This window comes from Megascapheus bottae, chromosome 24, assembly GCF_031878675.1.
Source record: "Megascapheus bottae isolate mThoBot1 chromosome 24, mThoBot2.hap1, whole genome shotgun sequence".
Lineage (NCBI taxonomy): Eukaryota > Metazoa > Chordata > Mammalia > Rodentia > Geomyidae > Megascapheus > Megascapheus bottae.
Window position 1 is genome coordinate 10928769 of NC_143532.1, and position 144179 is coordinate 11072947.

The 144179-nt window shown below is 39.1% G+C and overlaps 2 protein-coding genes across 5 annotated transcripts in view; one reads left to right on the top strand and one right to left on the bottom strand.

Annotated features, from left to right (window-relative positions):
• The window catches only part of Nqo1 (NAD(P)H quinone dehydrogenase 1), an 8957-nt gene extending 59 nt beyond the window's left edge, over positions 1-8898 (top strand). Inside the window, exons 1-6 of the mRNA XM_090357354.1 lie at positions 1-277; positions 1629-1793; positions 1902-2032; positions 4388-4501; positions 6145-6246; positions 7862-8898. The exon at positions 1-277 is cut by the window's left edge and continues 59 nt beyond it. Coding sequence (XP_090213480.1) covers positions 271-277; positions 1629-1793; positions 1902-2032; positions 4388-4501; positions 6145-6246; positions 7862-8167 — 825 coding nt within the window. The 5' untranslated portion in view covers positions 1-270 and the 3' untranslated portion in view covers positions 8168-8898. The remainder of the gene's footprint in view (positions 278-1628; positions 1794-1901; positions 2033-4387; positions 4502-6144; positions 6247-7861) is intronic.
• An 11745-nt stretch (positions 8899-20643) lies between these two features.
• On the bottom strand, positions 20644-105552 carry Nfat5 (nuclear factor of activated T cells 5). Of its 4 annotated transcripts, none has more exons than XM_090357355.1 (14): positions 105082-105552; positions 79797-79922; positions 62857-63415; positions 53942-54134; positions 51977-52167; positions 50106-50278; positions 44845-44979; positions 44671-44723; positions 39995-40127; positions 35086-35169; positions 29411-29559; positions 26204-28691; positions 24828-25067; positions 20644-23315 (listed from the first exon to the last, which is right to left on the bottom strand). In XM_090357355.1, the coding sequence occupies exons 1-13, from the start codon at positions 105152-105154 to the stop codon at positions 24832-24834; spliced, it is 4593 nt and encodes a 1530-aa protein (XP_090213481.1). In that variant the 5' UTR covers positions 105155-105552; the 3' UTR covers positions 20644-23315; positions 24828-24831. The 4 variants fall into 4 exon arrangements, with proteins under 4 accessions (XP_090213481.1, XP_090213484.1, XP_090213483.1 ...); XM_090357358.1 differs by lacking the exon at positions 105082-105552 and adding an exon at positions 63856-63917 and having other exon boundaries at positions 35086-35166; positions 63276-63415; positions 79797-79809; XM_090357357.1 differs by lacking the exon at positions 105082-105552 and adding an exon at positions 63856-63917 and having other exon boundaries at positions 63276-63415; positions 79797-79809.
• Between the last annotated feature and the right edge of the window lie 38627 nt (positions 105553-144179).

Sequence of the window (144179 nt, forward strand, 5' to 3'; positions counted from 1 at the left end):
GCAGGTGCGCGGGCCTGCCTCTCCCCCGGCCCCCTCCTCCGGATGCCCACACCCGCCCCAGTCCCTGAGACTTCCCGGCTCTGGCCCTGCCCACGGAAGCCGCCCAGCTCGCGGTGGGGCGGGCGCGGCTAGGTATAAAGCCACCAGGGCTGCGGGAGCTGGGACGACTTGGCGCAGAAAGTCCCGGCAGTCCGGCCCAGGTCTGCGTCCGGCCAGGGTTGCCCCGGCAACCAGCAGCCCAGCCAATCAGCACCCAGCCCCTCCGGAGCCATGGCGGGTGAGTTGGGGGCTCCGTTGTTGCTGTTATTAATTGTGCTGGTGCTGAGCTTGAACTCGCGGCCTGGGCGCTGTCTGCCCCAGAGCCTTTTCACTACCACGTATGCCACAGCTCCGTTTCTGCTTTGTTCGGGGCGGGGGGTTAATTGGAGATCAGAGTGTCACAGACGTCCCTGCCCTGGCTGGGTTAGGCAACCTCCGTCTCATCCGCTCTGAGTAGCCAGGGCGTGGGCCACAGATGCCCAGATAAGGAAGGAGAACGTTCTGATTTTCCAGTCCGACTGGAATTTCTCTGTTTATGTGTAGCAAACCCCCGAAGGGAAATGGGAAGATGTGGATCGGTGACCCGGATTCATCTATTCGTTAATGCCATATTTGTATCTCATTTCTGGTTTCAGTTTCCCCGATCCGTTTTCATCAGAGCTCAAATGGCAGGTGCTGGGAAGGCAGTCCATATTGGCTAGGTCTGAAGTTGCAGGTTTTTCCTGAAGAATTTTGCCCCTTTCCTCTCCTGCCACCCAGTGCCATTGTGTCTTGTTGTGTAGGTGTCATGCTGCCTCTCTTCTGTGAATTCTGAGGACATCTCACTTGTCCTGGGTCATGATGCTAGCAGGAAGGGAGTGGAAGTGAACTTCCCAAGTCCAGAAAGCCCTGTTTTGTTCAGGAAAAAGAATGACTACTTATTCAGGATTATTATATTTGTGTTGGATATTTACCTGCTGCAAATAAGTATGACTGTTTATTTTGTGATGTTGGGAATGGAACCCAGTCTTGTGTACATTCTAGGCAAGTGTGATATCACTGAGTTATATCTACAGGCAGCTTTTTTTTTTTTTTTTTCCCAGTCCTGGGCTTGAGCTCAGGGCCTAAGCACTGTCCTTAGACTTTTTCAAGCTCTGCCACTTGAGCCTCAGCACTACTTTTGGCTTTTTTTCTATGTATGTGGTACTGAGGAATTGAGCCTGGCTCTTCGTGCATGCTAGGCAAGCACTCTACCACTAGGCCAAACTCCCAGCCCTACAAGCAACTTTTTGTTTTGTTTTGTTTTGGAGGCAGGGTCTTGGCATATAGCTCAGGCTGGTCTTGAACTCATGATCCAATTGCCTGTCCCCTCTGAGTGCTGGGCTGGCAAGCTTGTGCCATGCATGGTCACTGGCACCTGGCTTGATCTCCCACGTGCTGGGTTGACAGGTCTGAGCCCTTTGAAATGCTAATGATATTCCAAAGTGTGGGATTTTTGGAGACCTTTCCATTTCCAGTGTTTGGACAGGGGATTCTCAATATTCCAGAATGTGAAAGACACCAGATTCCAGCCTGGTGTGGGTCTCCTCTCACGTCTTGTGGATTTCTAGTCAGGACAGCACTGATCGTACTGGCACATTCAGAGAGGACATCCTTCAACCACGCGATGAAGGAGGCTGCTGTGGAGGCTCTGAAGAGCAGAAGATGGCAGGTGATGGAGTCAGATCTCTACGCCATGAATTTCAACCCCATCATTTCCAGAAAGGACATCACAGGTAGGAGCCCCACCCCCGCCCCCTCTCCTTTTCATGAGTTCTTTGTGGAACTCCTTGCTGGCAGGCGCTGGGCCCCGCGCTGGCTTCAGCCTCTCTGTCCTCCTGCAGGTGAGCTGAAGGACCCTGAGAACTTTCAGTATTCTGCCGAGGCTTCGCTAGCTTACAAAGAAGGTCGCCTGAGCCCGGATATTGTGGCTGAGCAAAAGAAACTGGAAGCTGCAGACCTTGTGATATTTCAGGTATGGTAAGGACAGGATACCAGAAGAGTTGTCTGCACTCAGCACTGTGGCTTTGGCCTAGAATCCTGGCTACTCAAGAGACTGAGTTCTGAGGATCGCAGTTCAAGGCCAGCCTAGACAGGAAAGTCTGTGAGATGCTTATTTCCAGTTAACTACCAAAAAAGTTGGGAGTGGAGCTATGGCTCAAGGGGTAGAGTGCCTTTAGCTAACAAGCTCAGAGACAATACCCAAGCCCTGTTCACTTCAACCTCTAGGCTAGCAACCCCCCAAACCCACACCCTAAAAAAAAAAAAGCTGTCTGGGATGCTTGAATTCTTACTGTTCTCTGTCACCTCAGTGGCTGTGGGATCTTAGTGCAACCTCACTGCCTGTTCGATGGTAAGGGTGATTGCTTCAAAGCTCAGCATGGCACAGATTTGTACATATTGTGCATCTGGCTGTGGTACTCAAGAATAATGTCTTACCATGTAGCTCAGGCTGGCTTTGAGACCCTTCTGACTCAGCCTCCTGAGTGCTGACGTTATAGTCCCCTTTGCCTAGAGGAATGAGAGACTCCAAAAATGAAGCAGGAGCCTTTAGTGATTTTTTTTTTTTGCCAGTCTTGGAGTTTGAACTCAAGGCCTGGGCACTGTCCCTGAGCTTCTTTTTGCTCAAGGCTAGCACTCTACCACTTGAGCCACAGTGCCACTTCTGGCTTTTTCTCTTTATGTGGTACTGAGGAAATGAACCCAGGGCTTCATGCATGCTAGGCAAGCACTCTACCACAAAGCCACATCCCCAGTTCTTATTCAGTGATTCTCAGTGGACTCTTTCAGTCTCTCCTCTCTCCATGAAAATCCTCAACAGTTTCTGGAGTAGCATGTGGGAGAGACTTTCTTGGTGGTGGGGCCTCCCGGCTGGAGGGGCTGGTCCTGCTTACGGGTGCTTTTTGCTCCCTGCAGCCGAGGCCAGCTCACCCTCTGTTTAGCAGACAATACTGAGGCTGTGTGTTCATCTTTTCCATCGTCTTCCCTGGAAAGGAAGAACATCCTGTAATCAGTGGCCTGGCTTTTAGCAATCCTCACCAGCCTCTCGATGCCCAACTTCGAGTGTGGATGATGCTGGAAACTTCGCCAGGCAGATGGGACAGGCTGCTGTTATTCAATCTGTTGAAAGCACCTGATCCATGTGGTCCTTTTTCTTAGCCCTCAGGCCTGTGGCTACAAAGCGATGTCACACTGTCAGCCAGAGCTCCACACAATGGCTTACCTTTTGTTTGCGTTGTTGGGGTTTTTTTGCAGTGCTAGAGACAAAATCCAAGCTATCAAGCATACTAGTTTTGTTCTTCCTCAATGAGAGGTCTTTATATCTGTGTGCACAAGGAGAGTCCCATTCTGAATACCACACCTACTAACACAATAAAGCACATCTTAGCTTCGATTTTTGCTCTACAGGCTTTGCCACCAGGTGAGAGTTCACAGAAATGTGTGACTTTGTTCACACCCAGCTAATACCTAGTTTTAGGCAGAGATTGGAGAGCCAGTTTAGCTAACCTTGGATAGTAATTTTCTCTGTTCTTATTATTCAGAGTTAGATGCTACTTTGTGTGCTTCTTTTATGTAGTTTTGTTGTTGTTGAACTTAGGGCCTGGGCACTGTCCCTGAGCTCTTTTGCTCAAAGCTAGTGCTCTACCCTTTGAGGCACAGCACCACGTCTGGTTTTCTGGTGATTAATTGGAGTCTCATGGACTTTCCTGACTGGACTGGTTTTGAAATGCAGTCCTCAGATCTCAGCCTCCTGAGTAGCTAGGGTGACAGATGTGAGCCACCACCACCCAGCCCAGTTGTACTTTTGAGATGAGGTTTCCCTAAAGGTTGTCCAGATAGCGTTGGAAGCCGTGAGCCCCCACCACGACATGCCAAGTTGCTGGGTTTACAGGGGCATGCACCTGACTGTTTTTTATTTTTCTTTCTGCTGGGCACTGCCCTTTACACTTTTAGTTCAAGACCGGCACTCTACAGCCTGGGCTGTCTTCTGGCTTTTGAGTGGTTCACTGGGCTTTCTCGGCGTCGGCTTACTTCAAACCGTGATCATTGGCCTCCTGAGTGGCTGGATGACAGGCATGAGCTCCCAGCACCTGCTTTTATTGTTGTTGTTACAGGTACCAAGTATGCCAAACTGCCGGGCTCAAGGTACCACCCACACACCTCCGCCGCCCCAGCAGCTACGGTGACAGGAAAGGGCATCGAACTCCACTAATTTTCGCTTGTATTGCCAACGTACTCACTCCTCCAGGGGCAAGCTCTGAAGAAAGGTGGCTTCCCAAAGGGGCACAGACACACCCCAAGATGACCTCTCGTATCTTCTATCCCACAGTTCCCGCTGCAGTGGTTTGGAGTCCCCGCCATTCTAAAAGGCTGGTTTGAGCGAGTGCTTGTAGGAGGGTTTGCCTACACCTACGCTGCCATGTACGATAAGGGCCCTTTCCAGGTGGGTGAGCTGGCGTTTGCCTGGGAAGGAGTCTGCGCACTTTCCCTCCGTAGGCTGAGCTTTGAGCACAGCTAGGGACCGAATCCTCTGGGAGGAATGCATAACCAAGTTCTTTTCAAAAAAAATTATTGTAATTAACAGAAGGGTTACATTATATTCACCAGATAGAAGGTACATTTCTCTCTCTCTCTCTCTCTCTCTCTCTCTCTCTCTCTCTCTCTCTCTCTCGCTCTCTCTCTCTCTCTCTTTTTGCCAGTCCAGGGCTTGAGCTCAGGGCCTGAGCACTGTCCTTGGACTTTCTCAAGGCTAGAGCTCTACCACTTGAGCCTCAGCATGACCTTTAGCTTTTTTTTTTTTCTATGTGTGTGGTACAGAAGAATTGAACCCAGGTCTTTGTGCCTGCTAGGCAAGCACTCTTACCACTAGGCCAAACTCCCGGCCAGAATGTACATTTCTTAACAATCATTGCTACCCCTTCTCATGTTTTTGTCCCTATTTCTCTTCCCCACCCCCTCCCCTCATCTTGTTTTCCCTTCTTCTATATCCTATTTAAACAAATAAATGTAATATATACAATATCAGATAACAGGTAAAATGAGAAATAACATAGTACATTGAGAACAACAATCATACCTTACATGGCTCTTGTTTCTGTATCTTGGAGGTCCTTCCATTTGCCTCATCCTATGTGGCCTTATGTCTCTAAATAACCAAGTTCTTATAGACAGAAATGGCATGATGCTTGGGAGCTGTTTTACAATATTCCAGAACCAAAGGCAGGAGGAGTGAGGGTGGGAGCTAAAATGACAGTGAGAGCGGAAGCTGGTGGTATAGATAGATGTAGCAACATACTATTTAGGACTTTCTCTTCTTTATGTTTGAAATTTTCCATAATAAAAATAAAAGTGCAAGTGTATCTTTGTTCTTTTCTTTTCTCTCCCTCTCTCTTTTTTCTCTTTTTTTTCCGGTCGTGGGGCTTGAACTCGGGGCCTGGGCGATGTCCTGACTCTTTTTGCTTCAGGGCTTAGTATGTGAGCCACAGCTTCCCCTTCCAGCTTTTTGTGGTTAATTGGAGATGAGAGGTCCCTGGGACTTGTCTTGCCTGAGCTGGCTTCAAACTTCAATCCTCAGATCTCAGCCTCCTGAGTAGCTAGGAGTACAGACATGAGCCCCCGGGGCCCAGCTGTGAGAGGTCTGTAGTTACACCATAACCACTTCACTGCTGGGACAGCGCTGTTTGGCTGGCCACAGGCAGGTGTGTGGAACCCATGGCGGGTCTAGTCCCCCTCGTCTGTGGGGGGGTCCAGATTGGAACAACAACTTCTTCTTCCTCCTCCTCCTCCTCCTCCTCCTCCTCCACTTCCTCCTCCTCCTCCCAGTCCTGGGTTTGAGCACTGTCCTTGGGTTTCTCAAGGCTAGAGCTCTACCACTTGAGGCACAGCACCACTTCGGCTTTTTCTTCTATGTGTGTGGCATGGAGGAATGGAGCCCGGTCTTTGTGCGTGCTAGGCAAGCACTCTACCACTAGGCCAAACTCGCAGCCTCCAGGCTGGAACTTGTGCATCCACACCGCGTGCGAGAGCAATGGCCGACAGCGTGGACGTGTGCATCCCAGGCTGTGCAGCTCCTTTTCTCTTCCTCAGAGTAAGAAGACGGTGCTGTCCCTCACCACTGGCGGCAGTGGCTCCATGTACTCCCTGCAGGGTGTCCACGGGGACATGAACATCAATCTCTGGCCAATTCAGGTACCTCGTGCTCAGTGAACCTTCAGGGGAATTCATTAATTCAGTTTTCCTTGGGGCCAAACACCAATGGGAGGTGTGGTGATGACCTTGGTGCAGTGATTCAGAACCTGCCTGACCTCTGACCCCAGGCTCACATGCACACAGGGCTCACATTGCTCACCAGCCTTTCTGGCTTCCTTCTATGAAGAAGTTTTTTTTTTTTTTAAATATGCCAGGGTTTTTTTGTTTGTTTGTTTGTTTTTGTTTTTGTTGGTTGTGGTTCTTGAACTCAGGGCCTGGGCACTGTCCCTGAGCTTTTCTGCTCAAGGATAGCGCTGTACTACTTCAAGCCATTTCTCTACTTCTGGTTTTCTGGTAGTGAATTAGAGATAAAGAGTCTCATAAGCTGGGTGCCGTGGCTCATGCCTGTAATCCTAGCTACTCAGGAGGCTGAGATCTGAGGATCAAGGTTCAAAACCAGCCCAGGCACAAAAGGACCTGAGACTCTTAGCTCCAGTTAACCTCTAGAAAATGGGAAATGGGGCTTGGCTCAAGGATAGGGCGATAGCCTTGACCTGAAGAGCTCAGGGACAGTGCCCAGGCCAAGTGCAAGCCTCATGACCCACCAAAAAAAAAAAAGTCTCACAGACTGTCCTGGCTGGGCTGACTTTGAACCACGATATTCAGATCTCAGCCTCCTGAGTAGGATTGTAGTTTTTAGAGATGAATAAAAATAGCCACCTGAGATGAGCTTCTGGGGAAATCACTGGGGTTTGAACTCACAGTCCTCTAGTTCTTATCATAGGGCATTATATCATCGGAGCCATGTTCCTAGACCCTTTTTGCCTCCACCCGCCCCAGGTCGGTTATGGGACTTGAACTCAGGGCCTGGGCATTGTCCCTGAGCAATTCAGATCAAGGTTACTACCCAACCTCTTGAGCCACAGTGCCATTTTCAGTTTTCTGGTGACTAATTGGAGATAAGAGTCTCACGGACTTTTTTAGTGCCAAAGCTGGCTTTGAACCTCTCTCCTCAGATCTCAGCCTCCTGAGTAGCTAGGATTACAGGCATGAGCCACTGGGCCCGACTTTGCTTTTTTTTTTTTTTTTCCCCAGTAGGGTCTTGAGGTTTTTCCTTGACCACAGCCCTCTTATCTTTGCCTCCAAGCTCCACTGTAGCTAAAATTACAGGTAATGTACTACCATGCCTGGCTTTAAAGTAATCTTTCAAAGCAGGAGCTGGAGAGGAGAGCAAGTGAAGTAGCTACCTGGAAGAATAATCAAGACTGATCTTGTTAGGGAGAGAGGCAGAGAAATGCACATCAGCCTTCCTTGGCAGGAATTAACCACCAGGAAGCTTAAACTCTCCCTAATGTAATAGAACTTCAACTCTTTTGGCAAAGGATCCAGGTTGGCACAGTTTCAAGGTTTCATTGATTTCAAGAAGAGCACAGTGGAATAGGCTGACACAGGCAGCAGCTAGGTAGGGAGGATAAAGGCAAGAAGGGGTGGCCGGCAGATTCTCCAGGGCAAACAAGCTCTCCTCTCTGGAGTTTCCCTTTGTGCATCCCAGCCCAACTTTTTTGGTGTACCGGACTGGTTCTGTGACTAACTTCTGTGTTTCACATCTCCCCAGAGTGGCATTCTACATTTCTGTGGCTTCCAAGTCTTAGAACCTCAACTGACTTACAGCATTGGGCATGTGCCACTGGATGCCCGAATCCAGATCCTGGAGGGATGGAAGAAACGCCTGGAAAATATTTGGGAGGAAACACCACTATATTTTGCTCCAAGCAGTTTCTTTGACCTAAATTTCCAGGCAGGATTCTTAATGAAAAAGGAAGTACAGGATGAACAGGAAAAAAAGAAATTTGGCCTTTCTGTAGGCCATCACCTGGGCAAGTCCATTCCAGCTGACAACCAGATCAAAGCCAGAAAATAAGACTGTAGGCTTTCTTTTCTAACCTAAGTATCTTGCTGTTTTTCCCTAACTTGCTTCCTCATGGCCATAAAGAATGAGTAGGTTATATTTGTAACATTTTGGATAGTTTTACTATTTAAGCATAACTGATCTTTAGGACTGCTATTGTGGCACTAGAGGCTACCTGGGTGGTAAAGCAAACACAGGTGTAGAAAGATGCTAGAAAATGGGTCAGGAGCATGGCCTAGGGGTAGAGTACTTGTCTAGCATACATGAAGCTCTGGGTTTGATTCCTTGGTACCACACACACAGAAAAAGCTGGAAGTGGTGCTATGGCTCAAGTGGTAGAGCATTATCCTTGAGAAAGCCCAGGTCTTGAGTTCAAGCCCTAGGACTGGATAAAAAAAAAGATGCTAGAAAGGACTCTTTTAAGATCAGCTATACAATTTGTGGGGTTTTTTTTTGGGGGGGGGGTGAGTGTCCTGGGGCTTGAACTCATAGCGTAGGCGCTGTCTGTGAGACTCTTTGTATTTAAGGCTGGTGCCCTACCACATAAGCCATAGCACCATTTCCAGCTCTTTTGAGTAGTTTATTGGAAATAAGAGTCTCACGGGGACTTTTCTGCCTGGGCTGACTTCCAACTGTGATCCTCAGATCTCAGCCTCCAGAGAAATGAGGATTACAGATGTAAGCCACTGGCACCCAACTTTCTTATTCCTCCTCCTCCTCCTCCTCCTCCTCCTCCTCCTCCTCCTCCTCTTCCTCCTCCTCCTCCTCCATCTTCTTCTTCTCCTTCTCCTTCTCCTTCTCCTTCTTGGATGAACTATTAGAGCCAACTCTGGCTAGACAGAATCCAAATCTCCAGTGATCTATTTTAATTACCTCTCTGTGGTTTATAACAGAAAGGGAATTATCCAGAGAAAATGACTGACTCCATTTAGCCTAAGGGACTTGTTTGGTGTTAGCAATCGAATGCTTGCTTATGATCTTTATTGGTTTCAATTACTATATGGTAACTAGTATACCTCTCTTCTTTCAACTTTTTTTTGTATGCATGTGCACAGGTACCTTCAAATGAACACTTAATAAAGGTCTCTTCTTTACCTCAATCTTCTAATTTAATGTTTGTGGAAATAATGCAACACATCCACACCTTGTATCTGCTATACTGATTGAAATAAATAAAGAAAATAGTGGCCAGAAGCTTGGCCTAGTGGTAGAGTGCTTGCCCAGCATGTACCAAGACCCAGGTTCAATTCCTTGGTACCACATACACAGAAAAAGGCTGGAAGTGGTACTGTGGCTCAAGTGGTAGAGCTCTAGCCTTGAGAAAGCACAAGGACAGTGCTCAGACCCTGAGTTCAAGCCCTGGGACTGGCAAAAATAAAAAAGAAAGAAGAAAGAAAGAAAGAAAAGAAAGAAAGAAAGGAAGGAAGGAAGGAAAAGAGAAAGAAAGAAAGAAAGAAAGAAAGAAAGAAAGAAAGAAAGAAAGAAAATAGTACCTTTAATACTTAAAAACAATAGCTGTCCATAAAAACATCTTGTGTCTAATCTATGTCTGGAAGGTTGTTTTCTATAACATTACTAAGCTGATGAGTTTCTTTTTGAAGGATCTGTTTGGATGGATGCCATGACTTTTGGGATAAAGTTGCACACCTATGGCCGGGAGTTTGGCCTAGTGGTTAAAGTGCTTGCCTAGCATGCATGAAAACCCGGGTTCGATTCCTCGGTACCATATATATAGAAAAAAAAAGCCGGAAGTGGTGCTGAGGCTCAAGTGGTAGAGCTCTAACCTTGAGAAAGTCCAAGGACAGTGCTCAGGCCCTGAGCTCAAGCCCAGGACTGGCAAAAAAAAAAAAAAGTTGCACAGCTAGAAATGTACTAATTTGGTAAACATACAGGCATAGGTAGTGTATGTGCTCATGCGCACACATGATCAAACAAACCCAGGGCCTTACACAGGCTAGGCAAGCCCTCTACCTCTGAGCTACATCCCAGCCTCCAATTTTGGAGTAATATCTAATATTCTAATTTTAATTCTTGAAATACATCTTCACTAGTGCTATAATTCAAGTAGAATTTGATGAAAGACTGCCCTCTTGTGGTATATTGGAAGAAAATAAGAAAAAGGATGCAAAACTGGTGGCTTTGCATCAGCCCTTTAACTGCCAAGAAGTGATGGTTGAGGCAAGTGTGTGTGTGTGTGTGTGTGTGTGTGTGTGTGTGTATGTATGTGTGTGCACGGGCATATGTATGCGTATGTGTGTGTCTAGATATCCTTCTATAGTACACATAATAGAGTGGGAGGTGTTTCAGTATTAAATGTTCTCTATTGCCTTTCATCATCACTTCAAGTCTGTGGCAAATTTCTCAAAGTTCCAAATTATATAAAACTCAGTTAAAAAAAAGTGTGTGGGGATGGGGGTGGAACTTTGGCCCAGTGGCAAAGTGCTTGCATAGCATGCACATAGCCTGGGTTCAATTCTTCAGTACCACATACCCAGAAAAAGCCAAAAGTAGTGTTGTGGATCAAGTGGTAAAGTGCTAGCCTTTAGAAAGATCAAGGATCGTGCCCATGCCCTGAGTTCAAGCCCCAGGATCAGCAAAAAGAAAAGCGGGGTGGGCTGGAGTGTGGCCTAGTGGTAGAGTGCTTGCCTGGCATGCACAAAGCCCTGGGTTTGATTCCTTGGTATCACATACACAAAAAGAGCTGGAAATGGTGGCTCAAATGGTAGAGTGCTAGCCTCGAGAAAGCTCAAGGGCAGTGCCCGGAATTCAAGCTCCAGGACTGGCAAATAAATCCCACCGAAAAAACCCAAAGCCTGCTGGTCGCAGTAGCTCACATCTGTAATCTTGGATACTCAGGAGGCTGAGACCTAAGGATCTCAGTTCAAAGCCAGCTCAGGAACTAAAGTCTGTGAGATTCTTTTTTTTTTTTTTTTTTGCCAGTCCTGGGCTTGAGCCCAGGGCCTGAGCACTGTCCTTGGACTTTCTCAAGGCTAGAGCTCTACCACTTGAGCCTCAGCACCACTTCCACTTCCGGCTTTTTGCTATGTATGTGGTACCGAGGAATCGAACCCGGGTCTTCGTGCATGCCAGGCAAGCACTTTAACCACTAGGCCAAACTCCCGGCCATCTGTGAGATTCTTATCTCCAATTAGTCACCAGAAAACCAGAAGTGGCCCTGTGGCTCAAGGGGTAGGGTGGTACCCTTGAGCTGAAGAGCTCAGGGACAGCTGCCAGGCCCAGAATTCTACCTCGGACAGCTGCCAGGCCCAGAATTCTACCTCGGAGGCTGAGATCTGTGAATGGAGGTTTGTAGCCACCCAGGGCAGGAAAGCCTGTTAGCTTATCTCTAATGAACCACCACCACCAACAACAACAAAAATCTATATTTGAAACTGTGTCTGAAGCAGTAGAGCCTTGAGCACAAAAGCTCAGGGATAGCACCCAGGCCTTGAGTTGAAGCCCCAGGATGGGCACAAAACAAACAACCCATACTCATTAATGTCAGTGAAGGTAGCCATAGAGGTATTCAGGCCAAAGTGCAATCTACTGAAGGACAGGATTAGAGGTGTCAATAATAAATTATGACCAAGCCAGACACTCACACCTGTGATCCTACTCAGGAGGCTAAGATATGAGGATCATGGTTCAAAACCAGCCCAGACAGCAAAGACCACCAGGCTCTTATCTCCTATCAACCACCAGAAAATGAGAGTGGTACAGCACTAGCCTTGAGCTGAAAAACTTAGGGACAATGTCCAGGCCCTGAATTCAAGTCCTACAGACAAAAACAGAGAGAGGTACAGGGGGAGGGAGGGACGGAGAGAGGGAAGGAAAGGAAAAGGCCAGCTCTTTTTGGAATTTCGGAGCTTCAGGGAAAAGAATGGTGTTAAATCAGAAAAACAGAAAGTGCTGTAGACAAATGCTTTGGGGCCAACATCTACTCTGTTAAGTCAGCAGGCCTACCCTCTTCCAGGCACGGAGAGCACAAGCCGCTCTCTCTCCTGGAACCGCATTCTCGTGAATAAGAGTACCAGATGGTGAAAATGCTAGGAAGAAAAGGCAGGTTAGAGAAGAGATGAAACGGGGGGGGCATTGTTTTATATCAGCTGACTAAGAAAGCCCTCGGAAGGCCACATTCAGCAAGGATCTGATCAAATGATGGATCAAAACAGTGGAGCTGTTTGGGGAGCAGAAAGAAAGTCAATAATCAGGGACAGTAATATGAGCTAAGATAATAGTTGGAATTAGAGTACATGCGGCCTGTCAAGAACTAAGGTATTTGACTATGCCACTGTTCCTGGTATTCCTGGAAGGGGTGGTGGTGGTGGAGATATACTGGGGCTTGAACTCAGTGCATGCTGTCCCTGAGCTTTTGTGTTTTCAGGCTGTCACTCTACCACTTGAGCCATAGCATCACGCGCCCCCCATCCCATGGTTAAGTGGAGATAAGAGGCTCACGGCTTTTTCTGCCTGGACTGGTTTTGAACTGCAATCCTGAGATCTCAGCCTTATGAGTAGGTAGAGTTACAGGAATGCTCCATCAGGGACTGGCCCTGGAAGGTTTTGAACCTAGATGTCCTAGGATTTATTTGAAAAGGTTAAATCTGGTTGGAATGTGAGGGATCAAGTTTAAGTGAAGACTGGAGATTTGCTGGAAAGCTGTTTAAAAATCTACCAAACAAATGCTTTACAGCAGAGAGAACATGTATTGTTCCACATAGCCGTATTGAGCAGTGGTCAGATTCTGAGTATATTTCAAAGGTTGAGGCAACAGGATTTGATGAGGGACTGGATCTGGGTCAAGTCCCAAAACTCCAAAGTTATTTTGGCCTTCACAATGACAATGTGATTCCATTTGTATTTATTTACATTGTCTCAGAAGCAGCAGAGAAGCTGGGATGACGTACCTAGAAGAGTATCAGTCAGTACTTCTCTCCTGAGAATAAGACAGTGGTGTTGTTGAGAAACTGTTATTGTTAGTTCCAGAGTTTCTATTGTGCCCTGAACAGTGATAAATGTTTCCAGTGTCTTCTAGGCTTACATGGCTGCTGAGAATCTTACACGAGGAAGTAGCAGATGCTCTTAAACCATGCCCATCCCTCCCTCCAACCCTCCAGCCCTTCTTGCTTTAACTACTTAATTTTTTTTAATAGTCTAGAGTTTATGTCCCAGCCAGCCTGGACTGTGATCTTCCTCCTCAGGCATTCTCCATAGCTGGGATCACAGGAGATGGAGTCTGGTAAACTTGTTGCCTGGGCTGGCCTTCAACATCTATCTTTTCTCTATCTCCATCTGCTGAGTATCAACGAGCAGAGGTGTAAGTTACTTGTCCCCAGCTGCCTTATTGTGTTTTAAAAGAGTTCCTATGTTATCTCAGGCTCACCTCAAACTATCTCGTACAGTGTAGGACTCTTACCATTTGAAGCAACCTGGAGTTGTGTTTATCAACATTTTTGCCATCCACATCCTGTTCTAGCTTCATCTTCGGATGAAAAAAAATTGTTATTCCTTCCTAGTGGAAGTATGTCTAGTGCAGTATCTTAGAATTTACATACAATATTCAAGATGTCTAGCTTAGCAAATTTTCCCACCCTGCCCCCTACATTGTTCCTCTTCCTCTCCTTTTTTTCTCTCATCTCCTCTCTCCTTTCCCTTCACGTCTTCACTCTCCTCCACCTGAAATAATTCTGAGAACTACAGGTAGATTGTTGTACTTACCGTACTCTGGTACACACATATTTTTTGTCAGTCAGTCATGGGACTTGAGCTCTAGGCTTGGGCACTGTCCCTTAGCTTTTCAGCTCAAGGCTACCGCCCTACCCCTTGAGCCACAGCACCACTTCTGATTTTCTGGTGGTTATTTGGAGATAAGAGTCTGATGAACTTTAGTGCCTGGGCTTTGAATCTCATCTGGTTCTCAGCCTCCCGAGTAGCTAGGATTACAGGCGTGAGCCACCACACCCAGCTCACACAGATTTATTTCTGTGGAAAGAACTACCTAAGATTAAAATAAGTATGGAACTGAAGAGCGGAGAGACTTAGTTTTCATCTAACATACTGCTTTGCTAAACATTAAAAAAAAAAAAAACAACCTACTAAAAACCCTAAAGGCTCTCATACTTTCATTCTTCATGGCAATCAAAATAACTATCAAAAAGATTTCTTCTTCTTTTTTTTTTTTTTTTTGGCCAGTCGTGGGGCCTAAACTCAGGGCCTGAGCATTGCCCTTGGGCTTTCTCAAGGCTAGAACTCTACCACTTGAGCCATAGCACCACTTCCAGCTTTTTTCTATATATGTGGTACCAAGGAATTGAACCTGGGACTTCGTGCATGCTAGGCAAGCACTCTACCACTAGGCCAAACTCCCAGCCCTATCAAAAAGATTTCTATATCTCACCTCCTTAGTGATTCTTAAATGTTTACTTGGCGTTGCTCTAGTCCCATGTTTATGCACAATATGATAAAAGACATCAATGCAAAATGAAAACTTTCAATGTTTTATTTTTGACTGCAGCTGTTTACAGAAATATAGTTGCAAGTATACAAATGTTCCAATAGAAGCAAAATATCTTTTTTAATATTTAACAAGTTATCACAGATAGCTAAAAACATAGATGCAAATGAAATTCCCCCAGAGAACAAACTGAAAATATCAGGTGTCAGTGCTCTGAAATCTCAACTATGAAAGCCATGTACACAAAAATGTAACTCTTATATCATTGCAGGACAATGGAAGAAGGCAGTTCAGTGGTTGATCAGTGTGCTCAGGCAAATAAAATTAAATAAATTTTAAATGGCAGAATGGTAGCTAAACCACTTGAGGACAAGTTAATGAAATATTCATAGCATACTTATTAAAACACTAAGTAAAATAAGTGACTGGGACTCAATACGTTGCCAAAAATCAATCACTTGGAGCTTATTACTAGAAGGGAACAAGGTGAGCAGATACATTCATTAGATTAAAAGAAATCAGCTCAAGCTCAATATTAAGTAGTAAGGTCACAATCATTTCAATGCGGGACAGTTCTTTATTGGAAACAGAAATCTGATTCCAAACTCAAATCTCAAACATCAGAGCTCATGTGTGTATGTGTTTGTGTGTGTGTGTGTGTGTGTGTGTGTGTTGTCCTGAGGCTTGTTAGATAAAATGACAATAAATCACTACAAACCAAGCAGATAACTTCTGGTGTGTGTGTGTGTGTGTGTGTGTGTGTGTGTGTGTGCAAGCAAATGTGAATGAGAAAGCAGGGTTGATATGGTTAAACAGAATTTAGGAGGTATTACAAATTGAGGTTGAACAGGATTGTGGCAGAGTGCTTTGGGTACCGAAATACATCATGAAGTCAAGTGAGGAAGGGACTGAGAAAGGAGGAATGTAACCAGCGCATCTCTCAGCAGTCTGCCAGCACCAAAGTTTGTAGAGCAAGCCACTTCCACTGCTAGTGTTAAAAGAGCAGTGGTGAATTCAAAAGTGAGAAAATATTAACTTTTCATATGAAAAGTAAATTTTCTTTTCATGAGTTAACTAGTTGATGACTTGGTAAACAGTAGAAGTTTAGAATAATTATGGAGGTGCTGAATTATTTATTATACAAGGAAGTAAGCATGAATAAATCTGCTTGTGGTTGGAGTACAGTCACTATCATGCATACAACTGAGAAGGGAGAAATGCCCAAATTAAACAATGTATTATTATGTTGTTCAATACTTTAGTACATAACTCTTATCTGAAGCATAAAACCTCATGGATAGCTCTAGCTCTATTATACTAAGCAAGCTACCTTTAAAGAAGTTTTAATTAGTAAAAGAAAAATTAAGTAAGGTGCTATGTTGGCCCGGCCAGCCATCCTATTTACTGTCTCAGATACAAATATCATTATGAGGAATGATAACTTTGTTCCTAGAGCTGGTCTAGCCAGAGCAAAATTGTCATCTGCTGGTAAAGAGGCAATGGAGAGAAAGCTTGTACTACACTGCCCACAATGTACCCATTTTTTTTTTTTGGATAAACAGGAGACATTAGCACCCATCAATTGTATTAGCTACTTAAATGTTGTAACCATTTAAAGAAAGATAGACCATTGCACCTATATATTTAAATCTGTCAGTTAATGTAAACTTTTTAGTAAGTGGCAAGAAAATGCCCAACTAAGATAACTGAACTATTAATAACTAGTCTAATTGTATATGTGCATAAAATATATGTATTTTTAGGCAGTACTGAGAATAAATTACCATTGCCAAGATATTAGTATAGGTACCCAGATTAAGATGAATTCATATAAAGAAAAACATGTAACTGCAACTCCAGGAGTGGGAAAGGAAACTTCTGCTCACCAGACAGAATTTTTATCAGTGATTCTCAAACTTGAATGCATATCAGAATCACTCTGAGGGTCTGTTAAAACAGTCTGCTAGATCCCAGTCAAGAGTATGACTGAGTAAAGGTTGACACCAAGTCTAAGAATGTGTCTGTCTAGCTGGTTTCCAGTTGATACTGATGTTAGCTGGTGGGCTGAGGACCATACTTGAAAAACTACCAGTTCATAAAAACTAGTAGAAAACTGTGTTCTGTAATGTTTTCAAATGCATCAAATGCATAACACAAAATATACAGCAAGGGGGCTGGTTTTAATTAACTCTCAAACATATGAACTAGCAAGTGGAACATTTTAATATTTCTAAAATAATTTGTGAAAGTACAATCACTTCTCTTTACAGTCCTTTAGAAAACATCTGCTTAACACACCAAATCTTTAGGAAATAGACACATAATATACCAGGTCTGCTACCAAAATAAGAAGCAGTAGTCTTAAGTAGTTTAAGATGTATTCATCAGGAAGGAATCATCACTGTACAGCATCCTTGGTTTCTTTGGAATGATTTAAGTGCATAATGTCAACCAGGGAGCTGGGAATATTGCATAAAGGTTTCCAGTTGTCAGTGCCACTAACAGTCATGACAATAACTTGCAAAGTCCCTACTGTCCTTCACCTGTTGATGGCACTTTTTTCAAGCACCACCACTACTACAAGAAATGCCAGGATGGAAGCAAAATCACACACACACACACACACACACACACACACACACACACACACACACACACCAGGCCACTAAATCCCACAGTATTTGGTAGAAATAAATGCTTACTTTAGATCTGAGGAGGGTCAATAACTTCTTTCTAGTGAACAGGTTCTAATGGATAAGAAGCATGACTAGAATGCCAAAAAACTGATACTACTAAACCCTACTAACATATTTTAGTGATTTACTTCTGTTCATCAAATTAAGATCAGAAAAGGTGTTTGAAACAGTTTCTGAAATTTAACATTTGTGTACAAGAGAATCTCAGATACCAAAATTTTCTAGCATTCAGGTATAACCAATCAATAGTTGGCTGAGATAAAGAGAAATTTATACTTGGATTATAGTAATATAAGCACAAATGATAAAATCCTATCATCTTTTACTTACTCTTCCTGAAGGATCAATTCTAATAGTGAATCTTGTTTTTTGGCCAGTCCTGGGACGAACTCAGGTCCTGGTTACTGTCCTGAGCTTCTTTTGCTTAAGGCTGGCACTTTATCACTTGAGCCACTGCTCCAATTCCAGCTTTTTTTGGTAGTTTATTAGAGATAAGTCTCATGAACTTTCCTGCGCTGGCTGGCTTTGAACAGCAATGCTCAGATCTCAGTCTCCTGAGTAGCTAGGGATACAGGTATGAGCCACCAGCACCCAGCCTCTTCTGTCATTCTTAGGTCAAAGGAACTTACAAAGTTGTTTTCTAGGATAACAAAGAAACAAGAGCAAAGAAGCCAGGTGAAAGTGATTCCTGCATATAATACTAGCTACTAGAGAAGCCAAGATCAAGAGGATCATGGTTGAAGGCCAGCCCAGGCAGAAAGTTCCCAAGACACCACATCACCATACACACACATGCATCTCAACCAACAGCTGAATGCAGTAGCCCTCAACTTTGATCCCAGCTATGTCAAAAAGTATACCTGGATGACTGAGGTCTGTCCTAGCCATGCGGAGAGAGGAGAGAGAAGAGAAAGGGGAGAGAGATGGAGAAAGAGGAGAAAGAGAGAGGGGAGAGAAGAGAAAGGGAGAGAGAGAGAGAGAGAGAGAGAGAGAGACAGACAGAGAGAGAAAAGAAGAGGAAGTTGAAATATGTTAAAATATAGTTTTTATGAGTTTGGCAATAGTGAAAAAGTAGAATTTAAGGGGCACTATCACAGTAAAAAAGGCACTTTTCCATAAATATTTAATCTAGATATAAAATATTAATGTAAAAAGTTTCCTGAAAGAGCAGGGGTGAAAAGAGAATTTTATTAATGAGGCTTAGAATGACACAAAAAGAATTAGATTTAAACATAACTAGAGCATCTAGACAATTCACAAGTGATATTGTAGATAGAATTCTGATATTTACTACATTATAAGCAATCTCCACAACTGAGCTCTAGTAGCAAAACCAGAGAGAAGGAAAAATCTCATATATATATATATATATATATATATATATATATATATGAAATTCCAAGGGTATACACCGTGTTTTTTTTTTGTTTTTTTGTTTTGTTTTTTGAGGTGCTGAGGATCAAGTCTGGGGCTTGCACATTGCTAGGGCAAGTGTTCTAGCAGTAAGCTGCACTCAGAGCCATAAGCTATTTTTCTACTCTATCTGCTGAATTGCAGTCTTTTCTTCCATCAAGTTCTTTCAAAGAGATGTAAGATGGCTGACTTGGCTACAAATAAACCTATAGTCAAGATTCATAGTAAAGCTAATAGTTTTCATCATTTATTATTAGTTAAAATAATCAGGAAATAGATGTAACAGAAACTCTCACCATATAAGTGAAAAATTCCCACATTACTCCTTAATGAGTATTTACAATTATACTGAATATTAAGAATTACTAAGTCATTTATTTTGGTCCTTATTTATTGATGCCTCTAAGATTTTACTTTTCTGAAATAAGACCTTATAATGGCTTTAAGGGTGAAAGGCCAGGAACAATGGCCCATGTCTCCCAGTCCCAGTCGCTGAGAGGCTGAGGCCAGGGACCAGAGAGTTCAAAGGTGACGTGGGCAACACAATCAGACTCTGCATCGAAAAGTAAGTGAAACAGGAAGCCAAAAAGAAAAAGAAATACAACAACAAAAAAAGCTAATGGGGCTGGGAGTTTGGCCTAGTGGTAGAGTGCTTGCCTAGCATGCATGAAGACCTGGATTCAATTCCTTGGTACCACATACATAGAGAAAAGCTGGAAGTGGTGCTGAGGCTCAAGTGGTAGAGCTCTAACCTTGAGAAAGTCCAAGGACAGTGCTCAGGCCCTGAGTTCAAGCCCAGGACTGGCAAAAACAACAACAACAAAAAAAGCCAAAAAAAGAACTATTATTTTTATTTTGGAGGGACACAGATACAATTACTTCCTTATTTTCTTTGTAACTTATTTTTTTAACATAGATTAGCTGAGGTTTTTGATGGGCAAGAAATAAACATTAACACAAAATTTCCAACTATAGCACATGATATAATAACAACAAAAATAGGTTTGCACTGGTGAAATAACATGATACCTCACAAATGTGTAACATGAGAAAACTCAGAAACAAAGTATAACTTCTAATTGTCCCCTCCCTTGGTATGGATGTATAATGGAATGATAGTAATCATACACACATATACACATACACACACACACAAAGACACAGAAAGAGATAAGCTCCAAGTATTTATGTGAGTCACTGAAAGCAAAAAATTTGAATATTAATATAAAGAAAATGTGGTTCACAGTTTATTTAGGTCCTTCTGCCAAAAGCCAGAATTTTGGTTTTCAAGGCCTTTGCTGGGGCGCACTGAGTCTTTCCCTGTAGTTGTAACTTGTAACAGTAATTGGGAAACCACATTTTTAGCACAAGTATCAACCACTGAGCTAACTTTTCAATAAGACAAATACTCTTTGTAACCAAATTGTATGTTCAGAATGTTGTACTTAACATTGACCTTTAGGGGTTAGAAACATTTAACAAAGTAAAAAAAAGAAAAAAAAACAAAAAAACCCAAAACAACCCCCCCCAAAAACAACAAACAAGAAACCCCTATAATTATTGAATAAGAATATGGTAGCACAGCCCTTATATAAATAACCACAAAATTTATGAGAATAAAAATTGCGTTTTCTGTCTTCATCCCATGGAACCATTACAGTTCAGGTATATTTATGTCCTGTTCTAAACTTAAGGTATTATAAAACAGAAAATTGGTCCCGGTGACTTGGCACTGCCAGTCATCACTGTATAAGAAGATAAGCCTCTTGCTTAAACTACAGAACAGACAGAAATCACCACACAAGCCAGTTTTCTTGCCACAATTTCATCCCAAGTATAATCTCAACAAGCATTCTAATTAAATCTTGGCAAACAAATAGGCTTCTTGAGCCTTTTGTGTGATTTCAGGGAAAAAAATTCAGAAATACATGGTTTACATAATTTATTTCTTTTTAAAATATATTTTGGGATTATGTTCTCTGGCATTACAGACAATTCTCTAGGGTTAGAATTTTACATTTTAAACTTGAAGCACTGGATTGTGTGGCTGATCCATCTTGAAACCTGAACTATATTGGAGAATCTTTCCTAATCCCAGCGGAGAAGAGCTATATTGAGGAAAAAATACTTTTGGTTAAGAGAATTTATAAAGTAGCTTGCTTTGGGTATTACAAGATGGGAGAAATGTTATTAAAATTACAAATTTTTTAGTGTCTTTATAAATAAAAGGCATAGAATACAGAAAGCCAATTAATATTAACAATAACAATAATAAAATATTAAATATATAGTGAGCAAAGACTGAATGGCTCATTCTTATAAAACACCATTTGACACAAACTGCCTCAATGGGTTTCCTAACTCTTTCATGTTCTGCTGAGTGAAAGATCCAGCAAACACACTGTAAGCTGCCTTTAGCCCACTTAATAACATCAAGGAACTGCCTGATGGAATGGCTACAGATGAACAGGTCATTTGTTTCAAAAGGTACTTAAATACTCATAAAGACATAACAAACCCCCCCTTCCCCTGTCACTGTTATCAGACGCCACGTTGTGGTAGAACATCAGACAAACTCACAAATTTACCACAAAAATGTGTGGCAAAAAAAGAATAGTTTATATATATGTATATATATAAATTTCTATATTTATGCCAATGTACTCACTCAGTACAAATAGCAAAATAGTATACCATTTCCTAAATACAAAATATAGCTTTCCAAAAAAATGAAACACACATTAGATATAAACCATCCAAAACTTGAACGATTGAAAACTGTATTCAAAATTAAATGACCCAGAGTAGGTCTCTTTCTGAAAGTTCCCTTCATATCGGCCAGAAGCCTGTACTACTGAAAACATAATTATGCCTCTCAATCAGAGAGAGAAAGAAAGAAAAGGTTAGGAGTGAAGGGAAGGATATATGAGAATGAAGAGAAAATACAAATCAGAAGAATAACACATTCAAAAAAACAATGAAGACCATCACAAAGGGGGAAAATCTGGTTGAATAAAAAAACCCAATGCCACAACTATACAGAAGTCAACTAAATGTATACAATAGGAGAAGGGAAAAAGAAAGAAAATAAAGAACAGAAAAGTAGCCTTCAATAACCATTAATAGGCTATTTTTTGTACATTTAAAAATAAATGGACAGGATACCAAAATATTGTATTAACACATAGACTCCACACACGGTTGGCTTGACACTGCATGGACAGCTTTCCACATGCCAAAAGGAAAATGAGATAAGCACGTGTCCAGACACAGGTGATAGTTAGAAGCAGGCATCCCATGGGTGGCAAGAACCCCCAAAACTGTAAATGCTACAACTGTAAGTTCTGGAGTGTATTATTTTGCTCTTTATAGATGTAACACAAATCAATTCTTCATTTTAAGTCAATGATATAACCTTGTAAAGCCTAAGGCTGTGGGAACCATCAGGTTAGTGACCACTACAAACTGTAAAAGCACTGAGGTGACGAGTGAATTATATTCACTGCAGCCCAGGGAGAAGTGACATTTTCGAAATCTTTTAATTTTTTTTAATGGAAATTTATGCCTTGTTCTATTAGAGGGAGAATTTTGATAACTTCCAAACTTTTTCCCTCAAAAATCAACTCTCAGTATTTCCTAAAAGAATATTCCTTGCCCTGTGCTGCAGGATTTCTAGGTCACCTTGAAGTGGCCTTTTTCTTTAAACTGCTACAGAGTCACAAAGCCAGTAGTATATTAATAGTCATCTTTAAGTAGGTATAAGATAATACAGATGAATAGAAAACGGGCCAGCCTAAGACTGGGTGAAAAAGAAAATAAACTCAAAACTACTGTCCGTTTAAACTACTGTAGGAGGATATCAGAACATAATTTACCATATATTACCCCCTTCATTTTTCATAGAGCAAAATAATGATTTTTCTATACATTTATGGCTATACCCTTTAGTAGAAACACAGAGAATAATCCTCTGAAAAAATAAAAATCAGTAACATTCCAGCTGTCCCCAGTTTTGTATGTCATCTGCCTTTGTGTTCACTTGAGTCCTCTTAATATAGTTTATTTGTCAGATTGTTACTATTTCAGTTTCTCTATAAAAACTGAAAAAGAAAAAAAAAGATTCCTTCAGTTTGGCCAACAGCTGTGTTCTTTATATTGAGAGAAAAAAATCACAGCCTTAGTTATTATTGAGCCTTACTTTTTCACAAGACACTACTTAACATAAATAATGCAGGAGAGAAAAAATGAATAACAAAAGTAAACAATATTTTCTAATCACAATAATAACTGAGTGATCTAGCCTTTAATTTGACCTATACTTTTAAAGAATCTGTGCCTACGAAAATAGCAACAATTATTTCCACCAACTGGACACTCCATAGATTCTCAGTCATAACTGTTATTAGAAATATAAACTGTGAATATGTTAACATTGGTGGCTAGATTGCATTAGGTAGCACAGTGTGCTCTTTTGCAATCAGAGTAAAATCGATCCATTTATTCAAATACAGTTTTTAACATTTTGCTTTAGCAATCTTCATGGAATCATTAAGATCTTAGGACATATCTTGGAATCATGATTTTCTTCAGGAAAGATCTGAAAACAAAAAGAAAAAAAAGAAACCTTACTAAGAAAAGGAAGCATTTACAAAGGGTTTGTCATGAAGAAAATCCCAAAGTATAACTGTAGCTTTTTTTGTGGTGCTGGTCCTAATGCTTAAACTTGGGGCCTGGGCACTGTACCTGAGTTTTTGTCTCAAGTCTAGCATTCTACTACTAAACTCACAGCTCCACTTCTGAATTTTTCAGTGATTATTGGAGATAAAAGATTCTCACAGACTTTCCTGAAGAATCTCAGACTTTCCTGACTTGGCTAACTTCGAAGCACAATTCCTAGATCTCAATCTCCTGGGTAGCTTAGATTGCAAACGTGAGCCACCAGCACCCAGGTTAAATAGAGTTTTATCATATTTATTCTTTTTTTTATTGTAATTAGTAAAAGGGTTACATGATATTTGCCAGATAGAAGGTGCATTAATTCACATACATTGATACCCTTTCACATGTCTTGGTACCCATTTCCCTCCCCCCATACTTATTCTTTCATACTGTTATTAGTATTTTTTTGGAGAGAGGGTATTACCATATTCAATATATAGTATAAGGGAAATGCAATTTGCATCTATCTACTATCCTGACTTTCCAAAGCAAAGAAATACAGAGATCAAAAGAATGCTCAGTATTATCTATCTATCTAGTCCTGGGACTTGAACTCAGGGTCTGGTCACTATCTCAAAGCTTCTTTTACTAAAGGCTAGCTAGCACTCTACCACTTGAACTATAACGCCACTTCTGGCTTTTTCTGTTTATGTGGTACTGAGGAATTGAACCCAGAACCTCATGCATTCTAAGCAAGCACTCTACCACTGAGCCACATTCCCAGACCCCACAATTTTATTTATTTATTTACTTATTTATTTGAGGGTCATGGGGCTTGAACTTGGCCTGGGTGCTGTCCCTGAGCTCTTCAGCTCAAGGCTATCACCCTACCTCTGGGCCTGGGCATTGTGCCTGACCTCTTCAGCTCAAGGCTACCACCCTACTCCTGAGCCAAGCCTCACTTCCCTATTTTCTAGAGGTTGATTGGAGATAAGAGTCTGAGGTCCTTTTGTGCCTGGGCTGGCTCTGAACCTTGATCCTCAGATCTTAGCCTCCTGAGTAGCTAGGATTATAGGGGTCAGCCATTGCACCTGGCTTACCCCATAATTCATTAAAAGTAAAAAAAAGTACCATCTTGGGCTGGGAGTTTGGCCTAGTGGTAGAGTACTTGCCTCCCATGCACGAAGACCCAGATTCAATTCCTCGGCACCACATACATAGAAAAAGCCAAAAGTGGTTCTATGGGTCAAATGGTAGAGTTCTAGCCTTGATAAAACCCAAGGCCAGTGTTCAGGCCCTGAATTCAAGCCCTAGGACTGGTAAACAAAAAAAAACACCGTCTTCTGAGAAATCCAGATTTTAAGAATCTGTGTTACTTCTTAGCACAGATCTGTTAAGAAAAATTAAATTAGTGATGATTTTCGATAAGAAGCCAAAAAGTATTACTCACCCAGTTAAAAGGAACCAGTCAAGTTGTTTCCTTGGTTTTGCAATGAAACAAGCAAATCAATCTTTTCTATATTCTGGTTGGTGTTTATAGAGGATGACAGTGGAGAATTCTCTGGCATTGGCTGAGAAAGAAGTGATGTCACAGGTGACTGTCCCTCATTTTGTGGCTGGCCTGGCTGGCTTATGGCCATTAGCTGATCTGGTAATGTTGCTGGTCCAGAGGTTAAAAGCTGACTACAGTCTGTGGCACAAGGAAAACAGACATTCCTTGGTTAGTTAGGATTCACAAGAAAATATCTATTAGTTGCCAGGGAAACTCATTATTCTGTTCAAAACTGAAAGTGAGGCATTTGACAGTAAAAGAAAAAGGTTTCCGCTACTGATATAAAAATATCAGTTTCACTGGGACACCAGTGACTCACACTTGTAGTCCTACCTATTCAAGAGGCTGAAAGCTAAGTATTGAGGTTTGAAGCTGGCAATAGACAAATCCAAAAAACTCCAACTCACCAGGAAAAAAAAAGCCAGAAGTGGAGGCACAAGTGGTAAAATACTAGTGTGTGAAAAAGCTAAGAGAGAACACAAGGCAATGATACAAAAACAAACAAGAAAACAAACTAGAGGTATGACTCAAGTAGTAGAGTACCAATTTCGAAAGTTCAAGGCCCCAATACTAACAAAAAATGACTTATCAAGTCTTGTATAAATTCCTTGTTACATGAGACTTAAAGGTGGGTATCTATCTATTCAGAAAATACTTCCTTTGACTGGCTGGCATAAGACAGTCTTTTTTTCCTATACCTTTTCTTTTGATACTGGGGAATCAAATTCAGTGTGTTGCACTTGTGTGGCAAGTGCTTTGTCACTTATTTATATCCTAGACCTATTTGACTGTTTTAATTCATTTTCAAATTTACACCTTAAAAGAGCAAATGTAACATTTTTGTTCATTACCATTATGTTTCCAATATCCTTGTCAAGTACAGAAAATAATCACTATATTTTAAGTGTGGAAATTGGGCCCACACGGGACAAATAACTTGTGTCGTCTTTTTTTTTTTTTTGCCAGTCCTGGGGCTTGAGCTCAGAGTCTGAGCATTGTCTTGGGCTTTCTCAAGACTAGGGCTCTACCATTTGAGATACAGCACTACTTCTGACTTTTTCTGTGTATGTGGTCCTAAAGAATCAAACCCAGGTTTTCATGCATGCTAGGTGAGTACTCTACACTAGGCCAAACTCCTGGTCCCTTGTGTAGTCTTGGTAGAATCCTGGATGCAATCTGTATTCTTAAAACTGCTTTACTTTGCTTCCTTCTAATAACAGCAATGCTAACCGGACCATTTCAATGGAGTAATGAGAAATTAGAAAGTTTCTTACTATTCTGAATGCCAAATAAGAACATTCCTGAAGTCTGCTGAGATGAACCAGGAGAATTTTGTAGCTGGTTCATTGTGCCTCCTGCAGTGCTGTGAAATAAAGTAGCCTGGGACTGGGGCGAAGAGGTGGCTCCTTGGATCCCAGGCATGTTGTTCTGAGGAGAATAAAGAGGAGATTGTTGCATGTCCGGTTGGTTTATACTGGTCTGCAGTGCAGACATGGATGCTGGAGAGAGGAAGAGTGTTACTTGATCTTGAGAACTAGGTGAACTTTGAACCAACTGAATCTGAGGAGAGCTATGGAACAAGGAAGTCTGTGACGATTCAGACTGAGTAGGACCTGGGTTCTGAAGTGATGAAACCGTGGTCTGATTCTGAAACTGCATGGGTTGCTGATCTTGAGTCATTGGAGCCATATTACTTTGTTGATGATACATGGACTGGTTCTGCTGCTCCTGACTAGCCATTGGATTCTGGTTTGGGCTGAATATCATGTTTGGTGGTGGTTGCTTCTGAGATGTCATTGAGGCCATCGTATTCTGATTACTGAATAAAATGTTCTGCTGCTGCTGCTGCTGTTGCTGCTGCTGCTGCTGCTGTTGCTGCTGCTGCTCCTGGGATGGAGAGTTACTCTGCATAGCAACTATCGAGTGCTGTGACTGGAAAATTGTTCCTTGTTGATTTTGAGGCATTGGATTAGGTGGAAGGGAGCCCAGGGACACCTGGGGCTGAAATAAACTTTGCTGAGAGGGTTGTGCCTGTTCTTGGGAAAGCATAGGGGTTTGGATGTGTGAGATTGGGGCCTGCTGTTGGAAAGCAGCTTGCTGTTCAGAACTTGATGTTGACTGAAGTGGGGAAATTGAGTTCTGTGCTGCAAAAAATGAAATCTGTTCTTCTTGGGCTACTGTGTTAGTCTGAAGATTATTCATAGGACTCTGGGAAAGAAATATGTTGGGTGACTGCTGGTCCTGTGGAACTGAAGAGCCCTGTAACACAGTGATGGTATTCTGAGAGTGAAACATCGGAGGCTGCATTTGTTCAGAAGATGCTGTAGAAGTCTGACCATGGACAATAGGATTTGGACTATGAAAAATAGAGCCTTGAGTTTCCTGGGAAAGGTTCTGGGCATCAGCAATAGGATTTTGAGGGTGGAAAAGCTGAGCTTGTGAATGAGAAGACTGCTGCAAAAAATTCCCAGACTGAAGTGACATCATCTCACTCCCTTGCTGGAATAAGCCATTACCTTGCTGCTGTGTACCACTAGCTTGTACGCTCATCATGCTTTTTGTGGATGGAAAAAGGTTAACTTGAGGTTGACTGTCGCCAGTGTGTTGCATTTGGACCATTGTCTGAAAGACACTATTTTGAATCTGTTTTGCTTGTGATCCAGTTTCTTCTCCATCTCCTGAACTTGATGTCTGAAATATGGTAGTGCCAGGGGTAGCAACCTGCTGTGTGGTGGTTGTAGAAGTTTCATTTCCAGAAACTGCAGGAGGAGAAGAGAATAATTCACACTGCATTTGCATGTCCTCACTGGTAGATAGTGCACTCATCATGTGAGAAGGCTGCTGGTAAACTGGAGATTGTTGAAGGTTTCCATTTGCTGAAGCAGTTGAAGGAAATAACTCTGATTGAATTTGGGCAGCAGCCTGGCAAATACTCTGCTGCATCTCCATCACCATCGCGGCTGATGATTCCATCACTTGTTGCTGCTGCTGCTGCTGCTGTGAATTAGACAATGCATTTTCAGCCTGGGGATGAACACTTTCAGCTCTTCCAGGCATTAAATTATCTGGTCTGGTGTGAACTGTTGGCTCTGTTGAAGAAAACATTCCTGGGCTTACACTACTTTGAATTTGACTGACTTGTTGAAAAATGTCTGCACTAAGTTGTTCTTGAACATTTTCATTGCCATCTGGAGCAGAAAATAAAACTGAAGATAACTGTTGTTGGGCTTCTAAAACTTGCTGGACCAAATCAACACTTCCACTGCTGCCACCAGCAGTACTGCCTGTAAAACTTCCTGCTTGCAATTGCTGAATAGTATTCTGGAGCTGACTCACACTATTGGGTGATGGGAAAATATTTGATGATATCTGCTGCTGTAAAGTCTGCGCTTGGTCTTGCAGTGGGGACTGCTGTTGTTGTGATGCTTCAGTCAGCTGTGACAAGTTAACTACTGTGCCATCTGACTGTAATACTTCTCTAGGCTGAGATTCTCTTGTCTGAAACTGTGTAGCTTGCTGCAGTAGGGTATCACTGCTGGGTAGCTGATTAGAGGCAGAAGCTGGAAAGGTTCCAGGCTGTGAGATGTCCTGTGTTTGGATAGTTGTCAGGGTCTCTGGGTTGTATGCCTTGGGCTGAAGCTGCTGTTGCTTTTCATTCTCTGAAGGTAAGTGGGAAGACGATGGTGATGGAAAGGATCCACTTCCTGCTATGTTAGAAATATTTTCTAAATTTTGCTGAGTTGATCCAACTGTCTTCGTAGTCTAAAAAATAAAAATCCCCAAACAATATAAACATATAAATTTTGAATTAAAATGTATGCTACTTAAAAATTATTACTGCTATAAAAATATATGTAGAACCAATTTATTTTATTATTTATTTATTATTGAAAACAGGCTCAAGACTGATTCACTATGGTATCATATTGTCTGATTTTCAGTATAATAGGAAAGTAGAATAAACAGCTACTGAAATACTTAGGCAAAATACAGGTAATTAAGAGAACATTAATTCATAAATACTAAACTGAAAAATTATTTTATGGATTATCAGTAACACTACAGTGGAAACAACAACTGAAATAGGAGTCACAGAAAAGCACTGGTGGAAAATTTAAAACTGTTTCTACTTCACAAAACGCAATTCAATTAGTACTTTTCTATTGTATACTAGTTTGGACTCAAAATCTGCCTGCCGCAGCCTCTCAATTGCTGGGATTACACATGTGCTACCATGCCCAGCCATTAGTACTTCTTATCAATATTCCTTTATCCCACAGGTATGAAGTCCTCCACTTTTCAAATGGATACTGACAGTTGCTTTGCAAGCAATCTTGCTAAAGTTCAAAGCATTTGCTCTGAAAGCAAAATTCATTGAAGTATTTGTAATGCATGATAAACATGAAAGAAACAGGAAAAGTAAATGTAACACAATATTGTCTCTGAAGTGAAAATCTGGGCATTGAGTCAACATAACTTACCTTAAAAATAGGGGAAGATCTTTTTTCTGCTGTTACTTCCATTGGAGTAACATCTTCAGTCTTAATCATACTGCTTGATATGAGTGGAGTGATCAGAGCATTAGGAAGAATATTTACTTTGTCTAAATTACATCCAGTAGTTTTCATTGCTGCATCAAAATAGATAACCACATAAAAGAAGAAAAGGACATTAAAGTTTAAAATCACTAAAATAAGAATTTAACTATTTGTTGACAAGTCATTATATATATGTATATATAATGTATATGTACATATATAAGGTATATGTACACACTGTAGTATACATATTTGTGCTACACTGTCCTTGGGCTTTGTCAAGGTTAGAGCTCTGCCGCTTGAGCCACAGCACCATTCCAGCTTTTTCTGTGTATGTGGTACTCAGGAATGGAATGCAGAGCTTTTTGCATACTAGGAAAGCCATACTACCACCAGGCCACTCTCCTGGCCCCCTACCCTCTTTTTCTTCTTTCTGTATTTCAAAGCGCTTTTTATGATTGTTGAAGTATTTCCAAGTGATTTAATAGTTATTTTTCAGAATAAGTGCAGGGACAAGTTTGCTTATATTTATTTGTCTCAGAACTAATGATTGTACTCTAATGAGTCTTTAAACAATATCAAATGGCATAAGAGATGCTACCATCTTTTCCTTTCTGCATTACATGTATTTACTGAGCGTTACAATATGCTGAACACTGCTCTAGGTTCTGAGGTCCCTGTGAAGATTAAACTGGGTACAGTTCATACTACCTGGTAATTATAGCCTAGTAAGGGAAGGAAAAAATAGAGTAGATATACTACCTAAGGAGAGAGGTCCTTTTAAACAAATTCTGAAAATCCAGATGGTAGATAAGAAATGTTGTGTGTGCATATACACACACACACACACACACACGCATGTATGTATGTATATATGTATACATATATATAATCTTTTTTTTTTTTTTTTAATAGCACTGGGTAAACTCAGGGCTTTGTGCTCATTGGCGTGCTTGCTTGGCTGACACTCTTTAACTACTTGAACCAGGCTTTTTAGCCCTGTCTTTTGCTGGTTGTTTTTGGGATGGAAGCTCACAGATTTTTTTTTTTCTGGCTTTGAACCTCAACATCCAGATCTGATTAGTGAGGATTATAAGTATGGGCCACCAGCACCCAGCTAAGAAAGATACAATACAATGTTGATTTGAACTGTGGAGAACATTACTATTTATAATTTACTCCAGACAAATTTAAAAGTTTTCTTTTAAAATTAGACATTTGAGATAGCAATGTTCTTTGGTTTAACTAAAAACATATTGCAAACAGGCAGCATTTACCTCAATTATAAATGTTTGATTAAAATATGAATGTAAAACCTTCAACAGGACAGGTATGGGGGCTTATATCTGTAATCTTAGCACTTGGGCAAAAAGGGGCTAAAGCAGAAGAATTCTGAGTTCAAGGCCTGCTTGGGTTACACATACAAAGTCTCACTATGTATGTGTACAAAAAGACCTAAGAAAGCTCAACAGAGTGGATAGTGGCATATGCCTGTAATTCCAACTCTTGGGAGGCAGGCTGAGGTAGGAGAACAAAGAGTTTACAGTAAGTCTGAGCTACATACAGCAAGACCCTGTCTCCACAAGGAACAAAAAAATTAAGAGAGTAAAAAGATTTTTGTGGAGAAACCTAAATTGAAATCACTAATGTTTTCTTTAGCTCTAACCTTGAAGAAATCAATGTCTCTAAGTCTTGGCTTATTCACCTGTAAAGAACTGGGCTGAATAACCTTTATAGTTCTCTAAGCTCCTAAATCTTACCATTTAGTTGTAACTAGAGAGAAGGTTATACTCTCAACTATTCTTTATGCTCACTCAATTAACAACTATTTACAGAGCCAAAATACAATCACCATTATTTTATTCCTAGATCCTAATCATGAGAAATTTGAACAATTTATTGGTTTATTCTCAATCTACTTATCTATTACCTAGAAAATTTTCTAGAAAGTCCCAAGAAACCACCAACAACAGTATATACATACATATATCATACTATACACTTAATTTTGATTGAGTTATTTGCTGTTATGGATATATATATATATATATATACCATTGATTAAAGCTTTCTTTATAGAGAAATCATTAAATATCTAGCTGTACTATCATTTTGGGGTATCAAGTTCTAAATCTCATTGCAACAACTCCTATTATAAGAGCCATCCTTTCCAGATATATTGTGCTAATAAACTGCGGAACTGAATTGAACCCCCCCATCTCCCACCCCCACCCCTGCTCTTGGTTCAGTGACTTAAAGGTATTAAAAAAAAATTATCCTTCAAGGATTACTGCCATTACACAAATTTAAAACTTATTGTTGTTTCTTAGTCTTCATCATTAAATCTCCACACAGCACTCTAACACAAGAACTAAAGCTCTGATTTCAAGGAATCATAAACTAAGCAATAAATCCCTAGTTCTGAAGGCTGTTTTAAAACTGGTCAGGGATTTTCTCTTTTTTAAAATTTCTTTGCCAGTCTAGGGCTTGAACTCAGGCCTGGGCACTATCCGTGAGCTCCGCCCCCTTCAAGGATAACACTATCCACTTGAACCATAGCACCACTTCTGGCTTTTTCTATGTATGTGGTACTGAGGAATCGAACCAGGGCTTTGTGCATGCTAAGGCAAGCACTCTACCATTAGACCAAATTCCTGGCCCAAAGATTTCTAATTATTGTATTTGCTTATATTTATTTGTTTAAGTATGCAGTCCAGCTGGGCTCACACCACTAATGTACTCCAGATGGGCCTTGAACTCATGATCCTCTGGTACAGCTTCCCAAGAATTGGAATATAGGCATATGCCCCCTTGCCCAGTTTTAATTGTTTAACTAAAACAACAAATACAAAGTTTAAACTGACAAAACTTAGTATCCAATTTAATTTTACTTCATGAAATTATATTTTATCAACTTCAATTAACAAGGCAATTATCAAAGTAAGAGAGAGTCTGAGGGGCCTAGTGGTAGAGTGCTTGCCTAGCATGACCCGGGTTTGATTCCTTGGTACCACATACGTAGAAAAACCAGAAGTGGTGCTGTGGCTCAAGTGGTAGCAGAGCTCTAGCCTTGAGAAAGCCCAAAGACAGTTCCAGGCCCTGAGTTCAAGACCCAGGACTGGAAGAGAGAGAGAGAGAGAGAGAGAGAGAGGAGAGAGAGAGAGATGAGAGAGAGAGAGAGAGAGAGAGAGAGAGAGAGAGAGAGAGAGAGAGAGGGAGAGAGAGAGGGAGAGAGAGAGAGAGAGGGAGAGGGAGAGGGAGAGAGAGAGAGGAGAGAGAGAGGAGAGAGAGAGAGAGAGAGAGAGAGAGAGAGAGAGAGAGAGAGAGAGAGAGGAGAGAGAGGAGAGAGAGGAGAGAGAGGAGAGAGAGAGATGAGAGAGAGAGAGAGAGAGAGAGAGAGAGGAGAGAGAGGAGAGAGAGGAGAGAGAGGAGAGAGAGGAGAGAGAGGAGAGAGAGGAGAGAGAGGAGAGAGAGGAGAGAGAGGGAGAGAGAGGGAGAGAGAGGGAGAGAGAGGGAGAGAGAGGAGAGAGAGGAGAGAGAGGAGAGAGAGGAGAGAGAGAACGAACCTGAGTTAGATTCTGGTGGCTCAGGCCTATAATCCTAGCTACTCAGGAGGGTAAAATCTAAGGAGTATAGTTTTGAAATCAGCTTGAGCAAAAAACTGTGAGGCTCTTATCTCCAATTAATTACCAAAAAGCTGCAAATGGAGCTGTGGTTCAAATGAGAGAGCACTAGCCTTGATTTAAAAAAAAAAAAAAAAAAAGGATGGGGTTGGGTGGGAGTTTAGTGGTAGAATGCTTGCCTAGCATGCACAAAGACTTGGGTTCGATTCCTCTGTACCACATACATAGAATAAAAGCCCAGAAATGGTGCTGTGGCTCAAGTGGTAGAGAGATAGCCTTGAGAAAGCCCAAGGACAGTGCCCAGAACCTGAGTTCAAGACCCAGGACTAACCAAAAAAAAAAAAAAAAAAAAAAGCTTAGGGACAAGTGCCTAGACTCCTAAGTTCAAGTCCCAGAATCAGAACATGTAAAAACGAATATCCATGTCTTTTTCTTTTCTTTTTTTTTTTTTTTTGGTTAGTAAGATTTTGGTTAAAGTACTAAACTTTTTTATAAAGTCTAAAATGCTACGAAAGCAATATTCTGTTCTGGAGAATTAAAAGTTAGGACATTATGGACTATTATTAGTACCAAGATATTACTAGTTTTATAAACATGATCTGAATGACTTTTTTCTCATGCATTTGTACACTGAAGCTCAACTAGTTTGTTTCTTTTTGTTTTTTTTCTTCAATACTGGGGTTTAAACACAGGACCATGTATGTACTTGTTTGTCTGATACTTTTACTGTTGGAGCCATGATTTCTACTTTTTGCTGGCTATTTTGAAGATAGACATCTAATGGACTTTTCTACCCAGACTAGCCTCAAACTTTGATTCTCTGGATCTCAGCATATAGCATCCAAGAAGTTACAAGCAAGAGTCACCAGTACATACTTAACCAACAGTATTTTAAGATCCAATATGTGAACTTGAGCAAAGTATCTAACCACTCTGAATGGTTGGGTTTTTTTTTAGTTTTTTGTTTTTGTGGGTCTTGGAGCTTGAACTTGGACTGGACACTGTCCATGAGCTCTTCAGCTCAAGGCTACCACCCTACCCTTGAGCCAAGCCCCATATGCTAGGCAAGCACTCTACCACTAGGCCAAACTCCAGGCCCAAGGATTTGAGACTCTTATTTCCAATTAATCACTAGAAAATGGGAAGTGGGGCTTCTCAATATGTAGTCTGGCCTGTCCCCAAACTCACAAAGCTACTGTTCTTAACATCCTGACTACAGAGATTAAAAGAATGTACTACGTCTAGCTTTTTACTTTTTTTTTGGCCAGTCCTGGAGCCTGAACACTGTCCTTGGGCTTTTTCCTCAAGGGTAGTGTTCTGCCACTTGAGCCACAGCACCACTTCTGGATTTTCTATGTATGTGGTACTAAGGAATTGAACCCTGGTCTTTGTGTATTCTAAGCAAGCACTCTATTACTAGGCAAAACTCCTTGCTGAGTTTTTACTTTTAAGATTTTAAATACTGGGGAATTAAAAACTCAAAACTCCTGTATGCCAATGCATGTTTTGTTTTGATGTTTTGGTGCAACCCACACTGTCCTTGAACTTGCGATCATCCTGCCTCAGCCCATCAAGTACTGTACAGAATGAGGGACCATCTCAAGGCAAAAACAAGCATAAGCATTTAGTAAAAAATAAGCTGATTCCAATATTAGAGGTTGAACTCAAGGCCTCACAGCTGGTACTCTACCACTTGAGCCACACTTAAAGTCCGCCTTTTTTTGGTTAAGTAGCAATAAGAATCTCTTGGACTTTTCAGCCTAGGCTGAATTTAAACTGCAGTCCTCAAGTCATAGTATCCTGAGTAGCTAGGATTACAAATATGATAAGCCACTGGTACCTGGCAGCATTCACTAAATTTAAACAAGTATTTATTCTGTAATATGAAAGACACCCTATGAGTTGCAAACATAAATTAACAAAACACTAAAGGTTTCATAGAGAAAACAGATGGGATCACCTAATTGCAATTTTTGAGAAAAATCAAATTGGTACCTTTCATGGCCTCTTCAAAAGAGCAAGGTCTTGCTGGACTAGATATTTCCTTCTTCACTTTTATATTCAAAGCACCAGCTGCTGCTATTTAAAAAAATAAAGTTCATGTATTTATTTTAAATTTATTCATCCTAAGAATCTTAAAATTCTATAATTGGAGTATTTTCTCATTAAGCATCATTTACTTGTTTGGCAGAAATTCTACGCTGAGGTTATTTTATTTTATTTTTTGTAACAAGTAGTTACAAAACTCATTCATCTCCAAGAGGACAAAGAACATGATCACTTACCAAAACAAAAGCAAAACAGAATCCTCTTTGTGACCTATCCATGTTGATAGTATCAGCTCAGTAGAAGACTGATATAAAATATCAGTAAATATTAGAATACTAGCAAGAAAAACTTTAATTAGATATGATATACTAAAATGTTAACTAGAAAATATTAGTATTTAAGTTAAATCAAAACTGGGGTGAACATACTAAATGTATAATGGTATGAATATTCGGTAATATTTAGAAAATAATTTTTAAAAAACCTTTGCTAGCCGGGCACCAATGGCTCATGCCTGTAATCCTAGCTACTCAGGAGGCTGAGATCTGAGGATCATGGTTCAAAAGGTACCCTTGGCACGATTATGTGTGAGAGACTCATCTCCAATTACTACCTGAAAACCTAAAGTAGCACAGTGTCTCAAGTGGTAGAGTGCTAGACTAGCCTTAAGCTGAAGAGGTCAGAGACAGAGCCCAGGCTCAGAGGTCAAGCCCCATGACTGACAAAAAACCAAAAAGCAACAAAAAAACAACTTTATTAGTATTCATGGACAGTCAATTGAATCTTTTATGACAACACTAAATTTAGTAAGCCCAGGAAGAGAGATCATTTCTAAGCCAGCTGCAGGTGGTTCACACCTATAATCCTCACTACCCAGGAGGCTATGTCCTGGTTTGAAGCCAGCCCAAGCTGGAAAGTGCGAGGGAGTCTTATTTCCAATTAACTGTGAGAAAACCAGAAGTAGTCTTGTGGTTCAGAGTGGTAGAGCATTAGCCTCAAGCAGAAGAGCTCAGGGACAATACTGGGTCTGCAGTTTTTTTGTTTTGGGGTTTTTTTTTTTTTGCCAGTCCTGGGCTTGGTCTCAAGGCTTGGGCACTGTTCTTGGACATTCTCAAGGCTAGCACTCTACCACTTGAGCCTCAGCACCACTTCCGGCTTTTTGCTATGTATGTGGTACCGAGGAATCGAACCCGGGTCTTCATGCATGCTACACAAGCACTCTACCACTAGGCCAGACTCCTGGCCTGGGTCTGCAGTTTGAGCCCACAAATAGACACCTCCCCTCTCCACCCACGACAAAAAGAAAGATCATTTCTAAATGATGGAGTTAAATACCCTACAAATAATTAAATCTGGTCCAAATAAACATATCATTTTACTTAAAACATTTAAACTGTGATTTTCCAATGTATTTTAATTAATTAATCAATTAACTTATTAAAGCATTTTTGAGACAAGGGCTTGCTATGTAGACCAGGCTAGCCTCAAACTCTCTACTCTCCAGTGTCATATTTCTGAGTGCTGGGAATAATTGCAAGAATCAAAGATTTAACAACAGAAACTAATACTTGGCAAAAAAGCTGATTTCTACTTTTTAATTATTAGTAATCTGTATATATAGCAGCAAAAATTGGTATGAAACAAGTTTCCTATAAGAATCACCAATGCAGCACCAAAATAATGTCTAATGTGCTTTCTATGTCTCAGATTCAAGTACAAAATTAAAGATACTTTAACATTTAAGCAATGACCTAAGTACACAAACACACACATAAGGTGCAGAATCTAGTGTTGTATAGCCCCAGAAGGTATATTATATCTGGCACTATGTGAAACCAGGATATTCTCATTTGAATTCTTTCCCTAATCCAACTTTGGACCATGTATCAAGTACACAGGAACCCTAAGTTTGAGTATTATTTTTTGGTGGACTTAACATGTTGAAATATTATATTGAAATCTACCCTCTCTTCCTTTTTTGATGCCAGTACTGGGTCTTGAAGTCAGGGCCTTGTGTTTTTTCACTTGAGCTACATCTCCAGTCTGCATTTTTGTCTGAAGATGGAATCTCAAGGACTTGTGGACTTTTCTGTCCAGGCTGGCTTTAAACTGATCCTTTAGGTCTTAAGTCTTCTGAGTAGCTATGATTACAACTAACTAGTGCTTTGAACAATGAAACAATTTCAGTTCTTTCTTTTTTTTTGGTCAGTTGTGGGGCTTGAACTCAGGGCTTGCGCACTATCTTTAAGCTCTTTTGCTCAAGGCTATTGCACTACTCACAACTCCACTTCTGATGAGGCCATTTTATATTACATATGCACATTAACTCAAAAATTTTAAAAGTAGAAACAAATAATGTTTGGTCAAAAGAGTATAAACTGATGTTCTTTCTCCTATGTTTTTTGAAACTAGAATATTTCTAAGTTTTGAACTTTGCCTTTTTGTTTTTATTTTATTTTTGCCAGTTGTGGGGCTTGAACTCAGGGCCTGAGCACTGTCCTTGGACTTTTCTCAAGGGCTAGAGGTATACCACTTGAGCCCCAACACCACTTCCAGTTTTTTTCTATGTATGTGGTACTGTGGAATCAAACCCGGGTCTTCGTGCATGCTAGGCAAGCACTCTACCACTATGCCAAACTCATGGCTCCTGAACTTTGCCTTTTTGGTCTAAAAATTTTTACTTGTGACCTTTTATTCTTAGACAAATAACAAAGGAATTTCACTCATGTTATAAACAGGGATGCATCTTTTGTAGCACAAAGTGAAAAATAACCAGTGTTGCAAATTTCAATTTTAACTAATTTTTTCCTTGGGCCTTGCACTAGGTTGGCTTCCTTAAGATATACCCCCGGCATAGCTTTTGCTGATTAATTAGTTTTGTGTTCTTTTCTCCCTGGGATGGCTTCAATTCCTCAAGGATACAGCCTCTTAAATAGCGAGGATTACATGCATGAGCAATTGGTGCCTGATCCGTTTCCCTTTTGTGAGACAGAATCTTACTGTTTAGCCCAGGTTCGCCCTGAAATTACAATCCTCCCGCTTTTACCCATTAACTGTTAGGATTACAGAGATGTGCTACCACGCTGCTTTTCTCTTTTATTTAACTTTCTTGAGGCAGGGTCCAAGTTTGCCTGTAATTCTCGGGCTTAAGTGACCTTCCTACCTTAACCTCCTGAGTAAACAGCACAAACCAAGCCTAGACCAATGGGATACGCAAAGAGTTCCTATTTCTAAAACACTCTCCTACCTTTTGTCATCACCAGGCAACTAAATGAAGGCAGGTAATAATTTGTAAGTCACTCTTCAGGTATCATCTAAACTTTTAACATCAATTATTCCTGATGTTTTGATTTCTAAAGCATTTTATTTTACCTAAATGTTAAAATTTCATTTAAAATATTATCAGTCTTTAATACTTTTCATGTTATTACCAAACATATCTCCTGTCCCTCTCAAAATGCACCCCAAAGCCAGGGCTACAGTTCCATGGTAAAGTATCTGCTTGCATTCATGAGTCCCTGGGTCACCCCTACACAAAGCAAGCTAAAGCAGGTGCTGGTGGCTCACACCTATAATCCTGCTTGCTCAAGAGGCTGAACTCTAAGGATCATAGTTCAAAGTCAGCCTGAGCAGGAAAGTCAGTGAGACTCATCTCCAAGTAATCACTGGATAACCAGAAGTGGCACTGTGACTCAAAGTGGTAGGGTGCTAGCCCTGAAAGAAAACTGGAGACAGTGCTCAGATCCCAAGTTCAAGCTCCATAACTGACAAAAAAACCAAACCAAAACAAAAAACCCCCAACCAACCAACCAAATAAAAAACAAACAAACAAAAAAACAAGCTAAATCTAACAATTCTGCAATTGCCATTTTCAAATTTTAGCACATAAAAGGAACTCACGAATAATCTTTTTTTCCCCTGTGGAGCTTTAACTCAAGGTCTATTTACCACTTGAGCAACTTTGCCAGTACCTGTTTGCATTGGTAAATTTTACAATAGGGTCTCAAGTTATGCTAGCCTAAAATGAGATTTCTTGTGTTTTCTTTAAGGCATGTGCCACTATGCCCAGCCATTGTGGTTCCCTTCTATTTGGGGTGATGAGCCCTTGCCACTGCACTCTGCCATTGGTTTAATGGAGTCTTGAATTTTTTTTTTGGGGGGGGGTCATGGTGGTTGAACTCTGGGTGTGGGCACTGGCCCTGAGCTCTTCAGCTCAAGGCTACCACCCTACCCCTGAAGCCACAGCCCTAATTCCTTTTTCTAGAGATTAATTGGAGATAAGAGTCTCACTTTCTTTAGTGCCTGCCTGGCTTTGAACCATGATCCTCAGATTTTAGCCTCCTGAGTAGCTAGGATTACAGGCATGAGCCATAGTACCTGGCTTGGAGTCATAAAATTTTTTTGCCAGGCTGGTCTTGAGCTTCCATTTCCTGATCTTTGCCTCCCAAGTAGCTAAAATTATAGGCTTGAGCCATCGGGCCCAGGTAAATGATAATTTTTACAGAGAAGTAATCTGTAAGATAGCTCTGGAGAGTTTTATCTTAGAGCTCTCCTTTTCTTTCCCTTTCCCTCTCTCCATGTCTCTCTTCCGTAAATAAAACTACACCTCAAGGGGTGTGGCCAGCAGTACAGATAAAATTGTGCCCTATCCTTCTTATACAGAGTATGAGATAAAAAGGTTCCATTAAAGAACAAGCAAATATGAAGTATCCCTACAAAAAAGAAGAATCCCCACAAAACAAATTAATAACAACTTATCTTAGTGAGCAACTTTTTGGTTTAGACTGGCTGATCTTCACATTGAAGAAAATCTAGAAATTAATTATTGACTTGAGAATTTCTCATTTTGACATACCTGGGTCTGGAGTGTACGTGAATGGCTGGACATCATGAGATCTTCCAGCATTGGTCACCACATATATTCCCACAGATACAGGTAAAGTTATATGTTGGTCATGATATGGGGGAACTTTCACAATAAGATGATTCTAAGAAAAACAAAGGACTAGAGTCATAAAAGAAGTGATATTTCAATTTAAATAATAAAATGTAGTTCCTATTGGCTGTAAATATTTTAAGTCTGATTAGAAAAAAAGAACGTATTTTTATTTTTTGTGATGTGTGTGTGTGTGTGTTTAAGACCAGAAGTCAAACTCTGTGTCTCATGCTTTAACTCATTAATTAGTACTCTACCAATTGAGCCACACCTCCAACACCTTTTGATTCTTTTGGGAAAAAAATCTCATGATGTAGACAGAGTACCGGGATTACAGTCACACACGCTCAGGTAGATAGGTTCCAGGTTATTAATCTTCTGATTTCTTTTAAAGTAAAAATTAAAATGCTAAACATCAGCTTACAAGGTCCCTGCCTTGCCAATCTCATCTTATTTCCACTGGCTCCAGATCATTCCTTTAATACAGTAAACCATGCTGTCTATTTGTATGAATGTTATCTCCTTAGAGAAGCTTGCCTAGATCATCCTATTTTTTTTTTTCATCAGTATTGGGGTTTAAACTCCTGGGCTGACACTTGCTTGACCTGGCAACACCTCAAGCAGTGTTTTTACAGGTTAACTAGAGTTGGAATCTCTCACTTTTTTGCTCAGGCTGGTCTTGATCCATAATTTTCTGGATCTTAGCTTACAGTTATGATCATCTGGTAGTAGTAGGTACATTAATTCTTGAACACTGTTACTCCTTCCCGTGTTTTTCTCCCACTTTCCCTCCCCATCATCTCATTTTCACTGTAGTTAAAGTATTGTATCCCCCAACATGATTATTTTAAGTATTTCTTTCTGTAACAAGTTTTTTTTTAAATCTCTTGAACTTATTATTTTTTTCAAGAAGGAGAGGTACTCTCTCCAACTATAAGAATGTAAGCACAATGAAGAACTTGGTTGTTTTAGCTTTCAGTGTTCCTGTTAATATATAACATATACAAACACACTTAAATATATTAGTTGGCTGAAAGGGAAAAGTTTTCTCAGCACCTGAGAAGTGGGGGTAGAAAGAATAAATGAGTTTGCGGTGATCCTGGGCTAAATAAACAGAACGTACCTCAATAAGAGTAATTTATGAGGAAAAAATATGCCCACTAAGAGCTAAGAAGTTGTCACATGTTCTGTGCAGCTCAATGTGACAGTAGTTCACAATATATTTTAATACTTCTAAGCCACTTCAGTTTTCACTTAAAGTCAATGAGTTCAGTTGTATTTTTGTAAACTCCAGGAAATAAAAAATTTTAGTGGCCAACAAATCTTTATTTAAAAAAATGGGATGGAGCTCATAAATATTTCACAGCACTTTTTCAAGATGACTACAATTTCTCTGAATATAAAGTGAAGTACATTTGACTTCTCTTCTTCTCTAGTAAATTTCAGCAAAGCAAAGAAACCTAGGAGGCTGGGATTATGTCTTGTTACCAATGATCTGACAGACAGGTGTCCAAGACTGACATCTAAGTGTGAATAACTCTGATAAAATTTCTTATTTAATTTTGGTGACAGCTCATTGACTTGAGTAAAAAATAAAACAAATGAGGTCAAGAAAAGGTTTCAATATGTAAGCATTCAATTTGTTTTGGAACCATCTTATCATTGTTTGAAATTTAATTCACATTATGAATATGAAAATTTAAAGCTCCTAAAACAACTTTAATAAAATGCCTCCTAACTTAGCTACTGTCAAAACAAAACAGAACAAAAGATTCCAGCCCCCACATCCACTCCCCTGCAACCAATCTGGTGACATGTTGAGGTTTGAACTTTGCTCAAGGTCGATTATTTTACCACTTGATCCCCAATCCACTTCTTTTTTTTTTTTTTTGCTGGTTATTTGGAGATAAAAGTCTTAGATTTTCCTGTCTGGGCTGGCTTTGAGTCATAATCTTCAAATCATAGTATTCTGAGTAGCCAGGATGATTACAGGTTTGAACCACCAGCATCTGGCCCCCCACACTTTTAAATCAAATGGAAAAGTACAGTGTAGAATCTGGAAGCATATATATATATATATATATATATATATATATATATATATATATGTATATAACCATCAAAACTACAACTTCTTAGAAATACTTTCGTATCTTGAATACTCTCAATTTATGGCCCGTTTTTTTTTTTTTCCATGGGTCTTGGGGCTTGAACTAGGCCTGGGTGCTTCCCTGAGCTCTTCAGCTCAAGGCTACTGCCCTACCCCTGGGTCTGGGAGTTGTCCTTTAGCTCTTCAGCTCAAAGGCTACCACCTTACCCTAGGGCAAAGCCCCACTTCCCATTTTCTAGAGGTTAATTGGAGATAAGAGTCTCAGGTCCTTTTGTGCTTAGCTAGGCTAGCTTTGACCATTGATCCTCAGATCTCAGCCTCCTGACTAGCTAAGATTACAGGCTTAAGCCACCACGCCTGGATTGGCCTGATCTTAAAACACTAAAACTCACAGGAGTTTGGCTTAGTGATAGAGTGCTTGCACGAAGACATGGATTCAATTCCTCGGTAAAAAAGCTGAAAGTGGTGCTGAGGCTCAAGTGGTAGAGCTCTAGCCTTGAGAAAGTCTAAGGACAGTGCTCAGGCTCTGAGCTCAAGCCCAGGACTGGGAAAAAAAAAACAAAAAACAAAAAACAACCTAAAACTCCTTCACTAAAGCAATCCAGCCAAAGTCAAGGTCACAACTGAATGAAGAGTTTGTGAAATATTCTTTCAGTCAATTATGTGAAAAACTAGAATTGAAATTATTCTTTTGAACAGAACACATAAATAAGGAAATTTGTGACAGGGATTAGCATTTAAAAGTAAGATATATATTTTATTGATATTAATATATTACTTCACTTACTTCACACAGTGCCCTTAAGGAAACCTAACTTGAAATTTGTATTTTAATATTAATTCTTCATAATTCATTAATTCTTCAACTGAATTCAGAAACTCTACAACTGATTTGAATTTAAAGTAATTTTGGGGCAGATGCTACTGTCTCACATCTGTAAATCCAGACAAGAAAGTCCATAAGATTCTTTTTTTTGGGGGGGGGGGGTGGGTCACTTGTGGGGCTTGAACTCAGGGCCTGGGAGTTGTCCCTAAGCTCTTCTGCTTAAGACTAGCATGCTACCACACACTACCACACTATACCACAATGGTTAATTGGAGATAAGAGTCTCATGGGGACTTTTCTGCCTGGGCTGGCATAGAACTAGGAACCTCAGATCTTAGCCTCCTGAGTAGATGGGATTGCAGGGATGAGACACTGGAGGATGGTGAAATTCTTATCTCCAATTAACCACAAAAGGCTGGAAATGGCACTATGGCTCAACTGGTAGCATACTAGTCTTGAGCAAGAAACCTTAGGGACAGTGTCCAGGCACCAATTTCAAGGGCCAGGACAAAAAGGTAACTCAAGGATATTTATCAAAAATTGTTTCCGGGGCCTAGTGGTAGAGTGCTTGCCTAGCTTGCACGAAGACCTGGGTTCGATTCCTTAGTACCACATACATAGAAAAAAGCCAGAAGGGGTACTGTGGCTCAAGTGGTAGAGCTCTAGCCTTAAGAAAACCCAAGGACTGTGCTCATACCCTGAGCCCATGCCCAGGACTGGAAAAAAAAAAAGCTGTTTCCAATAACACTGCCAAAACCCAGTATTCAATTAACTATCAACTGAGACAGGAATACATTGCACACAAATCATAAAAACAGTTGGGAAACTTCAGGACCAGGTCTAATACACCCTAAGGTAAAAAGAAAGAAATATTTGAACATTTTAAAAAAGAAAAATTTGTATTTGGATTCAAGTAACTTTTTCCTACCAGCAGAAAAACTTTCCAGAGTATATAAACGATGGTGCTAGATATTTTCCATTTTCCTCCAATATAATTACAAAATTCATTTTACAGTTGAGGACATATATAACTAGATTGGGACAAGGACACATAATGAAATTACTATGAGAATCAAGTTTGAAATATATATTCTCTCTCTTTTCTTTTTGCCAGTCCAAACCTAAGGGACTGAGCAGTACCTGTAAGCCATTCTTCCCCTCTCTAGGCTAGCACTCTACTACTTGAGCCCCAGCTGTACTTCCACTTCTGGATTTTTGGTGATCAACTGGAGATAAATAGTCTCACAGACACTCTCATCCAGGCTGGGTTAAAACTGTAGTCCTCAGATCTCAGCCTCCTAAGTAGCCAGGAATATACACATGAGCCACCAGCACCTGGATTCATATTCTCTTAATGCAATACTTTGTTTAGTCTAGATATTCTCACAAATTATGCCAAGAATCTTTCTCAGGAAAAAATATGCAAAAACAAGTTCATTTATTATCAATTAAAGCCTTTGCTGATAGCCTTAACCACGGAAAACAGAAAACTTGTCATGCCTGGCATCAGAAAAGTTAAAGAAATTCAGAAAAGAAAGTTTAATGGAATCATTCTTAATCCCATATAATGATGAAATTGAATCTACTGATTTGCAAAAATTTCAGAAGAAAACTAAATTTATCAGAAAATAACCAAATTTTAAAAGGCTTAAATTATACCTGATGAAATAATTCCATGTCGATTTCAGCTTCTGATTTCCAAGAGTTTTCATCTGATTGAAATAAAAACAGTTACTAAATTTTTGAACCTCTATGTTTTTTAAACTCTGTAGCTATGACTATATAACAAATGAAATATAGGAGCATCTCTCTAGGTATAATATGTCTACTTACCAGAAACATTTTCTTGGAAAATAACTTTGGTTCCTTTTAGAAAGTTCTTGCCAATTAAAAACACTTCTTCCTCTCCTTTCACTGAACAGCTATGCAAGCTTTTCTTTAAGATTTCTGGCACTCCAGCTGGCTGAGCTGTGGATACATATAAGCATTCCATAAGAAACCCCACTAATACGTATTTCTTCTGAAAATCAACTTGCAATTACATCTCCAGTTTTCTAACTTTTGTGTTGACCCTTTGGATTTTTAATTCTGCAGTTTAAATTTTACTCTAGCATATTAATTTCTAACAACTCTCATAAAGTTTTATGAGTATGGATAAATGCCTAATTTGAATGTTTTCACTTTGTCTTGGTTTTTCATTACATGTATTGTAAAAGTTTATAAATATGAACGGTTTCTTTTTCTTTTTTTTTTTGCCAGTTCTGGGGTTTGAACTCAGGGCCTGAGCTCTGCCCTTGGGCTTTCTTCAAGGCTAGCACTCTACCACTTGAGTCACAGCCCCACTTCTGGCCTTTCTTGGTATGTGATACCAAGGAATCAGACCTAGAGGTTCTTGTACTCTACAACTAGGCCAAACTCCCGCTCCCCCACCCCCGACTTTTTTTTGTTGGTCGTGGGACTTGAACTCTGGGCCTGGGTATTATCCCTGAATTCTTCAGCCCAAGGTATGGCCCTGTCTCTTGAGACACAGTGCTACTTCCAGTTTTCTGGTGATTAATTGGAGATAAGAGTCTCACAAACTTTTTAGTACCTGGGCTGGATTTGAACCATGATCCTCAGATCTCAGCCTCCTGAGTAGCTACGATTACAGGTGTGAGCCATATGAACATTTTCTATCTTAATATTTTTAAAAGTTATATGAGGGGCAATAGAGTCACCATATTCAATACATATACCTTATGAGGGAAGGATGGACTTGGAAGGGAAAGGGGAGAATGATGAAAGGGGTGATATGATCAAAATTTATTATACTTATAAACTGACATGTTGAATGGTAACCCCTTTGTATTAAAAATATTAATCTTAATACAAGTTTAAGGTCTTAGAAATGAAACAAAAAAAGCCCAGTATGAATCTTGGCATTAGGCCTCCATTCTACTGTGCTTCTAGATGGAAAACTAAATTCCTGTTTTCTATCCTCCCTTAACTTTTCCCTCCTTTGGGGCCTACTTGCTTTACAAGTGGGCCTTCTCAGCTCTATATTTCCTTCTTTTTCTTCTATCTTCTTTTCCTTTCCTTCCTTCCCTCCTTCCTGTCTTGCAGATTAAACTCAGGGCCTGGGCACTGTTTGAACTTTTTGTTCAAGGCTAACACTCTACTATTTGAATCATAGTTCCATTTCTGGGCTTTATTTGACAGTTAATTGGAGGTAAGAGTTCTCATGAACTTTCCTGAATTGGCTAGAATCATGATCCTCAGATTTCAACTTCCTGAACTGCTGCTAGGATTACAAGAATGAGCCCCTGGTGCCAGGCTCTAATTCGAATCTTTCTTTCTTTCTTTTTTTCCCCCTGCCAGTCCTGTGGCTTGATCTCAGGGCCTGGGTACCATACCTGAGCTTTTTTTTTTTTTTTTTTTTTGCTAAAAGATAGAACTGTACAACTTGAGCCATAGCACACTTCTGGCCTTTTCTGTGTATGTGATATCAAGGAATCGAACTTAGATGTTCTTGCATACTAGGCAAGCACTCTACCACCAGGCCACACTCCCTACCCCTTCAATCTTTCTTACAAACAATATGTAACAACAAAATAAGGAGTTTACAGTTTATTTCCTAAAAGAATCATTTCTCTAAGTGTAGCAAATCTTCAACCTATTCTTTTATGGCTATTAAAAAATTTCTTCCCTATAAAAGAAGGCACTATCAATGCATATATAAAGCTGTTTCTCTAATATCAAGGTAAGTATGCAGACAATAAAAAGGAATAAAAAACACGTGTCCTGCTGCCATCAGAAAGAACAATATTGCCCCATTTGTATGGAAATGGAAATACTCAGAAAAAATCATACTAAGTGAAGTAAGCCAGACCCAAAGAAACATAGGCTCAATGGTTTCCCTCATCTGTAATAATGAGTACAAACCTTGGACTCTTCTAGCAGAGGATAAAATAGGTTAAAACCTAGATACATAAGGCCATATAGGATGAGGCTAAATGAAAGGACCTCCAGGATATGGAAACAAGAGCTATATAATGGGTGATTGTTGTTCTTAATGTATTATGTTATTTCTCATCTCTTTTGTTGTCTCTTGGTTATTCTCATATTGTCACAGTATTTTACCTTGTTATCTGGTATATTGTATATATGTTTAGTTGAAATAGGAAGGGAAGGAGGAAAACAAGATGAGGACAGAAACATAAAAAGGGGTATCAATGTGTGTGAAGTAATGTACTTTCTATCTGACGAATGTAACTGTAACCCTTCTATTAATTACAATAAAAAAATGAGAAAAATAAGTGTTCTACATTTCTTTAACAAATGGCATCTACTAAAGTAAACAGAAAGGACAACATAGATAATAATGAAACTTCTCTAATATATATTGAAATCTATTTTCTAAATTCACAAAAATATCTGAATTACACATTGTAAATGACTAGGTAATGTAAATAGTTCTTTGAAAATTAATTTCATATTTCTGGCCATGGTTCTAACTACCCAGAAGCCAAGATTTAGATGAATTAGGTTGGTCAAAAGGGCTCAATGCTAGTGACCATGGTGGTAATTTAACACAGCAGAAAAAAGCAGAGGTTTTGTGTGAATTCTGAACTTATTACTAGTGAAAGTTATTTGCATGCTAACAGTTTCATCAACTGCAGAACGAAATCTATGCAAAGTGATGATGGTCACATTATATGTTAAAGTAGCCAACAATATTTCAAGCATAGCATATAGTTGTTGTTTTGTTGGCTGTGGGCTTAAACTTAGGGCTTGGGCACTTGAGCTCTTGCTTAAAGACAGCACTCTACCTCAATAACATTGCTACTTATGGTTTTCTGGTGGTTAAGTGAAGACAAAGGGATGGCTTTCAATCATAATCTTCAGATCTCAGTCGCCTGAGTAGTAGGATTAGAGACATGGTACCATAGATGCCTGGTGTACTTCCTTTTTAAAATTAGTGTAGTTGCTAAGCTAAAATATTTAACTGTAATAATTCTCTCTCTCTCTCTCTCTCTCTCTCTCTCTCTCTCTCTCTCTCTCTCTCTCTCTCTCTCTCTCTCTCTCTCCCCCCCCCCACCCTCCTCTCTCTCTCTCTCTTTTGGTGGGTCATGGGTCTTGACTTGGCCTGGGCTCAAGGCTACAGCCCTAACCTTGAGCCAAGCCCCACTTCCCATTTTCTAGAGGTTAATTGGAGATGAGTCTCAGATCCTTTTTGTGCCTGGGCTGGCTTTGAACCTTGATCCTCAGATCTCAATCTCCTGAGTAGTAAGGATTACAGGCATGAGCCACTGTGCCCAGATAAGTGTAATAATTTCTAATATAAATTAAAAGAATATTATTTATAAAAGATGAGTAATTTGACAAAACTAAAGAGACAGTAAACATTATAAAGGCCATAGCAATAAAACAAGTATTTCAACTGAATTACTCTTTTCATCTTTTAAAACCAAACACATATATTACTTAACAATAACAACAACAAAAAAAAGGCTGGGCCCAGTGACTCACGCCTGTAATCCTAACTGTATAGGAGGCTGAGATCTGAGGATCACGGTTCAAAGCCAGCCCAGTACTAAAGACCATGACACTCATGTCTAATTAACCACTAGAAAACCAGAAATGGTGCTGTGGCTCCAGGGATAGGGCGGTAGCCTTGAGCTGAAGAGCTCGGGTACAGCATCCAGGCCCAGAGACCAAGCCCCATGACTGACCAAAAAAAAGCAATATGTAGTAATATATTCCTGTAACTCCAGCATTTGGGAAGCAAGATACTAGAGAATGTTCAATTCAAGACTAGCCTAGGGTACATATGTGTTCCCTCCCAACTGGGTTGAGCTTATCAAATTCTTGGTGGCTCTAACCTATAATCCTAGCTACTCAGGAGGCTGAGATCTGAGGATTACAAATCAAAGCCAGCCTGAAAAGGAACGTAGGTGAGACTCTTATCTCCAGTTTCCACCAAGAAGGCAGAAGTGGAGTTGTGGCTCAAGTGGTGGAGCATCAGCCTTAAACAAAAATGCCCAGAACAGCATCTAAGCCCTGGGTTCAATCCCCAGGACAAACTAAAAGAGCAAAACAAAATCAAAATAGGCAAAGCAAACACACACACACACACACACACTTCTCCTTTTCCTTACTTGTATAATCATAACTATGATAAGAACTCTGTAATAACATCATTTAGTTTAATGCAAAAACATCCATGCAACATGTTCTCATCGTAAGTGGTAAGAATTTCATTTCTTTAGTCATTATATTCAATGTACAGAAAAACTGAACAACATAACTGGAGGTAAGGATGGAAAGGGAAAAAATGAGGAAGCATGATAGAACTGGTAAGAATAATCAAGATACATTGTACTCATAACCTAATTTATTGATTTGTAACCTCTTTGTACAACTACTTAATAAAAATATTTTAAAAATGATCATAAAAAATTTCATCTTCCACTTTCGAATACTACACTACGATCCTGTAATTTGTAATTAGAATTTCTGAAATGCTACTAATTACAAAGTTATGCATACTTATGTTATACCCTGAGTTCTAACACAACCTGGAGCACTATGAAGATGCCTGGAAAATCCTTTGGCTTTTCAATTTACTTTGGAAATATATTATTCAAATTACTTTTTTGGGAGGAGGGGGATGTAAGAGGTGTCAGAGAATCAAATCCAGGCCCTCATTCATGCTAGGTAAAGGCTCTACCACTGGCTACATCTTCAGTCCAATTAAAATAGATACATGATAATAACATAAAACTAAATGCACTGCTGAATTTTATCTCAACGACTCATCTATAGTTTGGCTTTGAAAATATCAATGTATCATTTTTTTTCCCCTTAAGAGACAGAGACTTGCTATGCCATCCAGGCTGGTCTAAAACTCATGGGCTTACGAGACTCTCTTGTCTCCACCTCTTGAATAGCTTGGACCATAGGTAAGGACCACTATACCTGGCTCTTCAATATAGCTTTAAATCTTCAAAATTTACAAGACCACAAGCTGGAGTGTGTAAAACATCTAAAATTTAGAGACTGGTAGAAAAAAATACCTTTCCATATAGTTAATATTTCCCTATGTTCTTACTTACTACATAAAATTGGAGAAGATGGTGTTTGCAATGTTAAGGTGGAGCCATCTTTTCTTGTGATATTAACTCGAAAAACCAATCTCGCGCGAGTGCTTTTCTTCTTGGAACCTGCAATTCCTATTCTGGCTTCAACATCAGCATTCCTCAACTTCAATATTCCTACACAGTCCACCCTAACACAGAAAAAAAATACAAATTGACACTGCTGTATATGAAGTACAACATTATTAATCTCTTTTAAAGAAAACTATGCTTAATCTTTAAATATGCAATATAGTCATAAAGTCCAAATTCAAAAAGTACAGAAGGGAAATTTTTAAACATTCATAGTTCCTAACCTTGTCAACTACCTGTTTGTAATAATGGCAGAAATAATAAAGAAATAAAAACTATTTTAACATATGAATATACATAATGCCATATAAGACATTTAAAAATAATTTAACTTTGTTTTTGCAGCTTACCACAGGCATTAAAATAGAATGTGTTCACTTTGTGGGGGACAGGGATATGTGCAGTACCATATGAGTTTGCACTCAAGGCTTCATGCTTGCTAAGAAAGCACTCTACAGCTGTGATACGCTTCTAGCCCCCTTTTTTTTTTTAATTTTTTTTTTATTTTTTGCCAGTCATGGGCTTGAGCTCAGGGCCTGAGCACTGTCCTTGGACTTTCTCAAGGTTAGAGCTCTACCACTTGAGCCTCAGCACCACTTCAGGCTTTTTTCTATGTATGTGGTACCGAGGAATCAAACCCGGGTCTTCGTGCATGCTAGGCAAGCACTTTAACAACTAGGCAAAACTCCCGGCCCTTCTAGCCCCTTTTTAAACTGAATATTTTGAGCAAGTCTGTAAGATTTTGCTGTAGTCAGTATGCACTCTACCAATGAGCTGTGACCCCAGTCTCTTTTTTTTTTCTTTATAGGATCTTCCTACACATCCTCTGATAACCTCAAATTTGCCACACTCTTGGCTTTAGTCTCCTGGGGCTAGAATAATAGGGGTGTACCACTGTATCTGACTTCCTTTCCTCTCCTACTATATAGACTTATTTTTTATTCCCAAAAGTTACACTTTTTTAAAAGTTTGTTTTAACAGTACTGGGAATAGAAGACTGGGCTTTGCATGTTCTAGACATACCACTCTCCCAGTTGAATTCTGCCTCACTCTCAAAATAAAACCTTCACTGCATACTTAAAAATTTTACCTTTAGGTATGTAACCCTTTACAAATTTTTTCAAAATGAGATTTCAAAAGGAAATTGAAAAGAAGAAGAGAAAAACGTTACACAAGCTATACATAATAAATCATTATAACACAGGTCTATTCCAAACCAATAGATTTGCTTCTGTCATGTTTAAATTTAAAGATAAAAGTCCTTTGTGAGGCTTACAAGAAAATAAAAACTTAAATCATTAACACTTTAAGTGTTTTTTAGGCAGTGAAAAATGCCTAAGTAAAAATAGTCTCAAGGTATAATTTTTTAAAACATAGAACTAGGCTGTTCATATTACAGTAGGAAAAGACAATTTATAAGCTCTATTTCTAAAGTAAATATTGAGATTAAAATTTAATAAATCAAACTTTTATTTTTGAATTTTTATTTTCTATATTAATATTATAGATCTCAATAAATAAGTTCGTTGTTTTCCAAAAGCCAGAATTCTACCAAGTTTTCATTTCTCTATCTTTCACTTTGGCAAATGATATAGTTTAAATTTAACCCATTCTCATTCTGTAATAATGTTCAATACTGAAACATTTTGGTAAAACCCTTAAAGTGTTAGAAATTCAGCTTCTTTATACTGGAGACTGAAATATTTTTCTGCCTATGACACAATATAATATATGAAAAAACTTTACTTAATACTTACGCCAGTGTCATATTGTTGCTAGGGTCAAGGCCAACTTCTATCACAGTGGTACCCTCGATGTCTACTTCTTTGCAGGGAGTTGTATTTCGTCCAGTTACTCTGCAGGCTTGATAAAATCCATGTGGTTTCACACGGCCAGAATCATTACCCACAAATACCTGCAACACTACGGGTTCATTATGGCCTTCCAGCTGGAACCAAAGAACACAAAACAGAAGCACTAATTACCATTTCAAACGAGTTATTTATAAAATTAAATATTTAAGACTAAAATCCTTTATTTGCAACTGGATTAAAATAATTTAAATCCTGAAGAAAAATACAGGTCAAAAAATTTTTTGTATATAGTCCTACAATCCACGAATGCTAGCCAAGCACTCTACCACTAAGTCACATTTTCCAACCTAAAAATTGTGTGCGAGCACTGTGTGTGTGTGTGCGTGTGCATGTGTGTGTGGGCAGACACACATGCAGGTCCTTTCAAACTTGGTTGCTATGCCTGAGCTTCTTTTTGTTCAAGGCTAGTGCTCTAGCACTTGAGCCACATTTCTACTTCTGGCTTTTTTGGTTTTTATTGGATTTTCCTGCCTGGGCTGGCTTGAAACCATGATCCTCAGATCCTAACCTCCTGAGTAGCTCAGATTAATGGTGTAAGCAATCAGTGCCTAGCTCCCAAAACTTTTTTTTTTTTTGGTTGTAAGACTTGAACTCTGGGCCTGGAGCTGCCCCTGAGCTCTTCAGCTCAAGGTTACCACCCTACCCTTTAAGCCACAGTGCCACTTCCAATTTTCTGGTGGTTAATTGGAAATAGGACTTTAGTGCCTAGGCAGGCTTTGAACCGAAATCCTCCAATCTCAGTCTCCTGACTAGCCAGGATTACTGTCGTGTGCCACTGTGTCTGGCTGCAAAACCTTTTAATAAAGGAGCTGGGGTCAGGTGATAGTGGCTCATGCCCCTAATCTTAGAAATTCAGGAGGCTGAGATGTGGAAGATCAAAGTTAGAAGCCAAGTGGGGTAGAAAAGTTTGTGAAATTACATCTCCAATTAATTAGTTAAATGTTTGACTCAAGTGATGGAGCACCAGTTGTGCAAGCATGTAATGTTTGAAGCCTAGTCCTTTTTAAATTTTATTAAAAAATTTTTTTTTGTGGGTCATGGGGCTTGAACTCTTCAGCTCAAGGCTACCACTCTACCCCTGGGCCTGGGCATTGTCCCTAAGCTCTTCAGCTTAAGGCTACCTATCACCCAACCCTTGAGCCAAGCCCCACTTCTCGTTTTCTAGAGGTTAATTGGAGATTAAGAGTCTCAGGTCCTTTTGTACCTAAGCTGGCTTTGAACCTTATCCTCAAATCTCACCCTCCTTAGTAGCCACCGCGACTGGCTTAGCCTACTTCTTCTTAAAAACAACTTCTGAAGCTGGTAAAAGTAAAAACACTTTTTACTTTCCAAAACATCTTATTGCTTATGTAAACTAAAATTTAATGATTATCAAGTTAGTATTTGGCTTATGAGCCAATTAGACATTTATTCCACTCTCTCTTTTTTTTTTTTTTTTTTTTTTTTTGCCAGTCCTGGGCTTGGGCTCAGGGCTTGAGCACTGTCCTTGGACTTTCTCAAGGCTAGAGCTCTACCACTTGAGCCTCAGCACCACTTCCCGGCTTTTTTCTATGTATGTGGTACCAAGGAATCGAACCCGGTCTTCATGCATGCTAGGCAAGCACTTTAACCACTAGGCCAAACTCCCGGCCTCCACTCTCTTTTATATAGCGCTAATACTGTTGCCTTTTCTGCTATAGGCAGCTTTTGCCAACGGTTTAAAAATAATTATTAGGTTAGGGGAGTAGCTCAAGTGCTATAGTACTAGCAAGCAGGCAAAAGGCACTGAGTTTAGATCATAATACTACATAATACAAATCAAATTTTAAAACTAGAAAAAAATCATGTAGAATTAAGCAAAATAAACACCTTCACTGTAGGAAAGCCTTGCTGTGTTCTATCTTTTACTGAGCCACGGCTGCCCTCAGTCAGATACCGAGCTCGGTGCTGGGTCTCAGGCTGGACAACTATCTTCAGCTCTTTTCCCTCACTTTTAACAGGGTACTGTCCACACAACATAGGGCTCTTCTTTACTCCAGTTCCTTTTTGGTTGTCCAATGTTCTGAGAAATAAAAGCACAACATGAAGAAAATATCAAAAACACTTTTCTAAAATAAGGTGAGCCATCTAAAGAAACAGAATAGGCTATAACATTAAAAGCAACTACTCAGCTTACTTATAAAACAGGCTAAAGGAAGAAACATTCCATAACCCAAGTATCTTCAAAATTTAACAAAGCTTGTCAGCCACTAGGCACTGGTGGCTCATGCCTATAATCATAGCTTCTGAGGAGGCTGAAATCTGAGGATAGTAGCTCAAAGCCAGCTGGAACAGGAAAGTCTGTGAGACTCTTATCTCCAATTAAACCACCAAGAAACCAAAAATGGAGCTATGGTTCAAGCTTATAACATAAAGAACAAAACTGGATAGGAAAGAAAAAGAATGCATATGAGGAATAGCAGGAAGGAGGAAGAGTGAGTACAATAAACTATAATCTTTCACAGTGTTGTACAAAAGAAAAATTTTAAATTACATACATATGTGAGCTTTATATACAAATAAACTCAAAGAAGGACTATTATTAGTTGCCCCCCCCCCCAGTCCCCTGTATTTTGGAGACAGGATCTTGCTATGCAGCCTTGGCTAGCCTCAAATTCACTTCATAGCCAAAGTCAGCCTTGAACTAGAAATCCTCTAGCCTCTGCCTTCCCTATGTTGGGATCAGAGAATTAAACTACCAAAACTGGATATTACTTTACTTTCTAATCAGACTTTCAAAGAGGGGGTAAGAAGGATCTCCTTCTTGTAACTAAAATATTTCTATGGGAAATTAGTTTTACTTTAAACAATCTTCCCTAGAATTATAATTTTGTTTCAAATTATCTTCGTGATTGCTTAAATGATTAACTTTCTCAATAAGAATTTAACAATCTGGGCCAGGAGTTTGGCCTAGTGGTAGAGTGCTTGCCTAGCATGCATGAAGAATTGGGTTCCATTCCTCAGTACCAATACATAGAAAAGGCCCGAAGTGGCGCTGTAGCTCAAATGATACAGCTCTAGCCTTGAGAAAGTCCAAGGACAGTGCTCAGGCCCTGAGTTCAAGCCATAGGACTGGCAAAAAAGAAAAAGAAAAAGAAAGAATTTAACAATCTGGCAGGGCTCTAGTGCCTCACGCCTATAATCCTAGCTACTCAGGAGGCTGAGATCTGAGGATCAAGGTTCAAAGCAAGCCCAAAGAAATCCTGGGTACCCAAGTCCTGAGACTCTTATCTCCAGTTAACCACCAGAAAATGGGAAATGGCACTGTGGCTCAGGTGGTAGAGTGATAGCCTCAAGGTGAAGAGTTCAGGGACAGCACCTAGGCCAAGAATTCAAGCCCCAGAACCAACAAAAGAAAAGAAAAAGAAAAAGAATTTAACAATCTGGGCTTTACACTATTGACAATATAAGTTATTTAAAAATGATTTTTAAACATTTATAATACTTTTGTTATGAATGTATCTTTAAAGAAAAACAATACCCAAAATCATTATTAGGATTTGAGGCCAGTATATTTAATTTGTAAAGTAACTAAGGCATTGTAAATATGTGATGAAAATAAGTAATCAGCAATACTCTTGAGTGACATAACATTTAAAATAAACAATGTACGTTTTTTAAAAGTACATTTCCAATGTTAAATCTATCATGTCTTTGACTCACATTAAGGATTTTGAAATCAGGAGACAGTGAAGACGAAATCTCTGAAAGTAACCAGGTAAGAGGAGCAATATTATAATCAACTACAGATGAACTAAACAGCCTTAAACCTGGCTCTAATGTTTACCACTCCAGATAAATAATCTGTTGCCTCATTCATCAGGAACAAAGAAAGACAGTGATTTCAATAAAAATGGGAACTGGGTTGAATCCCCTGGCTAGGAAAGGACAGAAGAATGGAGGAGAGAAGGCATGGAACTGACATAGAAATAGTAAGAGTTACTAGGTAAGAGGAAAAGTTTTCAGGGCAACTCTTGTGCTTAACTGTCTTCACACAGTCTGATCCATAAAACAACAGGAAGAAAGTAGTTACTGATAAAAGCAAATGGAGCTTTTGTTATATATATAATTTTTATATAAAGCTAAAAAAAAGACAAAAAGAAATCACAGATCATAACTGGACAAACAATGTCAATCATATAAACATGTCATTATTAAATCTAAGATTACTTTGTATAAGTCATTTTTTTAAAGACTTGAGAAAAAATATGTATTTTTTTTTGCCAAAAGACTTAAATTTTTTTTGCCAGTCCCAGGACTTGAACTCAGGGCCTGAACATGGTCCTTGAGCCAAGGACTAGAGCATTACCACTTAAGCCACAGACCACTTCCAGCTTTTTCTATGTATATGGTACTTTGAAATCGAACCCAGGTTTTCATGCATGCTAGGCAAGCACTCTACCACTAGGCTGAACTCCTGGCCCAAGAAAAATAAATTTTATGAACAAAAATATCAAGTCTGGAAAAATGGATAAGAAACTTTGCTAAAAAAAAATCATTTACAATGTGTTAGCAGAAACCTATTTGTTATAAGTGCTTTCTACCCAAGTGGTAATTTACCTTGGTTTGCTATATTCAAACTGTAAATACAACAGAATATTAATAAATGTCTCTTGTGTAGCACCTTTTACTGTAAAAGGAATTATTTGGGGGCAAATTCAAATTCAAGTGTTTGGCCTGAATATTATGCCATTCTTCATATGATTTTTTTTTTTTTTTTGCCAGTCCTGGGCTTGAGCTCAGGGCCTGAGCACTGTCCTTGGGTTTTCTCAGAGCTAGAGCTCTACCACTTGAGCCACAGCACCATTTCTGGCTTTTTACTATGTACGTGGTACTAAGGAATCGAACCCAGGTCTTCATGCATGCTAAGCAAGCACTTTACCACTAGGCCAAACTCCCAGCCCCTTCATATGAAATTCTTTAATAGCCAGAAGCCAGTGGCTCATACCTGTCATCCTAGCTACTCAGGAAGCTGAGATCTGAAGACTGCCATTTGAAGTCAACCTAGGCAGAAAGGTTCCTGAGACTCTTCAGTTAACCAGCAAAAACCTGGAAGCGGCTCAAGCAGTAGAGCATTAGCTTTGTGCAAAAAGAGCTCAGGGATAGTGCCCAGGTCCTGAGTTAAAGTCCCCAAACTGGCACAAAACAACAAAAATCAAACAAGTATAATAATGTTGTATATTCATCATTATCAAAGCCAAAAATTAATTTATTGAAACTATGTAAAAATATTCCTTACATACACATAAAAATGATTACGTATAGCAAAATGGTAATAAAAGTTGTAACGAGTGGCTAGATTACAAGTTATTTAGTCTCTTGTATTTTTTTCAGTATTTGTAGTTGGAAGTGGTGCTGTGGCTCAAAATGGTAGAGCACTAGCCTTGAACGAAAAAGCTCACGAACAGTGCCTAGGCAACAACAACTTCTGTAATTCGTATGTATCTGTTTCATAACCAAAAAAGGGGGAAAATTTTTAGTTTGAAATATAAGGGAAACATGTGTGGCACATCAAATAGCTGGGCTAGAGAAGATTTATATATTCATTTAAGCTAGTCAAGCTAATATTTCATGAAGGTAAATAAATGAAAATAACTTCAACTATTCCAGTTAAACAAAATATCTTTAGAACAACGACTACTGCAGGCTGGGAGTATGGCCTAGTGGTAGAGTACTTTCCTAGCATGTACAAAATCCTTGGGTTCAATTCATCAGTACAACATATACAGAAAAAGCACAAGTGATGCTGTGACTCAAATGGTAGAGCTTTAGCCTTGAGAAAGCTCAAGGACAGTGCCCAGGCCCTGAGTTCAAAAAAAAAAAAAAAAAAAAAGACATTGGATGAGTTCACAAAGTATACAAAAAAAGGCATAAAAAAGAATAGAACATAGCCGGGCTCATGCCTGTAATCCTAGCTACTCAGGAGGCTAAGATCTGAAGATTGTGGTTCAAAGCCTGCCCAGGCACTAAAAAGTCCGTGAGAGGGCCGGGAGTTTGGCCTAGTGATTAAAGTGCCTTGCCTAGAATGCATGAAGACCTGGATTCGATTCCTCGGTACCACGTACATAGAAAAAAGCCAGAAGTGGTGCGGAGGCTCAAGTGGTAGAGCTCTAGCCTTGAGAAAGTCCAAGGACAGTGCTCAGGCCCTGAGCTCAAGCCCAGGACTGGCAAAAAAAAAAAAAAAAAAAAAAAGTCCATGAGATTCTTATCTCCAATTAACCATCAGAAAACCATTAGTGGTACTGTGGCTCAAGGGGTAGGGCAGTAGTAGCCTAGAGCTGAAGAGCGTAGAGGCAGCATCCTGGCCCAGAGTTCAAGCTCCATGACACCCCCAACCCTTGCAAAAAAAAAAAAGAATAGAATATGGAATTAAGTAGTCTCTGAAATTAGTTTTTTCTTTCTTTCTTTTTTTGTCAATCCTGGGTCTGGGCACTGTCCCTGGGCACTTTTGCTCAAGGTTAGTGTTCTACCACTTAAGAGACACAGCTCCAGTTTTATAATATTTTTCCTATTTAGTCCAGAAATAATGTTTGAAAAATCTCTATTTCTAGCTGGCACGTGGTTTATGCCTGTAATCCTAGCTACTTAACTCAGAAGGCTGAGACCCAAGGATCAAGATTCAAAGCCAGCCTGGGCACAAAAGGACTTGAGACTCTAATCTCTAATTAACCTCCAGAAAACAGGAAGTGGGGCTTGGCTCAATGGTAGGGCAATAGCCTTGAGCTAAAGAGCTGAGGGACAACGTCCAGACACAGGGGTAGGGTGGTAACCTTGAGATGTAGAGCTCAGGGACAGTGCCCAGACCCAGAACTGACAAAAAAAAAAGAAGCCCCATGATCCACACACACCAAAAAAAACAAAAAACAAAACAACAAAAAAAACCCAACCAACCAAACAAACAAAAAAAAACCCTTTCTAAGTTTAGATGTAAAACTAAAAAGTATACATATTTAGATCTAGCTATAGACATGTTAAACAATGAAAACTAATTCTTAAGGTACAACAGCATAAAAAAAAAGAAAATAATGATTAATTATGTAGAATTTCATTGATTGTGAAATTGAGGATAACCCTAAGATAGAACTTCAATTATAAGGGACAACTAAAAAGAAAAATCTACTACTGTAGAATGCTCTATTCAGGTCTATTCCACTATAAAATTTCTAAAATATATTTTATACCTACATGCCATCATTGCTTATCTTCTAGGAATATCTAGCGGACATTTGGGCTGACTGCTCAGGATAGTTGGTTGAAGAACATAAGAATAACATAGCAACAATATTTAAATGCCCAATTTTTCTTTTACACATGTTTCCTTAATAAACTCTTAACATTTAATTAATTAAAAATGGATTTTCTATAAGCTATGAATATTTCTTCAGGACATAATGCATGCACATATGGAAACATCACAATGTAATTCTTTGGTGCAAGTAATACAGGCTGAAAAAAATGGAGGAACTCAGTGCTGGTGGCTCATACCTATAAATCCTAGCTACTCAGAAGCCTGAGATCTGAGTATCTGGTTCAAAGCTAGCACCAGCAAACTAATCTATCTCAGTCATCTAAAATGGAGGTGTGGTTCAAATAGTGGAGCACCAGATTTGAGAATAAGGACCTAAACTCAAGCTCCAGTGCTGTTACAAACCCTGTTTCCCCTGCCACCCCAAAAAGGGTCACAGGACAGGGGCATGTACATCTCTATGTACTATCTTGAAGAATACAAACTGCTATATGCACTATATTTGAAAGCTTATTTTCTAACTACTTAGCATTTAAATGACAAATTATGGTATATACAGTGTAATATTTTTAAATTTCTTGTTGCTAGCATTTTTTTCATGGTTGAAATTGTAATTAGCTTATGAATGCAAAATTATTTGAAGCCAGTGCTGACACCCTATGTCTGTAATCCTGTCTACTCAGAAAACTGAGATCCAAGGATTATGGTTTGAAGCCAGCCTGGGAAGGAGAATCCATGAGACTCTTATCTCCAATTAACCTTCAAAAAGGTGGAAGTAGATCTGTGGCTCAAGTGGAAAAATGCTAATGTTGAATAAAAACAAGCTCAGAGATAGTGCCTAGGCCTTGGATTCAAGCCCCATGACTAGTATACACATAAAAAAAAAATATATCTATGAGGCCTGTTTTTTCCAAGTGGTTTCATTCTTTCCTGAATATATTTCTTATAAATTAAATTTAAATTTCCCTATCACTTACGTACTAGGGTCAAATAGTTTCCATTACTCAAGAATATGCACTTTTTTTTTTCTGATGCTTCATGGAATTTCTACTCCAAGAAGTATCTCAATGAAAAATTTTTGTTTTGAGTAGTATCATTATACTTCAACTGAGTAACTTCAAATCCTTTCTAAGCAGAGAATATAAACATGAAAATATCCTTTTTAAATCAGCAGCTATGTATCCCTTTGTTGACTTAGCCTAAGTAAATATTTTACTTGTTCGGGGCCATGAGTTCGGCATAATGGTAGAGTGCTTACTTAGCATGCAAGACCCAGGTTCGTATTCCTCAGTACCACGTACACAGAAAAAAAGAAGTGGTGCTGAGGCTCAAGTGGTAGAGCTCTAGCCTGGAGAAAGTCCAAGGACAGTGCTCTGACCCTGAGCTCAAGCCCAGGGCTGGCAAAAAAAAACCAAAACAAAACAAAAAAAAACCTTGTTCTTGGCCAGCTGTTGGTGGCTCACTTGTAATCCTAACTCTTTAGGAGATGAGATTTGAAGACAAATTCAAAGCCAGCCCATGCAGAAAAACCTAGGAGACTCCATTTCCAAGTAACTGGTAAAAAAGCTGCCTAGAGGCATGATTCAAACAGTACAGTGTCCACTGTCCAGTTTAAGCTCCAATACTGGCACAAATTTTCTTTTTCTTTTTTTAAAACTTACTTTTAATTGGAATCTTCATCATCTATTTTAGAAGAATGAAAATCTTTTTGTAACTTTATAAAAGACCTTCTGTTGAAACTCAAAAACACACATGGATTTAATGTTACTCATGAACCTTTTAGGTCTGTGCTACTACTCATATTTACTTAAGTGACCTCTGGTTTTTATGTTTCATAGCCTTGTATTTATTAATTCTGTAGGTATGTTCTGAAATTCTTGACTGTGTTAAGTAGCAACATTTTAAGGAAAGGCAATATTCTAGTTTCCTTTTGGAAACTTGCTAATTTGTATTCTCTAAAACTGAAAAACATTAATGTATATTTTTATTTAACTCCATCACCCTAAAGGAGTTTAACTGAAAATTATAAAGAAACTAGTATGAATTTTCTTGCTTATATGATAGCTAATACTTTTTAAATATACAGAGGAAATATTTAAGGAAAATTTTAATATGTAAGAATATCATAATATTCAACCAGATTTTCATGTAAGGAGAGATTATGGTGTCATAAAGTAGTAAACCAATCTAAACTTTCTGTTCTGAAATTATAAGGGACTCACTAAAGAGTAGCTAAAAAATAAAAATAAAAAAAAAGTGACCTGTGTGGGGGGGAGGGAAATGGGTACCAAGACATGTGAAAGGGTATCAATGTATGTGAATTAATGCACCTTCTATCTGGCAAATATCATGTAACCCTTTTACTAATTACAATAAAAAAAAAATAAAAAAAAAAAAGAGACCATACCCTTCCTCCCAAAAGAGTAAATTTTCAAAATCCAGTGAGTTAAATTTTACTAAACAGTATTGACTATATATTGTAGGAAAAGCAACTTTAAAAATTCTAGCAATTAACTATAAATTAAAATTATTAAAGAACTTTAAAAGTTAAAATATATCAACTGAGACTGCACTGTAGCAGGGAATAATCTATAATACAGCTATGAATTATATTTCATGAGTACAGAGTAAGTTACATAGATGAACTAAAACTAAAATATGCACCATGATCTGGTTCCTTCATCCTTCAAGTAACCCAGAATCACAGAGGGGAAAACTGATTCTAAAAAAAGCAATCCTCAACTGGAATAATGTAGCAAAGGAAAAAAAGGTTAAAACATGTAAATCAAATGAATGATGAGACAAGCCATTACTACTGATTTTTCTTGTCTTCATCAAGAGAACAAAACTAAGACCTAAAATCCTCTCAAAAATGTAATGGAAGGGGGCCGGGAGTTTGGCCTAGTGGTTAAAGTGCTTGCCTAGCATGTATGAAGACCCGGGTTCGATTCCTTGGTACCACATACATAGGAAAAAGCCCGAAGTGGTGCTGAGGCTCAAGTGGTAGAGCTCTAACCTTGAGAAAGTCCAAGGACAGTGCTCAGGCCCTGAGCTCAAGCCCAGGACTGACAAAAAAAAAAAAAAAAAAAATGTAATGGAAGTAAACTAGATGATGATGCACTATAAAGAGAACAAATGGCTTTTTGGAGAATGTTTTGAGTTTAGTTACAGCTATTACAATGCTACTTATTTCTATATGTAAAAATGTTTTAAAATCCTTTTAAAATAAAAATTCATTTGAATTTAAAATTTATTTCAAAGCAGTTTACTTTAGTTTTCTACTATTTCAATGTACGTCGAAGGCATCTATTGCTGTAATCTCTTTTTATTACTTTTGAATTGCAAAACTTGGTAATTTTAATTTCTTGTGTATTTCAATGATACAATTAGCATCTTTGCTTTATATGCACACTTAAACTGAACAATTAAGAAAATTTGGGATGATTTCTTTTGTTTTGCACAATGGTGATAGAACTTAAAAAAAAATATGAATACCAACCCATTTCCAGCTTTTGAGTTGCCTTTGTTGTCCGTGGTAAGCTGAGAAAGCACATAGTGAGGTGCTTTGGCACTGTCGGCATCAAATATATCCATATTAGATTCTTCACAATCTCGTCGTTTGACCCCAGGCCTCTGCTTTGGATTTCGTTTTCGTGATTTACGAGGTACCTCTGTGTTATCATTGTAGGAACTGGTGCTCATGTTACTGAAGTTGGAGGGGGAATCCTCCATCCACATACTGCAGCTCTGCTCAGATTCCAATCCACACCCCTCATCCTGGCAGGACATCCGACTGTTATCCAGCAAGTCCTCAGGTGGTGGTGAGATGTACAAAACTGTGTGCCTCTTCGGGGTTGATGGATGCTGCTGGACTGTGTTACTGGTTAACTGCTTTTCACTTACCCCTCTGTTACTTACCCCCACGGCTGAGGAGCAGCTCTCCACTTGCATAGCCTTGCTGTCGGTGACTGAGGTAGAATAAATGGTAGGGCTGGAAGAGGTGGTAAAGGAGCTGCAAGCACCGCCCATGGAGGAAGAGGAGGGAGCTGAAGAAGCATCTGCAGTGTACAATTCAAGAGTAAATACACTATACACGTTTTCACCTGTGCTGGCTAGCAGTCCCATTGAAAATGTGATTTGTGAACAGATTGTTTTCCCCAAAATGAATAGTTGGAATTTGGTTACGTTTTAGAATATAAATGCTTCAAGCGATAAAAGGCCTAAGAAATGTAATTTTTTAATGCTCAAATAGCATTATTTTGTGTTATAATCAATAGATTTTAAAAATCTAATTTAGTGTTTTAAGCTGTAAAGCAAGAACAAAGCTTTTATTGCCTCAGCTGGATGTTCTGTTGAATTTTAATCATTTAAAATAATAAAGAAAACCCCAATATGAAATATCCTTGTGGTCCACATTCAATGCCAATTAAATAGTTCATTATAAAATTTGAAAAGTGGGACTGTGCTTAGCCACAAAATATTAAAATAAGTTTCTAACCTATGAAGCAGAGAACTACAGGTCATTTTTAATGCAGACACTCCCTGCTTCAGAGGCAAATCCTGGAATAAAAATATGAGAAAATAAATGAGAAAAGAGCTGCTGATTATTCCAGATATCAATTATAAAATGAGAAATAAATAGAAAAATATATAATCAACTGAATTGGGAGGCAAAATGGAACTGGTACCGTCACCCTTGATTGTAAAAATCTATGAGAAAAAGATGAAAAGTTTGATTTGGAACATACTGAGTTGTAGAAGATAACAACTTAACTACTCAGTCTCGAGAACTTAAAAGTGGCATTTCAAAATCATGAGGTCTAAAACAACTATATTAAGATTGAATAAAAATCATAGTAAGGACTATCAGATGGATTTCTCTTTTAAAATACTTGATTATGTGCTCAGAAATTGGTTGCCACTGTTTATTAACTTTCTCTATGTAATTGTGACTACTAACATAATTTCCTAATACAACAATAAACAGTAAATCTTACTGATTTGTTAAACAGTAAAAGAAAATCTCTGGAGAATATCAAATTAAAAAAAAAAACCCATGTATCTATTGTGTGGCAAGCAAAAAAGAAGATACAAACAGATCTTTTCAGACTGTGTGGCAACTATCAGTAGTAATACTCAAAATACTACTTTAATCTTAACCTTTAACTCTCAGCTTCAGAGGCACACTAAAATTTAGGCTGAAAGTCATTATTATTTTTTTTGAAAGTCATTATTTATAATATTTTAAAAATAGAATTTATTTGATGTAAAATAGTAAAGACTTATAATCATACACATAAAAATAGGTAATATGCCAGACAACTAAAGTATCTAAACCTAATGGGTATCTATGTCTTTATTCCAGTTTTGTGATATGCCATTATTGAAATTACAATAGTCATATCAATTATAAAGAATAAAATATAGGTATCAATTTGTAGATAATCAAAAGCCAAACTTCTTTTAAACTGAAAACATATAGCAAAATATTTAAATTATCTACAACCACCTGAAATTTTTCATTGCTGTCAAGAGCACTATAATAATGCCACTTGGAAAGATTTTTACCCAACTACTCTAAGTCAAAGAACCTAGAGGAAATAGATGATACCAGTTCCATTTTCCAGGTTGTATTCTTGTCAAATGCAGTAGCTGAAATTAGAAAATTCAGTCACTTTTAAACTGCATTCCAATTTAAAGAAAAAAAATCTATCAATTTTGTATCATGCATTAATGTGATGTTTTCTTAGTAAATAAATATTTTAAAAGACTTGTAAAAACTACAAAATCTAAATGCTAATGTCAGTGACAGTTTAAGAGCTGATTTGTAGCCACTTTGGGTTTAAATATAAAGTTTTTTCCTTGCTTCTTGAAAAACACTACAGCATTCATTTTAGAAAAAAAAATTAGGAAAGATGTGCCAAACATTCCTCCATCTGTTCCAACTATTGGTAAACATGAAATAAATGTGTGTGTCCATGTTCTTGATTTTCAGAGAAATACAAGTAGGAAGAAGCATGCAATATTTGCAGTGGAATACACAAAGCATACAGCACAAAATGCTGTGAACTTGTATTTCTATAAAGCTGCTTCCCTATCTATCCTTTTTGAATCATACATGAGAATGCAGAACATCTCAGAGATCCCTGGCCATGACAGATGGAAAGTATGCATGAAAAAGAGTAATGAATTCAACAGCATTTTATGTGGTTGTGACATATTTTTTTTCATCTCAGGCTCCTGACTTAGACCTTCTATAACTCCTAAACAACTAGATCATTAAGAGTATCTCTGGTCAGGACAAGACAGAGTAAGACAGAAACAAGACATTCAGGGCAGCCTGACTGTCTTTGGATGGCTGTCACACCATTACTGGCTTTAGTTCCTTCAGAAGTCCATTTCATGCCAGGTGCAGACATAAGAGGCTGAATGGCCAACTTTTAGGCCCTGACTAAACCCTAGAAATTTGCCTCCTGAGTCTGTTTCTTCAAAAGTAAAACAAAATTTCCTACCTCAGGTGGTTGTGAAAACCAATTACAATTCCAAAAACCTGGGGGAAGTGAAAGGAGCAAGAAGGAAAATAGGCTAAATATAGAGGAGGTTTAGGGAAGTGAACTATGATGGATACCTTACATCACACATTTGTCAAATCCCATACAATAAACAATCCCAGCCTATAACCATGGATTTGGAGTGGTATGATGTATGATGTGGGTTCCTGCATGTAACAAGCATACCACTGGTTGATGTTGGTAGTCAGGGAGGTTATTGGTGCGTAGGGACAGGGGATAAAGGAACTCCACTCACTTCTACTGGGAACCTGAAACTGTTCAAAAAACATAAAGTTGATTAATTTTTTTTAAAAAGGAAAAAATATTTCTAGTCACAATTTTGGCCCACTGCTTTAGTGTGATAAAGAAAAAAGAAACTGGGAAAGTCGCTAGATAACCACAGGAAGAGTGGCAGGTTGCCAGGTGACCAACCATGTGCTCAAAGGGTGAGAATGAACAATTCCATGCTCTCACCATGGAGGAGAGAGGTGAGAGGAAGGTTAACTTGGTCACCAGTGGCCAATAATTTAATCAACCATGCCTACAAAATGAAGTCTCCACAAAAAGCCAAGGACTGAGTTCAGAAGCTTTCAAGGAGGTGAACAAGAACACATTCATGCGCCAGGACAGAGGTGTGTCCAACCACCACAGACACCTTCTATGCTCAGTATCTATTCTATACCTTGCCTCATGTATTTCTTTGCTGAACTATTCATTTGTACACTTTGAAATGTCCTTTATAATAAGAAGTATTTTCTCCTGGGTTCTGTGACTTGTCCTAGCACATTAATTGAATCCAGAGAAAGGGTCATGAAAACTTATATTTACAGCCAGAAGCCAAAATTTGAAATATTCACTGAATTATATCAAGTTAAATTGGCAAATAAATGTAGGTTAAAAAAGGAAGGATTTAATACACAAAATTCTTCAAATAAATATGAAAATAACATTGTATGGTACAAGGAAAAACTGCATGTTTAGAAGTAACTACTGTTGCTACAGAGTATTCTAATAATTCTTTACACTATTACCTACCTGTATATAAGCTATAAATTAACCAAGAATAAAAATGTTCTTAATATAATCTAATTAAAATACAAATATATTGAATGTATTAAAAACATTTTTGATTTCTATTTTTTCTTTCTTTACAATTTTTTTGGTGCTAATGGTATTGAACTCAAGGCCTCATACTTGCTAGGTTGCTTTACCACACCTGAACCACTTCATCAGCCACTAATATTTTAAATTTCTGAACATTAATTTCTCAATTCTAAAGATTTCTAGGAAAAGCATCACATAATATCCCAAAGAATATAAATGTACATAAAGTATCTATGAAACTCTTTCAGTCCTCTTATCACTAAATAGTAAGAAATAGTTTAATTGAGCATCTACAAAACAAATATTAATGCAATCCTGCCATATATGTATATATATATATATACTTTTTTTTAAGTTCTTTCAAAGAAAACATAGCAACTACTTCTTGTTCCTACTTTTTAGTAATGAGTCTCTATCTCTGGCATTGCATACTAAAAATACAGAAACTCCCATATAAAAGTTTTTACATTTTTTACTGTGTTTTCTTACATCCATTGTTTTTATTTCCTACTGAGTTATAATGAATTTCTACTTCATAATTTCATTGTTGTATTCGTTGCTTATTTCCCTTAAGCAAATTTTATAAATCTGAAGTTTTCCTTAAAATTATTCATCTAAATAGCATGCGAGTATGATTTTGTTTAATTTTCCTTTTGTGAAGTAAGTATCTTTGAACCTAGTTTAGTTTATATATAAGAAGTTATTTATTTATTTAGTTAGTTAGTTTTGGTGAGTCCTGAGGCTTGAACTCTGGGCTTGGGCGCTGTCCCTGAGCTCGTCAGCTCAAGGCTACCGTCCTACTCCTTGAGCCATAGCCCCTCTTCCTTTTTTTCTAGTGATTAATTGGAGATAAGTCTCATGTTCTTTAGTGCCTGGCTGGCTTTGAACCTTGATCCTCAAATCTCAGCCTCCTGAGTAGCTAGGATTATAGGCATGGCCACTGCGCCTGGCAAGAATTTATTTTTCTAAAAAATTTTCTGTGAACACAGAAAACATCATGAACCAAAGAGGGGAAAGCAGACGGATCACAAATAGATAAGATTCACAAATGGAAATTTGTAATCTCAAAAGGATAGACTAATTTTAATAAAAGGAAGCATTACATTTATGATATTCTGTATAAGACTAATATTCTATTAGCAGTAGCCAACTGCCAGTCCAATAATGATGATGAACCTTACTTGTATATATGACTTCTTTTTAAGAACCAATGGAAGGTTCCGTGGTATACTGCTTGCCTAGCATGTAATAAGCCCCTGAGTTCAACCCCTAGCCGGGAAAACAAACAAAAAAGAATTAATGGAATCACTAGCAGTCTATGAACATGCAGAGTATTTGGGATAAAAAGTCTGGTAGCCAGTATCAGACAATATGCTCCATTTTGTGACAATGATGAAGATTTATAGATAGACTAAGCGGTAGCACATATAGAAAGATGTACAGATTTTATATTCATTCCTTCCTTCCTTCCTTCTTCTTGTTTTTGCCATTCCTGGGCCTGAGCACTGCCATTGGATTTTCTCAAGGCTAGAACTCTACCACTTGAGCCACAGCACCACTTCTAGCTTGTTTCTATGTATGTGGTACCAAGGAATCGAACCCAGGTCTTTGTGCATGCTAGGCAAGCACTCTACCACTAAGCCAAACTCCCAGCCTCACTTTCTTAAAAATACTTCAGTTCTAGATATGCCAACTAAAAGTTATTTAAACTACAAGAATATTTTAGTGGTTTAAAAACCATACTAGTTATTTTAATAAAAAGCTCTGACATATCTTTCACTGATCTAGAATACATGATGGAAATACTTAACAATAGTTCTGAGATCAAACCTAAACCTATCATCTAACTATGCATATATGTTACATTTTCAAAGTTAGTATAAAGGCATTTTTTTTAATGTCATAAAATAAAAGGAATCCCATCCCCCACCCCTTTTGATGGTACTAACTAGAGTCTGAATTCTCAGCTTTCTGGGTAGCTGTAATTATAGTATGAGCCACTGGTGCCTGGCTTACAATAATTTTTGAGACAGGGTCTCATTTCCTGCCTGGGACAGTGCCTAGGCTGTTGATCTGCCTATTTTGGGTTTCCTAGCATATGGAGGATAACAGACGAATGCCATCACACCTAACTCTGGGCTGACCTAGGCAAACCTACCAATCTCAGCTTCCCAAGTGCCTAAGATTACAGTCATGAGCCAAAGGTACCCAGCAAAGAACCTTTAAATATTTCAAGCATGCTAAGTTGACCAATAGTGGAACAGAGAAGGAGCAAATTGTTGACTATTCATACAATAATTGTGAAAACACAACAGGTATTTGGAAACAATTTCTGGTCTAAAATACACTGTTGAATCCTATTTATTTCTCTTGAGTTACTTTTCTTAATGGTAAGAATGACTTCAAAGTTAAACAGCTTATCTAATAAAAATATATTCAGATCAAATAAGATTTTTAGAGAATAAAATTGTAAGGCCAACATTTATGTTGCCAAGATACTAAAATATCTCTAACACACAAAGTGGCTGCAAACCTGCTTTGTCAACACCTTACATGCCAACCTTCATTTTCTACTTTTCTTCTTCTTAAAATATTAATGCAAAGTTTGAAGCTTTACAAAAAGGTTTAGTTTCAATCATTATCAATCCACTAATTAGAAAAAAACAAAAACAAAAAAGGAAATGAAGGAAGAAAGGAGGAAAGAAAGTAAAAAAAGACTTATGAAGAAGTCTGAAAACGAGACCGACCTATACCCTGGGTGAGATTGGATGGGTTAAGTGTCTCTGGCACTATTTCTCTTCACTATTGACAGACACTGTCACACAACCCACCACACGATGCCTGTCTCTGAATGGCGAAGCTAGAATGCAAGTTAAGTGTATTAATAGAAAAAACAACTGGCATCCCAGCATATAAAATAAACAATCCAGATTACTTTACCAAAAAATACCCAAAACAAAAATTGTAGGGCTGATCATTTAATTTACATGTTTAAAACAGTTTCAATTTCCCACTTGTACTTTTCCCACCCAACCTATGTTAACATGCTATAGTTAGCAATGTTTTAAATTAAATTAACACCCAAATAATGCATGTCATAAAACTTATTCCCAATTTTTGTTAACTCATATTCACCAATTTGTTCTCCTGTTTACAAATGCAATCTAATCCATAAGCCAGAATTCTCTTTCAAGGGTTTTGTTTTGTTTGGGGCTGTATGCTTATACAAAATCTTTCAAATAATGGGAAAATGTGTACTGTAAACAGTAAGTCTGGCTGTAAGAAACACCTGTATGTCAGTATCAGAAGAAAATGTTTTTATTTTTCACATTGATTCCCACAATATTTGCCTATTTGTAATTTTAAATTAGATATGTTACTATGCATAAAATGTCTGACCTGAAAGGCTTTTTTTGTTGTTGTTGTTGTTGTTGTTTGAAACCTTTTTTTTATTGTAATTACTAAAAGGGTTACATGATATTTGCCAGATAGAAGGTGCATTAATTCACATACATTGATACCCTTTCACATGTGTTGGTACCCATTTTGAAAGGCTTTTTAAAGCAAGTAATTAGCATAACCAATGGGCACTGGAAGGTTTGCTACTGATTTATTGAAGAATATCTCTTTCTTTCAATGCCCTCCAAACAGGATTCAAAGTCCTACTTTTATAACATAGTTACTTTTTTAGTGTTTAATCTTCTAAATTCTCCTAAAATACAACCATTTGCCACAATGCTTGTCTTTTGGATAAAATGACAGACTGCAATTATGATCTCCTGCTGTGGTGACACAGCAGTCTTAAGTTTTTGTTGAGTACACTCTATTATATTCAAACAATGACAAAATCTCCTAATGGTATATGTCTCAGAACTTACATCCATTGTTAACTGACACATAATGGTAACTTTTTTGGGGGGTGGGGTGTACTGGTGTTTGAATTTAGGACCTTACAATTGCCAGGGAAATACTCTACAACTACCACTTCAGCCTGTCTTTAATCCTTTATGCTTTATTAATTTTGCAAATAGTGTCTCACAGTGATGCATACATAGGAGCCAGGCACTGGTAGCTCACACCTGTAATCCTAACTACTCAGGAGACTGAGGTCTGAGGATCGTGGTTCAAAAAGCCAGCCCAGGCAGGAAGGGCCATGAGACTTTTTATCTGCAATAAACTTGTGAAAAAGCTAAAAATGTTACTGTGGCTCAAATGGTAGAGGTGCTAGCCTTGAGCAAAAGAAGCTGAGGGACAGCACCCAGGGTCAGTTCAAACTCCAGGACGTGGGGGGGGGGGAGCATTGCTGTAAATGCCAACCCTACCTCAACCCTCCTCCACTTCCCATGTAGTTGGGATGACAGTCACATACCAGATGTGCTCAGCTTTTATTGGTTGTGATGAAGTCTCACAATCTTTTCTCCCAGTTGGCTTCGAGCTATTCGAGCTATGATTCACCTGATCTCTGAAGATGATGACAGGCATGAGTAGCTAAGATGGCAGATATAAGCCACTGAGTCAACACTTTATTTTTACTTTTTCAAGATGTAATATACTCACAGAATTCTTATCAAAGAATGCTTCCTAAAAAATACCTGTTCTGACACAGTAATGTTTTAAATGTATCTTCTGTTCTATTCTACCTCCAGTATTGATTTACAGGACTAAACAAATTCTAAAATCAAATTACATAACATGATTATTTTTTCTGATACTGGGCATGAATTTATTGCCTTGTTAAGTCAGTGCTTGACTACTGAGCCAGACCTTCAAAACAATAATTTGATTTAAAATCCTTTCTAAATTATTGGATAAATATGATTCCTTATCTGGTAATAATTTAAGTACTACCAGGTAGCTCTACTGGGTAAAGATTCAAAAGCCCAGACATATCTCTCTACCTCAAATTAAACAAAAATAAACTATACTAGTTAATAGCTAATAGCTACACATAAAACCCTGGGAAAACTTCCAGAAGTGTAAGTTTAAAAACAATATTTTAATGGTAAGTATTATACTTTGAAAGGCACTGTCACTTTAAGACAAAAACAAAAATCATTAAGTTTAAATAGAAGTTGCTGAGAAAAATGGTTCTCTTGTTAAAGTATGATTAAGTAATTAATTCAACATAACAAATTAATATTGCTTTTAATACAATAAAATTTTAATATAGTTTAAGTAATAAATGTATCCTGGCCTAACATCTTCATATTTATTTTTCTTAGATGTAGCCAGAACAATAAAAAAATAGTATGCAGTACCATTAAAATCATTAATCAGGTTTAAACCTGTGGTCTGGATTAGTGTATATTAGTTACCATTATAGGCTAAATTACCTTGTGAAAAATAAAACTCATAACACTGGATATTATGTTGAAAATGAACTATACAACTTGTGGGTGGGATGGAAGGGAAAAACTGTATTCATTACACTGACTTATACTACTGAAACCATTCTATCATCTTTTAATAACAATAAAAATTTTAAATAAATAAAAAGCAATAAACTGCTTTAACATACTTTTTTCAGGGGTGAACGGTATTGTTGTTTTAACACATGATCTTACTATGCAGATCAGATCAGTCTCAAACTTCTAATCCTTCATCTCCTGAGGGCAGAGATTATAAGCTAGACCTGATCAGGCCATTTTTAAAAAAATAGATAGCATTTATTATTTTATTTATCTATTTTGAGGAGCAATACAGGGGCTTGAATTTAAAATTTCAAGCTTGTTAGTCACCTGCTGTACCATGTAAAACATGTGCTCAGTTTTACAGGCATGAGCCAAGGCGCCGGGCTTCTATCTCCACTAACCATCAAAAAACCCCAGAAGTGGTGGCTCTAAATAGTAAAGTGCCAACCTTGAGTAAAAAAAGCTAACAGATAGTACTCAGGCCCTTGATTTCAGGCCCTAGCTGTACCATATATATATATATATATATATATATATATATATATATATGTATATATATATATATTAAATGTATTCTGCAAAACATGTTTGTAACCTGACTTCCTTCTAGGATTGGCCCAATTTTCTTTTCTTTTTCCTTTGAACATCTTTTCTTATATTGCTAGTGCATGCTAGGCAAATACCTACCACTGACCTTATGCCCCAAGCCTTTGTCCTGTTTTCTAAGAAAACTGGAACTAATTATATGGAACAAACCATCTGCACTCACAATCTTTTAGTTCACAGTAAGTAGGCAAATTATCTTGCCCACTAATATTTTCAATCATATAAATACTATACTGCATAAATAAAACAATTCTAAAATGTTATTTTACTTTTAATCCAGGAAAAAAATAAATGGTAAATATTTTCCCCAAATTTAAGTCAACTCAAGAAATCCAAATTATATCACAGAAAATATTTTCTGGGTTGTGGGCATGGCTCAGGTAGTAGAGGACCAACCAATGAGTACATCAGATACCAAGCTCAAGCCCTAGTTTCAGGAAAAAAAAATAAAAGATAAAAAAATACTTTCTAGGGCCGGGAGTTTGGCCTAGTGGTTAAAGTGCTTGCCTAGCATGCATGAAGATCCGGGTTCAATTCCTCGGTACCACATACATAGAAGAAAGCCAGAATTGGTACTGAGGCTCAAGTGGTAGAGCTCTAGCCTTGAGAAAGTCCAAGGACAGTGCTCAGGCCCTGAGCTCAAGCCCAGGACTGGCAAAAAAAAAAAAAATACTTTCTAATAAGTTATAATACATTTTGCTAAGATTCTTTTTGCTGTGAATTATTTTTGTTAAAAATTTATATTCTAGAGCCGGGCACAGTGGTTCCCACCTGTAATCCTAGCTACTCAGGAGGCTGAGATCTGAGGATCAAGGTTTAAAGCCAGCCCCAGGCACTAAAGTCTGTGAGACTCTTATCTCCAATTAACCACCAGAAAATTGGAAGTAGTGCTGTAGCTCAATGAGTAGGGCAGTAGCCTTGAGCTGAAGAGCTCAGGGACAGTGCCCAGGCCCAGAGTTCAAGCCCCACAAAAGATAAAAACAAAAAGAAAATTATATTCTGGCGTGGAGTGTGGCCTAGTGTTAGAGTGCTTGTGGCTCATGCACAAAGCCTTGGGTTTAAGTTCTTGGTATCAAATTTACAGAAACAAGACAGAAGTGGTTCTGTGGCTCAAGTTGGCAGAATGCTAGCCTTGAGAAAGCTTAAGGACAGTGCTCAAGACCTGAGTTCAAACTCCAGGACTGGCAAATGATTTTTTTTCTTAATATTCTTTTGGGTGCCTACAGTCCTAGCTACTTATAAAGCTAAGAAGACCTGAGAATCATGGTTTAATGCCAGTCCAGGTAAAAAGTTCATGAGACTCTTATATCCAGTAAACTACCAAAAAAAAAAAAAAAAGAACAAAAAGCTGGAAGTGGAGCTGTGACTCATGTAGTGAAGTACCAACCTTGAACAAAAGAAGCTCAGGGACAGCACCTAGGCCCTGAGTTCAAGCCCCAGGACTGCAACACACACACACACACACACACACACACACACACACACACACACACACACACACCTTCATACATTAGGACTGGAAATGTGGCTCAAGGGGTAAAATATTTGCCCAGCAAGCGCAAAGTCCTGAGTCTAGCTCTAGAACTGTGAGTCCCCACCCCCCCCAAAAAAAATAATAATTCTAAGCCAAACTATAAAACTAATAGCTTGATCAATTCATTGTTTAAATCAAGGATTATTTATTTACTTAGTATTCTGAAACAGGATCTTGCCATGTAACCCAGGATGGCTCAAGGATTTTCGGTGTGTGTGTGTGTGTGTGTGTGTGTGTGTGTGTGTGTGTGTGTGTGTGTGTGTGTGTGTGTGTGTGTGTGTGTGTGTGTGTGTGTGTGTGTGTGTGTGTGTGTGTGTGTGTGTGTGTGTGTGTGTGTGTGTGTGTGTGTGTGTGTGTGTGTGTGTGTGTGTGTGTATGTGCGCATGCGTGTCTTGAACCAAAAGGGGCTTAACTCAGGACCTCACACTTTTACTCATTCTCCACTCAGCTCAAGAGCTTGAATTAAAATATTACATTTTGATATAAGCTAATAAATACTGTATTCTTACATAATCTAGGGCAATACAATCTAGGGTGCTACAAGATAATGAGACAAAGCTATTTCTAATTGAGAAAAAGTTATTGTTGACCTCTGTGAAAGATTTTTCACTGTAAGTAATAAGGACTAGCCAGGTGCATTGGCTCATGTTTCTAATCCTAGCTATTCAGGAGGCTGAGATTTGAGGATCTTGGTTCAAAGCCAGCCACTAAAGACCGAGACTCTTATCTCCAATTAATCTTTATAAAACGGGAAGTGGGGCCTGGCTCAAGAGGCAGCATGGTAGCCTTGAGCTGAAGAACTCAGGGACAATGCCCAGGCCCCAGGGTAGGATGGTAGCCTTGAGCTGAAAAGCCTAGGGACAGTGCCCAGGCTCAGAGTTCAAGCCCCATGACCCTCCCCACACAAAAAAGAATAATAATGATTTAAACCTCTACATCTACAACTAATTACTACACATGTAATTAAAGGCTGTGATCAGGAAGTTTATGATTGGAGGTCAATCTGGGCAAAAAGTTCAGGAGTCTTGGCCACACCAACAACTCAGTTTGGCCAAGAGCCTATAACCCTTGTTACTCAGGGTGGCTGAGATCTGAGGTCTGAGTCTATGAGACTCTTTATTTCCAATTAAATAACTCAGCCCTGAAAAAAGCTGGAAGTGGTGCTGTGGCTCAAGGGGAAGAGTGTTAGCCTTGAGTAAAAAAGCTGGGGGGGGGGGGGGCAAAGGCTCCACGTTCAAGCCCCAGGACCAACACACATGCATGCATGCACATGCACACGCGCACGCGCACGCACACACACACACACACACGCACACACACACACACACAGAGCTGAGAGCGGTGGGCATTCACTTGTCATCCCAGCTATGGCAAGCAAGCAAATAAGAGAATCATAGACCAGCCTGAGCCAAAACCAAGACCTTATCTCAAAGATAACAAGGGCAAAAAGAGTTGGAGACATGGCTCCAATAGAAGAGAATCTGAGTTCCTAGGTTCAAACCCTACCATGCTTCTTCAAAATCTTTAAGTTTGCTGTAATTGTTTTAGTGATCTTAAATAATATCTACATTGTTTATATCTACTTTTTTATAATCCATATTACTATAGGATTCTACAAAATCCAGTTTGAGCTTGCATTTTTCTCAATTCCTTATTTTGCTAATACTTCCTATTCATTTGTGTTTTGTTGTTTACAAAAAAAAACAGCCTACACCTTAACTACTAAGAGCATACAATATTGTTTAGCTTCCATTCATTGACAAACTAAAACTACATTTTCAGGGGACAAAAACAGAATTCACTGAAACAGGGAAATGAACCAATTTCTGATTAGTAATTCTTAATTATCTTCCAGACTGTGATACCTGACCCTGTAGGGACCCCTGTAGGGACCCTCCTTTATTGTCTCCTTCCTACATTACAGCTGTGGGGCTCACAGGAAAAAAAGATTTCATAGATGTATATATGTAAAGGTATAGTATAGAGGCAAAGATTTAAAAAGGATTCAGAGAGATTCTTTTACCCAACATTCTGGATTGTGGATTAGCAGCATTATGATTACTTATGAGGGGAGGAAGGAATTTACATTGGTGAATCTGAGAAACATGTTTTTCACAATTTAGTAACAAAAAAGGTACTTGAACACGCATATCCCAAGCATCTAAATTTTAAATTGATTTAAAATTTGTGAAGCACAAACCTTTATGGCAGAACTAGAAGTCTGTTCCCACCAGGCCCTCATACCTGATAGCAGCCAATCCGGCTCCTTCAAAACACTATGAAGAATTAACTATATCAAGAGTCATTTTTAATGCATTTCATATTTAAACAGCAAATGCTACAATTTAAAAAAAACTCACAGATGCTTAATGTGCATTTCCCAGTCTTTTGACCAGAAAACAATGAATAATTTGGTAATGCACTCCAAATCTTTTATGGTATATATACCAATATATCTCTCTATATGTATCACCATGGATATTTATGTAACAAATGAATATATGACTCTAATTATATATTAACTTATTACTAGTCTGTAAATTAAATTCATCTATGGTAGCATATGATAAAAGATTTGCTTATTTTTATTTTAATTTATTCATTTATTTATTTTGAGATGGAGTCAGTCTCCCTCCCCTCCTCTCTCTATATTTATATTTATATTTAGCCCAGGCTTGCCTGGGCACTTTTAAGTAGTCCAGAAAGAACTTCTAAGCATCTACAAATGCTGGTATTATAGGCATGTACTACTTTTCCAGCTTTAAAGGATTCTTTTCTACCAATCAGACATTAAAATATTAAAATAAATTAGGGTGGTTACTGAAAAAGTACATTATGGGGGAGGAAGACAGCAAATCATTTAATTTTAGATAATAGAAACTTTCTGTGTAAGAAAAATTTCAAAGTTGGACCTCCTTATTCTCTCCATCATCTTTATAATAGCAATCATTTCCAAGTAATAAAAATGTATTGCTTCAGCATACTTCAAACATTTCAAAGAATTTATTTTCACAAATTTTTCAACTCATAGTTTCTAGTCTAATTTGTCTAGACAGAATTTCCTCAGCTGTGTGTGGTGGTGGTGAGGATTAATATTTCATTACTGACCAAAAATCAAGAACTTTGATACAACTAATTTCTGAAATTGAGTTGGCATTACTTAAAAGCAAGTGCTAATATCTTTCCAAACCTAGCTAAAACTTTTTCAGCTTTTAAAAGGAAGTGAATGTACTGTAAACAGATGTTAAAAAGCACAGAAGAAACAGACTTTTAGTTCTATACATATTCAACATGTCTTTTTAAAACAATCTCAAAAGATACAAAAGATGTCAGTTAGTCCATTTCTATGTGTGGATTTAAAGGGAAATACATTAATAAAAATATTTTATATTTTACTAGCTGATACCATTTTTCAAGCTAGAACTAAAACATCAAATTCCAGAAAAATATTCAGAGCCATTTTAGAATCTAGTAGGCAAAGTAAACCTGTTTGTTTTTTTTAATGAATTTGTATTACTAAAAAGTTCACTAATTCACAATTAAATCCACAGAAACTGTTAGAAAATTTCTGGCAACACATGAACAGTAGCAGGGCCAATAAATTTCTTTCCATATTTAAAGTTTCCCTGATCTCAATATAGAAGGTTTCATATTGTATTATAAAGTTTAGGAAAAATTGGTATACAGGTTAATGGTACATAGGGTAATACATTTGAGAAAAATATTTGACACTATACTGTACTACCAAAATCCTCATTTAGTTTACAGCTTCTATTTCTCACTCTTCTGTTTGTGAAACTAAAATAATTTACTGAAAATAATGCTCTCATGGCTGTTTCAATATCATCTGAAAAGATGAAAAGCAGTATATATATCAAGCAACAAACATCTATCTAGGACAGATTAAACTTCAGGATATATAGATACTTATTTTTCCTTTTTCTACACAAAAACGTTTAGTAAATCTATAGTCCCAACTTTAAAAAAGAATTATAGTTGGGCAAGCTACTATTAATTTATCACTGATCAAGAATTTTCTATTAGCTTATCTGTCAATCTTTTACTCTAATTAAAATGAAATTTTGAACCAATTTTATATGGTCACAAAGTGTATGATTTGAGAGTGAGTAAAAATAATTTTCATAAATTTCAAATATTACTTTCTATACTTTTACATTGACATAGAGAATGTCTAAGAATGACATCACAGATTTTTAAATGTAGAAAAAAGGTTCTAGTAATATGTTACAAGTATTAAGAGCTTGATTTTCAGAATATATAAAATACTATTTCCTTTGAACAAGTCTTTAAAAATATTTCTTACAAAGGTCTATCAAGAAGTTACTTCTTTATGTGTGTGCCAGTCCTGGGGCTTGAATTTAGGGTCTGGGCGCTGTCCCTGAGCTTTTGCTTCTCAAAGTCAGCACTCTGCCACTTGATCCACACAGCTCCATTTCCAGCTTTATGGTGTATAATTGGAGTTAAGAGTCTCATAGACTTTTCTTGTCTGGGCAAGCTTGGAACTGTGATCCTCAGATCCTCAGCCTCCTGAGCAGTAAGGATTCTAGTTATGAGCTCACCAGTTCCTAACTCAACTAATTACTTTTCAAAATTGCTGTTTTGAATATAGAATCTGTGATTTATTATTATTTTTTTTTTGCCAGTCCTGGGCCTTGAACTCAGGCCTGGGCACTGTCCTTGGGCTTCCTCAAGGCTAGAGCTCTACCACCTGAGAGAGCCACAGCACCATTTCTGGCTTTTTTCTATGTATGTGGTACCGAGGAATCCAACCTGGGTCTTCGTGCATGCCAGGCAAGCACTCTACTACTAGGCTAAAATCCTGGCCCATAGAATCTGTGATTTTTTTAAAAAAAATTCTAATACTATGTTTTGTAAGAAAAAGTATTTTTTGACCAGAAACTCAAATATAACTTTATCCACAGCTTGACATTTAACCTTTTAATTTTATCTCTTTATATTATATAAACAATGCATATTTGAAGACAAGGCCCATTTAAAGGAGATGTCACTTACAGATTTGCCAAAATGAAATTTTAAGAGTTAAAAATCAAGAAAATTACATAAAAATATTTAAAAGTTAAAGATTTATATTTTAAAACCTAGTACAGACCCTCAAATCACACACTTTTTAAAATGAACTTTGCCAGCACTGTTCATGTTGGCCAGGTAACATAGTCTAGCTTTCTTTAATAAAGTAGAATGAAGTGCATACCAGCAGCAACTACAGCTGGAGGAGGCGAGCCTGCCTCACCACCGCTTGTCTGACTCATTGATGCTACAGATGTTTCTCTGGATGGAGGTAACTGTAACTCCTTTGGGAGAAGATCATAGACAGATTCTGTGGGGAGACGAGAGGAAAAAAAACCCACTATTAATAAAACTCAGTCAGCAACCTTATTACATATGCATGAATGTCTTTTTTCTCTTTAATTATCTTCAAGTAATTGTACAAAAGGTTTACCATTCCACATGTCAGCTTATAAACAAAATGAGTCCTGATTGATATCACCTTTGGTGATATCTTCTTTTATAAGTTATTCACAAAAACTGGCCAGTAGTTTGGCCTAGTAGTAGAATGCTTGCCTAGCATGCATGAAGATCTGGATTCAATTCCTTGATATCACATACATAGAAAAAGCTGGAACTGGTGCTATGGCTCAAGTGGTAGAACACTAGCCTTTATGAAAGCCCAAGGACATAGCTTAGGCTCTGAGTTCAAGCCTCAGGACTGGCCCGCCCCCCCCCCCAAAAAAAGTAGAAGCTATTCACAAAAATCAACCCCATATGATGAATGTTGTAAAATTACTATCATTTTTTTCTTCTACTGTACAATTTTATACAAAACTGAAGAGTAAACTTTCCATTAGGTCTGTACTTTGGGTTTTTTGGTTGTTGTTTTGGTTTTCCCCATATCAAAGCATTCTATATCTGCAGAAAGTATTTTTTACACTTCATTGTCTATTAAATTCAAGGGGCCAGGAGTTTGGCCTAGTGGTTAAAGTGCTTGCCTAGCACGCATGAAGACCCGGGTTCGATTCCTCGGTACCACATACATAGAAAAAAGCCGGAAGTGGTGCTGAGGCTCAAGTGGTAGAGCTCTAGCCTTGAGAAAGTCCAAGGACAGTGCTCAGGCCCTGAGCTCAAGCCCAGGACTGGCAAAAAAAAAAAAAAAATTCAAAATCCTTTTGTGATTATCATTGTATAATTTTCAGAAAGAAATAATTTCAAAATATTCTCTGGAGATAGTAGAATAAAAATGGGAAGGAACTTCAAAAGACCAATTAGAAGCACTTGCCTGTTTTTAAAAGGATGGAGGCATACCTAATATTCCTAGTAGGACAACATTCTAACAATAAAATGAGAGAATTAACTATCTTTAGAGTGACTTTTTCTTTTTTTTTTTTTTTGTTGCCAGTCCTGGGGCTAGAACTCAGGGCTTAAGCCCTGTCCTTGAACTTTCTCAAGGCTAGAGCTCTGCCACTTGAGCCACAGCACCACTTGTGACTTTTTTTTCTAGGTATGTGTTACTGAGGAATTGAACCTGGATCTTCACACATGCTAGGCAAATTCCTGGCCAGAGTGACTTTTTTTTAAATGGTCTTTACATACATAAGCCAGACTCGGTGGCTCACGCCTGCAATCCTAGCTGCTCAAGAGGCTGAGATCTGAAGATCACGGTTCAAAACCAGCCCAGCACCAAAGTCCATGAGACTCTTATCTCCAATTAATTGCCAGAAAACCAGAAGTGGCACTGTTGGCTCAAGTGGCAGAGCACTAGCCTTGAGCTGAAGAGCTCAGGGATAGCTCCAGGGCCCTGAGTTCAAGTCCCAGGACTGACAAAAAAAAAGAAAAAAGAAGAAAGGAGGGGGGGGTGGGAGGCAGGTGTCAGTGGCTCATGCCTGTAATCCCAGCTACTTAGGTGATATCTGAGCATTGTGGTTCAAGGCCAACATAGGCAGTAAAGTCCATGAGAGTCTTATCTCTAATTAATCATCAAGAAACTAGAAGTGGAGCTGTAACTTAAGTGGTATAGCACTAAAACTGAGCAAGAAAAAAAAAAATCTCAGGGACAGCATCTACTCCAAGTTCAAGCCCCTCAGAAGTATCTCCTACACATACACATACACACACACAGACAAAAGAGGAACAGAAGCTGGACAAGACAGGGAATTCATTTTTAATAAATAAAACAAAAGTAGAGCTGTAACTGGATATGATAGTAAATGCATATAATCTCAGCACTTAGGAGACTGAGGTATTATGATGATGGAGAGGTCAAAGTCATTCTTCACTATTTAGTTTAAAGCCATTCTTTGCCATGTACTAAAACTTTGCCTTTGTGTGTTTTGCGAGGGGGATGATGGGGAGAAGAGCTTTACAAGTATATATACAGCCCCACATAGTCACTGTAAGCCTAAAATAAAATAGAATGGTCTGCGTTTCACTGTTTTGTATTTTCATTTTGAAGATAGTGTACACAGCAGATAATAAGTATGACAAGTATGTTTGCTTTTGTAGTATAATATATAGTTCTAAATGTTTAAATTACTGTATATACTATATTTATTATAGGCTAGCATGCTTTTTTTTTTTTGCCAGTTCTAGGCCTTGAACTCAGAGCCTGAGCACTGTCCTTAGGCTTTCTCAAGGATAGAGCTCTACCACTTGAGCCACAGCACCACTTCTGGCTTTTTTCTATGTATGTGGTACTGAGGAATCTGGGTCTTCGTGCACCCTAGGCAAGCCCTCTACCACTAGGCCAACTCCCCAGGCCAACATCTTAAATTTTTATAAAAGTTAAAAAAAATGATTTATGGACATGGTATTGGGAATATAAACACAACTACACAGACATAAAAATTTATGACTCTATAGACACAATGTTTTATTACATAGATTAATATTTATCTATGACATACAAACCCTCAGCCTAATTTTAATTATGTTCTAAAATCTAAGAGCCAGTGCTTGTATATAGATTCCCTTCTTGAATACTTGTTTATTAAACATGTCATTTGAATATGATGTAAAAATCAATGTTAATAAATTCTTTAATTAAAAAAATAATTTGGGAAATAACTGCTTTACTCTACCTTTCCATTAATCATTTCAATAAGTTGGAGAATCCTAAAGTCATGATTTCACATCTAAAATGAAATACCTGAAATCTTCAATGTGCCATTATAGTTCTATATTAAACGATATGATAATATTCATTTTGTTAAAAATCACTTCAGACTTGACAGTCATTGTACTTGGCATCTCCACTGGAAAAAAATGTACTGGCTGCAGACCCACAGGATATTTGGTTTCTGAAAGATTTATAGACTCCAAGAATATTCAGTTGATGATTCTCTGCTATAATAAAATTTTCTCAGTTTCTAAGTTTAAGCTAATTTACTTATTGACATTGCTAATTTGAGATTTTATTATTTGCCTGAAACAATTTAGTGTTCTAAAGAAACATAATATACAGCAGTATACATTATACCAATATGTGAAACAGGAAAGGAGTTCCACAGATACTTTATTACTTCATATCATATATTATTTTCATTAGGCATTCATTATGTTTTACTTAAAAACTTTACAATGGTTTTCTAATTTATTTACTGAAATATAGAATGAAATATGCTTTTAATTATAATTATGTAATTTCAAATTTCATGTTTTTCCTTAAAAAATTACTCAAATCTGTCCTTGGAGAACGAAACTCTAATATCTATAAACCATTAAAAGATACATTTATGGACTACTTATAAGTCGCTAAAATCTTAATTGAGTGTTAAGCTGAATATGATAGTATACATTTGTTATTTCAGTGTTTTGGAGGCTGAGGAAGGACAACTACAAGTCTGAGCCCAGCCTGGGAATCAAACTGAAGAGAAAGATCTTCTCTAAACAACACAACAAAACAACTAGCGTGAGGTATAGTCCAAGAGGGGTCAGGAGGTCCAAGAACAGGATATCAAAAACTTAGTAGGGGAAGGAGAATATCCATTGTGTGGGGGGGTAGTACCAGGAGTTTCACAAAGGAATTTCAAAGCCCAAGTAGGCTGAGACAAAATGGAGAGAGAGAGAGAAAGAGACGAAGAGGAAAGGATATCTAGGTATTGAAACCTAGCAACATACAGAAAATATTTGTATAGAAAGAAAGCCACAGTCATGAAAAATGTACTTACACAGATGGCTCAACTTGAGATGCTGGGAATAATTAAACCAAATGAGGACAGCAGTCATTCAAGCAGTAAGAATAACACAATATAAAATCATCTGGTGAGAGCGGTTAGAACCCAAGCAGAGTAGATAACCAGATCAAGGATATAACTGAGGAAAATGAGCCAGGTGTGGTGGCTCATGCCTGTAATCCTAGCTACTCAGGAGGATAAGATCTGAGGATCAAGGTTCAAAGCCAGCCAAGGCACAAAAGGACCTGAGACTCTTATCTCCAATTAATCTCTGGAAAATGGGAAGTGGGACTTGGGGGTCTTGGCTCAAGGGTAAGGTGGTAGTCTTGAGCTGAAGCGCTCAGGGACAGTTCAAGCCCCCCCCCCCCCAAAAAAGAAAAACTGAGCAAGATGAGAAGAGTACTTGTGCGAGGGTATAGAAATAGCTTAACACAAATGTCAAAGACAGTTTCCCTGTGGGGACATCCAATCCAGGGTGTAGAAGTTGAGCAATAATGAAGATATCCACATCAGAAAGACTTCCAAAGGAAAGGTATCAAACAGATTATCCTGAAGGTATGAATACTGTATCCATGTGAGAGGAGTAAAGATTTCAGCTAGTAGATTATAATCCAAGAAAGTGGTCAGGGCAATCATGACTATAGAGTCTAAGCAGGATAAGGAAGGCATTGGTATAGACAAGCTTTCCGATGTGGAGATGTTAGAAACTGAGCAAGATCAAGAGGACATTTTCATGGATACAGAGACCAACAATAGATCTGGTGATAAAATATAGTAAGAAACATATTCACAGAGGTCAAGAAAGTAGAAATGAAGAACAGTTTTAGGGAGAGTATTAAAATCTTAGCAAGGGGCTGGGAGTTTGGCCTAATGGTAGAATGCTTGACTAGCATGCATGAAGACCAGGGTTCGATTCCTCGGTGCCAAATATATAGAAAAGCCAGAACTGGTGCTGTGGCTCAAGTGACAGCACTGACCTTGAGGAAAGCCCAAGGACAGTGCTCAGGCCCTCAGTTCAGTCCCCAGGACTGGCAAAAAAAATCTTAGCAGGTGGGGAGACAAAGGACTCTCTACTAAGTACAACTACCCAGTGTGGAGAATAGAATATAAGTAGGGTGAGATAGGTATCTACAGTTGTAAACAATAGTTCTGGGTATCTAACGTATCCAGAGAGGAGGTATAACGTAAGAATTTAGGTTTGGCAATTAGGGTTTGATTCCTTGGTACCACATACATAGAAAAAGTTGAAAGTGGCGCAGTGGCGCAAGTGGTAAAGCTCTAATTTTGAGAAAGCCCAGGGATAGTGCGCAGGACTTGAGTTCAAGCCCCAGGACTGGCAAAAAAAAAAAAGAAAGAAAAGAAAAGGAAAGAAATTATATGCTGCCATCAGAAAGAATGACATCACCCCATTCGTAAAGAAATGGAAAGACCTGGAAAAAATCTTATTAAGTAAGCCAGACTCAAAGGAACATAGACTCAATGGTTTCCCTCATTTGTAATAATTAATACACATCTAGGACTCTCCTAGCAGAGGATTACAATAGCTCAAAACCTATGTACATAAGGTCACATAGGATAAGAGTCAATGAAATGAACTCTAGGATATGGAAACAAGGAGTTTATCTTGTGTGATTGTTGTTCTTAATTTACTATGTTATTTCTCTCTTTTTTTTTTTTGCCTTTATGGTTAATCTCATGCTACTGTATCTGACTTTGTTACCTGGTATATTGTATATATGTTTATTTGAAATAGGGAAGGGAAAGGGGAAAAAAACAAGATGATTGGGAGGGGGTGGTAGGAGGGAAACAGGGACAAAAACATGAGGAGTATCAATGTGCGAGAAATAATACACCTACTGCTTAATGAATGTAACTGTAACCCCTTTATACATTACCCTTACAATAAAATTTTAAATGGGAAAAAATTAAAATTAAAATAAAATAAATAAAAACCACCTTCCACAAAAATTAAAGGACAGGATGACCACAAAACCAATACTGAAGAAGATACTTTAAAGAATCCTATACACCAAAAAGAAGACACACACAGGGATAATGGCTCATTCCTATAATTCTCACTACACAGGAGACTGAGAACTGAGGGCCACAACTGGATGTCAGCTGGGGCAGAAAAGTCCTTTAGAATCTACCTCTAATTAACCAGTAAAATATCAGACTGGAGGAGGGGGAGGGAAATGGGGACCATGACATGAGAAAGGGTATCAATATTTGTGAAGTAATGTACCTTCTATCTGGTGAATATAATGTAACCCTTCTATTAATTACAATAAAAAATATGTGAAAAAAAATCAGACTGGAGGCACGTTTCAAGTGGTACAGAGCTAGACATTAGCAAGAAGGCTAAGGCAGAGTGAGGCCCTGAATTCAACCCCCAATATTTGCATATGTGCACACATATACAAAACAAGGAAATACAGAAAAAATAAATCCCACTAATGAGTAAAATATTAAAGGAAGAATAGGTAAGCAGTAAATATCATAAGAACAACAAAATAATAGGAAATAATTTCGAAATACCTTTCAGAATTAACACTGATGGTTAATGGTCTCATCTTGTCCTTCCAATCAAAAGGTATAACAGCAAGCTGAATTAAAAACGAAACCCTGACCATTTGTTGTCACAAGAAATGTATTCACTGACAAAGACAAATACAGGATTAGGGATAAAGGGTGGGAAAAAAATTCTAAGCAAATTGACCTTGAAAACAAGTGGGAAACACTGTTATTCTTTTATCTGACAAAACAGATTTTAAATTAAAATTAGTCAGAAGAGACAAATGTCACTTCATATTAATAAAGAAAAAATGGATCAAGAGAAAGGGACAGGTGTCAATAACTCACACCTGAAATCCTACTCAGGAAGCTGAGAGCTGAGGATCTCAATTCAAAGCCAGCACGAATAGATAAATCCAAGATCTATTTATCTTTAATTAACCAATAAAAAGCCTGAAGAGGACTTGTGGTCCAACAGTGAAAAGGCTTATCAAAAGAACAATGTCCTGAATTCAAGTCCTAGAATTGCATATAAAATAAAAAATTGGAAAAAATATTGTTATATTAAAATGTATACTCCAAATGCTGGTTCATCAAGTTCATTAAACAGATATTTCTGACTTATACACACTGATAAGACACTGCCACAGCAGGTTCAGTGGGAGACCCTATTATGAAGACTTTTACCTGCAGTTGGAGACTTTTTGGGTGAAAGGGTACAAGTACTAGGGCATGAATTCAGGCCCTACTCTTAGCTTTTTCACTCAGGGCTAGTGCACTACCACTTGAACCACACCACCAGTCAGGTGTTTATTGGTTAAATGGAGAGATTCTTGGCTTTTTCCACCCAGCCTGTCTTCCCATTTTGATCCTCAGATTTCAGCCACTTTAATAGCTAGGATTAGAGGCATGAGCCATTAGCACTTAACTTCAGATCTTGTTTTCTAAATAAAACTCCCCTAAAAATAATGTAAGCTTTATAGAGAAATAAATGATATAGGAATGAAAATGGAAGAGTACAAAATAATCCCGGAATATCTTATTTTTAAAGTGTGAGAAGATGGGATAGGGAATGTAGTTTAATGGTAGGATGCTTGACTAGCATGCATGAGACCCTGGGTTCAATACCTTAGAACCACATAAACAATAAAAAATACAATTAAAAAAAGTAGGAAGGAGTAAATGACCATAGGAACATGTAAAAAGGACGCAGAAGTCACCTTGAAGTTTTCACTGGACAAAAAAGAGACAATATGTAATTTAAGTAAGTAATAATATTATGGCCTAAAAAATATATTAGGTCCATATCAATATAAAATAGTAATGTATAAGTTTAAAGTTTCATGAAAAGATATCTAGTTTAAAAGTACAACTTCATAAAAGTTATTGCGAAGGAGAAACAGGGCAAAGGGAAGAAATATGACAGATATCGCTTGAGTCAAATGATCAAAGTAAATATTTTTAGTAATGACACAAATTAAATTTATACAGTCACCTGATAGATTAAATAAGAATGAAACTTTTTTGTATCTTTCTTGCTAAAGATACACATTAGGATGCAACTCAAACTGAGACAATCTTGTAAACTTGTTTATAGCTTCTAAAATATTGAAATAATTATTTTACTAAGGTCCCCCCTACCCCGCTCCAGTCGTGGGGCTTAAACTCCGCCTGGGAGTTGCCACTGAGCTCTTCAGCTCAAGGCTAGCACTCTACCAATTTGAACCACAACACCACTTCTGGTTTTCTGGTGATTAATTGGATAAGAGTGTCACAGACTTTAGTGCCCAGACTGGCTTTGAACTGTGATCCTCGGATCTCAGCCTCCTGAGTAGCTAGGATTATAGGCATAAGCCACCAGTACCTAGCTTTACTAAGTTTTTTTTTTTTTATTGCTGCACAATAATAGTCAAGCCAAAGTACCTCATCACGAAATTTAATTCTTGTAGTTCTCAAAACTGGAAACTGTAGTTCAAAAGATGAGGGCCAAAAGTTGGGTAAAGGTCTTTTTGCTGGTGGGTACACCACAAAGAACCAAGATTCTACAGACCATTACATGGTAAAACTGAGCAAGGAAGTCAGAAACAGCTAGCTGCTTCTGTAACCAAGCTACTTCCATGAGACTATATTAATCCATTAATCTGGGGAAAGGGAAACAGAGACAAAAATATGAGATGGAGTATCAAGGTGCAAGAAGTAATGCACCTACTATCTGACAAATATAACTGTAACCCCTGTATACATTATCCCAACAATAAATTTTTTTTTAAAATCAATTAATCAGGGCTGGGAGTTTGACCTAGTGGCAGAGTGCTTGCCTAGCATGCACAAAGACCCAGGTTCAATTCCTCGGTACCACATACATAGAAAAAAACCGGAACTGGTGCTGAGGCTCAAGTGGTGGAGCTCTAGCCTTAAGAAAGTCCAAGGACAGTGCTCAGGCCCTGAGCTCAAGCCCAGGACTGGAAAAAAAAAATAAAAAATAAAAATCCATTAATCTACGGATGGATTAATATATTCATAAAAGAATACTCATGACCCAAGCAGCTTCCAAAGGCCCCCACAAAATCTCACCAATATATGACAATGAGGGTTAAGTTTTCAACATCAATTTTATGGAAACAAATATCTAGACTATAGTAAGCACAAATGTTTAGAAACAACCAAGGAACTAATTTGAAGAAAATAGATTTGACATCTAAAAGGCTATGTAATTCTATACTAGATTCTTTCATTATAAAGAACACTATTAACATAAAGGCCAATGTCACAAATAAAAACAATGTTGACATCCATCTTACCCCTATCAGAACGGTTAACATCAAGAAAACCAACAACAAATATCTCCCCAGTGGTTTCCCATTTATGTTGGTTTCTTTTTCATTTTTTAAAATTTTATTATCAGGGTGATGTACAGAGGGGTTACAGTGACATTTGTAAAATAGTGAGTACATTACTTCTTGAGCATTGTTATCCCTCTCCACGTTTTTCTTTCACTTTCCCTCCCAAGTTGTAAAGTTCATTTCCAACATATTGTCTTGTGTATATTGCTGTTATACTGGTTCATCCTTTGTCCTTTGTCTCATAATTTTGTTTTTTCCCTTCCTTCCCCTTATTCAAATAAACAAATAAATGTGTATATAATATACCAAGTACCAAAGTCAGATACAGCAATAACAGAGGATAAACCATAAGGGGAAAAAAAAGAAAAAGAGGGGGAAAATTGGTAAAACAAATAAACAAACTTCACATAGTACATTAAAACAGCAACCAGAAGGGTAAATCTCTTGTTTCTCTATCCTGAATTTCATTTTACTTAGCCTTCTCCTAAATGGCGATATTCACATAGCGCTCCTCTGCTAGGAGGAAAACCATGGAGGCTATGTTCCTTTGAGTCTGGCTTACTTCACTTAATAGGATTTGGGGGGCAATGTCATTCTTTCTGATGACAGCATAGAATTCCATTGTGTATACATACCACATCTTCTTGATCTACTCATCTCTCAGAGGTTTCTGTTTCTTTAAGATCTAAATTCCACACATGAGGTCTTTAGGAGTCTGCTTATTTTACTTAACATGATGATCTCTAGTTCTCCACTCATTTTCCTGCAAATGACAATTTCATTCTTTATACCTTAATAAAATAATGCAATATGAGCTTTAATAAAAGTGTGGAATGCTATGCAAGTGGAAAGAGGGATCCTTAGCATTGCCTGAAGAGAATCACAGAAGACTTCAGAGGATGACACTGGAAGTCAATCATGAGCACCAGAATAGATACTTCACATATAGATTTGGGAAGACAGAGAAACTGTAAAAAACAAAGAAAAAATATTTATTTCAAGTATTCTTTTTTTTTAAATGCCTTATGTATCTGGCCAAGCAAAAATTTTTTACCACAAAAACAAATAAAGGTATTTGTATTTGGATATTTGAAATTTGATAGGGAAGGGGGGAAAATCAAGACGGGTGGGGGGTGTGGGGGGGGAGGGAAACGGGTACCAAGACATGTGAAAGGGTATCAATGTATGTGAATTAATGCACCTTCTATCTGGCAAATATCATGTAACCCTTTTACTAATCACAATAAAAAAAAAGAAAAAAAAAACCAATGGAGACAAAATATTGCCAATATGTCTGCAGGAAATTCAAGTTTTATCTGTGATATATTTAATAAATTAATCAGGATTTGAACTCATGAAAAAAAAAACAAATAAAGGATGTTGAAGGTTTTCAAGCAAAGAAATTACAAGATCATCAACTATATATGAGGAAGATTATATCACATATATGTGAAATAGTCTTAAAATGAAAATGAGAAAGAACCTGTAAGAAAGAAATAATGAATTCCTGAACAAAGGTAGTGGCAGTGAGAGTGAATAGGAAATGAATGTAAAAATGTTTAGGAAGTAGATGAACTGAATTAGATGACTGATTACAGCAAGGAGACAGGGATGGAAAAAAAAATTACCAACTAACTCAAAGAAATTCTCACTTAGGAAAATGATGGAAAAGGAGAGAGAATACAGTAAAAAGAAACTTGGGAATCTGAAAAGCTCTCATGATTATTCCACATGCATGCAACAAACACTAAGCACTCAATTGGCATCCAAGGAAATCCTCTGCAGATATTGAGTTCCATTTCCCTCCTTCCAGCCAGCTTAGCTTCCTCAGACTCCTAGCTCTAGATCACTGGCTTCTCCTTGATTTTTCTCTAAATGCTATTGTTTTTATTTGAAAACCTGACCTACCACAGTTCCTTGTTATTTGACACTAGGCTTTCCCTGACTATTTCAATATTAATTAGATATCTCTCCTACACATTACCCTCACCAGAATGTATGTAACATATTGTTAAATAATTGCCAGTTTACCTGTATTTCTCCTTAGCTGTATACATCATGAGGATGGTAGCTGGTCAGTTTCACCCAGTCAGCAGCACAGTGCTTTACATCAATATGGCATTCATTTGATGAGTACATGAATGAGCAAGAAAATACATTCCATACAAGAAAAAGAGAGAAAAGGATCAAAATGGAAAAAGAACCAGAAAAAAGGCTAGGAAGAAAAAGAGAAGAGCCTGAAGACTACCGTCAATAATTCCAGCTACAGTGGGGCACAGTGGTTCACGCCTGTAATCCTAGCTACTCCAGAGGCTGAGAGATAAGAATTGAAGTTCAAAGCCATTCCAGGCACTAAAGTCTATAAGACTCTTATCTTCAGTTAACCACCAGAAAACTAGAAGTGGTGCTATGGCTCAAGGGATAGGGCAGTAGCCTTAAGCTTAAGAGCTCAGGACAGTGTCCAGACCCAGAGTTCAAGCCCCATGACCAACACAGACACATACACACACCAACATCAACCTCAATGTCAACATCATCATCATCATCATCATCATCATCATCATCATCATCATCATTCCAGTTACTTGGAAGTAGAGATAGGATGATTTATGATAGGAGGCCATGCCCAGGCAAAAACACATCCTCTACCTGAAAAATAACCTAAAGAAAAAAGGATTGGAATGGTTCAAGTGGTAGAGCACATGTCTAACAAGCATGAAACATGGGAGGGAGGGAAAAAGGAAGGGAAAGAAGGAAGAGAGAGAGTGGTAGGAAAGGACAGAGAGAGAGAGAGTGGGGGAGGGAGACAAGGAAGGAAAAAGGGGAAGGGTAAGGGAGAGAAAGGGAAAAGGAAGGGGGAAGGAGAGGGGAAAGGAGGAGAAGGAAACTACTAGTCAATAAATTCTTCCCAAAGGAAGGAAAGGACACACTTAAGAAGCCTGGGCCAGACAAAAAGTTTATTTTATTAAGTGGAAAAAGAAACTGTGTATACTTTACAGCATGGAGAGTCAATGAAAAAGATTTTAAAGGGGGTAACAATGTTCAAGAAGTAATGTACCCAGTACCTGATGAATATAACTATAACCCCTCTGTACATCATCCCAACAATAAAATAAAATTTTAAAAAATTAAAAGATTCAAGATGATGGGTACATGGCTTATGCCTATGCCTATAATCCTAGCTACACAGGAGGCTGAGATTTGAGGATCACATTAGAACCAGTGTTACAATTTTATTACAATGTATTGTTATAATTGTTCTACTTTATTACTAGCTATTGTTGATAATTTCCTCCCAAACAGAACTTATAAACTATATCATGGAAATGTACATATATGAAAAATCGAAGTGATAAGACTCCACTCTATGGCTAAATTCAGGCATCCAATGAGATTCTTGAAATGTACTCTGCAGATAAGGGAAGAGTATTAGTGTATTCCAATAGTGTTTGTGACAAATAAGCAGGTAGCATATTATAATCAAAGATAAAATCAAGCTCTCATTATGACTCCTACTTTTTTTTTAACATAACCTTGGGAAAATTAATACAGGAACACTTAGTTGTCTCACTGATAAAAGTGTTCACATCAACTTAAGAGTTATATGAGTTAGAAATGTGTACAATGCACCTAAAACTACCACTAACTGGAGCTTCTAATAGCAAATGAAAGCCATATTTCTGCCCTCAAAAGGGTATGCAATGAGATGTTACTAGGATACTGATTGGATTCTATGTCTTTTATTCTGAGGACAGCCCTGTGATCATTTCAAGATGACTTTAATTTCACTTCAAAACACACAGCTTTCTTTTCTATAGAATTTGAACTTGCTGTACATATCTAAGAAGTGTTCCCTTAGTGTCATGGACATTAGTGCCTGAGCTGGCTCTGAACCATGATCCTCAGATCTCAGCCTCCTGAATAGTTAGGATTACAGGGGCAAGCCACTGCATCCAGCTTAAATATACTTTTATTACTGTGGAAAAAGCATTTTCACATTCATTAACTATTTAGATTTCCCTTCCAGATTGCCTGTCTAGAGATTTTTGTTTTTGCCAGTTCCGGGCTTGAGCTCAGCGCCTGAGCACTGTCCTTGGGCTTTCTCAAGGCTAGAGCTCTACCACTTGAGCCTCAGCACCATTTCTGGCTTTTTTTCTATGTATGTGGCACTGAGGAATTGAACCCAGGTCTTCATGCATGCTAGGCAAGCACTCTACCACTAGGCCAAATTCCCATCCCAATACTTGTAGTGTTTTAAAGACATTTTGAATTAGTTGTCAACACTGAACAGTGACATTTTACATGAAGATGCAGACTTTGGACTTCTCTTGACAAACCCCAAGACCTGGCAACACTAAATCTATATTCTCAGGAGAAAAGCTGGGGCACCCTGCCTACATCAGTGTTCTCCAGTTACAAAAGGCACCATTCAGCCAATATTAAATGATGTGTCACCTGCAGGAGCCTGAGTTTACAATACCAACACCAGGGTTATAAGACTGAAGGAACAAGACTAAGAGAGGACAAAGAATATTTTCCTGGCAAAACTGCAACAGCGGGATGGGAGTTTGGCCTAGTGGTTAAAGTGCTTGCCTAGCATGCAGAAGACCCGGGGTTCGATTCCTTGGTACCACATGTATAGAAAAAGCCAGACGTAGTGCTGAGGCTCAAGTGGTAGAGCTCTAGCCTTGAGAAAGTCCAAGGACAGTGCTCAGGCCCTGAGCTCAAATCCAGGACTGGCAATAAAAAAAAAATGTTATTATATTGGGCCGGGAGTTTGGCCTAGTGGTTAAAGTGCTTGTCTAGCATGCATGAAGACCCGGGTTCGATTCCTCGGTACCACATACATAGAAAAAAGCCGGAAGTGGTGCTGAGGCTCAAGTGGTAGAGCTCTAGCCTTGAGAAAGTTCAGGGATAGTGCTTAGGCCCTGAGCTCAAGCCCAGGACTGGCAAAAAAAAACAAAAAACAAAACAAAACAAAAAAACCTGCAACAGCTTATTAAAGACAGTAACAGGGCCGGGAGTTTGGCCAAGTGGTTAAGGTGCTTGCCTAGCATGCATGAAGACCCGGGTTCAATTCCTCGGTACCACATACATAGAAAAAAAGCCGGAAATGGTGCTGAGGCTCAAGTGGTAGAGCTCTAGCCTTGAGAAAGTCCAAGGACAGTGCTCAGGCCCTGAGCTCAAGCCCAGGACTGGCAAAAAAAAAAAAAAAAGACAGTAACAGCACATCTTTCTGGACCATATACATCTTAGCCCTTAAAGGCCAATTTAAAAAGAAAGAAAGAGGCTATATTTAATAAGAAAGAAAGAAACTGCTTATAATAGTCAAGAACTAGCAAATATCTGATTTTCTGTACAATGAAAGTAAGGCTGTGATGCCCCTGCCCCCCCCCCCAAAAAAAAGTACTTTTTTTTTTTTTTTGGTTAGTTGGTCATGGGGCTTGAACTCTGAGCCTGGGTGCTCTGAATAAAAGAAGCCAGATACAAAAGGCTACATGTTGTATAGTTTAATTCACATTATGTACAACAGGTAAAGAAACCAGAGAGGACCAGGAGTGTAACCTAGGTTCAATTCCTCATTATCACATACACAGAAAAAGCCAGAAGTGGTGCCGTAGCTTGTGGTACAGCGCTAGCCTTGACAAAGCTCAAGGACAGTGCCCAGGACCTCAGTTCAAGTCCCAAGACTAGCAAAAAAAGATGAAGTCAAGGGAGGAAGCTAGGCAGAGATACAAATAGCAATAGGAATGTCTTATAGGGTGAAGGAACTGGAGTCAACAGATAGTAATAATAGAAAGCCCACGAAGAAAGGGGGAATCTAATATGGAAAAATGTTTCTCCTTTTTCTTGAGCCCAAAGGGGCAGAGATAAAGATAAGGTAATATGGGAATTTCATGACCTATAGCCTATTTTCTTTGTTGAAATAAACTGACATTTGCCAAGAATGATAGAGAGCAGCTTTAAGAGACTTATTGTGAGGTAAACCTGATAAGAAATACTTCTCTAAAAAGAAGCTCCTGAGTTGCTAAAGGAAGATCATAAATTCACAGGGTATTAGACTATTTTCTCTAAAATTACATGGTTTTGGAAAGCTGAAGATGAATGATTAGGTTATAACAGGGCACAATTAAATGGATGCACATGACAGGGAAACAATATGGGCAAAGTAAAAAGTTCTTTAGGACACAAATTCTTACTACTTTATTTTATCTTTAAAGCTATAGTTCTAGTAGTTTTTTTATACTTTTTAAATTATTTATTTTTATTTTATTTACAGTCACTTTCCTATTGATACTGGCTTGTCTTGTATCAGAATAAAAATTATATATACACATATGTACATACACACACACACACACACACAAAACTTTAAAAATAGGAAAAAAAAAAAAAAAAAGGGCCGGGAGTTTGGCCTAGTGGTTAAAGTGCTTGCCTAGCATGCATGAAGACCCAGGTTCGATTCCTCGGTACCACATACATAGAAAAAAGCCGGAAGTGGTGCTGAGGCTCAAGTGGTAGAGCTCTGGCCTTAAGAAAGTCCAAGGATAGTGCTCAGGCCCTGAGCTCAAGCCCAGGACTGGCAAAAAAAAAAAAAAAAATAGGGGAAAGTGCCAGGAACTAGTGGTTCATGCGTGTAATCCTCCACATAGGAGCCTGAGATCTGAGAGTAGTGGTTCAAAGCAAGCCTGGGTAGAAAAGTCTGTGAGACTTTCGGCAGGAATTTTTTTGTTCCTGTTTCAAATAATATTTGAAAATACTAGTATAATGTAAAATCTTATTTCATATATGCTGGGCATAGTGGCACACACCTCTAATCTTAGCACTTGATTCTGAGTTTGAAGTTAGATTAGGGTTCATAGCAAATGACGGTCTCTACTACATTAAAAAGATATTTTAAGTTATTTCATTACCAATCTTCATATATAATTATTTTACTATCTCATGTAAATTAAGCGCTTTTTACTCTTCACACAAAACAAATATTAAGCTACTAAATTGTACCTACTAACTAAATCCTTCAAAAAATTTAATTATATCTAGATTTAATCTAGCAGTTATCCAGAGTCCTCATTAACCCCTAGCAATGTCTAATTAATAATACAAATACAAGAATACTTTCTGAGATTTAGCAGAGTTTATAGTATCCATAGATACAGAACTATGACTCACTTCACCAATGTAGTTCTTTCTTTCTGGCTCTGCAATCTGTGATATCTACTGGAAAGCTGCAATTCTCTTGTTACTATTAAATATATATATTCTTTCTACAAATCAACGTAAGGAAACTATACATATTAATAGTAAAAAATGCAATCTAAAGGAGGCTAGTATGTGTACATGATTACTTTTTGGTCAACTGTATTCTAACTTGCTGAAATTTAGTTTTTAGTCAAAGAGGAAGCACTGTGTTGTTTACATTGTTCCATTAGCAATATAGATTTCTTATAGATTTCCATATAGAAAGTAAACAGAAATTCACTCTGCAAAAACAGGAAAACCATAAATGATAGGATTACTGAAATGTGTTAAGTGCAATAATGGAAGTAATCTTTCTTCCATGTACCTCTCATTAGATATAGGACAAAAATTATTGCATCTCTCTCTTAAATTTTTAACAAACTGGGTACTAGTGGCTCACATCTATAATTCTAGCCATTCAGAAAACTGAATGGCTAAAGGCCAGCCCCAGCAGAAAAAGTCTGAGATGACATCATCAAAAATAATCAGCATAAAATCAGGAAGAAGGCTTGGCTCAAGTGGTAAAGTGCAAACTGAGCGAGCAAGCAAGCCAAGTTCAAAACTCAGGTTCTGGCATACACACTCAAAAGAGTTTTATCATAATAATGTGGTAAATATATAGAAAATTTATTCATTTTTGTAATCTCAAAGAAGTTCATTCATATTAAATATTCACAATGATGTATAACATAACCACTAGAGCTTCTTTCCATTGGCCTATTTCATTTTTAAGTTTCTGAGGTTCACCCATGTAGTAGAATGTATCAAAATATCCACCCTTTTTAAGGGTGAATAATATTCCATTGTTCATGCATATTATATTTTGTTTAACCATCAGTCTATTGAAGGACATTTGGACTGCTCCTCTCCTCCCCGCAAGACAAGAGTCTGTTATGTAACCTGGCTGACCTCCAACTCATAATCCTTATGCCTCAGCCTCCTCAGTGTTAGGACAGGTGTGCACCAGAAAATCTGGTTTTTCTTTTTACTTTGGTGCTGGGGATAAAAATCCATGGACTCACACCGTAGGCAAGCACTGTATCGCAAGTTTACATCCCTAATCCTTTCATCTTCTAATTGTCATAAATAGTGTACAAGTAGCAGCACTCACTTCTGGCTTGCAAACCACGCTCCTCAAATCGCAGTCTCCTTAGTAGCTTAGATTACAGGTATGAGCTACCAGGGCTTGCCTAAATGACTCCAATTATTTGTGTATTTGTGTGTGTGTGTACACACATGTGCGCATACGCACCCACCTGAGCAAGCAATGGGGCTTAAACATGGTGCCTGGGTGATGTTCCTGAGTTGTTGTTTTGCTCAGGGCTACTGCTCTACAATTTGAGCTATAGCTTCACTTCCAGCTTTTCTGGAGCTTAATGGGAAATAAAAGCCTCACAGACTTTCTTGTTCAGGCTAGCTTAAAACCAAAATCCTCAGATCTCAGCCTTCTGAGTAGTAGCTATTATTACAGGGATGAGCCACCAATGACCAGCCCCTAACTGCAATTCTCCATCTGATCATTTTAGAGTAATTATTATTCCAACTGAAGCTTATTACATGACTGTGTGTAAGTGCAGCACAATCCTCTCAAACTTCTTAACAATCTTCCTTCTTTTCTGAATGCAATATTTTCTCTTTCGTTGCTTCAATGAATATTAGGAATCTGTAATATACAAAGCAATTTGCCAGGCAAATAAGTGAGGTCACCATCAATGTAACTCCCTTTTAAAAAAACTGACTTTATAGATGATATTCTTTCTGTTTTACCATAGCTCTATTTCTATGACTGATTCATATTTCACAGATATTATCTTAGCATGATTTAGATTTCTTTCCCTAAACACTTGCACATAGTAGTTTCCCCTTATTTGTAGGAGTTAAATGCCAGTACACCCAAGGAATAGCTAAAAGACACCTCAAGATAAACCTACAACTCTACTTATACTAAACTTTCTTCCTATATATACATACCTATGATTAACTTTAGTTTTACAAATTATGCACAGAAAGGTATTAACAATACCTTTAAAGAACTTACTATAATAATAGTTATGTTGGGTCAGGAGTTTGGCCTAGTGGTGGAGTGCTTGCCTAGCATACACCAAGGCCCAAGTTTAATTATATGGTTACCACATACACAGAAAAAAGCCAGAAAGCTGTGATGGAGCTCTAGCCTTGAGAAAGCCCAAGGACAGTGCTCAGGCCCTGAGTTCAAGGCTCAGGACTGGCAAAAAAAAAAAAAATAGTGAGCCAGATGCTGGTGGCTCACATCTGTAATTCTAGCTACTCAGGAGGTTGAGATCTGAGAATCACAGTTTGAAGCCAGTCTGGGCAAGGATGTCTGTGCTACTCTCATCTCCAATTAATACCAAAAAGCCAGAAGTGGCTCAAGTGTCAAGAGTGCTAGCCTTAAGCAAGAAAGCTCAAAGACAGCACACAGGCCTTGAGTTCAAATCCCAGGACTGGCAAAAATAAAAAAAAAAATTATGTGAAGCATGCACACAATCACTATTAAAGTTACAGCTAAGTTCTTTGCAGAACTTTGTAAAGGCCCTTTTGTATCTCTAATTTATACAGGAGTTCCTAGAACACTAAATGGTCAATCAATCCTACAAAACAAAAAGCTGAGCCAGGTGTGGTAGCCCATACCTATAATCCTAGGAGGTAGGTGGCTCTTGATTTGGGAGCCAGCTGGGGGCAGTTTGAGACCCTAGCTCAAACACAACAGAGCTTGAAGTGTAGTTCAAATGGTAGAGTATGTCCCAAAGGCCTTGGATTCAATCATTAGCATGGACGGAGATGGGAGGATGACAAGAGGTTGAGAGAGGTGGGAAAAAGATGCAAATACATAATCCAGCACTCTGGAGAATAAAGAAAGGATCCGAAATTTGAGGCCAGCCTTGCTGCATGGTGAAACACCAACTAAAAAAAAAGGGGGTGGGGGATTGGGAGTTTGGCCTAGTGGTTAAAGTGCTTGCCTAGCATGCACAAAGGCCCGGGTTCCATTCCTTGATACCACACACGTAGAAAAAAGCCAGAAGTGGTGCTGAGGCTCAAGTGGTAGAGCTCTAGCCTTGAGAAAGTCTAAGGACAGTGCGCAGGCCCTGAGCTCAAGCCCAGGACTGGCAAAAAAAAAAAAAAAAAAAGTTCATAATTCCTGATTTTAAAATTGCTAAGTACTAAGATAGGATAGACATACAAGTGAAAGAACCAAAGGTCTGGAAATTATCACATACATATATACCCAAGCAATTAATACCAGGAACACCAAGACCATTCAATGGAAAAACAATAGTCCTTTCAACAAAAATGCTGAGATAGCTAAGTATCTGCACACTAAAGAATGAAGCACTCCTACCTCATAGCATACCAAAACTAATAGAAAACAGAGCAAGGTGTAATAACATTCTTAGAATCCCAGCACTCAAAAGGCTGAGACAGGAAAATTGGTGAGTTAAGATGAGAGCCTGAAAGCATGGACTATGTTTTTATAGGATACAAATACTAAAAGAGATAGTCTCTTGCTTTACTCTTATCTTGAAAGAAGGGCAGGGGAGCTACAAGAAAGTTTACTGAATAAACTCACACATATATTCTTGAATTAAAATAGAATTATTTTGAAAATTAATATAAGAACTGGGTGTACAGTGGTGCATACTGGTGATCCCAGCACTGTGGAGGCAGATGTAGGAGAATGCCAAGCCAGCCTGAGCTATACACCAAGTTTCAGGCCAGCTTGAGCTACATAGGGACGCTGTTGTGCCCCCCAAAATATTAACACAGCAAACAAGCCTCCTCAGAATACACAAGTATTTATATATGAATTGATACATATATTATTTGTTTCTAAACAGTCCAGCATAGAATGAAGAAATAAAATAAATTAGTTTGGTAATTGCTAAAGCCTAGCAATAGGTATGGGGAATATATTTTATTCTATTTTTATGTATCCTTTATACATCCAAATTAGAGGTTAAAAAATAACAATGGATGGCATAGATTAAATACTTCATTAAACAATCAAATAACTTATCATATCCGTGTTAAAAATACCAAAAGGGGACCGCTCATATTTGTAATCCTAGCTACTCCAGGGACTATGAATAGGAGCACTAGGTTTGAGGTCAATCTGGGCAGAAAAGTTCAACAGGCACCTCATCTCATAATCAGCAAAAAAAAACAGGGTATGAGGTGTAGTTCAAATGGTACAGCACCACCCCAGCAAGTACCAGACCCGAAGTTCAAACCCCACTTCTACCAAAATACAAAAATAAGTAATTTTAAAAAGGAAAGAGCATGACATACTTAAGACATTGCATTTTATATGCAATCTGTATAACAGTAGTCTTCAATAGTTGAGTATCTTCTCAACCAAACAAAAATATTTGTTAACAGAGAGATAAAGGCACAAAGTTGCAAAGATACATATTAGATGCCTCTATTTCCCACAACTCAATAAAAAAACTTACAATAATTAACACATTTTTCATTTATTTCTCCTGTTCGACAATCTCCATGATGATAATACTCGTATTTAATAGCCAGGAAATGGATGAGACAGGATAAATGACTACAACACAGGCCGGGAGTTTTGCCTAGTGGTAGAATGCTTGCCTAGCATGCACAAAGACCCGGGTTTGATTCCTCGGTACCACATACTTAGAAAAAGCTGGAAGTGGTGCTGAGGCTCAAGTGGTAGAGCTCTAGCCTTGAGAAAAATCCAAGGACAGTGCTCAGGCCCTGAGCTTAAGCTCAGGACTGGCAAAAAAAAAAAAGACAACAACAGGAATAAAAATGTACCTAGAGCCAGATGCCAATGCCTCATGTCTGTTATCTTAGCTACTCAGGAGGCTGAGATCTAAGGATCTCAGTTCAAAGCCAACTCTGGGCAGGAAAGTCCATGAGACTCTTATTTCCAATTAATCAGAGAAAAAAACAGAAGTGGTACTGTGGCTCAATGGTAGAATGCTAGCTTTGAGCAAAAAAGTTCAAGGACAGCACCTCAACCTTGAGTTCAAACCCCAAAGGCAGCGTGTACACAACGCATACCTACCTACATAGTAGCTGATGATGGCTTTCACCTGTATTTCTAGTAACTCAGGAGGCTGAGATCTGGAGGATCATTGTTCAATGCCAGCCTGGGCAGGAAAGTCCAAAAGACTATAAAATAATTATCAAAAAGAGAGGCTAAAAATGTGGCTCAAGTGGTAGAGAGCCAGATAAGCAAACAAGCTCAGTAGCTGGAGGGCCTAAGTTCAAACCCAGTACTCTCCCCATCATGTCAAACAAACAAAGAGTAAACATTTTCTGCTTGACTAAGAAACAATTGTAAACTTTTAAGAATATTTGAGTTTCAGAACTGGAGATATAGCTCAAGTGGTAGAGCACCCACCAGCTGTGAGCAAAAAAAGTGGGCAAGAATAAGAAGCCCTGATTTCAAACCTCAGTACTGGCACCAAAAACAAAAACAACAACAACAAAAAAACACTTTGAAGTTTTTTTCATACTAATGTATTTTATGTGCTCTAAATTATACTGTTGAAACAATTTAGCTGATTAGAAAGGAAAAAAAAACAAGTTTTTTAAGCCAGACACTGACTATATTAGGCATTTTAATATACATTAGCTAACTAACTTTGAAATATCTATTTTTATAGAAACCATATTAAAGTTTAGAGAAGTAAAATAACTTGCCCCAGGTCACAGCCAATATGTTGCTAAATTGGTACTCAAACTGAAGCTCAATTATAACACCCACTTTCCCCCCATAATGCTTATTGGAGTACCTCTAAGGAAGAAAAAACAGATACCCAGGTCTTATTTAAGTGGGTCATAAAATCCTTAAGTTACTGGTTACATATACATTTCATAGTGACAGAACTTGGCTTTGGATAAAGTGTACTAACTGAAACACAGAAAGCATTGTTTCTGCTGCTGTGGGCCTTTATTCCCCCCAAGTCTCTTAATTTCAGCCTATTTTTTTTATTTCCATTATGAGGAAATTAATATCCTTGTTATCTAATACAAGGATTATACGAGTCAAAGATGATAAACATAAAATCTACAAGTGTTTTTTATCTTGAAGTGTTTTCTAAAAACAACGAAGTTTTCTATAACTCTCCACTGTTTATTTTGCAGAAAGTATTTAACATTTCCAGAACTTTCTAAAGTCCCATTTTTCTAATCACAGCTTAATTGTCTTGTTATTTGGCTTTTCTTACCCTTAAATATAATGCAATTTGTAGTATCAGCATTATCATAAACAAGTAAACATTTTGAAATGCACATTTTCTAACTTGAGAATTTCCAAACTAAATATGTGTTTGGTGTCACACTCATAATTATTAATTCATCTTAATAAGTGGGCCTTTGCACATTTAGTTTGTATATAAAAAGATAGAATTAAGATCTGGAATTCTAAAGTAGAACACCCAACACATAATTTTATATGATTTTTGAGAAGTTTTTTTTCCCAAGACTTTTCAAAGCAGATCCCACAGCCAATAAACACTTCAAGCATAGCCACAAAATCCAGTGAAACATTTAGCTGCTCTAAAAGAAGGATCAGGCTCTTTAAGAAGAAAACTACATTGTGTGAGTTTGCAAAGTTTCCAGTTTTCCAATTTAAACTAAGAAAACCTTTGCATACTAACACAATATGCTTTAAAATACACTTTGCTGACCTTCCAATAGTCCAGCTCTATGAAAATTCTGTGATGGGTGTAACTTCAGAGAATCTGAAAAACACAAAAAGCATTAAGTACTTTTTATGCTGAATAAGAAAAAAATGCCAAGTATAGCATACATCCCTTATATAACTATCATGTATTTTTGAGAGTTAAAGCCCGTATTTGTGAATTTATTCACTGCAAAAGGTTGAGTGCTTCCACACTGTTCTCCAGGCTAAACTCTGATTTTTTTTTTTTTTTTTTTGGCCAGTCCTGGGCTTGAGCTCAGGGCTTGAGCACTGTCCTTGGACTTTCTCAAGGCTAGAGCTCTATCACTTGAGCCTCAGCACCACTTCTGGCTTTTTTCTATGTATGTGGTACCAAGGAATGGAACCCGGCTGTTTATGCATGCTAGGCAAGCACTCTACCACTAGGCCAAACTCCCGGCCTAAACTCTGATTTTGATAAAGTATTTGTTTTATGGAAAATTATCTGAAGTGTACTGCCCAAATGGTGTTAGTGTCTTTAACTATTTTTAGCACTCAATTATACTAGATTAGTCCTACTCTATGAACCACCTCTTGATAGTGTTTCTTCCTGACACTCAAAAGTACAATATTTCCAAACTACTTCAGGTAATATCTGAAAAACATCCTACCGATGGTAACTGCCAACTAAAGCCATTAGAGCAACAGACAATGGCTTCAGTTACTAAGTAGGACTCTGTGTACAAACTCAACAGTCAGATTGTAAAGTCCAGCACCTTCCAGTGTAAACCATGTCATTCTAATTCACTTAATTTAAATAAGAAGCTCAAGTAGAGGGGATAGAATCAACTAGACAGATACATAAAACCAAAAACAAAAGGAAGGTGGAAATTTCTCAGGAAAGGGATTCACAATGTCACATAATATTTAAGGTGAAATGAACAGCTAACCCAGTTTCATCTTTTGCCTTATGCCAAAGTAAAAACTGGTGATGGATGCAGTGAATGTGGTTTTTGGTTAGATACCCCCTCACACTGACAACCTGTTTTGACACATTCTTGTGTCAAGTATAGGAATTTGACCCCAGTAGGGATCACTTCAAGTGTTAATATTTTAGATGCTGGGAATCCCCTGCAGGCCTTAGCCAACAAGAGTTTTCAGATAGGAAATCTGTCCAGTGGCCCCTCTTTGCAAGGAGCCCTTGAACGGCAAAGTAGAGAAAATTCTCAAGAGGACAGGGTCTGTGCTTGAGCCTGGCACTCCAGGGAGAGAGATGAGGAGGAACAAAATTGATCCAGAAAAAAAAAAAAAAAAAGTACCCAATCTTTGTAAAAGAGAAGTAAGTTTATTCGAATGCCACGGAGGTGGCAAAAAAAAAAGAGAGAGAGAGAGAGAGAGAGAGAGAAGCAGAGAGAGGGGAGGAGGGGGGGGGGAGGAAAATTCGGGCCCTTTCCAGCTAGAAGATGACGAGGGAAGGAAGAACGCCTGGGTCGAGGGGGGGCCGTCCCGACAACGGGAGGGAGTGGACTAGGCCCAGAGCGAGAGCTGGGTACAACCACCGAACACAAGCCGAAAAAGGGGAGAAAAAATGGGTGACGGTGACCCCAGAACCCGCTCCAGGCCTTTCAGCTGTGTGGGGAGGATCGGGGAGGGGCAGCAACTTTACTGGGAAGCAGAGTCCGGAGGTGGGGGGAGGAGGGCGCGCGGCGGCCCCGGCGCGGGGCCCAGTCCAGGGTGATCCCCGAGCTGGGGAGGAGCGGGGGGGGGGGGGGGGGAGGGCGGCCTGGGCCGGCAGCTCGCGGAGGACAGGGTGGCGGCGGGGGAAGATGTCGAAGCTGCCCCGGACCAGCGACTCGGCACCCCCCCCCCCCGGTGCCGCAGAGACCCCGGGGCCTCCGCGAGGGAGGGGCCGCCCCCATCCTCGCGACGCCCCCCAACTCCAGCCAGGACTTCCGGGGTGCGGACTTGGCCGGCCCCAGCCCGGAGGTCTCCGGACCTCCGGCTCGCCATCCCCCCCCCCACCACCACCCCCGTCCCCACCCCCATCGGACTCACCTCGCGAGTACAGGGACTTGGGCGACTCCAGGTCTAGGTCCGCGCTGAGCAAAGAGATGAAGTCCGAGGGCATCGCAGCTCGACCCAGCCCGGCCCGAGGGCGGCGGGAGGGGGGGAGCGGCGGTGGCGGCGGCACCTCCTCTCCGGGACCGCGGGCACCGAACCGGGGGTGGCGAGGCGAGGGCGGCTGCCGCTGCCTCCTCCTCCTCCTCCTCCTTCTCCTCCTCCTCCTCGAGGGCAGTGACTTCCACCGGGCCGAGGACCGACGAAACAGCGGCGTGGATGGAAGGCAACTCCACAGGGACTAAGTCCTGACGAGCCGAGAGACGGAGAGAGAGAGAGAGACGACAGGTTCAGGGTGGGGAGAAGGTGGGGGACGAGGGGAGAGCCAACGGGTCCGTGTCGGGCTTCTCCTCAGCGAAAAGTGACGGTCGCAGCCGCCACCGCCGCCGCCGCCGCCGCCGCCGCTGCCGCTGCTGACAGGAATCTGAGCCCCGCCCCCCGCGCGCATCTGCGCAGGCGCGGAGGGAGGAGCGTCAGCATGGGGAAGAGCCCGGCGGGGGCCGCCGGAGGGCGGAGAGGCGCGCCCGGGAACAGCATCAACAAGGGCCTCGCTTCCTGCCGCCGCGGCGTGGATGGCTGCGGCCGCCGCCGCCGCCGCCGCGGATCCCGAGCCTGGAGCTGGGCCCCGCCGGCGGCGGCGGGGAGGAAGGGAGGCCGGGAGGGGCGACGGCGCGCTGGGGCCCCGCGCAGGGAGAAGATGTGTACACCGACCTGGTGGCGGCGAGCTGGAGGCGGTCGGGGGCCCCCGTTCGCGCTGGGCACTGGAGGACACCGGACCCAGGGGAGGGGGGGGACCCCGGAGAAACGCGAGGCGACTTGGGGAGGGGGGCGAGCGAGTGGAGTTTTACTTTTTGGACAGACACCAGGCCTTTCATGTGGGGGAGGGGGGGCCGCAGTGTCTACAGCGAGCCGGCCAAAGGACTGTCAAACTCATTTTTTAATTAGGAAATAGGAAACCATTTCCTAAACACCCCCCCCCCGCCTCCAAGTTATTGGTTCTTTTTAATTAAAGTACTATCTACTTCGTCCCCTACTCTTAGCCTTTAGAGAAAAAAATATACATATATATATATATATATATACACCCTTTTTTTTTTCTAGGAGCCCTCTGATTATGCTACATCGCCCACATTTCCTCAGCGTGGAAAATAGAAAGATAATTTAAAAAATTGGATCATGTGAATCTGCCTGGGTCTTGCAAAGGAAAAAAAGCAAACCTAAAAACACTCTTCCAAACAGGTTTTCTTTCTTTCTTTCTTTTTTTTTTTTTTTCTTGCTTTCTTTTCCTTCCTAGGTGAGGATAGAGGAAGAACACGAAAATGAGTTTTTGCTATTCTGTTCATGGGGGCCAAATGTTTCCGTTGCATAAAAGAAAAAAAAAAAAACCACCCTAAAATCCTCACCTACACCGCAGACTGTTTCCTGACAATAATAGACTTCTGGGAAATTTGTAATCAAGTTATTAAAATATCCATCGGACCACAGGGTGTGCATCTTGGGAAATAATTTTAATCTTGTGTGGAATATTGATGCCAGCAAGGTTTGAGGGCTATTAGGGAGGGTTTAGTTGTTTTTCAGTCTATAGAGATAATTACAAATAAAAATTCAATTATATATGTGCATATAATTTACAAAGCCTTTCTCCTGTTAATTTGTCAACCTCATTCCCAGTATCCCTTAGAAGCTCCAGCAAAAGATGACCCAGCTGCACTACAGTATCTCACATCTGTAATCCTAGGTACTAAGAAGGTTGTGATCTAAGGATCTGGGTTCAAAGCCAGCCCAGATAAAAACATCTGAGAGACTCATTTTCAATTAACCAGCAAAAAGCCAGGAAAGGAACTGTGGTGCAAGTGGTAGAACACTAACCTTGAGCAAAATGCCGAGCGGTAGCACCCAGGCCCTAAATTCAAGCCTAGTATTAGTATCAAAACAAATAATTCAAAAAAATATTTAAAAAGAAAAAAAAAAAAAACCTGATCCAGTAAAGTCACAGGTGGGCCTTTCTACAAAACTTTACCTGCAGACCTAGAATTTAAACTTGTGTCATCAAAACCTACCTATCTTTCTATCTGGATATCTGATTGAAGTTGCTCAATTATCTTCACTGAACTCTGTGTACTAATTAATCAATGCTATGAACATTTTACTCTGTGAGAGGTGAGAAAGAATTTTCAGAACCACCCCCAAGATGGCAAAGCAAAACAGGAAAGTACCTTCAAATTTTTATGGCATCTATAGACTTGTAACAAGTCCCAGGGGAAGTTCCTCTGTAAATAAAAAACCCCACTGTCACTGGAGAGGGAAAGATTCAAACCTCACACTATCCAACAGGCCAAGGCCTATTGAAATCTCATAGCCTTTGAGCTGCAGTGAACACCTGTTGATCTTCCCCCTCTTTAATCACCATATAATACAAAGGAGAAATCTCAATGCAGCAAGCTGAGCCCCAGTACTAAGAAAGCCATTTCTTTTCTTCAGATGTATGCAATCACACAAATGTTCTGCTCCTAATTAACAAATCAAGAAGTGACAGTCCCCTTCCACTTCCTCTCAGTGTTATGCTCTTTGATAACATTTTGCACCCCCCATGCCTTATTGTTTATGTTAATTAGATTTTCCCTGGTTAACTGGGAGCAAAATGAAGAAGGGGAACCCAAAGTATGACTTGGCACTTACTGTGAATTCCCCTAGATCAGATTTCATGGGCTAAAGCCCTATCCCTTCAGATCCTGCATTGAACACTGATTATATCTAAGTAAATATTTGAAAATTCAGTGTTCCCCTCCCCACCCTCATTGTGTCCTTTTTCAGACATACATTCTTTGAAAAACTGTTTGGATGGATGGTTTTTATGGCCATGTTTTGCAGTAACGTAGAAACCTCCATTTTCATTTTTGTCTTTCAAATTTCAGTGGCTAAAAAGTTTGTTGGTATTCGCTGTCTTCTGATAAAATACCATTTGACTTACACTATAGTCAAGTGTGATTGTGGTGTCTTTAGTAAATTATATGCTGCTTTTAGGTCCAATACTATTTCTTTCTGTGGCCGTCTATCTCCTTTTTCATAGAAATAATATGAATGTTGTACTTTTACCTATTTTCTTTTGTGCTAGTACTGGGTCTTGAACTGAGAGTCTGGACAGTATCCGTTAGCTGTTTTAATCAAGGCTGAGCAAACATTTCTGCTTTTTTAAATTATTGATGGAGTTTTATAAGCCAGGCACCAGTGGCTCACACCTATCATCCTAGCTACTTGGGAGACTGAGATCTGAGGATCTGGGTTAGAAGCCAGCCCTGGCAGAAAAGTTCCCATGAGAGTCTTCCTCCCAATTAACCAATCAAAAACTGGAAATGGTGGTGTGGATCAAGTGGTAGAGTGCTAGCCTTGAGCACAAAGAGGCCCAGGGACATCACCCAGCCCCTCAGTTCAAGCCCCCAACCAACAAAAAAATCTTGAACTGCAGTCCTCAGACCTCAGCCTCCAAATCGCTAGTATTACTGGTATGAGCAATTGGCATAAAGCCAAATGATGTATTTTTAAGATAACCCATTGTCCACACTTCATAAAATAGTGAAATTCACAATAAAAAAGGAAAATGCTTAAAGCTTAAAATTTGGAAATTTCCTCTCCTTGAAAATTACAATAGGATTAGAGAACAAAACATACAGATTTAGTAGTTTGTAGAATTCCTTTATATTACTTCCCAATCATATATCACATTCCCTAGTCACTTGATTAAAATTTCACAAGAACCCAGATTCAACTACAAGATCATATACAGATGATGCAATAGAGTGGCAGTTCTTATATTGGCAGTGAGTTCTTTAACCCCTCCTGGACCTGTTTAGGCACTTTGTGAATTGGGTAGTTGGATCAACTCTCAATGAAAGAGGTTCAAATATCAACCACTGAAAAGGAATTAAACTCCTACAGAACAATGTGTTGTCACAAGATCCACAGAACTTTAGTCATTGTAATGCAATTAAGACTGTTAAAATAATTTTAGTCACACATACATCATGAAGAGCCTGCTAAACACAAAATCTGAAAATTTCCAGAGCAATTCAAGTAATAATTTAAAAACAAGTTCAGACCACAAATTATTTTGGCCCCACACTGGAACACTCCTTGATAATCATGGAGAATCAATAGTGGTGGGAAAGAGTAGTGACCTCATTTGTGCTAAAATTATAAATATGTTCTTATTTGATTATATTGATGTGTCACTTTTCACCCTAAGAATGTGCTGTAGCAAATATTTCTGAAGGTAAAATTAGTTTCCATACTTTTTTTTTGTTTTGGGTGCTGGTACTGGGGCTTAAATTCCAGATCTGGGAGGTATCAGTTTTTCAGTCAAAGGATAGCATTCTACTATTTGAGCCTCAGCTCCACTTCCAGCTTTCTGCTGATTAACTGGAGATAAAAGTCTCATGGAGCTGAGTACCTGTGGCTCATGCCTGTAATCCTATTCAAGAGACTGAGCTCATGATTTGAAGCCATCCCAGACAGGAAAGCCTGTGAAACTGTTATCTTCAGTTACCACCATAAAAAAGTGGAGCTGTGACTCGAATGATAGAGAAGTAGCCTTGAGCAAAAAAAAAAAAGCTCAAGGACAATGCCCAGACCCTGAGTTCAAGCCTCCCTCTCCAAAAAATGTTTCATTGGCTTATCTTCTTGTCATACTATTTGCCATTGAGTCTCATGTTCTCAGTCTTTCATTCATCCGTAGCCCCTAAACATTATTATAACCAGGTACTTTCATTTTGATGAATTACTTCAGTATTTTACCACTCATCTGAATCAGTTTCATCTGAAGTTTTAAATATTTCTTTTTCCCTCCTTACTTATGGAGAGGCATGATATCAGGGTTTGAACTCAGAGCCTGTGTTTGCTAGGCAGGTGCTTTACCACTTGATCCATTCAAGTGATCCCCTATTTCATTTTGCATTATTTTATTTTATTTTTTGTACCTGAATTCTTAGAGACATGTTCAGTCTCCCAAGATCTAGACTAATTCTAAATCCAGAGAAGCAATGCAGTCAGCTTGAATTTGAAAGACAAATGAGCCAGAAAGGATGTAAAAGCAACAGAAAGATGTGAGGAATGGATTAGCAAAAGAAAAATTCTAATGAGAAGTAGAAAACCCTTTGGGTCAATAAACTAAGAAAGATCATTTCTCTGATTCATGCCACCACTAGTTAAGTTAAACATATGCAAACTGCAACCAAACACTAAATAATACAGGTAGTGAAGTTACTTTAGATTCACTGGAGGCTGAAATCTGAGGATTTTAGTTCAAAGCCAACCCGTGCAGTTTCCTGTGAGACTCATCTACAATTAACTACCAAAAGAGCCATGGTTCAAGTGGTAGAGCACTACCTTTGAGCAGAAAAGCTCAGAGCAGAAAAGCCAGACCCTAAATTCAAGCCCTAGGACCAGCATATGCAAAAAAAAAAGTCAACTCGGCCTAATGGAAGAAGTATCCCAGAAAAGCACATGCATTGCGATGGAGACCAAGCTAAACATGTGTACAGGTATCTACAAACAAATTATGCTTTTGCTTTCTTAGTGGGTTGATAAAGGCAGAATGGTATCTCACTTTCTTTCTTGTATCCCCTAGGGGTGGTATCTCTTCATTCCAACAGCCTTTTCCTGCCAAGGCTGAAAGGAGCTACATAGTTGTAGGGCAAAGTCCTGACACACTCATGTTTACAATGTAATGCATCCCAGCTATGATGTGTTGATACAACTATTCCAAGAAATACCTGGTTTCATTGGACTTTGTCATTGGATGGTCAAAAATTAAAAAAAAAACAAAAAAAAAACCAAGGGTCTTTGTTTCAGTTTTTCTGAGGATTACAGCTTAATACTCAAGTTAAAGATATGATGATAAAAATAACCGAATTGGTCTTCCACAACTAAGCCTCAAATGGAAGGGCTAAGTAGAAGTTATTGGATAAACTGGACTGACTTTAGAAAAAAAATATTCTAATGGAGCTACATTTGTTTCAACTGAACAAAAAAATAAAAGAATAATAAGTGAGCTTCTACAAACATGAGGAGAGATATACTAAAGATCTGCTCACCGGGTTGAGAATCCAATTATACAATAGGAAATTCAGAATACTCCTTTACTTATTCAATCAGTTTTTCCACCTGAAAATCCCTACTTTACTATACCTGTAATCCTAGCTATTCAAGAAACTGTGATCTGAGGATCAGGATCGAAGCCAGCTCTTGAGGGAAAGTCCACGACACTCTTATCTCCAATTAGCCAACAAAAAGTTGGAAGTGATCTATGACTCTATAGACATAATGTTTTATTACATAGATTAATATGTATCTATGACATACAAACCCTCAGCCTAATTTTAATTATGTTCTAAAAACTAATGCCAGTGATTTTATATAGAGATTCCCTTCTTAAATACTTGTTTGTTAAATACATCATTTGAGATATGATGTAAAAATCAATGTTAATAAATTCTTTAATTAAAAAAAAAAGTTGGAAGTGGAGGTATAGCTCAAGTGGTAAAGTCCCAAGTTTGAGAAAAAGCCAAGCAAGTCCTTGAGTTCAAGCTCCAATATCAACACACACACACACACACACACAGGCATGCATGCACACATACAAGAAAACAAGGTACAGTAGTGTAATAGAGTAGTAGAGTGTTTGCCTCACATACATAAAATCCTGATTCTACTTCCAACACACAAAAAAATTTTAATAAAAATACTATCCAGGTCTAGAGACATAACTCAGTAGCAGAATGTCTTCCTCAAAAGCATAGGATGCTGTATTAAAACTTTAGTAATATAAACAAATAAATAATCCATACCTTAAACATTTCCTAACTGATTTTGAACAAAGAGCTTTACCACCTTTCAAGAATGAACTCTCTTGCCACCACACAGTGGCTTACGCCTGTAATCCTAGCTACTCAGGAGGCTGAGATCTCAGGATCAAGGTTCAAAGCCAGCCCGGGCAATAATGGACCTGAGACTCTTATCTCCAGTTAACCTATAGAAAAGTGGGGCTTGGCTCAAGGGTAAGCTGAAGAGCTCAGGGACAGCGCCCAGGCCCAGTTCAAACCCCATGACCCACAAAAAAAAAAAAAAGAAAGAAAGAAAGAATAGAAGAATTGGAAAGGTAAGTAAAAGGTAGAAGGGGAAGGCCTTTAGGATTAAGCCAGTAATGTTGTTTATACTATAGGCACTGCTAAACCATTCAAGGTATTGTTTGATTTGTTTTGAAACAAGTACTAGCAAGGCGAGCCTAGAACTCAAATCATTCTGTTTCAGCCTGCATTATAAGCCACAGTTTCTAGCTCCTCCTTTGACCTGATGACTGACCAGAACTGTGCTCTAAGAAAATAACAGAAACAACAGTGTAGAGTGTGAACCAGAGAAACTAACCAAATGCCAATGAAGCCATAAAAAATATAGAGGAAAAAGTGGAAAGAAGGAAATGTATGTGTGAGATATTGCAAAAGTAGAGTCCAAAGAACTCAGTAACTGCCCTCATATTGTGAGTGAGGAAAAGATGCAGGACAGACTTAAAAACATTCTCCTTGAAATTCAATAGCTTAATCCACCAAAAAATATTTAACGGAAAAGCAAACACCACTACACATGAATCACCCAAGAAACTTTACACTCTTCCTTATCTGGAATGGAAAATACTCTAACCTTTAAAGACAAGATCTTAGACTTACTCCTTCCTGGTAGGAAATCTAAGTAAACATAACTTTCTGAAACTCAATGAAAGAGTGAAGTGATGAGGCTGGGAGTTTGGCCTAGTGGTAGCGTGCTTGCCTAGCATACACAAAGACAGGGGTTCGATTCCTTGGTACCACATACATAGAAAAAAGCCAGAAGTGGTGCTCAAGTGGTAGAGCTCTAGCCTTGAGAAAACCCAAGGACAGTGCTCAGGCCCTGAGCTTATGCCCAGGACTGGCAAAAAAAAAAAAAAGAGTGAAGTGATGGGAGTAATCTGTAAAAGCATGCATTCAGATGAGCCAGTGCTTCACACCCATAATCCTAGCTACTCAAGAAGCTGAGATCTGAGGATCACAGTTCAGAGCCAGCCCAGGCAGAGAATTTTATAGTCCTTACGACTTTTATCTCCAGTCAACCATCACAAAGACAAAAGTAGAGATGTGGCTCAAGTGGTAGAGAGCATTAACCCTGAGTGGAAAAAGCTAAAGGACACAGACGAGGACCTGAGTTCAAGGTCCAGTGCTAGCATGAAAAACAACAAAAATCATGCATTCCAGGTTTCACTCCAAACATACTTGAAGATTAATATTTATGTGATTAAATGCTCATGCTCATAAGTAAATGTGGATGAGTTTTACAAGTTCTGAAGATCGATAATTATCCTAGAAAAAAAAAAAAAAACAAGAGCTAGTAAAAATAAAAACTAAAAAATACCTCAGCTATCATGGCTTCTAAAGAGGTGGACCTTCTCTTCATGGAAGACTTAAGTTATAATGAACCCAAGATTACTGTTTAAGGTCTGGATCAAGGAAAAATACATATAAAACCCATGTACAAAGAGGGAATGCTGAACTCAACTCTTAACAGCATGAACCAAACTTCAAGAAAGCAGATCATCTGTATCATCTAGCTATTAAAGCTTTTTTATCGGGAATTAAAAAAAAATGTTTGCCAGTCCTGGGGCTTGAACTCAGAGCCTGAACTCTGTCCCTGGACCTCTCTGCACTCAAGGGTAATGCTCTACCCCTTAAGCCACAGTGCCACTTCCAGCTATTACTATTTATATGGTACTGAGGAATCGAACCCAGGGCTTCATGCATGCTAGGCAAGCACCACATTCCCAGCCCTTGAATATATATTTTTTAAGAGAAAGAAAGAAACTCAGAAGGGAATGTTCAAGCTTCATATGGTAAGGCTCTGGGTTAAGTCTCAGCATCAAAAGAAAAAGAGTCTGGGTGCTGGTGGCTCACATTTCTAAGCTAATTACGAGGCTGAGATCTGAAAATCAAGGTTCAAAGCCAGCCTAGGAAAGTCCATAAGACTTTTATCTCCAATTAACCACCAAAAAGCTGAAAGTGGAGGTATGGCCCAAATGGAATGACACAAGCTTTGAGAAAAAAAAAAAGTTTAATGACAGTGTCCAGCCCGAGTGTTCAAGCCCTAAGACCCACACCAAAAAAAGAAAAAAGAAAAGAAAAGAAAGGAAAGGAGGGGAAAAAAAAGGAACAATGATTTTTTAAAAAAAAAAAAAACCTTGAGAGAAACTCTCTTTAAAGAGAGTTACTCCAGTTAAGTTCCCTTTAAAACAAAGAGGAAGTTGTAAGCAATATCACTGCTTGACCTTTAGTGTTGAGGCCATCTTTAGTCTTGGTGCCCAAGTAGGAGAGAGGGAAGGAGGGAAAGAAGGAAAGAGAAGCCAAGAGAAGAGGAGGGGAGGAGAAAGTAGGGAAAGACTAGACAACATAGAAAAGAAAGAAAAAGAAAAAAGAATCATTTGAATTTCTGGAGGAATCCTGAATTGACTTCAATGATGTGACTTCAATTACCTGAATGGATAAATTACACATTTTTCCTTAAGAGTTTGGAATTGGGTTTCCTGTCCCTTCAAAGTGAGAAAACCTGCCTAGTTATTGAACTTTCTTGGCCTTGTCTCCAGTGAAGTGTGTTAGGTTATGTATCAGTCAGAGATTGTTTGCCGTGATAGTTTGCTGTGACTGTTTGCTCTCCCAGTGATTTAGAGGGCATTTGGCTTGTTTGATTTTTGTGCCAATCTTTGGGCTTGATCTCAAGGCCTGTGCTCTGTCCCTGAGTTTTTTTTTTCTTTTATTGTTTTGTTTTGTTTTGTTTTGCTCAAGCCTGGCTCTCTGCCACTTGAGCTACAGCTGCACTTCTGGCCTTTTTTCTTTTTCTTTTTTGGTGGTTTATTGGAGATAAGAGTCTCATGGACTTCCTGCCTAGCTTTGAACTGCAATCCTCAGATCTCATCCTCCTGAGTAGCTAGGATCACAGACATGAGCCACTAGTGTATGGCTTGGTTTAGAAATTTTATTTTCCTCGTGTAAGTCTGGAGGTAGGCTCTCTGAGGCTGGTATCACAAGCCCATAATGCCATCAGACACATGGGCTTTCTCTCTGCCAACTTTAAAAATGATCTCTTCCTCATACTTAGAAAATGGCTGTTACCTCTAAGTATCATTGCATTCTAAGGAAGAGGAGAAAGAAGGTTAAAGGACAAAAGAAACACCTCTGTTTATGGAAGACCTATACACCTGCTTCAACTTACATGTCACTAGGCAAGTTTGAGTTATGCAGTCATCTAAAAATAAATATTGGGAAATGTGGAGTTGTGGATGGGTACATTGAGGCTCTGACAAAGCTAGAGGTGAGTTGGTAAGGAAGTAGGGAGACTAGGTAGTGGACAGACCATCAGAGTATTTGCCAAAGACTTCATAGCAAAGAAATTCTCCCTATCTGAAATTCTGTAATTCTACACAGTTTTTCTTTTCTCTTTGTGATACTGGGGAAGGAACCCAAGGCCTTGTACATTCTAGGCAAGTGATCTACCAGGAAATTACTTACCCAAACCTCCTAATATCTTGATAGAACAGAATGAATCTGGTTTGGTGGGACACATCTGTGGCATGAGCCACTGTGCTCAGTGAAGGGAATGCATTTTAAAATTATATCTCACATATACACATGGTATTCTAGTCAAAAAGGTGTTCACATTTGTTATCTTTGCCCTTAAACTTTCTTAAACTTTAAAATTCCAATCTTTGGGAAGTTATTCATAGTAATCTCAGGTATTCTGATTCCTTAAGTGCACTAAACTACTTGGCTTTTCCTTTTGATATCCAGTCCTTCTCAAATGTTTTCATAGCTTGGTATTTCATCTTTCCAGCTGAATTGTAAGAGCAATTGTCCAAAAGCAAGACCCAACATTTAGCACAACGCTGGATTTGTAGTGAGCAATCAATAATGTTTGAGCAATAAATGAGTGAATGTATAATTGAAATCTGAGTTTCCTTTTCTTTCAACAGGACTCTTCTCAAAGCACGCTTGTTAACTGACTGCCTCAGAGTCATTATCTAGGCAATTTGTATCCTAGGTTGCCAAGTTTAGAAAGCCTTTTATTTTCTACCTTCAAATTCTCTCCGCCTTTATAGTTTCTGCACTTGCCCAGCTGAGCTGGCCTCACCACCTCCTTTTGTCTACTTGTTTCTGAGAGGCCCCTTCCCATTTTAACAAATTAAAGGTTTTCTCTTCAGGAAATTCTTCTATGTCTAAATTAAATTCTGTACACAGCTATTTCCGCTTCCTTTGCTCTGTAAGTTGACAGAATAGAGAAGGTAACTTGTTTACCAATGCTTTATAAAAGTCTGTGTAAAAAGCTCAGGGTGTATGTTAACTTGTCCAGTGTTCTTGAAGCTCTAGATTCAAAAAAAAAAAAAGAAAAGCATTCAAAGAACTGTGGTTGTATTGGGGGGGGTGGGAAGGGTTGTGAGTTTGGTCTAGTGGTAGAGTGCCTAGCATGCATGAAGACCCAGGTTCAACTCCTTGCTACTGGACTCACCTCCTTGGTACCACATACATAGAAAAAAACAGAAGTGGTGGCTCTAGTGGTAAAGTTCTAGCTTTGAGAAAGCCCAAGGACAGTGCTTAGGCCCTTTGTTTAAGCCCCAGGATGGGCAAACAAGCAAACAAAATGTTTTGTAGGGATTGAATGCCACAGAAAAGTGCCTTATCTTTCTAAAAATTTTTCTCTGTATATTTTCGCATGACATTTTACAAAAATATGATATATATTATTATCGTGGGGATTTGGTTTTGCTTTGTTGTGCCAGTGCTGAGGTTGGACTCAGGACCTTATGCTCTTGTTTGGCTTTTTCATTCAAGGATGGTGCTTTACCACTTGAGCCACAGCTCCACTTGCTACTTATTTGTTTGTTAATTGGAGATGAGTCTTCTGGATTTTCCTGTCCTGGCAGTCTTTGAACCTCCATCCTGAGCTCTCAACCTTTTGAGATCTAAGCCACATCATATCACATCAGTAAATATTCTTTTTTTCCCCCTAGTTTAGGACTCGAACATGGTATCTGATGCCCATTGGCTGGTGCTCTACCACCTGAACCATACCTCCAATCCAATCCTTCAGTAAATATTCTTAAGAGAGCAAAGTATATTTCATTATAGGAAATACAATATTTAATGTTTTACTTTGGGGCATTTAGTTCATTTCCTTTTTTCAAGCCGTGTGTGTGTGTGTGTGTGTGTGTGTGTGTGTGTGTGTGTGTGTGTGTGTGACTGAAATGAACAGCCTTATAGCTAAATCCATGCTTGTGGCCATTTAAAAAATGATTCCCTTTGGGAAGAGGAAAACGATTCCCTTTGGATACATTCCTCAACAAAATTGACTTTGATATTTAGTAAGAAGAAACATATTTCGAATGAAATGAGAGAGAAGCAAACCCAAAGTAGCACTTTGCTATTATTTGGGGCCCTCAAATGTGTTTATCTTGCAAGTTCCAGAGCTTATTCAGCATAACAACAAGGCAATGGTTTTAAAATATATTCCCATAGTGCAACACCTGAAAATCTGAGCTCTGCCGGATACTGTAGAAATGCTGACGAAGGAACTTAAGAATCACAGAACATACAGCTTCATGCTAAGTCAAACACAGTCTTGCTGCAGCACGCAGTGCAGATCCAGCATGAAGTATCCATTTATGAAAAGCACATCCAGGGAACAATTCATCATTGAGAAAGTTTGGCTCATTAATTCTTTTTCTACTTGAAACTGGAATAAGGTTGGCGTGATCTGATTTGGCGGAGGTCAAAAAACACAAGTGCAAGTGGAGAAACAGAATATTTGTTTTTACTCTCCACAGTGCCTTTTATTAAATACATAGATCTTGTTGTGGGTTGATTTGTTTTGTTAGGTAGTTGGTTTACTAAACTGGGGTGAACTCAGGTCCCTTCATATGCTAGGATACAGCCAGCCTAGAACTCTCATAAGCATAAGTAAGAATTTAGGAATAATGACTGAAAATAGTATTGTTATACTTGTCAACTTTATAAGCTTTTAATGTCATTATTCATTTCAAATAATTTTAAAGAATTAATTTTCCTCCTTGTCATATTTTCTCCTATTTCTTTAAAATTTGATTATAATTACCTGAGCAAATTCATTTTAAGGAATTTACCTCATCTTGGGAGTACTTAAGAGGTCTTTAGACCAGGTACCAGTAGCTTATTCCTGTAATCTTAGCTATTCAGGAGGTTCAAAATTCAGGGATCACAGTTTGAAGCTAGCTAGTATAGGAAAGTTGTAAAAGTCTTATATCCAATTAAACCACCAAAAAGCTGAAAGTGGAGCTATAGCTCAAGTGATAGAGTGTTAGCCTTGAGGAAAAATAAAGCTCAAGTACAACACCCAGGCCCTGAGTTCAAATCCCTAGAACTGGCAGAGAGAGAGAGGGAGAGAGAGAGAAGAAAAAAGGAAAGAAAAGAAAAGTTCTGTTTCCCAGTTCATTCCTGGCCAACTTTCAAAATATTTCTAATTAGGCAGGAAATATACCCTTTTAATCTATGTTGCTCTGGAATAATAAAATAAATCTTCCTCTTTTGGTTATGAAAAATTTAAGATAAATAAATGTTACAGGTGAAGTAGAAAGATAGGAGAGAAATTTTGTAGTCAGCTCAATCAGTGCAGAAAAATGCATTGTATGATATTAACTATTCTTAAAAAAAATCTAAGCAAACCAGAAACACAAAAACATTTCTGAATCTAATAGAGATTTAATTAAGATAGGGTTAAACCCAAATGACTGAATTGTATCACACACACACACACACACGCACACACACACACACACACACACACACACACACACTCCAGTAGCATCAGCAGCTCAATTTTGAATCCTGACTAGAATGGTAGTTCCAAGATCCTCATTTCCCAGATTCATTCTATCTTGATATCCTGCCATGCCATCATTCCTATCTTATGGATGAAGAGGTCTATTTCACCTCAGCTAACAGAAGGGAAAAAAGAGAAAAAAGAGAGAGGGAAGGTTTGCCTGCCCTTTAAAAACATGTTTAATTATATAATATTTACCAGAACTTAAGAGACAAAACCACATCTGCTAACTATAAAGGAAGCTGAGAGTGGGTGTTTTGGAAAGATATATGACCAGTTAAAAAGCTGGGGATCTAAGTCATAAGAACAGAATAAATAGTAAGTGACAATTAACTTACCAAAAGCCTACAGAAAACCTGCAAAAACACAATAGTTGGTGGAAATTTTAGAAGAAAATTTGAAAGAATTTCCTTGCTTTCTACTCTTTAACATTATCCAAGAGGATCAAATCAACATAATACAAAATAAATAAATAAATGAGGACAAAATAAGGATTGGAAATTGAGAAAGGAAACATCTTTGTTATTGGCCATTGAAATAATTGCATATTTTAGGAAGTCCCTCCCCAAATATTAAAATAATTCAGACATAACTGCTTTTGCCAAAAAAGCACTGACCCCACTTGAGCCTGCATATGTTCCCAGGGTAGCTAAAAATAGGTTAAAAGCTAGACAATCCAACCTCTATTTTGTATCTCTCTCTTTTTGCTAGTTCTGGGTCTTGAACTCAGGGCCTGAGCACTGTCCTTGGGCTTTCTCAAGGCTAGTACTCTACCACTTGAGCCACAACACTACTTCTGACTTTTTCTATGTATGTGGTACTGAGGAATTGAACCCAGGTCTTAGTGTATACTAGGAAGCACTCTACCACTAGGCCAAACTCCTGGCCCTGTATCTATCTCTTTCTATCTCTTCCTGTCCTGTAATCACATTTGATTCCAGAAAGATCAAGACTAATGAATAACATCGTGACCACAAGGGATGAACTGCCTGCCACCTTACCATCGCAGGAAAAGGATCAGTAGAGCCTTTGAAACACCATTAGCCAGGGAATGATGACTTCCTTGTTGTGACAAATCCCACCATGACCTGTCTGAAATAACAAGTATTAGATCTCTTTTGTCACCCTGATTAATACCCTTTGCCCCAATTCTTTCTCTATTTAAGCCCGAAGCTAATGACTGTACACTGAGGATCCACTGAAGTGTTTACTTTGCATCTTCCTTCTGCATGCCCATGCCAAGTAATAAAACTCCTTTCTCTTCCCTTCACCATTACTCATTTCTTTTTTGGCATGTTGGAGCAAGTGTCTAGAACTGGCATGTGGACTCTTAGAGAGTTAGGCCTCTGGCCTAGAACTCCCAGTTATAGCAACTTGCTGGTAATGAAAGCATTCAGATATCAATAATGTTGCTAATGATCTTTTTTTTAAAAGGTACCATTTGAAGAGTAACGAAAACTATCAGATAGATGCCCCAAAGCAAATAACAAAAGATGGATAAGTGTTTTTTTTTCTTTTTTTTTGCCAATCCTGGGCTTGAGTTCAGGGCCTGAGCACTGTCCTTGGACTTTCTCAAGGCTAGAGCTCTACCACTTGAGCCTCAGCACCACTTTCGGCTTTTTTCTATGTATGTGGTACCAAGGAATCGAACCCGGGTCTTCATGCATGCTACGAAAAGCACTTTAACCACTAGGCCAAACTCCCGGCCCCGATGGATAAGTGTTTAAGGAGAAATTTACAAAACATTATTGAAGGACATAAAGTAAGAATTTTTAAAAATGGAGAGCATACTATGTTCATGAATACAATTTAATATTACAAAGGCAGTCTACAGATCCATTGCAATAGGGGCTGGAGGTGTGGCTAACTTAGTAGAATGCTAGCCAATGATCAAAAGAGACAGGTACTGAGTTTGAGTCCCAATCACAGACTTACAAAATAATCATTGTAATAGTGAGACTTTGCCTCAAAACAAAAAATTCATTGTAGCGCCAATCAGAATTCCAAAAGACATTTTTATGCTCTTGACAACTGATAACTGAGTCTAAATTTAACATGAAAGAACAAATAGATCAAAAATAGCCAAGAAAATTGAGGAGGGGGGAGGGAACTTGACCTCATAGATAAGAAAAATTTATCAAACAGCCTTAGTTAAAAAAAAAAAACAATGCAATATTTGTTTTCAGATAGAGGAATAGATAAGAAGAAGATGGGCCAGAAGCGGCTTCAATATGTATGAGAACTTTGCGTGAAACAGAAATAGCACAATAACTCGGTGGTAATAGATGAAACTCAATGGTGCTAGAACAATTCACTATTCACTAAGTAAACTAATTAAATTAGTTTCTTACATCACACTAGATGAAAAAAATTCCAATTATAAGCGGAGTGTCATGATCATACCTGTAATTCCAGCATTCGGGAGGCTGAGGTAGGAGGATCACAATTTGAAGAAGTTCAAGGCTATCCTGGGGACATAAGACAAAGGAGGAGGAGGAGGAGGGGAGGAAGGAAAAAGGGAGGGAAGGAAGGAAGGAAGGAAGGAAGGAAGGAAGGTGAAATAGGAAATTCAAATTTTCATACTGTGCTGATATAAGTGGAAATAAAATTGAAAGAAAAAAACCTCCATTTCTTTGGCTAAAAAAATGGTTACTATCTGGAAAATTGGAAATGTCTATATTGTTGACCTGGAAATTCAACTTCTATGTATGAGAAACTCTCATTCATGTTTATTGCAACATTATTTATTGTATTAAAACTGGAAAGTGGGACAATATAATTATTACTGAAGATCTATTGGCACTTAAAGCACAACGAGCTCTTACGCTACTCAAAACTCTTTAATAACGCATCCAAAGAAAATTCTATCTTAAACATCCTACTTTACGTGATTTTTCTGTTACCCACAACTTTATTGAACCCTGATATATATAGAGAGAGATTATCCTCAGATTATTCTAAATCCTTAGGCAGTTACTTTTTTTTTTTAAAGGGCAAGGTAACAGCTAAACACTTGCACCATAGGCCCTAGAGGCTAATTAAACCACAACCTCCAACATCTCTCATGTTTACAACGTACAAAGCATTTCATTTCAGTGTGCTGATCAAAGCACAAAACCAGCAAATGGGAGAAATGAAACGTAACACTTAAAACAGAAGGAAAAAATTTATAAAATGATATCTTACACAGGTTTTGTTTGTAACAATCAGTTCAAGGTAGGTTTTTTTCCCCCTACCTATTTGTTTATTTTAGAAGAGGAAATATTTCAAATATGCACAAAATGGATATCATTTTTTCATATCTAGATTTGATAGATATCAAATATCACTTGCATTTCTTCACATTTTTCTTTTTTGTATTTTTCAGGACCCAGTACCAGAGCTTGAACTCAAGCTCTCACTTGCTTTTTTCCCACTCACGGCTAGCCACATCTTTACTTTGGGCTTTTGTTTTATAACTTCAGGGTAGTCCTGGGGTTGGAACTTAGGACCTTGTGCTTGTTAGATAAGTTCTTTCTCACTTGAGCCAGGACTGCAACCCTTTGTGTTTTGTTAAAAAAAAAAAAAAAGTTAAACTAGAGAAAATTCAAACATCATAATAAGGAGATCCTGATGAAATCTCTCCTTAGTTTTTCTCTGCAGTGTTTTGAAGCTGTTTGTTTTAGGGAGGAAGAAAGAAAACAAAGGCTGGCAGCAAATGTAACAAAATCCTAAGTGGTGAAAATAGGGTGAGGTTCTATAGCTATTTGTTCTCAAAATATAAAAGAGTTTCTAAAGGAAAAAAAAAAGGGAAGGAACCACACCAAAATAGTCATCGTGATCATCCTTTTATCCTTTCTTCTGCTTTTCTGTAATTTCCAGTTTTTGTAATAAGGAAATGCATAAGAAGAAGGAAACTATGAAGTCACTTGGTTTTCTTCTAGTTTTCTTTTTAGTGGAGTTGTCATATGTATAGGTAGTTAGTATTAGTATAGAAGCAATATGAACTATTATATTTATGCATGTGTATATATATATATATATTTTTTTTTCATTTTGTCAGTCCTGGGGCTTAAACTCAGGGCCTGGGCACTATCCCTGAGTTTCTTTTGCTCAAGACTAGCACTCTCCCCCCTGAGCCACAGTGCCACTTCTGGCTTTTTCTGTTTATATGGTACTGAGGAATTGAACTCAGGGCTTTATGCATGCTAGGTAAGCACTCTACCACTAAGCCACATTCCCAGCCTTCCTATATATTTATATACATATTTATTTATATTTATTTACTAATGTATATTTATGAATGCTTGTTACATATCATATCTAAATAAAGTAAATATTGTATTAATATAATACATTAACATACTATCTGCTGATATTATAAAATATTATATAATAATATAATGCATAAATATAACATCTGTTAATATCATGATATCATATAGTGGCATGAGATAATCTTGTTTTACAATATATAATGCATAATATTATTACATGTTATAATATATTTACTAATATACTGCTTAATACTTAGTATTTAAATTGGAAAGTCCATGTTGTCCTAATCCTATTCTCTCATGCTGATAAATGGGTTTAAAACCTTCTCATGAGCTTGGAATCATGCGGACATGAGTCACAGCCAAGATGTCAAGATCCATTGTATCTTAATTCCTAAGAAAGAGAATATGTTTGTGTGCACGTGTACGTATTCTGAAATGCTGAATTGTGGTTACTGCCCAAAGACAATTGACACATTCAAAATTAATAATGAGGTATTTACTGGAATCAGATAGGGTTTCTCTTACAGCCCTTTTTATCAGTTGGGTCACAGCAAGTGTGAGTGGGTACAGTGACTTTAAATCACAATCACATGTAGAAAGTTAGAAGAGTTGGCTTAGGGTGGAAACCTTTTTATTTTTTGTAGCTATCTAAGCAAGAAAAGCTTAGGTTTCCAAGTCTCGTTGACAGATTTATTTTAATATCGTTGAATAACTGAACTTTTCCACTGCCAAAAACTTTTATCCACTTCATTATTTAGAAGATTAAAAGAAAATTTGATTTAGTGTTTTATGAAGTTCTTCTCTTCCCAGGGATCCAAAGAGGGAGCAACTGGAGACACACGACCTTGCTGGTTATCTTCTTCCACCTCATCTGATAGAACACAGTATAGACCAGATCCCTGCCTAGAGTCTCAAGACTGCCTTTCATATCTATTGTTCTGAAAGGATTGGGATTTAATGCTAGGGAAAGAAACCTCAGAAATCTTTGCACTGGCTCATAGCTGGTGGCTCATGCCTGTAATCCTAGCTACTCAGGAGACTGAGATCTGAGGATTGCCCCGGGCACAAAAGTCTCAAGACTCTTATCTTCAATTAACCACCAGAAAACAGGAAGTGGTGCTGTGGCTCAAGGGGCAGGGGTGAAGCCTTGAGCTGAAGAGTTCAGGGACAATGCCCAGGCCCAGAGTTCAAGTCCCATAACCAACTTAAAAAAAAAAAAGGAAAAGAAGTTATTGTACTGCGTTCATTTTGCAGGTGGAAAAACATTAGAACACAAATTTCACAGTAACTAATGAAATTAAACTCATATGCTCATGTTTTTGTTTGTTTGTTTGGTTGGTTGGTTTTGTTTTTGTGCTGGTCCTAAGGCTTGAAGTCAGGACCTAGTGGCTGTCCCTGTGCTCAAGTCTAACACTCTATCACTTGGGTCAGAATTCTACTTCCAGCTTTTCTGGTAGTTTATTGGAGGTAAGAGTCCCACAGACTTTCCTGCCTGGGCTAGATTTGAACCGCGATCCTCATATTTCAGCCTCCTGAGTAGCTAGGATTATAGGCCACTAGCACTCAGCCTTATTTGCACCTTTTGACCCAGAAATTCCACTCTTGAGCTCACTAAGAAGAAGCCTAAAGTAACATGTAATGATGCTCACTAAAGCTTTGTTTATCATAGAAACTTTTTTGAAAGATTTTATTAACAGTGATTTTTTACATTGTACTTCAAATATCATGTTTAACAAGCAAGTATTCAGAAGGGAATTTCGATGGGCAATCACTGGCACCTAGATTTTAGAACATAATTAAAACTAAGCTGAGAGTTTATATGTCATAGATACACATCAATCTATATAATATAACATTATGTCTATAGAGTACATAGCCCATCATAGAAACTTTTTTGTGTGCTAATAGTGAGGCTTGAACTAAAGGCTTCAAGCTCTTACTTAACTTTTTTCCTCCTCAAGGCTGGTGCTTTAACAATTGAGCCACGACTCTACTCCCTTCTTGGTAATCATTTAGAGATAGAATCTCATGAACTTTTCTGCTCAGGCTGGCTTTGAACTTCACTCCTCAGATTGAGATCTGAGCCTCCTGAATAGCTAGGATTATGGGTATGAGCCACCAGTACGGAAACAAGCCACAACATTCATCAGTAGGAAAATGACTAATAAAAATGTAAAATAGAAGCCAAGAGTTTGGCCTACTGGTAGAGTAATTGCCTAGCATGCATAAATACCTGGGTTCAATTCCTCAGTACCACGTACATAGAAAAAGCCGGAAGTGGTGCTGTGACTCAAGTGGTAGAGCCCTAGCCTTGACAGTGCTCAGGCCTTGAGTTGAAGCCCTAGGACTGGAAAAAAATGTAAAATAGACATATAAAAAAATCACTATGCAGTAGATAAAAGAGCCAAATGGCAGAATTTATGGAAATGTATTTGTTTGTGTTGACTCATACATATATATATATATATATATATTTTTTTTTTTTTTTTTTGCCAGTCTTGGGCTTGAGCTCAGGGCCTGAGCACTGTCCTTGGACTTTCTCAAAGCTAGAGCTCTGTGGTACCGAGGAATTGAACCTGGGTCTTTGTGCATGCTAGGCAAGCACTCTACCACTAGGCCAAACTCCTAGCCCCTCATACATATTATTTTTATGTGGGTATAATATTTGTGATATGTGGTCTAATATTGAACATCAAAATCTAAATGTTCAAATACTCTGTTCTTCCACATAGTAGCTATTACTCACATGGAGCTGCTTAAATTTAATTGAAATAAAAAAAGATGACACTGGCTAACATTTCAATTATCAGTAGCCATAGGTGGCCAATCACTGCTATATCAAACTCCATCTTGATGACTAGATTGAACAACACAAGCCTTTGTTTGTGTTATATGTGGAAGTGATGCCTGGGACAGACATATTCATAGCAGCAGATCAATTCTGGTCTAGAAAAATACAGGTCACATTGATAAGATCACTTTAGTTCGATATTGATAAAACTAAAACTAGGGTCCAAAACTAGTAAGGGATTTTTGACATGGGATTGGATCATGAATGGAAGGAAAAATGAATGCATAAATAGTGGACAGAGGAATGAATGGTGGATGGATTGTTGGATGATGAATAGATTCATTCATTCACTTACAGATTCTTCATTTATTTACTTTCTTTATTAAAATAATTTTCATGGTTATTTTTTCCTTTATTTTATTAATTTTATGTTTATGTGGTAGCAAGGAATTAAACACAGGGCCTCATGCATATTAGGCAAGCACTCTACCACTAATCCATATTTCCTGCTCCATTTATTTACTTTCATGATTACCTTTTCTTCAAGTACCTGGTTCAGTTAACTTTCACTCCATTTACTATATACCTAGTTCAGCTGAGAAATGAAATTTAGACTGATGCCTTCTAAATCCCAGATGTCGTATGAGGCATGTGCCAGTTCTCAGCTACATATCAGATGTTTTCGGGTGAGAAGTTCTATGAACTTCCTGGAATCATTTTTAATAAAAATGGCCTGAGACCATTTCCTCAAAATCTTGACGATCTGCTGCAGGATTTCTCAATCCTGTGGATTGCAGGTGGATGAATTTGTGATGTTGGAGCTGTCCTGTGCACTGTGGGGTATTGAATGCCAATCGTATACGGATTGCCTTGTTGTAACCACAGGTTATAAGAAGTGTTCAGCTACTGGGAGTTTGGCCTGGTGGTAGAGTGCTTGCCTAGCATGCACGAAGACCCGGGTCCAATTCCTCAGTACCACATACGTAGAAAAAAGCTGGAAGTGGTGCTGAGGCTCAAGTGGTAGAGCTCTAGCCTTGAGAAAGTCCAAGGACAGCGATCAGGCCCTGAGCTCAAGCCCAGGACTGGCAAAAAAAAAAAAAATTCAGCTATTGCTAAATGGCCTGTGGCAGAGTTGTCCTCATTGAGAACCACAAGGAAAGACAGACATTATTGAAATTATAGCAAGTTACTGAAAGGATGAGAAATGAGCTGACTTGTGAAGATGAGAGGGGAACTTGGAAAGTGTTCCCTAAGAGCCTGAGCTAATCAGGAGGTGATTGTGACAATACCTGGACCAAACCTGCCCACCACTGACCTAACCCTAAACAAGCAGATCCACACCAACAGTTTAAAGAAAAAGAAATCCCATGTCAGGTTCCTCTACAGTAGAATAAGGTGGGCTGTTTTGTTTTCTTGTGTGTGGGGGGGAACTAAACCTAGGATCTCACACTTACTAATAAGCTCATGCTCCACCATTGAACTCTACCTCCAACCGCAGTAGAATGAGTCTTGATGCATAACTATCCATTGAGATCTTCCTATCTAAAGCTCACTCAACTGGCACAGTTTGGGCAGGCTGCCATGAACTTTAGACTAAACCAGCTAGTGAAAATTGTGAGACTAACCGCAGCTCTTTTTTCACAGAGATCTCAAGGTCATAACCATAATGAGGGAAAACAAGAATCAAGATTTCCTACGTTTCTCATTTCTGAAAGACTTGGGATGAAAATCCTCTGCCTCCGTCAAAGTCTTTGTTATAAAAATTAACACTAGTAGAGAGAAATGGAAAAGACCTGTGTGCTCCCCAAATACCTTCATCCCCAGTGGCTCTGGTATCCAAGAGTCCCGAGTTGGAAGATGTGATTATATCTTTAGCTGTTCCTTTCCTTAATGAGGCCAAAAGGGATTTCTTGGGAGCAATGGCATCTCTTTTAATATGTTGAGAATTTTATTTTAAAAGCACCTTTGCATCTTACAACTTTCTTTTTATTTTTCCTCCCCTAAAAACAAAAGAGCCTGGAATGTAAGAGAGCTACCCTTTCCCCCACACATCCTTTCTCCAGAGAACATGGAGGTCAGTGAACAAACGTATTGGCTCTACATGGACAGCTATATAGCAAATGTCTTAATCCCCCCTCTTCCCTATGCCTGGGAGTGACAAAGGACTATGTGACATATTAATTTATTTTCTATGGGCACGTAGAAAATATAGAGGCATAACATTTGTATTGATGATATGTATGTGCAATGCAATGTGAGTTACTGGAACAAGCAAAGGACATTTGTGGGAAAAACAATGAAATACTAGAGAAGTATGAGATTTAATTAGTATCATGCACTAATGCTGCTTATTTTTTTCCAGCAAAGATTTTTTTGGTTGTTTTTGTGTGGTTTTACTGAGATTTGAACTCAAGGCCTTGCACTTGTTGTGTAGGAGTTCTACCACTTAACCCACTCCTCCACCTTCTAAGTTTTGACAGCTATTAGATAATGTTCGTCAATAAAATTTCCCATATGGGGAAATTGGGTAAAGAATAAAAGGGAATCTATACTTCTCATAGTTCTTCTGTAAATAATCTAAAATTATTCTGAAATGAAGCCACTATTTTTAAAGTAATAAAAACCCATTAACAAGTTCAAATAAGGTGGAAGTGTTTAAAGAAATAAGAGCCAGGTACCAGTGGTTCAATACCTATAATCCTAGCTACTCTGCAGGCTAAGAGCTGAGGATCACAGTTCAAAACTGGCGGGCCATGGAAGTTGATAAGACTCTTATGCCCATTAAACTACCAAAAAGCCAGAAGTAGAGTTGTGACTCCCGAGGTAAGATGCTAACCTTAAGCAAAAGAAGCTCAGGATAGCTTCCAGCCCCTGAGTTCAAGCTCCAAAATCAACACACACACACACACACACACACACACACACACACACACACACAATATTTTTAATTAAAGTTTTTCCCTTCTGCCTTGTAATTCTGCCCCTAACTTCTAACCTCACTCAATAGCTCAGTAACTATTGCTTCTTTTATTTATGTGTATTCAAATACACCTGGAGGTTTAAAGTACTCTACCTTATTTAGGCCTTTTTTTTCTGGGACCAAGACTTGAACTCAAGTCCTTGTGCTTTGACTTACAGGCTGGCACTCTACCACCTGAATCATGCCTCTAGCCCTCCATTTACCTCTTGAAACAGTCATATGATTGTTTTCTAAGTCACATGCCTCAGGGAAGAGCTGGAGAAGTTGGGGGGAGAGGCTCCTTTGCTTGGCACAAGCCTCCCACAAACTAGCACCAGACCTCCTTTTTCCCTCTATCCTATGCCAAGAGGAAGGGAAGGCTGACCATGAGCGTAATGGTTGTAGAAAATAATGAGTGTGTCTCTGGATGTGTTCCAGGTTGCCATTGGTACAGGATAGGAAGGAGAATGTATTCAGTAAATATCAGGAAACACGGGGTTGTGGAATTCCATAAACTGTTATAGCAAGCTCATATGATGGGTGTACATTCTGAAGCTTCTGATTTTAACTAATAACAGTGGATTCAAAATACAAAATACCTCCCCCCCCACCCCCGTCCCAAGCAATGTGCTCCACTTGCTAGGAATGGAATTTTCACACATTTCAGGTCAAAGTGAAATTTCTGGGAGGAATCTCATGAATCATAAAGCCAGTCACCATTTGCAAGGATTCTGAATAGGAGGAAATCAGGACAATATGCTGTGGGCTTAGCCACCAGCCCGTGGGCAGCTCAGGATATGCAGCCCTGGGTGACCTTCCCAACAGAAAAATCACCTTTGAATCCATTAGCAAAATGGCAAAACCAATGCCCCTGAGAAAGGAGGAAACTGCCTTCTGTATTGCTAGCCTTGCCTCCTGCCAAGCCCTGCAACCCCACTCATAGGCTTAGAGTTCATCTTTATTTCTCTCCCAGGAATACATTACATGGTTCCCATTTTACAGTCGAGGAAACTGCGCCCAAAGAATCACACCCACAACCAGCAAGCAAAAATTCCAACTCAGATCCTTCGCATTTGACGCCAAAGCAGGCGCTCAATCCAAATGTTCCAGAATAACTCTGCAAACAGACTATATATTTTAATCTCCTAAATTTAAAAAAAAAAGAAAGAAAGAAAGAGAAGAAACACCAAATCACTTCCACAGCATATGCTATCCCCAACACTGTGGTTTATATTCTGAGACCAGATGGTAAAACAAAACCTATCAGTCCTTTCCAGCACTCACATAAGCTTCTAGACATGCTTTCCTATAGCCAAAGAGAATCTAAATAAATCTAATGTGACATCCAAAGTAGAGACTCCACATTTTCACTTTGGGTGTGTGTGTGTGTGTGTGTGTGTGTGTGTGTGTGTGTGTGTGTGTGTGTGCCAGTACCAGGGCTTGAACCCAGAGCTCGAGCACAGTCCCTGAACTTCATTTGCTCAAGGTGAGTTCTCTACCACTTCTGACCTTTTCTGAGTAATTTTTTGGAAACAGTCTCACAGACTTTTCTGCCTGGCTGACTTCAAACTGAAATCATTGTATCTTAGCCTCCTGAGTAGCTAGGATTACAGGAATGAACCACCAGCACCTGGCAGGTCCCACAATTTGAGCTGACTTTTTCTAATAGTTGCTCCATTCACTAATACCAAGTTTTCTTTTCGCAACATTTTACTATGAATAATTTCAAACATAAAGTGATAAGGACTATATACGGACATTCGTATACCTACCACCTAAATTCTCCCATTAACACTTTACTGTACTGCTCAAGTCTTTTTTACGTTTTAAAAAAATGTGCAGGAACTTTGTGTAGATTATCTTCCTTAGTCTTCAAGTAATTCTCTTTGAGTCAGACTGGTGGATCGTGCCTGTAATCTTAGCTATTCTGGAGGCTGAAATCTGAAGATCACAGTTTAAAGTCAATTCATGCAGGAAAGTCTGAAATTCTTATATTCAATTAACCAGCAAAACAAAACAACAACAACAACAACAAGAACCAAAACTGGTCATGTGGTTTTGGCTCAAGTACTACAGTGTCAGCCTGGAGTGGAAAAAGGCAAGTAAGGGAGCAGGGTCCTCAATTCAAGCACCAATGCCAAAACAACAACAACAACAAACAAACAGCAACAACAACAAAACAGTGGCTGGGAATGTGGTGTAGTGGCAGAGTGCTTGCCTAGCATGCAAGAAGTCCCAGATTTGATTCCTCAGTACCACATAAACAGAAAAAGCCAGAAGTGACATTGTGACTCAAATGGTAGAGTGCTAGCTTTGAGGAAAAGAAACTCAGAGACAGTGCCCAGGCCATGAGTTCAAGCCCCTGGCAAAACAAACAAGCAAACAACAACAAAATAAACCCAGAAAATAAAGAGACAGAGGAAGGAAGGAAGGAAAGAAGGAAGGAAGGAAGGGAGGGAGGGAAGGAGGGAGGGAGAGAAAGGGAGAAACAAACAGAAAGGAGAAAACGCTCTTGAGTTTGAAACTATTGTCACTTTCACTTACTGGATGAGGAAATTGAACCTTAAAGATTGGAATAACAGACAAATGTTCCCCAAAAATCACTATTTACAAAGACACTACTTAGTTATGTTTATGAATATGGAAGCCAACTGAAGTTGAATTTAATTAGTTCTTTCTTTCTTTCTTTTTGGTGTTAGTACTGGGACTTGAACTCAGGGTCTGATTACTGTCCCTTGGCCTTTTTGCTCAAGGTTTGCAGTCTACTATTTGAGCCACAGCTCTACTTTTGTCTTTTTGTTGGTTAATTAGAGATAGGAGTCTCCGGACTTTTGTGCCTGAACTGGCTGTGGATCATGATGCTGAGATCTCAGCTTTCTAAGTAGGCAAGATTACAGATGTGAACCACTGGTGCCTAGCAATAAGTTCATTTAATGCTGGAGATTTGTAATGCTGGACTTTCCAGGTATAAAATTCAATTAGAAGAGTCTACGGACTGAGAAAAAGAGTTATTTTCTTTGTATCCCCAAGATACAATGTGAATGCCTCAAATTTTGAAAAAATAGTTGATTATGGAAGGCTCAAAAGACAGCATATAAAGTAATTTTTTTTAAATCTATTTTTCAGGCCGGGAGTTTTGCCCAGTGGTAGAGTGCTTGCCTAGCATGCATGGAGACCCAGGTTCAATTCCTCAGTACCACATACATAGAAAAAAAAAAAAAAAAGCTGGAAGTGGTGCTGAGGCTCAAGTGGTAGAGCTCTAACCTTGAGAAAGTCCAAGGACAGTGGTCAGGCCCTGAGGTCAAGCCCAGGACTGGCAAAGAAAAAACAATATTTTTTCTTGCCTGATGTGGTGACACACACACCTGTAATCCTAGCATCGGAGGCTTGGTCAGGAAAAACTCAAGTTTGAGGTCAGCCAGGGCTAAATGGTGAGTTTGTGTGTAGCCTACACTACATAAAATGTTCAAGACTAGCTTGTGCCACATAACAAGATCCTGTCTCAAAATAAACAGACAAAAAAACAAAAGAAGAAAAAGGAAGATCTTTATAGAAATGTTTGTCAATCCAACAAAAGGAATGCATGTAAAATCCAAGTTTACTGGGATCCTCATGGATGTAACCACTAAGATTGTATCTATTTCTCTTTGCTATAGGAAAATAGTAAGTTGATCAGCAGAATCTGACCAGCATAGAACTTCAGGGGAAAAGGAAACAAGTGGCTTTATCACTCAAGGCTAGCACTCTCCCACTTGAGCCATCGCTCCATGACTAGCTTTTTCCTGGTCAACTGGCAATATGAACTTCGTGAACTTTTCTGCCCAGGCTGGTTTTGAACCATAATCTTCAGCCTACTGAGAATCGAGGATTTACAGGTATGAGCCAAAGATGCCCACATGAAAAGGAAGTAAGATACTCTGGGGTATGTCTTGTGTACAATTGGCTTAAAAATGATGAAGATTCTTCATTGTGCTTTACACTTATTGAGTGTTTGCTGTATGCAGACACTGGAGACCTAATGGTAGGGAACAAATAATTCCTATGATTGTGAGCAAGGCAGTGAGGAAGGGACGGGCCTGCCTGGTCAGCGTTAACATCAGATGACTGGGTCAGAAAAGACTCCTCCATCTAACACTAAAAGCAGTGGTTCTCAGCTACAGAGTGAGATAAAGCCATTGGTAAGTAATTAAGTAGAAATTAGAGATGTTGGTAAACATTTTATAATGCACAAGACAGTATAGATTGGATGGGCTCAAATAACAGTAGTATGTGGTTAAGAAACCCTGGCTTAGAGATGCATCAGGATTCTTTTTTTGGAAGTTGCAGAAGAGAAGCCTGGGAGGGAAAGAATGTTCCACAAAGCGAGGCTGGCAGCCCAGGAATAATGTGGGTAGAGAGAGCAGAGGACCACCTGGGTGATAATGGAGTTTGCTATGCAAAATGAAACATAGAGAAAGACTCGATGTATTGGGACTCCTACTTCAAAAGTTAATTTATAAATTGCTCCCTTGGCAAATCCTGGGACCCTCTGCCTGCCTCGCTCCCAAACGAGATGCTATGCTGAAAATCAAAGGCCCTGGAGATAAAATCAGAACTCGGTTAATTCAAACTTGGTGAGATTCAAAGTCTCTTTGCTTTTCTACATTATTTTTCACTATGCATGTGTGTGTGTGCAAGCATGCCAGTGTTTGGGCACTGTTCCTGAGCTTTAAGTGTTCAAAGCTAGAGCTCTACTGCTTGAGCCATAGCTCCACTTTCAGCTTTTATGGTGTTCAGTGATGATAAGAGACTCACAAACTTTGCTGCCTAGACTGGCTTTGAACCTCAATCCTCAGACTTTAAGTCTCCCAAGTAGCTAGGATTACAAGCATGAGTCATTGGCATCTGGCCTCTGCTTTTCTAGAGAGTCAGTGGCTACTTTTTTTTTTTTTTTTGCCAGTCCTGGGTTTGAGCTCAGGCTCTGAGCACTGTCCTTGGACAGGCTAGAGCTCTACCACTTGAGCCTCAGCACCACTTCTGGCTTTTTTCTATGTACGTGTTACCGAGGAATCGAACCTGGGTCTTCATGCATGCTAGGCAAGCACCCTACCACTAGGCCAAACTCCTGGCCAGTGGCTACTTTTTTTTTACAATGCCACTCCCTCCCCCACTAGTGAGAACAGGCATTTGAACCAGCTTGGCTCTCTGTAGATTCTGGATGGTCACTCTGACTTTGTCATGGTTTGGATGACGACAATGCATCCTTAAGTTGAAAGACTGGTTACAAAGAAGGACATAATAAAGCAAGGAAGGAGTGACATTGTCCGAAAAGAAATGTACTCTTGACTTATGTAACTGTGATATCTCTGTACATCACCTTTATAATGACAATTTTAATTTTTTTGAAGTACTGTACATAATCAGATGTGTCTCATGTTGGTTTCATATGATTATCTACTGAGAAAATAGTCTAAAGTAATTATAGGAAATGGCTAACACGCATCATCTTTGAGTGATGACCAAATGTATTACCTTTGGTAACGAAGCAAATACATGTTATTTTTCCTCTTTAAAAACTATACTTTTAGGTGGACATAGTGGCTTACACCTGTAATCCTAGCTACTCAGAAGGCTGAGATCTGAGAATCGCAATTCAAAGCCAGCCAGGGCACTAAGAAGTCCATGGGACTCTTATCTCCAATTAATCACTAGAAAACCGAAAAAAAAAAAAAAACCTAGAAAACCAGACCCAGAGTTCAAGCCCCACGATTGAAAGAAAAAAAAAAAAAGCTATACTTTTTGGCCAGTCTCTCGTCTCATACATGTAAATCTACTCTGGAGAAAGAAGTTAGGAGGATCAGAGTTTGAGGCCAGCCTAGGCAAAAGTTCACTAGACTCCCCTCTCAATTGATAGGAAGGCATGTAGTACATCCTCTAACATCCCAGGCTGAGGGTGTGAGGATTGTGATTCTAAAGGCCACCTCACCTTAGTTACAGTGGGTTAAAGTGCAAAAAGTGTAAAAAGCACTGGAGGCATGGCTCAATAGAGCACTTGCCTAGCAAGTATCAGGCTACAAATTTAAACCTCAGTAACTTATCCTCTTCAAAAATATACTTTTTAATAGGGGACATATTTAAAATACAATTTAAGCAACAGTGATGACAGAATAGAAGTTAGGAGATGCCAACCCCTGGTTGCTATGGAATACCTGAAGACAGAAAACATCTCATTAACATTTTCTTTTATGGTAGTACTGAGGTTTTGAACATCAGCGCTGCAGGCTTCTGTCATGGACTCACCTTCAGTCCTGCCTTTTGCTGGCTATTTTTCAGGAAAAGGTCTTACTTCCTGCTCAGATACACACTTGAAACGTGATATGCCTAATACAGGCTTGCTGTGAAGACAGATGTGTGCCATCACATTTCCCTTCCCTCTGTAGAGATGGAGTCTTGTAGACTTTTCTGCCTCAGCTGCCTTTGAACCTTGATCCCTCTGATCTCAGCCTCCTAAGAAACCAACCAGGCTTATCTATATGAGCCTTTGGCAGCTACCTCACTAATATTTTATTTTGATTATAAGAGAAAATAAGGTTTTAGATATGTTGAGTTAAATACATGATTAACATCAGTTTCACCTGTTTGTTTTCATTTTTCTTTAAGGAGGCAACTGAAACGTTTAAAATTACATAGATGGCTCCCATCTGTCATTTACATACTTCTTTTGAATCATATTGATATAGATCATATACACTTGGCTGCGAAATGAAAACAAACATGCGGGGGGGGGGGGAATTGAGTGGAAAAATACCTAAACCCATCACTACAATTAAGTACGAAGTGATATGATTATGGATGACTTTTTTTCATCTTCTGAGTTTTTTTCTGAGCTTTCTTAATGTTCTCTTGGGTGTGGCTGACCCTATGATCACCCAGAAAAGGGCAATAGATGTCTAGGCTAAAACTATCCTTTCTGCTGAAGGATGCCATCTCTTATTTTATGAATGACCAATTGCTGTTCCGGCCGTTGAGTTCTTCTTTGGTCCTGGATATGAAAGAGGAACCCCATTAACTTGCTCTTCCTCCCTGTAGGGGACAGGGGTATCTTCCCCAAGGTGGGGGTAGAGTAGGAGGAGAAGCATCAGTGGATCATCCCTGGGCAAGGAAGTGACTCATTCAGTGAGTCAGCTGCACCGCCCTGCTTTCATTCTTGGTATTGTTCCATGTGGCTTCTCTTTTGTCACTTTGGAAACACGCGTGGGGCCTGAAGGTAGCCCTGGCTCATCAGATCTTGCTGAGGTTTCTTGGGAGCTGACCACCTAATGTGGACTGGTCATTTGTGGCACTGCCCCGTGGCCAATCATTTCTCTTACCCTCGCCTCAACCTAGGTGCCTAAGAGATGTTATTAGCTGTCCCAATTTATGAAAGGGGAAACTGAGATGGAGAATTAGATAGTTGGTGCCAGGGGCTCCCAGCTAGGAAAAGCTGAAGTGAGACTCAAGTTTAGGTTCTGACTCCAAAGACTGAGCTCCAACACGTGGCTGGACATTACTGTTTCTAAGAGTTACTAAGAGTGCTTAACCAGGCAAACCGCAGACAAGAGTGGAAAGGAAGTAACTGAATCTTCCAAGTTCCTGTCACCAGCAGTTCATTTGTTCAGGGCCCTCAGCGCTCCTGACAAAACCTTCTCTGCTAAAGACTCTAAAGGGCTGGGGATACAGCTCAGTGGTAGATTCACTCACCTGGCATGTTTAAAGCACAGACACTGAGTTTAATGATGGCACATGCCTGTAATCCTAGCTACTCAAGAGGTGGAGATCTGGGGGCTCAAAGCCAGCCTGGGCAGAAAAGTCCTTGAGACGCTTATATCCCATCCTCTATCAAAACAAACAAACAAAAACAAAAACAAAAACCACAGAAGTGGAGCTGGGGCTCAAAGAGGTAAAGTGGTAGCTTTGTGTAGAAAAGCCCAGGGACAGTATCAGGCTTGAGTTCAAGCCCTGTGATTGACCAAAATAAAAAAAAGAGAATGAAGTAATCAGTCATTGAAGCTTAAGTTTGAACTTGGCCTATGTTAATCATTCCGAGGAGGACGTGTAGGTGAAATTCTATTCTAAGTGTAGCATGAAAATATAAAAAAACGATATTTCTGTCCCTGAAAGGAAGGGGGGAAATGTCTCAGGAGGAAGAGTGCTTTCAGTTCTAGTCTCTCGTGGTCCAGCCCACCAACCACTCACAACCACTTGCAACCACCTCCCCAGGCACCCAGTTTACTTTCAGTTTATTAAGATTAAGCAAATTAAGATGTGCCTATGATGTACTATCACAAGATTGTCACCCCAAGAGTCATGCCTGACGAGTAAACCTTCTCCTTTGATTTCTTTTTTTTTTTTTTTGCCAGTTGTGGGCTTGAGCTCAGGGCCTGAGCACTGTCCTTGGACTTTCTCAAGGCTAACACTCTATCACTTGAGCCTCAACACCACTTCCAGCTTTTTGCTATGTATGTGGGGTACCGAGGAATCGAACCCAGGTCTTCATGCATGCTAGGCAAGCACTCTACCACTAGGCCAAACTTCCAGCCCCTCCTTTGATTTCTTGGTAATCAAATGCTTTATAGTAAATATAGCCACGTGGTTCAAAAGTTACACAGATTTAGGGCTGGGAGTTTGGCCTAGTGGTAGAGTGCTTGCCTAGCATACACGAAGACCTGGGTTCGATTCCTTGGTACCACATACATAGAAAAAAAGCCAGAAGTGGTGCTGAGGCTCAAGTGGTAGAGCTCTAGTCTTGAGAAAGTCCAAGGACAGTGCTCAGGCCCTGAGCTCAAACCCAGGACTGGCAAAAAAAAAAAATTATACAGATTTGTAAACATACACACTATTTTGAAAAGTATCTCCAACCAAGTCCAGTCCTTTTTCTGTCCACTTTCTATATCACCCCATAGTCTCTGCCATTATTAATTTATTATGCATTTCTACGCATATAGAAATAAGCACATACATTCACACACACGCACGCACGCACGCGCGCGCGCGCACACACATCTATCACCTTTCTTTATATAAACTTTGTAGGCCTCTTTTACAAATACAAATGCTGGATTAAGCATGCATTCTTGTTGGCATGCTGGTGAATGCCTGTAGTCCTAGCTACTTAAAAGGGAGAAATAGGAAGACTGTAATTCAAGTCCAGCTTGGGCAGAAAGTTATCAAGACCTATCTCAAGAAAATAAACCCCTATGGTCTGAGCTACTAACAAGATAGAAATAGGAGGATCATAGCCCAAGTCTGTCCCAGGAAAAAGCTGTTGGAGACCCTATCTAAAAAAAAAAAAAAAAAAACTAAAGCAAAAGGGGCTTGAAGGTTTGGCTCCAGTGATAGAGTGCTCACCTAGTAAATGTGAGGATCTCAGTTCAAATCTCAATACTATCAAAAACAAAACAAAACGAAGAGCAACATGAATAAACCCGAAAGAATACGTGGTTACTAACACTTCAATGAAAAGAGTCTAGAGGTATTTTCTTCCTGGGACATCAGTTGGGCCCTTTTGCTTTGCTTCTTTTGTTAAAGTTCTGCTGAATGGGTCATAACTTACATACAGTAAAATTCATCTTTGTGTGTGTGTGTGTGTGTGTGTGTGTGTGTGTGTGTGTGTGTGTGATGGGGCTTGAATTCTGGGCCTGAGTGCTGTCCCTGAGCTCTTCAACTCAAGGCTATCACCCTACCCCTTGAGCCACAGCCCACTTTGCTTTTCTAGAGATTAATTGGAGATCAGAGTTCCATGGTCTTTAGTGCCTGGGCTGGCTTTGAACCGTGATTCTCAGATCTCAGCCTCCTGAGTAGCTAGGGTTATGGGTGTGAGCCACCGCACGGCCTTGTTTTATTTCTTTTGGGTGGCTACATTGGCACAGAATTGCTGAGTGATAGGCCAAGTCTCATCTTCATTTTATCTCATTTTTTAAAAATATTTGCAAAAGCGCTGTAGCATGGTTTCTTAGCCACTTTCCTAGACTGGAAGTCTGAAGGCAAGAAAATTCAGTGGCTAGCTTTCCACTTCACTCTGCAAACTAGTGGCAGAGATGAAATTCAAATTCAGATCAGAAAGCATAACAACAACAAGAGAACTCTTCCTGCTGGGAATTGCAGTTCTGACTTCCTTTCATTCAATTCAAGTTCAAAGGAGCCAAAGACACCAGTAGCTTTAGGGGTATGAGGATGATTCATGGTAGTGGGAGCCAGCGTGGGGGTGAGGGGGTGGGGGGAGAGTACATTCATACTAGGGTTTGAACTCAGGGCCCGAGAGTGGTCCCTTACTTACCCCTGTTGTTTTCTTTTCAGAGTTGATGTTCTAACACTTGAGCTGCAGCTCTACTTCTGACTTTTTGGTAGTTGGTTGAAAATAAGAGTCATACAGATTTCCTTGCCTGGTCTGGCTTTGAACTGTGATCCTTTTATCCCAGCTTCCTGAATCTCTAGGATTACAGGTGTGAGCCACAGCCCCTGGCTTGATGATAGGCATTAAAAACAAACAAACAAACAAAAAATCCATAAATCTCTCTACTTTTGATTCCCTTACCAGAATTCTGTCTTGTGCAGGGAGGAAATCCTAGCTGAGGCTGCTCATTCCTCTATAGTGTTAATAGATAAGACCAGCTTTCCCAAAGAGAATGGCCCCTAATGCTTACGACTAGTTAGGGAATGTGCTCTTGTTTTTTTGTTTGTTTGTTTTATTTTTTTATTTGTTGTTTTGTTTTTGCCAGTCCTGGGGCTTGAACTCAGGGCCTGAGCACTGTCCTTGGGCTTTTTCCTCAAGGCTAGCACTCTGCCACGTAAGCCACCATTTCTGGCTTCTTTTCTATTATGTGTGGTACTGAGGAATTGAACCCGGATCTTTGTGCATGCTAGGCAAGCACTTTACCACTAGACAGGTACAGAAGCCAGCAAACAAGACCCTAGATGTTACATGAGCACCAGTGAGCTGTGTGGTCAAGGAAGTCACTTCTTCACTTCTGGAGAGCATGCGCACTTTGCTTGGCACTTCACTGATATGAAACGGGACTGTGTGTGAGAGCTAGAGGTCTCACATGAGCTGCACATAGGGTGCACATCTCAGGAAAACTCTTAATCTTGGATAAATTTAAACACTTGGGTATCATAAGTTTAGTCATAAAAAAAAAAGTCGAGGGCTGAGAATGTGAGTTCAAGCCCCAGGACTGGCAAAAAAAAAAAAAACGCAGCTGGTACCAGTGACACATGCCTGTAATCCTAGCTACTCAGGAGACTGAGGTCTGAGAGTCACACAGTTCAAAGCCAGCGCAGCCAGGAAAATCCTTGAGACTCTAATCTCCAATTAGCAAGCATAAAGGTGAAAGTGAAGCTTTGGCTCAAGTGGTAGAACACCAATATTGAGCAAAAAAGTAAGTTAAGTAAATTAGTAAGTAAGTATGTAAATAAATAAATAAAATTGTTTGACTATGACATTGCAGTTTGCAATCTTTAATGGAAAAACTCTAAACCATGAAGAGCTTGAAAACAGGAGTTGAAACCTTAAAATGCTGCTCTCGGGTTGCTCTTTTTCAAATAGTTCAAGATAGAAATGTTTTAAATGGCTACAAAGTACCATCAATTTCCTTTCTAATTGTTGGTTTCATAAGCAAAGTAATAGAAATGATTAGAATCTACTAAAGCCATTCGTGTGACTCATACCTGTAAGCCCACCTATTCAGGAACTGAGATTTGAGGATATTAGTTTAAAACCAGCATAGGCAAGAAAGGCTGGGAGCCTCTACTCTCCAGTTAACCAGCAAAAAGTCAAAGCTCCACTTCTTGAATGAGGTTTCTGCACAATCCTTGAACAGAAAGGCTAAAGGACCACATCAAACCCTCCAGTACTGGCATAAAGAAAGAAAAAAACTGTCATAAAACTTAAAAGTATCACCTTTGTTCAATGAAAACATAAAAAACAAGCTGAGATGTTTTCCTTCCTAAGATGCCTCTAATTTCAAGTAACAGAATCTTAAATCTAAAGTTGAAGAAAGGAGGGAGGAAGGGAGAGGAGCAGGGAGGGAGGAAGAAAAGGAGGGAGGGAGGAAGAGAGGGAGAGAGATTTAATGAGTTCTGCAATCAAATTGCATATCACTGGGAGTGCACGTCTGGATCCTGGCAAACTGGATTGAGAGACTCTGGGCTCCGTCCCAGCCAAGGCTCTGTAAATGAACTCCATTCTCTCAGGCCAGCTCCTCCTGTGGAGGAGGAAATGAGCAAAGACCAATCTGAATTCACATCCTTAAGTTTTGAAGTCCAAAATGGGGGGAAGTGATAAGGAAGATATTCTCTTTTCTACCAGCTGGAAAAATCCTAGAGAAGAATTGCAATTGGCTTGCCTTGATTTCTGTATTCCTGTTCCTGGACAGGGTCTGCTTCCAGAAAGCAAAAGAGATGCATGTTAGGCAGCATCAAGTCGTACCCATTAGTAGGTAGCTTACTATGTACCATTCTTTTATTGTTTGTGTTGTTGTTTGGTGGTGGTGGTGGTACTGGGGCTTGAACCCAAGACCTGGGTACTGTCTCTTAGCTTTTTCTCTCAAGACTAGAACTCTACCACTTGAGCTACAGCTCCACTTCCAGCTTTTTGCTGGGCAATTGGAGAAAATAGTCTTGCAGATTTTCCTGGCCAAGCTGGTCTAGATGGGAGCCTCCAATCTCAGCTCCCTGAAGTAGCTAGGATTCCAGGCCTGAGCCCCCAGCGCATGGCTCTTTGGCAGTTTTAATGATCTCCGGGACCCTTCTGAATGGGAAGCTCATCTTTGCAGCCTCGTTTTTTTGTGCCAATTACATTAATCATGGTTGATTTTCAGGGACCAGCCACTATCACTGTTGGCATTGCGGCCTGGTATAGTAAGTGCATATGTACAACTGCGGATGATTTCATTAATCTTCTCACCTCCTTTCTGTTTTACAAGCACAGAAACTGAGACACAGCATAGTGAAGTAGTTGAGACAGTTGCCCAAGTGGCAAGCCTCAATTGTGAACCCGAGTCGTCTAGCCAGCACTCAGACTGACCAGCCATATCACAGCTGACTAAGACAGCTCCGTGTGAAACTCTAAAGGATTTGTCACAAACGCCAGCACGCTGGCAGTGCTAAAAGGTGTGACCACTAATGGTGTGGCCTTCCATCTGTGAGTGTGGGTGGGAGACTAGGTGAGAGGTCCCCCAGATTCCTGCCATGCTTGCTGACCGTGCTAGGGAAGCTGGCTTTGATCTAGGCTGGGAGCCACTGAGCACAGCACTATCTGTTTATCTAGCCCTCCGCTAGGGAACTTGGCTCTGACTCACCTTCTGTTAATTTTTGCTTGTTACCATGTCTGTCTCCAGTGACCCAAGCCCAGTATCAGTAATCAGAAAAATCATATTTGGATGTGTGTGTGTGTGTGTGTGTATTTTTTGTACCTGGTCCTAGTTGAATAGAAAGAGAACCATCTTTGTTGACTGTTTGGGCTTTAGGGGAATTCAATTCAATTGAAAAAAAAATTGTCTAGTGAGTTTTTAACATGAACCTTTGCAGATGGAGAATAGAGTAAAAGATGAGAAGCAGGATCTATCCTTTTCTAAAAAAAAAAAGAAAGTATGTGTGCGTGTGTGTGTGTGTGTGTGTGTGTGTGTGTGAAAAACAATAAAGAAATAAAATAATCTCTTTCCCTTTCCCCCAATACTCGGGGCTTGAACTCAGAGCCTGAGTGCTGTCCCTTAGGTTTTCACTCAAAGCTATCCCTCTATGGCTTGAGCCACAGCTCACTTCCAGCTTTTTGATGGTTAACTGGAGATCAAAGTCTCAAGGACTTTTCTGCCCGGGCTGGTTTAAAATTGAAATCCTCAGATCTCAGCTTCCTGAGTAGCTAGGATTGCAGGCCTGAACCACTAGCGCCCGGCTTCAAAATAATCTTTACTTGTATATTTCTCTGGTCTGACTTAAGCAAAAGCTTTCTTGATGCTTTGGGTTTCTTCAGTTTCTAAAACCTTTCCAAGTTCTCTGGTGGATGGCAGCCAGGCTAATTGCTTAGAATGCCTACTTGCATTGACAGCTGGAATGTCCTCATGTCCCCAATTCAGGCCCAAATAAAACCTCCCTGCACCACCTCCTTGCAAGTAAGTAGATTTATTCCCTACATTGTCAGCTTGGAGGAATTAAATTTACCTATATTTGTCTTCTCATCTACACTCTTTCTTTGCAATTATTCTATCTTTGTAATTCATGATAAGCTGAGGCAGACATTTTTATCATGTGGTTTGCCTCTTGATCAAAGATTGGTTCTGACAGATCACCTGACCTAGGGGTAGCACCAATAGGCTTGAAGGAATCAATCAACTTCTTGATCTTTAAGACTCTAACCTAAGTATTTCCCAGAGTGAATGAGGGTGGCTGACCCTTTTCAATGGGAGGGACAATATGATGGCCCAAAGTCTCACCTCCTGGTAGCTAAGATTACAGGTCTGAGCCTCTGCTACCTTGCTCCACTAATGAACTATTAATCTAGTAAAGTGGCATGATTATTTGAGCAACTTTGATAGGGACTCATTTCTTGCAACCAAAGTATGACTAGAACATACAAATATTTTGTCCAGGCCATCATTATCTCAGATATTACAATAAGGGAAAATACTATTTTGCCTCTCCCCAACAGATGGTGATATTGTTTTTAACCCACCTTTCTACCCCCTGCCTCTGTGCATGACATACAGTCCATGTTCCAGAAAAGCTCAATGCAGGTGTGTGGCTCAGTAGTAGAGAAGAGGCTTTGCCTAAGACCTTGGATTCAATCTCTAACACCCAGAGAGATACTGAGAGCCACAGAGACAAACATACAGACACACACAGAGAGAAAGAGAGACAGAGAGAGAAGAAAGAGGGATAGAGACACAGAGACAGAAAGGGATAAAGGAATGTTTATCTCCTCTGAATTTCTCTGCCTGGCTTTCCAGCCTTCTCCGACCTGGCCCGGCATCTAACCTCATTTCCCACGACTCCTCACTCCACACCCTCCACTGTGGCTAAACCAGTCTCACCGAGACATCCAGCTCATTTCTCTGGGCCTTTCCTCAGGTTGGAATGCCCTCCTCCCCCTTCTTTA

Bases quoted from the DNA above. Each gene is read 5' to 3' on its own strand.
- Nfat5 (XM_090357355.1), bottom strand. From the start codon at position 105,154: ATGCCCTCGGACTTCATCTCTTTGCTCAGCGCGGACCTAGACCTGGAG. The intron at 50,279-51,976 runs GTAAGTATTAAG...TTTCTGTGTTAG, and splicing joins AGCAACAATATGACACTGGC to GGTGGACTGTGTAGGAATAT. The intron at 40,128-44,670 runs GTATAATTTAAG...TGTTTTTCTTAG, and splicing joins ACATGGAATTATTTCATCAG to AATCATCTTATTGTGAAAGT.